At 44.5% G+C, this 113052-nt stretch overlaps 3 protein-coding genes across 13 annotated transcripts; 2 read left to right on the forward strand and 1 right to left on the reverse strand.

The window, feature by feature from the left end:
* Nucleotides 1-4332: 4332 nt before the first annotated feature.
* Nucleotides 4333-21639, reverse strand: Zmym3 (zinc finger MYM-type containing 3). 6 transcript variants are annotated; one of them, XM_052170756.1, is made up of 25 exons: nucleotides 21605-21639; nucleotides 19540-20222; nucleotides 18566-18609; nucleotides 18195-18267; nucleotides 17455-17749; nucleotides 17050-17227; nucleotides 16496-16714; nucleotides 16055-16205; nucleotides 15731-15846; nucleotides 15484-15570; nucleotides 15213-15363; nucleotides 14807-14979; nucleotides 14442-14607; nucleotides 13507-13604; nucleotides 13269-13425; nucleotides 12929-13041; nucleotides 12626-12800; nucleotides 12303-12449; nucleotides 11223-11326; nucleotides 10537-10705; nucleotides 10006-10157; nucleotides 9357-9471; nucleotides 7859-8113; nucleotides 5862-5976; nucleotides 4333-5754 (listed from the first exon to the last, which is right to left on the reverse strand). In XM_052170756.1, the coding sequence occupies exons 2-25, from the start codon at nucleotides 20207-20209 to the stop codon at nucleotides 5562-5564; spliced, it is 4116 nt and encodes a 1371-aa protein (XP_052026716.1). In that variant the 5' UTR covers nucleotides 20210-20222; nucleotides 21605-21639; the 3' UTR covers nucleotides 4333-5561. The 6 variants fall into 6 exon arrangements, with proteins under 6 accessions (XP_052026716.1, XP_052026715.1, XP_052026717.1 ...); XM_052170755.1 differs by lacking the exon at nucleotides 21605-21639 and adding an exon at nucleotides 21428-21484; XM_052170757.1 differs by lacking the exon at nucleotides 21605-21639 and adding an exon at nucleotides 20968-21130 and having other exon boundaries at nucleotides 18195-18261.
* Nucleotides 21640-29475: 7836 nt separating this feature from the next.
* Nono (non-POU domain containing octamer binding) lies at nucleotides 29476-46177 on the forward strand. 4 transcript variants are annotated; one of them, XM_052170644.1, is made up of 13 exons: nucleotides 29476-29584; nucleotides 30335-30395; nucleotides 32355-32567; nucleotides 36280-36459; nucleotides 38455-38648; nucleotides 39820-40121; nucleotides 41137-41232; nucleotides 41503-41699; nucleotides 42295-42379; nucleotides 42917-43046; nucleotides 43530-43569; nucleotides 44091-44200; nucleotides 45204-46177. In XM_052170644.1, exons 4-13 carry the CDS (start codon nucleotides 36288-36290, stop codon nucleotides 45336-45338), a joined length of 1461 nt encoding a protein of 486 aa, XP_052026604.1. In that variant the 5' UTR covers nucleotides 29476-29584; nucleotides 30335-30395; nucleotides 32355-32567; nucleotides 36280-36287; the 3' UTR covers nucleotides 45339-46177. The 4 variants fall into 4 exon arrangements, with proteins under 4 accessions (XP_052026604.1, XP_052026603.1, XP_052026606.1 ...); XM_052170643.1 differs by lacking the exon at nucleotides 32355-32567; XM_052170646.1 differs by lacking the exon at nucleotides 32355-32567 and having other exon boundaries at nucleotides 29477-29584; nucleotides 42917-43019.
* Nucleotides 46178-46247: 70 nt separating this feature from the next.
* Itgb1bp2 (integrin subunit beta 1 binding protein 2) lies at nucleotides 46248-85717 on the forward strand. 3 transcript variants are annotated; one of them, XR_007975381.1, is made up of 12 exons: nucleotides 46248-46823; nucleotides 47063-47112; nucleotides 47205-47261; nucleotides 47340-47485; nucleotides 49432-49526; nucleotides 49631-49689; nucleotides 49807-49877; nucleotides 49968-50067; nucleotides 50323-50436; nucleotides 55934-56092; nucleotides 82466-82608; nucleotides 84693-85717. XR_007975381.1 is itself a non-coding variant. In XM_052170647.1 (11 exons), exons 1-11 carry the CDS (start codon nucleotides 46760-46762, stop codon nucleotides 51286-51288), a joined length of 1053 nt encoding a protein of 350 aa, XP_052026607.1. In that variant the 5' UTR covers nucleotides 46248-46759; the 3' UTR covers nucleotides 51289-51422. The 3 variants fall into 3 exon arrangements, 2 of the variants coding, with proteins under 2 accessions (XP_052026607.1, XP_052026608.1); XM_052170647.1 differs by lacking the exons at nucleotides 55934-56092; nucleotides 82466-82608; nucleotides 84693-85717 and adding exons at nucleotides 50677-50739; nucleotides 51055-51422; XM_052170648.1 differs by lacking the exons at nucleotides 55934-56092; nucleotides 82466-82608; nucleotides 84693-85717 and adding an exon at nucleotides 51055-51422.
* Nucleotides 85718-113052: the final 27335 nt, after the last annotated feature.

Here is a 113052-nt window from a genome sequence, read left to right on the forward strand (position 1 = left end):
CCATCTACTCTCTCTCTCTCTCTCTCTCTCTCTCTCTCTCTCTCTCTCTCTCTCACACACACACACACACACACACACACACACACACACACACACGTTGTATTGTGCCTCCTCCTCGACTTTGTTCACACTGATTGCTATCCCTACTAGTGCCCACTCCTTTTTTGAGACAGAAAAACCCAGCTCTTGTGTCACCTCTGAAGAGAGAATTGAAACCATAACTCTGGAGCCTGGTTAGTTTGTGGATCTGAGCATCTTTTCCAGAGTTAGACTAGGGATGAGCAGTATCTTGTAGAATGCAAACTTAGAGGAGGCACTCACTCTCAGGGGTCACACAGATGCCAACCCTCAACTTCTGAGAACCCCAGAACAAGAGCTTTCTAACTTCCTTCCATTGCCTAGTTCCAGCCCAGTCTTGTTCTGTCTGACTAGATACTTAAACATGAGGAGCCCACGTGGTTATTTAACTTTGTATCTATCTTTAGTGACTAGACAAGGTTGGCACCACCTAGAAATTTAGCTAAATAAATATCAGATTCTTCCTTCTCTGTTCCAACAGAGGAAAGTGGCAGAGGAGGATGGTGGCTTTGGGTCCTCCTGTAAATGGGAGACAGAGAAAGCAAACTGAACAGATCCACCTTGGCCTGGACTGTGAAGACAACCATCACATGCTTATGCCTTTGGCATCTCAGACTTGGAGTGCCTCCTGTTTTTCGCTTCTCTTCTCTCTTTCTTTGTTAATGAGAAACATTGTTGATGCTATTGTTTTGTTTTAGTTTGGCTTTTGTTTAACACAGGCTCTCCTTCTGTAATCCTGGTTGGACTGACCTCACTATGTAAACCAGGCTGACCTCAAACTCACAGGGATCCAGCTGCCTGGATCTCCCAAGTGCTGGGAAAAAGCAAATTTAAGACACTGAGCATGTACATACCATTCTCTCTCTCTCTCTCTCTCTCTCTCTCTCTCTCTCTCTCTCTCTCTCTCTCTCTCTCTCTCTCTCTCTTACTGTGTGTGTGTGTATGTGTGTGTGTATGTGTACACAACTTGTGGGGATCAATTATCTTCTTCCACCATGTGGGTCGCAGGGATCACACTCAGCTGGTCAGGTCTGGCAGCAGGTGCCTTTTCCTGCAGAGCATCTTGCCAGCCAGCGGCCTCCCAGACCCCATCACTGAATTTCTAAATGCCTAGTATACACACTAACATCATCATTTGCTCTTTGTATCAGTTATTTTTCTTGTGTTTTATTTTTCTTTCAAGACAAGGTCTTCCTTTGCACAAAGCAAACACAAAGCAATCCTCCAACACCTCTTAAGTGCTGGGGCTTCAAGTGTGAGCCAACATACCTAGGTCATATTCCTATCCTCTCTCCTCTTTTACTTTACATTTACTTATTTACTTATTTGGTGTGTGTGTGTGTGTCTGTGTGATGTGTGTGTGTGTGTGTGTGTGTGAGAGAGAGAGAGAGAGAGAGAGAGAGAGAGAGAGAGAGAGAGAGATTCAAGAAGGCAAGTTGGAAGAGGTTGGGGACAACCTACCTGTGGAAGTAAGAAGACAATTTTCAGGTATAGGTTTGTCTCCTTCCTTTTACTAGGAAAGCACCCTTTCTGGCTGAATCATCTTGCCAGCCCAATTTCCATATTCTTATTTGATCTTTTCAACAATTCTATAAGGAAGCCCAGGCAGATCTGGGTCTGCTGGTATGAACCTGTAATCTCAACATTTGGGAGGCTGAGTCAGGATGGTCCAGTTTGAGGCCAGCTTGGGCTACACAGTGAAACTCAAAAATAAATAAATAAAAAGAAAAAAGAAAAGGAAAGGAAAGGGAAAAAAGGTAGATCTATGTATGCTTTCATAGCACAGCTAAAACTAGGAATTCAAGCTGGTGCTTTTGTTCTACATGCTGCAAGACCCACCGTGGCTATTTCAATGGAGTTCCAAACTCAGTATTTATTACTAGTCTTCTCCTGTCCATAACAAAAAACAAATACAAATAACAACAAAGAACCTGCTATCATGGTTCAAGGTATCTGTCTTAGTCACTATTCTATTGCTGTGAAGAGACACCTTGACCGAGGTAACTGGGGCATGGTGCTGGAATAGTAGCTAAGAGTTTATAACACACACACACACCACAGAGAGAGGAAGAAGGAGAGGGAGAGGGGGAGAGAGAGAGAGCACTAACTGGGAATGGTGTGGGCTTTTGAGGCCCCGAAGCCCCACCCTCAGCCAGTGACACACCTCTTCCAGTTAGGCCACAGTTCCTAATCTTCTCCAAACAGTGCCACCAGTTGGGAACCAAACATTCAAATATATGACCCTTAGGGGCCATTCTCAGTCAGGCCACCGCAATCTCTCTCACTTTATGTTAGAGATTCATTTTCTAGGGTGAGGAGCTGACCCAGCATTTAAGAGCACTGCTTGCTACTCTTGCACAGAACTACCAGGGTTCGCTTTCCCAAACCCAAATGGGGGCTCACAACAGTTCATTAGCTCCTGTTCCAGGAGATTCCAGGCCCTCTTCTAGCCTCTGTGGGCACTAGTCAGGCATTTGGTGCACATAATACACATGCAAGCAAAAAGTCATACACATTAAATAGAATAATCTTTTTTTAAAAAAAAGATTAAAAGTATATACCACCACTGCCCAACTTCAATGATTTTTTTTTTTTTGAGACAGGGTTTCTCTGTGTAGCCCTGGCTGTCCTGGAACTCATTCTGTAGACCAGGCTGGCCTCCAACTCAGAAATCTGCCTGCCTCTGCCTCCCAAGTGCTGGGATTACAGGCATGTGCCACCACCACCCAGCTTCCATTTTTTATTTTAAAGCATTTATTTGGGATTTATTTTGTATGCATGGTTTTACTTGCATGTATGTCTGTACACCACATACATGTCTGTCACCCTCTGATGTCAAAAAAGAACTAGATCCCTGGTTGTAAGCCACCATGTGGGTGCTGGGAACCAAACCCAAGGTTCTCTGAAAGAACAGCAAGTGCTCTTTACCTCCAATCTATTTCGATTTCTCTAGTTCCAGTATTTTATTTAAAATATTTTATTAGTGGTGTCTGTGCACAGGAGTCAAGGCCAGAGAGAATCAGTGGATTCTAACCTTTGACCGAGGCTCTAGGGATCACCTTGAAGTCCTCCTGCTTTGTGTTTATATAGAATTACTCTTAACTAAAGGGCCTAAAATTGCACGTAATGTTTTCCCTTCCTCCTCCCCCCCAAATTATTTTTAATCCATGTTTATCCTCCCCATCCTTGCTGCCCTTGGGAAAGTACACAGTATCTTAGACATACTCCTTGTATCCATTTACAGACTTTCAGGCCTTCCCTGTATCCTTTCATTGTTCTAGGGAATCTTCTTGAACAGATCTGAGCCTGACACTCCTTAGTTGGGGAAAAAAAAAAGCCCAGCTTTGCACTCCTACCTCTAAACCTGTGGTTTCCCAATCTCTCTTTTTGTCTTTGAGGCCCAGGACAAATGATACCTCCCGAGTGAACTCCACGCCTCACTCTAGTCTTGAAAGGAGGTCTGGAGCCTTATTTATTTCATTTAGCTTGTACTAATTATGTTTGTTGGTCCACTAGACTGGAAGCCTACTGGATAAAGGTAACAGATTTAATCAAATTTTTTATTATTATTTCAAACAGGGTTTCTCTGAGTAGCCCTGGCTATCCTGTAATTCACTCTGTAGATCAGGCTGGTCTTGAATTCAAGAGATTGGCCCGCTTGCCTCCCAAGTGCTAAAATTAAAGTATCATCACCACCCAGCCGATGTCTTTCTTGAAACACCTATGTAATCTAAGTCCTTAAACTAAGTGATAGCTATCTCAGTTTTTGGTTTTGTTTGTTGAGACAGAGTCTCATGTAGCCTAGGCTGTTCTCAAACTTTCTATGTAACTAAAGATGACCTTGAGAGAATGCCGGGATACCAGACTTGTCCTCAGTTTTATGTGTTGCTAAGGACTGGATCCAGGACTTCAAACACTCCACCACTGAACTACATCTCCAGCCCCTGTCCCCATTTCATGACATGGTTTTACATAACCTAGGTTGGCTTTGAACTCCACATGTAGCCAAGGATGACTGAATTCCTAATTTCCTGCCTCTACCTCCCAACTTCTGGGATTATAGACTTAAGCAACTCTAGCTCAATAAATGACTTGAAAAGTATTTTTTTCTGATGTATCTGAAAATATATGATAAGAGGACCAACTTTCTGATGTTCAATGGAGTAAGAATTATCCTCAAGGATGCACAGTGCTCTTTCTCTCCTCTTCTACTCTCCAACGCCAGGTCTCCCTTCCCCCAGAGAGAGCAAAGGACAATTTTAACTCTTTATTTGAAACAATTCCAGAGACAAGTTAGTTGTGACAACAGTTTCTCACTACAACACAAGGGTGGGCATGGCTCACTGAAGGAACAGGCCAGGCACCTCAGTACAATATATACATTTTAACAGTGGCTAAACTGATGACAGTTATAAAAACACAAAAAGAAGGCTGGGGAACAGCAAAGCCAACAGGGAAAGAACTGGGTGCTCCCTCTGCCAGACACTAACCTTTCTGGGTTAGCCCATGAAGGTAAGATGGGGAAGAGAAGATGTAGGCAGGAACCCACAGCTCCTCACCTATCTTTTGACCATAAACCCCATCCTGGATGGCCTAGGACCCCATATTGTGGGCCTGGTTCCAATAGCAGGGGGATAAAACATTGGGGAACCCAGCCCCAAGTCAAGTGCGAAGGTCATTTTTGTCTTGGGAGCTCTGTTCATGGGACTAAAGGGAGGCAGTTACAGAGGGGCTAAGCAGGTTGACACCGTGGTTTGTGCCACCTTAGGATGGCGGAGAGAAACAAGCACATAAACAAAGGGGACAGGGACCATCTGCACAATAGGAGTCTGCTCTCCAGACTGAGTTATTCTCTGCCTTTGAGGAAAAGAAAGCATGTGGAACCCTTGAGAAAGTGTAGCACCGAGTGGTGCTGGAAGGGTCAGTCAGGTAAGGGACATGGGAGTGAAGGGTGCCAACAATCATTTCTCTCAGGAGGGATAAGAGTGTCTGAGCTCTGTGCTTTAGGTAAATGGTCCCCTCACTTTCAGACCTCTCAGACAAGACCCTTTCACATGGTACAGGGGAAGAGGAAAGAGAGAGGAAAGGCAGAGAAGGCAGCTGGGTTCTTCCCTAGGTCAGACCTAAGAGCATAGGGCTTCACCTACATAGATGTAGGTCACGAAATCCAAAGCCAACAGGATCACCAGAGCTATCATCACTCCATCAGAGTCAGGCCCTAGCAGAAAGGGTTTACAGAAACAAAATGGGCTACCAGGTTCACACCCATCACTGGGGGACTAGCCCCTGAGTACACTGGGGCCCCATGATTATCAAGTGGTATGAAAGAAGGTTAAAGGCAAGGGGTTCCTGGGAAAGGCAGGGAAGGAGAGAATAGAAGGAACCAGTCAGGGCCCTTCAGAATGAATAGCATTGTTTCTTGGGCCAGTTACCCCACAGGACAGACACTGATGTGATAGATGGATACAAGGTACCACAAGGGTTTAGTCTAGGTCTTCTTCCCCAGGACGACCAAGCTCCTCATAAATCTCACGCACAGCTAGAATGCGATTGAGCATGCTCTCCAACATGCTCCGATCCATGGGAATCACAGAATACCAGAGAGGTGACTCGGCAATGCAGGAGCGCTCAGGTTGCAGATAGAATACATCATTTCGAGTCCGGAGGCTTTCAGGACTATAAGAGTGGAGATGGGAATGAGAAGATAGACATCAGTAGCACTAAGGCAAAGCAGGCCTCTTAGGTCCACATGGCAAGTCATTCTTATACACTCACCAACTCACCATTTTGAGAGATAGAACTCATAGAACTTGACGGGGCAGCGGAGGGGATTCATGCGATTCTCACGCTGCTCTAAGATAGTTTCATCTTCTCTCTTTCGTTTTCCAGGGCCTGTGTCTACAGTGGGGAGAAATGACCCAGACTCATTAGAACACAGGCCCAATGAGTCACCTCCCAAACCACAGTCAAAGACACTGAGATAAGGCTGCAGGATCACCAAATACAGCTTCATAAAGAAATAAAGAAAGAATAGTGAAAGGCTGGGAGTGTGGCTAGGTGGAAGGGTGGTTGCCTAGCACAGACAAGGCTCTGGGTTCTATCTCCATTGTTATAAAAGAAACAAGGGAAAGAAAGGAGGTAAGGAAAGCGGAAGTTGCTAGCCTTTCCATACTAACCAAACATCTTATATGTGTATTCTTCTGTGGCGCTCCCCAGTTCTTCCTGCCCAAGTGTTTATACACTCACTCCCAAGGTGATATATTAAAGAGGTGATCTCAGAAGGTAGACAAAATAATTGGTAAATTATTTTGACAAATCATTTAACAAATTATTAGATTTGTTGTAATTATTTAACAAATTATTAGATTTGTTAAAATGATAGCCACAGGTCTGGAGAGATGGTTCAGTGGTTAAAAGCACTGACTGTTCTTCCAGAGGTCCTGAGTTCAATTCCCAGTAACCACATGGTGACTCACAATCATCTGTAATGGGATCTGATGCTCTCTTCTGGTGTGTCTAAAGACAGCTACAGTGTACTTATAATAAACAAACAAACAAACAAACAAACAAACAAGCAAATCTTTATGCTGGGCGGTGATGGCGCACGCCTTTAATCCTAGCATTTGGGAGGCAGAGGCAGGCAGATTTCTGAGTTCAAGACCAGCCTGGTCTACAGAGTGAGTTCCAGGACAGCCAGGGCTATACAGAGAAACCCTGTCTCAGAAGCAAGCAAGCAAACAAACAAACAAAATGAAAATTTCTCATGAAAATGCATATATACACACAAACACACATACACTTAAAAAACCAAAGATGGCCACAACCATCTCAGGTTAAATAGAGGCCCATAGAAGGGACCTGGCAAATCACAGGTCAGAATTCCAGAGCCAAAGAGAATGGGAACCAAAATGTCGTTTCTTTTGCTTCCTCTGTATAGTTTTTTTTAAAAAGATTTATTTATTATCATATGTATGCACACTGCAGCTGTTCTCAGACACGCCAGAAGAGAATGTCAGATCTCAGTACGGATGGTTGTGAGCCACCATGTGATTGCTGGGATTTGAACTCAGAACCTTCAGAAAAGTAGTCAGTGCTCTTAACCACTGAGCCATCTCTCCAACCCCCTCTGTACAGTTTTTATTTGATTGTTATTTTTGTGGGCACGTGTGAGTTCCTGTTTGTGTCGTAAGTATACAAATGTGGAAGCATTTGGTGCCTTCGGCTATCCTCTTTACTGCATGCTGATAACAGTCTGTCACTGAGCCTGGAGCTCACCAACTAGCTGGGTGATGAGCTCTGGGAACACTGCCTGTCTCCACCCTGCCTGCTCTAGATCTAGGTTACAGACAGAGGCCACCATGCCCAGGTTCACTTGGGGGCTAAGGCTGCAAACTCAGGGGCTCACAGCTATGTGGCTCCAACATGTGTTTTACTGACTGAGTCTTGCTTCCAGTCCTTGGGATGCAGGTTTTGAATTATGAAAAGTTTTTTATTCACTCTCAACACTCCCTGACGACCAGACACAGCGTACAGCTTACTACCTGCTCACCCTCATTCTCTCAAAAGGAGGCAAGCAAACAAATTGCCTAGAAATGATGAAGGTGAGAAACAGGCAGATAACTGCCCTCCTATCATGAAACAGCCAGCCAGTGTCTATCAGAAGACCTGTTTTCATCTTTTCTGCAAATGCAGAAGGACACAAGTGGCAAAGCAGGAGTATGGCGGGAATGCCATGAAAACGAACATGTACAAAAAGCAAAGGAAGGGGATAGCCTCATACCTCGGCCTTTCCTCTGTCGAACTGGGGCATAGTAGCGGATGCTCACCACCTTTGTGGTGCCCCGAGGCGTGGTGCACTTGCGAGACTGCCGTACCACATTAGTGAAAGAGAGCTGCATGTGCTCCTCAGCTGTCTGCAGTCCAAAAAACTTAGTGTTGAAGAACATGAGGGTGTTGAGGAGGACAAAGGGAGAATAAACCCCCAGTTGCTTGCACTCCCAGAGGTGTTCTTCCTCCACACGGGAGAATACAGTATCTGTGATGGACAAAGAGAAAAAACACAGGGCGTCGGCTTCCCAAAGCCACCTGAGTTCCTAACATACATACACTTAACTGTGGGCTTCTTACTGCATATAAATCCTGGCACCTGACCTACACAGAAGGACTAGGAAATCTGAGGCTGGGGGTGTTGAGACAGGGTTTTTCTGTGTGACCTTGCCTGTCCTGGAACTGGGCATTTTTATATACTTTTCACCTCCATGTGACACTTCTCTGACCACCTCTAAGTCCTAAGCAGGTAGACACGAAGCTTAGAATCCCCACATCTTGCTTTCCTTTTTTAATCAACTTATCACCGAAACCTGGACTATTTCTGGTCCCAGAGATAAGTCTAAAGATCTGAGTCTTTTTTTTTTTCTCTTTTTCTTTTTAAGAAAAGATTTCCCTGCCGGGCAGTGGTGGCACACGCCTTTAATCCCAGCACTTGAGAGGCAGAGGCAGGAGGATTTCTGAGTTCGAGGCCAGCCTGGTCTACAGAGCAAGTTTCAGGATAGCGAGGGCTACCCAGAGAAACTCTGACTTGAAAAACAACAACAAAAGAAAAGAAAAGAAAAGAAAAGAAAAGAAAGAAAAGAAAGAAAGAAAGAGAAAAAAGAAAGAAAGGAAGATTTCCCTGAGGTAGCTCAGGCTAGCCTTGAACTTGAGATCTTGTCTCAGTCTCCCAAGTAGCCTGAACTATAGGCACAAATTATTGCTCCTGGATAAGATGAAGTCTTGGCCCTCTCCTTATCTTCCCTTTTAGTGTTCCTATCAAAAAACAAAAAACAAAAACAAAATATGGTTTCCCTATGTTGCTCTGCCTGGTCTGGAACCTACTATGTAGACTAGGCTAGCCTCAAACTCAAAGTGATCCAACTGCCTCTGCCTCCCAAGTGCTGGGATTAAATGCATAAACCACCAAGTCCATCCAACACATGTTCTTTTCTTTAAAATATGGCAATATCTTAGTATATAGTCCAGGCTGGCCAAGAACTCACAATTCTGCCTCAGCCTCCTTGGTGCTAGGATTCTAGGCATGTATCACCACAGTGGTTCTCCTCCTCATGCCCAAGGGCAAGGACTCTGGCTCCATTAGCCTGAAACCCTGAGGCATGCAGGTACATGCTCCTACCCTTGAACCCTTAGAGAAGAGTAACAGGACAGCCAGTACAGGACTCTTGCAGTGGTGTGTTGGAAGGAGGGAAGAGAGGGAGAAGGGATTGCTAAGTTCTGCCCCTTACTGTTGGGGAGGAGTGTGGGCTGCCAGGTACTCAGAGACTTGTTGAGTTCTTGAACGAAAGTCAAGTAGTAAAGGTCCGTGAAAATGTTCACCATTCGGTTATTTTCCAGCAAATACTAAAGAAAGAAAAACAGACATACATAAAGCCAGGCTGTAGGTCCTAGACCCCAGGACCTAGAGGAAAGAGCACGGTGATGAAACCTGCAGTCACGGTCCTTGATAATTAAAAGGGTGCGAACCAGCTGCTTGAGAAGATGACCCGGAGTGCTCTCCCTCAGGTGTTTCTACATTGCTCATGCACTGATGCTTTGCTGAGAGAGGCAGAGGCTTGGAGCTGGTCCTCACAAGCTCAGATACCCTTATCAAGTCCTAACTGCTAACCTCTCCTGGGCAGAGCTAAACACTAACTACGCAAGAAACTCAGCCCCCACATCCTTCCTCAAAACACGATCCAAGGGTGACCTGGATGACCCGGATAGCAATCAGCAGTGATGGAGGTCATTGGTGTCTATTTGTCATAGAAAATTCAAGCCAGCTGCCTCTTCAGGGTCAGAGACAAGTGACAAGGAGGAATAGCTTAGAAACAGTTCCAGTACAATCCTGCACACTATGGAAAGCGAGAGAAAAATCAGGTGGTGTGCGAGAGTTACCTGCTGAATGCCAAGACACAGGTAGTAGATACTGTCAGGTTCATATCGTTCACCATTGGGTCGAGTAATTTCTCTCACAAACTGGGCCAGCCCATAGTTGAGCTCAGCAGCTGAGCAGGCAAGGATATCCTCCTTGATACGCATGGGTTTGGCTGCAGTGACATGAAGTAGAGGACAGGGTTAAGAAAAGCTTGTTTGGAGAATTTCACTTAGTTCCACCAACAACCCTTCAGTTATAACTAGCTCCTGAAAAAAAAAAAAAAAGAATCACTGGGGGATGGGAAAACCAGGAAAGGGGATAACTTTTGAAATGTAAATAAAGAAAATATCTAATAAGAAATGAATTACAAAAGGAATCCTCAGCCTTGGACTGAGACAGGTTCTCCCTTTAGTCTACAACTGTTAGCTGTCTTTACTGGATGGGGAAGCTGTAAGGAATCACACCCTTCCTACTCCTAGATATCATCAGCTGATCCTAGCTATAGACCCTTTTCTTTCCCTCTCTGTGCCCTCTTCCTCCCAAGTACTTACGGCCAAAGCGTAGCTCATCACCTTTGCTGGTCTCTCCATTGGCGTATTTTGACTGTACCCAGCACTTCCAAGCATTGACACCGTATGAATAGTTGAGACCAGTACAACTAGGCTGGCTGCTCAGAGAGTCCCTGGAACAGCTTTCAGAAAGCATCAGCCTCTTCTGACCCTGGAAAGGAAGAGGAAAGGTGACAGAGCCAAGCCAGGGCGGCATGGCAGCTAATCAGGCTAACACCGGCACTGGGGAGCACTGGGGAGCACTGGTATAAGAACAGAAGGCGGCCGGGCAGTGGAGGCGCACGCCTTTAATCCCAGCACTTGGGAGGCAGAGGCAGGCAGATTTCTGAGTTCGAGGCCAGCCTGGTCTAGAGTGAGTTCCAGGACAGCCAGGGCTATACAGAGAAACCCTGTCTCGAAAATACCAAATCCAAAAAACCAAAATAAAAATAAAAATAAATAAAAACAAAACAAAACAAAAAACTCAGAAGGCTTCCAAGGTAGAGAGCCCAACAAGAACTTTGATGATCTTGTTTACTGAGAGAAAAGCAAACTTTGGTGTCTAGGTCTCAGGACTTCTAGTGTTAGAGAGAGGCGGCCAGGGAAGGTCACATTAAGCTTTCTTGTGCGGCTCAGAGAGCAGCCCTACCCCTTCAGCTATCCGTTTATATAGTAACCCCAGTTCTCACCTTCCTCATGGCTCTAGGAAGGTCCTGTTCAGTAGATACATCCTCAGGCCCTACAAGGCCACAATCAAAGAGGAAGTCTACACTTGGATTAATGTCCAAAGGATCTAATAGAAGGGGCAGAAAGAAGAAATTAACTTCTTTAGGTCTCAACTCTGATGTCCTCCTATCCCATCCTTGCTACTTGCTCATTCAACTCAAGAGGAACCACTTGGTTGGCCTCATTGAACTCAATAGGAAGCAGTAAAGCAATATGAAAGACAGAGACATGCCAGACACAAGCTACATATGGTGGCACAGGACTTTCTGGGCCACAGAAGGAGTTCAAAGCCAAGCTGGGCAGCTCAGACCCTCTCTCAAAATAAAAAGCAAAAACTAGGGTTGGGATAGAGCTCAGTAGTAGAGTTTGCCTAACATATATAGGGCCCTAGTTTTAATTCCTACAAACCTAAGCAATATGAATATACTTTACATGACTGAACTGGACACATAAAAATGGTGACAGACAATGGGGACAAGGGAGGTGGCTCAGTTGATAAAGTGCTTGCCACGCCAGCATGAGGCCCTGAGTTTGATGCCACAGGAGAAGCCAGGCATGGTAGCATGCACTTGAAATTGCAGCAGAGACAAGGACAAGTGTACCCCTGGGGCTGGCTGACCAGCCAGTCTCGCCTACTTGGCAAGTTCCGGGGTAGTGACAGACCCGTACACACATGAACATCCACAAATCCCCACACAGTCACACACAACTAAGAATAAATGAGAAAGGCTAGGGCATGTAGCTTACTATACATGAGGCCCTGGGTTCAACCTCCAGAACCATATAAAGTAGGAATGGTAGTCCACACCTAAAATCCAGGCAGGAGGATCAGAAATTCAACGTCATCCTCAGCTATAGAGTAAGGTTGAGGATAGCCTGAGCTATATGAGACTCTACCTCAAAAAATTTAAACAAAACAATAACAAGAATATCCTGTCTTAATGAGTATGGCTTAGAGTCATACTCAGGGTCACAAGAAACACTTCTTTCCTAATGGTGCAAATGCTACAATATTCAGTGGGCATGCCTTAAACCCTACTTACTCTTGGGGAAATCAGCCTCCAAGTCTTGCCCAGGCTCATCTAAGACATTAGCCATCTTAACAGCCATGGCCAGGACATCATCCCGAGCTGTCCCAAACAGGTCACAGTCTTCCAGAAGTCCCTCTGCACTCTGGTTGCTCACAAGATCTGGGAGGCAGAGAAGTCAGCTCAGTCACTGTACCTCTTGTCCAATCCCCACACAGGCTTTCAGGGGCTGATCCCAGGCACCCCCACTTAGCACCAAGACCACACCCACACCCACACCCTCCTAGGCAGATGGACTGGAAGCACTGTTTCCACCATCACCACTATCTACTGCATACCACAAAGATCAGAGGAGGCCTTGTCTAACTCTTCCGCCTCTGCAATCATTTCTGCCATGGCCAGGATGTCAGCCTCCAGGGGGTTGGAAGGGATCTTCACCTTCAACTCCTCAATGGTCTCCACGATCTTCTCTGTGCTCTCCAAGGTAGTGGGCAAGAACATGGGCACAGGCACCTGGAGGCACAAATCCCAACTAAATGCCAGTGGATAAGGTACCAGCTTATGAGACAGCCAGAGAGGGTAGGTCTCAATCCTAGAAGGGTAAAGGAGGAGGGCCGGTCGGGAAGAGCATGGACAGTTACCGGGATAGGCATTGAGAAAGGCACCGGGACTTTCTGGCAGTATAGATGCATAGGCACTGGCACAAATATGGGCACTGGGATGGGCAGCACAATCACTTGCGGCTTCCACTCTTCTGCAGACAAGAGAAGTCTTGTTAGCACCCTTTCTAGATGTGTGACATCTGACCTAGGACCTGATGCTCATTTGTTATCCCCCAAAGCTCTAAACATGGGTTCAGTATCACAAAACCGACAAAGAGCGAGCTGCCGAAGGAACACCCTGGTCCAGATCCTGGACCTCAGGCTGGAGGCTCAGGCGGTAGGAAGACAGGCTGTGGAATAGGGGGACCATGGCACTCACCTGTCTGACTCCCTTTGGACTTGGTTTCCACCTTGCAGGAGACTCCCCGGTTCTGCATCAGCGGCTTACACATGGCAGCTTTGTTTTTTCGGGGTGTTGCTGGGGGTGGTGGGGGTGGCGGGGTGGACATACTTGGAGCCACTCTCTTCACAGGGATCTACAGCATCAAAGGAGTGTTAGTTCTGTCGATTGCAGTCCCCTCCTCTGAGACAACCCTCCCTCTTGGCTTTTGTCTGACCTTGCCCAAATTCCCATTATCCTCTGGGGTCCTCACTGTGTTGCTGTTTTCCACTTTGGTTTGAGAGGCTGTCTGGGGCTTTGACTCAGAAGACTGACCTGTAGAAACAAACAAATGCTCTTCCTGGAGGAACTGTCTGCCTCACCATTTTTTTTCTAGGAGTGCTTTATGAAAGAGCACATTAAAGAGAAATAGGAGTCCGGCGGTGGTGGCACATGCCTGTAATCCCAGCACTTGGGAGGCAGAGGCAGGTGGATTTCTGAGTTCGAGGCCAGCCTGGTCTACAGAGTGAGTTCCAGGACAGCCAGGGCTATACAGAGAAACCCTGTCTCAAAAAAAAAAAAACCAAATTCAAAAAAAACCAAGAGAATGCAGGGAGGGGAGGGGAGGGGAGGGAGGGAGGGAGGGAGGGAGGGAGAGGAAGTCTAGGATTTCTCTTCCTTCCTACCCCAGGTATAGTCTTCTCTGGGCCCCAGAAACAATATCTAAGAAGATTCTCTGCTTCTGACTACCAAAAAGAATGAAAGCCTCCATTTAGAAAGCAATACTACCATCTCCTGCCCCTCACTTTCTACCTTCTATTTAGACAGCCTTCAGCAGTTAAGTGTGCGTACAATGACTGATGTGCAAGGCTAACATTCTTGAAGTGGTCTCTGTGTCACTAATGATAAAGCTTAGTTTTCTCTGAAAACTAACCACATCCACTACAAGTCCCATCCTATCTGGGTACACCTTAAACTATATATCCTTGCAGAGAACCAGCAGATTCTCACTCCAAGAAGATTTAAACAAGAATACCCAAAAGGACCCAAAAGGAGCATAATACCAGGCACTCTGGCCAGGGTAATTAATTGCAAACTGTGAACGAAAGGGCTTGACCCAAAATTAGAAGAGCCCAGGCCAGTTCTAGCAGTGGAGCACTGCCCCAGACTCACTGTTCAGGAGGCTTTCCGGCCCACTCTGGGTATCCAAGTTGGGTTGGTTCTGCTGACTGTAGAAGCGCAGCAGACACTGTTGGTTGCAGAAATGACGGATTTGCCCACGCCAGTGGATGGTCTCCAGCAGCTTTCCCTGGCGCTTACAGGCATGGCACCGGGCAGCCTGAGGACAGTGAGAGAATGATCAGACCTGCCTCTTGAAAATGTGCTGGACCCTCTTCTCTGATAAGCCATGTTTCTCTCTTTGGAGACCGGCTTAGAGATTGGCGAGGTCAGCTCCCCTCCCTGGAGAGCTGGCGCTGATGCCCGTACAGCAGTCCATACCCCTGCCGCCTTCTTTCTGACATGTCGACGCTCCTTACCTTGCAGTACCATAAGAGGTACTTGGTCTTACAGTCCTCACTGCAGAAGTCCCAGGTGCTGCCATCCAGTTGCTCGGTGACTCCACGCTGACAGGTTTGGGAGCAGTAAGTACAAGTGATGCAGCACAAACCCAGCTTCTTAGTAAAATCTTGCTTGTACAGCAGCACACAGCCTAGAAAGGAGAGAACAGGAAAGAGAGCCCAGAGACAGTCACTCACGGTGTCAGACCTCGTCTTTCCAAAGTGCTACATCTGAACCCTCAAAACAGTCCTGTGCCTAAAGCCTTAACATAAATGCGGTAGAGCATCCTGACAAGGCCCTACTTTACGCCCTGCCTTCTAGGCCTTGCTCCTTTCTTCACTGTCCTAGGAGACAGGGGCCTTGGTGCCTAGCTCGCTCCCTTACCTTCACTGCAGAAGCTTTTCTCTACCCCACTGAATCGAAGTTTCTCATGCAGGAGCTTTTCCTGCCGGCAGTGATCACACTGGGATACCACACCCCGAAGCCGCTTGAAGTCCTCACAGCAATCACGGCAGCAGAACTGGAAGACCTGGTCCTGAGGTGGAAACACAGGGCAGGGAGGGCAGAGCTACCACATCTGCGCCTGATAGGCACAACTTGAGAAGACCTCTTCAAACATGTGGCAAGATGTAGGTGGGGCCGGGGGGAGTCTTACCTGCCACTCCAAGACCTCAGGCTTGCCACTGAAGAGGCTATGGCAGTAGTGACAGCTCAGGTGAATGCCCCCCTCAGGGCTAGTACGCTGGAGGGAAGGAAGACAGATAAGGGGGCAAGATGTGTGCAGTGCTGGAGGAGAGGGGAGGCCAAGCTTGCTCTTTGCTCTACCCAGGTCTACCTATCCCAGTTCTCCTACCCTTTCCCTGCTGCCACTCCCTTTATCCCTGGTCCAGGGTCTGGAGTACCTGGAACTTGGTCCAGCAGCTGGGGCTGCAGAACTGGTAGACTGTGCGATCAACTTTGTTGTAGTAACAAGGGTCAGAGAGGCTGCGGCGGCAGAAGCTGCAGGGTCGGGGAGGGCCTGGGGCATAGGAAGAAAGAGAGAAAGAAAGAGAAAAGAGGAAGAGAGAGCACATAGAAGGTGTAAGGTAGGGCAGAGATGAATAGCAAGTCCACGGGAAGCTGTGGCTGGGGCCAAGGTGGGGCAGCAGAAATTACTCTACAAGAGGGAACACGGGAGGTAGAAAGAGGACCAGCAGGGACCTCAGAGGAGAGGGCTTTGCACCTACCAGTGAGCCCTGCCTGCTTCACTTTGTAAGAAGTGGTACAGCACAGGGAACAGAACAAGCTGGTCTTGCCATTACGATCCACATGTGATAGCATCTCAAAGTTCTTACACAGGGTCTTGCACCAGACACATGGGTACACACGTGTGTTTTTCTGTGAGGATGGGGAAGGAGAGGCTGAGGCTGGATTTGTCCCTTCACTTTTATTTTTAAAATTTTTTTAAACATGAAATAGTTCAGGCATACAAAAAAGTATAATGATGATATAACAAAGACCTGTGTGTCCACCAGCCAGCTTCAAAAATAAAACATAACAGATACAATTGAAACCCCCTTTATTTGTTTTATTTTTCCCAGCCCTCGACCCTTCAGGCACCTTTATTTATCACCCAAGAACCACACCCCCTTCCATAGCCCTCTAATGCACTACTCCCTCGGCCCCACCTTCTTGTACGCCCCCAAGCACGCTGTGTTGCAAAACCGCTTTTGTTGGCCATCATGGAACAGGAGCTCTGGGCCAAGGCCCCCAGGCCTGGCATAGATGTAAGCCCCACACTGGTCACAACAGTTGGTTTTCAGTCCCTTGTTGGCTCGGAATTTGGAGAAGCAAGAATCGCTGCAGAGTCGATGCACCACGCTGCCATTGCTGACCTCATGTAGAACCTGCCACACATACATATACACACCCTGAGCTGAGGCCAGGTCACCGCAGCCACCCACCCTAGTCAATGCAAGGACAGGACTCCCACCTCACCCTAGACCTTTACAGCAGACAATGGGCCTAGGACCCCCCCAACCTGTGCTTCAGGCTGTGGACTTGATGACGAGATCCTGAGAGGTAAGAAGGTCAGCCGCATACATCCTGGGAGGAGCTCTACCCTTGAATTTGCCCCCTCATATTAGCTACCTTTTCCACCCAAATCCCCTTCGCCAAGAGTTCAGCCCCTGCAGCTCAAGAAGCAGAGGGGCGGGTCAGAGCCTGTGGTGAGTACCCTCACCTCTCCAGTCTTCTGGCATATGCTGCAGCGAGTGGCATCGGCAGGATCCCCAGACTGGGGGATTGGACGCTGCTGCTGGGCCTCATAGAGAGACAGGCAGACAGATGTGCAGAACTCATGGAAGGAGCCTCCTGGACCAGTCTGTACCACAACTGAATCCTTGGTGTTCCAGATCTCCCTGGAGGTGGGAAGAGGTTTGAGTAATCAAGGACCACCCTCTTATTCCAGCAGTAACCCCTGCACTCCCTAGGATTCCTAGGAATGACCAGAGAGTCAAATACTCTAACCACTTCCCTAAAATTGACCCTATCATATCCCTCCTGCTTGCTTTTGCCAACAGATTCTCTCTCACCCATAACTCCCTCCCCTAGTCCCTGCCCCGCCCACCCTAAGATCTGAACGCACTTCTTGCAGAAGGTACAGGTCTTTCTGCCCAAAGGCTTCTTGGAGAAAGTAGTGAGACAAGATGAAGAACAGAAGAGCTGAGGCAACCCCTTGCGCTGATAGGCCGTCTGCCCCTTCTGCAGTGGTGTCCGGCAATGTGCACAAGACATCTTGGTGCCCATTGAAGAGCGCCCAGCCCTTTGTGCCATACTTGAGCGCAGGGACATTCGAGGAGAGCGCCGGGGCCGGAATGGCACAAAGTCCTCATCATTGGGATCATCTACCATGGCATCAGAATCCTCATCTGACACTGGAACTGTGGGAGTAGGCGGGGCAGTGAGAAAAGACCACCAGAACAGATCTCCAGCCATTTGATGATCAGAGCCACAGTAAGTTCAATACTGATCCTGGGGTCTCTGGTACTCCCCTCTTGTTCTGGCCTTTATATTTCCTCCCCGTGACCCTGGCTCTTAAGCTACTCATGAATATTCTACAATATTCAGGAGAGGAAGAGGGATTCTAAGAGAGAAAACTGGGGACAGGGTCAGCATAGTTGAAACTTACTATTCTTACTGTTCTTGTTTTCAATTTTCCCCCACTACCTCTTGGTTCCCATGCCAACCCACAGCAGAGACAGGCACTTCTCTTTCTGCAGAGAGGAACTACAGGAGCCAGAAGACCGGTGCCAGTGCCCTAATCCCACCTTTGGCTCTGCTCTGCACCCGGAATGCCCAGGTCCCGCTTCCTCAAGTCCCACTTACTGCTCTCAGTCGAGTCCACAACCTCAGGCTTCGGGGGTTCTGCTCTTCTAACGCGCTCACTTCTCTTCTGTACCTTGGAAAGAGGGGTGGGGAGGGGAAGCTGACACTAGTGGCAGGCTAACTTGAGTACGAGGTTTGGGGCGGGCACAGGAGCTGAAAGGTGAGGTGAGAGACTTGGGACCCTTGGCCCAGCGCTAAAGAGAAGGGGGGATGGGAGCTGGCCCGAACTTTAACAATCAGTAGACACAAGAGTTTCCCTTCTCTGACTTTCCTGACAGCACCTCCCCCCAACAGCTGGGAGGAGAATGAAGGTTCTGCCCTTCTTAGAGCTATGGGGGGAACTAGACTCTTTCCAATCCTCTTCCCCTCACCCTCTCAGGCGGCTTCTCAAGCTCCTTCCCAGTCAGGCCATCTCCTGCAAAGGAAGCAAGAAGGCAGCCTAAACCTCGAGCCTACCCAGGGCCAACCCCACCTCCATCCCTGGGGAAGAACTTACCCAAAACTGAATGGCAAAACTCAGTGCCTGTGGCTTCTAGCCCTTTCAGGGTTACCTTAGACTTGGTACTACGGTGAACATGGGGAGGGTGTGTGTGCAGCTATTCTCCATGAGATAAATGCATTATCTCACCCTTCCAATCATTTCTGTCCCACTGTGCATGAAGAATTTATATCTTAATGTAACCATTTAAAGGGAGCAAGAATGGGAAAACCCATCAATGTATGGGTAGATTCCTCTGGACGCCGGTGATACATAAGATATATCAGTTTATATATTTGAAGACCCTTGTCACAGGGCTAGAGGAAGGATACCACTAGGTAGATTAAGGGAGAAACTAGAGCTTCAGGTCTAGATTGCCCCTCCCCTATCAGAGATGCAATCCTAGATCCTGCCTCTCTACCATTACCCTGAAATCAGTATGCTGTTGGGGGCTTCAGAGAGCAGTTACCATCCATCAATCCCAGAAACTCCACTCCCATTTAGAATCAAACAGCTGGAAAAATCATAGAGCCTAGAAGCCTGCTATTTTCCTTCAGATCCTGAAGGAAGGACCCTGGTACTAGAAAGCCATTGGTCTATGGGCAGGGGAGCCTCAGCCGTCGGTCAGTCCATCCGTCCATCCCCATCCCACCCCCGCATACTACCCATTCATCCTGCACAGCCCTCCAGTCCTCCCACCCGCTTTCCATAATCTTCACCACACCCCACTCCTTCAGCACACAGAGCCCTGCTTTAATCTTCCCAGCCTCCTGCCCCCTCCTCCTCCACTTCTCAAAGCACACAGCCAGCCCTCCTTACCACCACCCTTTCTTTCCCCAGCCCCCTCCAAACGATTAGGCAACCTACCTGGCAAAGAAGGATGTGCAGCAGGGTTAGATACCCCAGGTTTGGTCTGAGAACTGTTGATTCCATCCCCCAGAGTCTCTCCCACTGAAGGGCTAGGGGGTGCATTTGGGCTCTGTGGCTGCCCTCGGGCATGCTCCTCCTCCTGCCCAGGGGAGCCCCTTCTCCTTGTAGCTAGGGGGGGTATCTCCTCCTCTTCAATATGAGGAGACTCCAGGATTATTGGAGAATCTGGAGCCAAAGGTTCTAGTAGCCCCTCAGGTGAAGGGGGGCTGGCCCCAGCCCCTGGATCAGGTGGCATCACCTCAGGGGTCTGGCACCCTGGTCCAGGCTCTAGGGTCTGCTCCCCCGAATCCCATGCAAGGGTCCCCTCAGGACCATGGTCCACCTCTGGGGGAGAAGGGGCTTTATAGAGTAGCCCCCCCAGCCCCAGTAGCTCAGTGGCTCCATCCAGGACTACTCCAGGGTCCTTCTCCAGGCCAGAAGGAGTATCAAGCAGGTCCAGGGCTCCAGAGGATGGAGACGGACCTGGGGGGGCCCATCCTCGAGTTGGGGCAGTCTGAGATTCCAGCAGATCCTCTCCAAATTCCATGTCTACTGGAAGGTCTCCAGCCAGGGGCTTCTCTGGCAGGGTCAATGGGTCAAATGGACTGGGGAAATCACTGGGGTCCATGGCTGGGTATGGGCTGCAGATCGGAAGAGGGGGCAGTAGAGGTGGTCTTAGCCTGAATTTCTTATGTAGGCTGTGGGACACACCCCATCCGTCATCCACTTGGATTTTTCATTAGCAGCCGCCCCCCACAGCCGATAGGCATTTCCACAGGCTTCGGTCTCAGTGTCCACTCCCCCCCAATACAGCGCCCTCTGTGGGGAGTGGCGTTCCCTGCCCTGGCCCCGTGCCCACACTCGCCAGGCAGTTGGTCTCTAACCCGCCCGACACCCCCACCGAGACTCGTAGCTCCTTCCTCCCTACCTCTCACACACCCCCCACCGCAGACTGAACGCCCCCTCAGATTCCCCGTGGCTGCCGCAGCTAGACGCCTTTCCCGCTCCAGCAACCTCAGTCCCTGGTCCCTTCTCACTCTCCAAAAGCCCCCCAGGTCTCCAGTCTACCCATCCTGTCCAGCCCCACCGCCCCTCCCGGCGGAGCCCCGTCCTCTCTACAGCCCTTCCCCGCCCCCACAAACTGCTCTCCCTAAGCATTCCCCCCCCCCACCCCGCTCAGTTACCTTTCAGGGTGCACCACTTCCTCAGCCCCGTCCCCCTTTCCTACTGCACCCCAAGACGTTCCCTTCTCCTGTTGCCCACCCCCCACCTCTGGCATTTACAGGAAGACATTTTGGAGCTACGATTCCTCCTTAAACCCCCCTCCCGGCTACTGCAAGATCCCGCCTGCAGGCTCGGTTCGGCTTGAACAGACCCGACCCCTACCTGAGGCAGGGTTAGAGTAACCGCTACAAGCCTAGAACTGCAGACGGCACGGCCCCGCGCTCCTTCTCCACCTCCCTCCCTAGCAGCCGGGACAGGGGTCGCGGCCCCTTTAAATGGCAGCGCCGCTTGCAGCGCTGAGCGCTCTGCACCAGGCAGGCGGGCGGTGCCAGCGACCAATCCCATTGGCTGGCTGGAGGAGGGGGCTCGCGAGACAGCGCCGGCCCCCGGCGCGAGACTCCCAGCCCAGTGGCCGCCTGGAAATTGCGGAGTGGAGTGCCATCACTGGGGATGGAGCTTGAGCCCCCGCCCGGGGCCCCGTTAGTTGAGGAAAAGATAGCCTCTGGAGCTTTGGAGCCCGCCCCCGGGGAAGGCGGCGCCCCTTTTCCACCGAAGGGCCTAGTACACTCAATACACAAAAAAATCAAGAAAAAACCCACATCTACGCACCTGCTTTCCTTACCTGGCTCAAGAGTCTGGCCCCGTCACACCCGTGCCCGCCCTATCTCCAGAGCCCACTGTACCCGTGATCCCCTCCTCTCATTCAAATGGTTCCCGGTCCCCTCCCCCTCCCCGTGTCTCTCCGCTTCCCACTCGTGTTCCTCCCCCCCCCCCCGCGTCCCCCCTCAGCACTCCCTACCTACGCCATGCAGCAGACGCTTGCCAAGATTACCCTCCCCCATCCCCACCTCTCCGGGGCCCGCCCCCTGGGCGACTGTTGGGGTAGTGACAGCGAAGAATGGGGGGGGGAGGCAAAGACCCAACCCTCAAGTGCCCCTCCTCCCCTTGTCTGCAACCTCAGCCCCCCCCCCACCTGTCTAAGAGTCGTAGTTATGGGGTGTCTTAAGCTTACCCTTGCCAGTTAAATGGTTCTGGCTTAGTGACAACGCCTATGCAGTAATGGTTACTGCCTGGTGACCCCCCCCCCAAAGCAGGTTCTGCAAGGCTGCACCCCCCTCTTCCTCCGTGGCCTTCAGCTAAGTTCTGGGATCATTTCACTGAATCCTCCTATAGGAGCTTGAATTTTTTCTTGAATAGTTTTCCTCACCAGAAGCCCCCCACCAACCCACCCACTTGCACAACACACACACACACACACACATACGCACACACGGGCGAGCGAGCGTGCGCGTACACACACACACACACACACACACACCCTGTCCTTCCCTCTCCCCTCTTTTTCTGTTCTTGTCTGTCTCTCCCTCACAGTCTCTGCGTCTCTGCCTCCTGAGAGCCCTGGGAGCACTCAAACACAGCCTCCAGGGAGCTTACTTGACCGTGGGCGTGGCAACGATGAAGGCTTGAGAAGTAGGGTAGGGGTAGGGGTCACTAACGCTAGGTCTACTGACTTAAAAGGCTAGGTGCCACAGTTCATTCCCGGGCCTCCCTCGTGATAGAACACTTCACAATCCCTCTCTCCACATTCCCAGGATAGTTCCTAAGGGCTGCCCAGCACTTACCGACTTAGATACTAGAAACTCAGGCAAGACGCCGGTGTTGTCCATTGCCCCTCCAGCCTGCTTCTGACCTTTCCTCCTGCACACAGAGAGCCTCCCCAGCCTTGTCCTTGGGAATTTTACCCAGATTTTCACAGAAGCCTTGTTTTTCCTTCCGCCTGCCCCCTCAGCCTTGAGGTTGTCTTTGCTCTCTCCTACATCAGAGATAAATGTAATTTTTTTCCCAGGGTAGGTTGCCTAAACCCAGCTTTCTGTATCTTAATCATCTCCCACTTTCTGCTTCTTTCTCTCTCTACTGTTCCTTTGTATTTTCTGTTTGTTCCTTCTCAATTGAGACACCTGCTTCCTTTATGTGCCTGCCCCCCTCAACACATGCCTGGACCCTTGGCTGTTCTGCTGGTAAAATGTCCAATTTGGTGGTAGATCACTAATTTTCAAATGGAGTGAAGACCATCTAAGAGGGAGAGAGTGACTTCTGCTCTGACACGGTGGTCTGGGATTCCAGCACTTACAGGGCTGCATCATAAGGATTATGGCCATGAGCATAGCCTGGGCTACATAGTGAAACACCTGTCTCAAAATCAAAAATTGGGTGTGGTCATGCGCAGGAAACCTGAGGCTAGAGGATTCCCTGGAGTTTGAAGACAGCCTGGGATACGTAACAAGACCTTGTTTCAAAAGAACAAAAGCAAACTAAAACAAAACTTCAGTCCCACTGAACAACAACTGGGCTCAGGAGGGAAAGGCATTTGCTGTCAAGTCTGAGGAGCAGATAATAGGAGAGAACCTAGGCTGCGAGTTGTCCTTGGACCCGCATGCCTGCGAGGTAGCATGCACGCAAACACGGGATTTTACAATAGTACTATCACTCTGCATGATATTATAATGGGAGACACAGGTCAATATACATTATTCAAACACAATGTAAGCTACTAACAGTAAACACTAATGCAAGCCATGGGTTTGGATTAGTAATGATGCATCCATGCCCATTCATGGATTGAAACAAATGTACCAGCCTTGTCCCTAATGTTGATAATTGGCAAGGCCATGCGTGTGTGGGGACACAGATATACAGGAAAGCTCTATCTACATACTTTCACTATGAAACTAAAACTCTCTCTCTCTCTCTCTCTCTCTCTCTCTCTCTCACACACACACACACACACACACACACACACACACACGCACACACCAAATCTTTGATCGGTTGGTTGTGGGTAAGATTTTGTTCTTGTTTTTGTTTGTTTGTTGGTTGGTTGGTTGGTTTTTTCCTGTTTTGGGTATAGGTCTTATTTCCCCAGTCTGGTAGTTTTGAAGTTGCTATGTAACTCAGGCTGGCCTCGAACCCCCTTTGTAGCCAAGGCTAACTTTTAACTTTTGATCCTCTGGTCTCCACCTAGTATTACAGGAATGCCTGTATTATACCATGCTGGGGTTCATTCCAGAGCTTTGTGAACACTAGGTAAATACTTGACAAACTAAGTTACATACCTAGCTCAGAATAGTATTTATTTAATTTTTTTTGCAGTGCTGGGGCTTAAAGCTGAACCTTACACATGTTATGTGCTATATAACTGAGCCACATGCCATCATTTTATTTATACATTTTTTATGCAGATTACAAAAGTATAAATATGTCAGTCATGGAAACACAGGCCTGTTGTAGTCTTAGTACTTAGGAGGCTGACAGATTACTGAGTTCAAGGCCAGCCTAGGCTCCAAATTAAGAGCATTTCTCATGTAGATCTTTTAGTATAGATGATAAACTAGGCTACTCAGGAGATTGAAATAAAAAGATGGAAAGCTCAAGGCCTGTCTGGGCTACAGAGTTAAATTCAAGGCTGGTGGTATATGCCATTAATCCCAGTGCCTAGGGTGGGAAGGGTAGATTTCGGTGAGTTCAAGGTCAGTCTAGTCTACATATTGAGTTCCAGGTCAGCCTAGGCTACATAGCGACACCCCCTCTCAAAGAGAGAGGGAACTGTTTCAAAATAAAAGACAAAAAGAGGATTGGGAATAGAATTCTGTTCTAGATAGAATTCTGTTCTAGAGCACTTGCCTTGCATTCCGGATAAACTCTTGGATCAGTCCCAGTGCTGCTGGGAGTGAAGGCTCATGACATCATTAAAAAAGATAGGCAAATCCCTGAGTTCAAGACCAGCTTGGTCCAGAGGGAGTTCCATGACAGCCAGAGCTACATAGAAATGTATTGTCTCAAAAGTGTGCTCTCTCTCTCTCTCTCTCTCTCTCTCTCTCTCTCTCTCTCTCTCGCGCGCGCGCGCGCGCGCGCGCGCGCGCGCTCGCGAGACACACACACACATCCAGTCCGGCAAATAATTAAATACCATGTCTCATCTGTCTGTCTGTCTGTCTGTCTGCCTATCTACCTATAAATGTTTGCTCATTCACTGTAAAGATATTGGGAGTCACAGAAAGCCTTAAGAAAGCTAGAGAGCTGGGCAGTAGTGGCATGTGCCTTTAATCCCAGCACTTGGGAGGCAGAGGCAAAACCCTTTCTGGGTTTGAGGACAACCTGGTATGTAGATAGTGAGTTCCAGAACAGTCAGGGCTCCAGAGAGAAAACCTCTCTTAAAAAAAAACAAAACAGAAACAGAAAGAAAGAAAGAAAGAAAGAAAGAAAGAAAGAAAGAAAGAAAGAAAGAAAGAAAGAAAAGAAAGAAAGAAAGAAAGAAAGAAAGAAAGAAAAGAAAGAAAGAAAAGAAAGAAAGAAAGAAAGAAAGAAAGAAAGAAAGAAAGAAAGAAAGAAAGAAAGAAAGAAAGAGACTGAAAACTATGCAGCAAGAGGGTTCAACAGGTGAGTTTGATCTGTGGAACTCACATGGTGGAAGGAGAGAGCTGACTTCTGCATGTTGTCCTCTGATACTTGTGCATGCACCCCCTCCCTCACCACACACAAATAAAATGTAAAACTTTTTTAAATGTCAGAATGCCCAACCACTTGCCTTTTACTGCATTTTGGCAGTGGGTATGCACTGTAGGGACCTTGCATACGGGAACTACTTGCTCTGTAAGGTCCTCTCATAGCTACCCGAGACTGTTAGTCCTTGTTTTGTTTGAGACACTTCTCACTATGTAGCTCTGGTTGGACTGAACTTGCTATGCTGACAGGATTGGCCTCAAACACACAGACATCCTCCTGCCTCTGCCTCTCAAGTGCTGAGATTAAAGGCTCATACCACTATGGCCAGTGTATTTTTAATTAGATTTATTGATATGTGTGGGAGCATGCACGTGTGTGTGTGTGTGTGTGTGTGTGTGTGTGTGTGTGTGGCTATACACATGCCACAGAACATTTCAACATGTGGGTCTCAGGGTCTTGTCAGGACAGTGGCAAGTACATTTACCTGCTAAGTTATCTTATTGGCTCTGATGTTTTGTCTTCTTTTGTTGTTGTTTTGAGACAGTCTCACTATGTAGCACTGGCTGGTCTGAAATTCACTATGTAGACCAGGCTGGCCTAAAACTCACAGAGATCCTCCTGCCTCTGACTCCTGAGTGAATGCTGAGATTAAAGACAGGAGCCACCAAGCCCACCTTTAAAAGACAAAAACAATAGTTTTGTTATATATCCAAATCTAGCCTCAAACTGAAGAGTCTCCTTTCCTTAGCATACCAACTTTGCTAGTTTTGTTTGTTTGCTTGTTTTGAGATAGGGATTCTCTGTGTAGCCCTGGCTATTCCAGAACTCCATCTGTAGACAGGCTGGCCTTGAACGCAGAGATCTGCCTACCTCTGCTTCCCAAGTACTAGGATTAGAGGTGTGTGCCATTACTTTTTTTTTTTTTTTTTTTTTTTTTTTTTTTTTTTTTTGGTTTTTGGTTTTTGGTTTTTCAAGACAGGGTTTCTCTGTGTAGCCCTGGCTGTCCTGGAACTCACTCTGTAGACCAGGCTGGCCTTGAACTCAGAAATCCGCCTGCCTCTGCCTCCCAAGTGCTGGGATTAAAGGTGTGCACCACCACTGCCTGGTGCATGCACCATTACTAAAGTAGTTTTTTTATTGAAGCATGTATCTGTGTACTTGAGCATGTACCTGATGTTGGTTGGCTTTTTTCGTTTATTATTATTAATTATTCCATTTGTTTATATCTCAAATGGTATTCCACTTTTCAGTTACCACTCTGGCACCCCCCATCCCACATCTGCCCTCCCCTCCCTTTTGCCTGTAAGAGGGTGCTCCCCTACCTACCCACACTCTTCCACCCCACGGCTCCAGCACCCCCCTACTCTAAACCTCTTAGGGACCAAGGGCCTCCCCTCCATTGCTGTCAGGCAAGGCCATCCTCTGCTACATATGCATCTGAAGCCAAAGATCCCTTTAGGTACAGTCCTTGGTTGGTGGTCTAGTCTGGTTTGTTTGTTTTTTAAGACGATGGTTTTCTGTACATTCTGACTGTCCTGAAACTCTCTCTGAGACCAGGCTGGCCTCAAACTCAGAGACTGTCTACCTCTGCCTCCCAAGTGTTGGGATTAAAGACATACACCACAACTTGGCTATGCCTGTATATATGTATGTTGTGGATCACATGCCTGCAGGAGCGTGAGGTCAAAAGAGGTGTTACATGCCCTGAAACTGTAGTTACAATAGTTGTGAACTGCCATGTGTCTGCTAGGAATGTAATCAGGTACTCTGCAAAAGAAGTAAGTGACTTTAACTCCAAAGCCATCTTTCCAGGCCCTGTGCTATTATTTTTTCCAAGAAAATCATTGCATACAAAAGTCACAGCTGGTGCTTCAGGGATGACTCGGAGGTTAAGAGCACTGGACCTGGGTTGGATTTCCAGACCTGCATAGTGGCTTACACTATCTGTAACTCCAATTCGAGGGGATCCACCATTGTCTTCTGTCCTCCTTAGGCACTACATGCACTTACATACATGCAGACAAAATACACAATAAAATAGAATAAATTGTTTTTTATTTTTTTTTTCATTTTATGTCCATGGCTGTTTTGGTACCTGTGGACATGCATGTAGTACCCACAGAAGCCAGAAGAGGGCGTCAAATCTCTGGGAAACTGGTGTCACAGCCAGCCACCAATGGGAGCTGGGGTAGGTACCCTAGTCCTCTGGAAGAACAGCTAGCACTCTTAACTGCTGAGCCATTTCTCCAGTCCCCATTAACTCTTTTTTCTTTTTTAAGACAGGGTTTCTCTGTGTAGCCCTGGCTGTCCTGGAACTCACTCTGTAGACTAGGCTGGCCTCAAACTCAGAAATCCTCCTGCCTCTATCTTCCAAATGCTGCTATTAAAGGCAAAATCTTTTTTGAAAACAGAAAAGGTCATAGTTTAGAAAGTATTCATCTTTTAAATCATATGTACATATACATGTATATGTGATTTTGTTGTTGTTGTGTTGTGTTTGTGTTGTTTGTTGTATTGAGACAAAGTCTGAGGTACTGGATACCTTGCTACTCACTATGTAGTCCAGGGGGGCCTCCTGAACTAAGAGGCTCCTTTCTCAGCCTCCTGAGTGCAGAAACTAAGGGTTTAATCATTTCTGTTTGTTTGGGACAGTCATACATAGAAAACAGCCGTCATAATTGTGTAGTGGGTACAGGAGATCAGTAGTAAGGCTGAAACATACTGGTGGGCATTGTTTGATCCCTCCCCATGAGTAGGAATTTATTTTCTTTTTTCATAATAATGTGCTATTTTATCTCAGAGTTTGGAAACCACTGGGATAAATATACCCAAGATAGTAACTTGTAGTCATATGTTGGTGCGCGCACGCATGCACACATGCACACACGCACACATGCACACACGCACATGCACACACACATGCACACACGCATGCATGCACATGCACACACGCATGCACATGCACACACACACACATGCACACATGCATGCATGCACACACACGCATGCACACATGCATGCATGCACACACGCATGCACGCACACATGCACACGCGCACGCACACGGGGTGGGTTGGATAGAATATAGCTAGTCTCTACTACTGTATTGAATGGCTCCACAGAACCTTCCCAACACTGTAAGAAGCTTATTAGACATCAGAGGTCTATATCATTGTGTCCCCGTATAAGGTATAGGTAGTGCCTATTGAGATAATCTGCCATCCGGAGTATGAATTAATTACTGAGGATTAACTCCTTGTGCTATCAATTGAACCTTGTAATCCTTGGCTAACCGCCTGGGAGAGCTAGGCGTTATGGAATAACGAAGGTTATTATTACCTGATAGGCCTCCTATGGGATAAAAAGAGTAGTTCTGATGTGAAGACCTCGAACATACTGGTTCAGGCACCGCCGACCAACTTGTTGAGCCTCTCTGTGTATGTTTGACCTATCGGATTCTCTGGTTACCATGGAAATAGTGCTAGTCACAATTCTGGGCAATCACTGAAATTAAAGTGTCAAAATCATTTGCCCTCTTGCGTCTTTCTACAATCATGTCCATTTCAGTTACACTTCCCAAACATACCCAGCAATGAGAAAAAAAACTAAAACTGTATAGGGTGTCAGGGTGGACGCTTTGAGGAAGTGTGAAAAAAGAAACATGGCGGGGCACTTTTTTTTTTCCAGTAGCAAACGACTAGCTCTGCCACAGAATACAATGACATTGTTACTCTTAATTTTGCACAGGCGCAGTGCATAAACTCTCAGCGCACGCCTACGTGCACATTTTTCTCCCCTTTTTGCTCCACTCTTCGTCTCGCACAAATTCTCTCCTTTCCTCCTCCCACCACTAGGTTTTCAGTCCTTCCGTAGGGCCGGGCTAGCCTCTCCTTCCGACCCCCTACCTTCCACTGCTGGCTCCTCCCCCCTCCCCCTCCCCCTCCCCCTCCCTTTTCCGTCTTGCGCTCAGCGCCTGGAGTGCATGCGCAAAAGATACAAAGCCTCGCTCTTTGTCCCCCATCTGTCGTTCACACGAACCCAAGGCTTTGACAGTCGGTAGCCAATAGAAACTAAGAAATGGCGGACAAATGAGTCCTTCGCAGAAGATAAACTTTGACTGGCAGTTCACATAGCCAATCGGGACTCCAACATTGACCTCCCCTTGGGAGGCACCGAGCTCCGTCGGCTCGTTTCCGGCGGTCGCGCGCTCTTTTCTCGGGACGGTGGAGGCCGTGCAGCGTCGCCTTTACTCTGAGCAAAGAACTGCGGGCAGAGGGTGAGTTTTGGGATAGCTCTTTGGTTGCTTGGGGGTGCAGTGGGGCTTCCTGCGACCCTCTGTGAAGGAAAGGGTTGGGGCGAGGCCGAGTTTGCACCCAGGCTTCGGGTTCGGAGGGCCCGCGAGGCCTTGCCCCTTCTGAGCAAGGCCTTCGCAGCCCACCCGTGGAATCCTGCGCGCTCACTGCTCCACGCCGGGAGCTTTAGCCCATGCCTTTCTTGCTTCCTTGCCCGGACTCTTTGTGCTACTCACCCCGATTTATAGTGGCCCTAAGTTGCTGGCTTCTGAGCGCCCTGGACAGAGGGTGTGGGGTCTATTATACTAAAGCTTTCTAGTCGAGGTTTAGAGGAGGAGGCGCTCTGCTTTGTCGGATGCTCCTCCTCCCGATCCCTTCAAGGCCATTAATTCCTAGAGGGCCAGGGAGGCCCCTGGAGCTATGGATTTTTGTTGTTGTTGGTTTTTTTTTCTTTTTGAAAAGACTTTTACGTTGGAAGTTTGCCAGTTCAGACCCCTTGGCTTGCGGAGCTAAGTTCTTGGAACACCCTCCACCCCACCCTTGGCGCGCGCGTGTGCGCCTTCCCCCCTCCCCCCTCCCCCCCCCCAATCTATTGCCTCTCAAGCCTTTCCTAGCCATTTGTAGGCATCGCTTTTCTAAATTAAACTTTTATCTGTGGCTTTACTTTCGAGTATTTTCACTTTGCAGAAGTCTCACTGTAAGCTGACACCTTTCTTTCTTTGTGTTTTTAACAGCAGTCGGGGGGTAGAGAGGACTGGGAGGCAGACACTTGGCGGTGTGCAAATCGAAGTCAAGGTAGGTGCAGGACGTAGGGTCACCAGGTAAAGTGCAGGATGCTTAATTGAATACAGATTTCACAGACAAGAAATTAATTTTTGGTGGACTTTTCATGTTATTTAAGCTAAACCGTTTTTAGAAATCTGAAACTAAAATGTAACTGAGTGAGTGGTGTGGGTTTGGTTTTGGGGTTTTTTTTTTTTGTTTGTTTTTTTTTTTTTTTGGATTTTGTTTTTTTCAAGACAGGGTTTCTCTGTATAACCCTAGCTGTCCTGGAACTCACTCTGTAGATCAGGCTGGCCTCGAACTCATGAATCCACCTGCCTCTGCCTCCCAGAGTGCTGGGATCACAGGCATGGGCCGCCACCACCCTGCTGTGGGTTTGTATTTTTGTTTTTATTCCCCTAATTATGGCTTTTCTAATAGGAGTTAGTATTTAAATTTGTTTGTCCGACTTCATGGTTACTGAATGAAAAGTCCCAAGAAACAGCCTTTACCATGATTGGATTTTACAGCTTTTCACGGTTGCCCACCAGGCAGCCATATCAGCCTAGCAAATTCACACTGGATTTCTTTAGCCGTTTTCCACTTAGTGATTTGACTGTTCTAAGATTGAGAGGACCTTGATTTAGATTTCAGATACCTGTGATTGATGTCATCCTGACCATGTGTGCAGTTGTATCATGCACAGTAGCTACAGTCCTTTTCAATATGGTTAATCTTAGGCTATGTAAGTAGACAGAAATCCTATCTGCTGATCTCTGTAGTTAGGGTTTGATAAGCTTATTTCTGCATAGATCATGAAATTATATTGCTGCAGTTAACACAGGGACAGTTCTTGCATGCTTAGTACCTACTGTGTGTATACAGTAGTGTTTTAGGTTTATTCGGGCAGTGCTAAGAGGGAACTTTGGGAAAAGACTACATGGAAGGGAAAGATTATGAAAGCTGTCATCATGGAGATTTTTATTTACAAGCATAAATAAAAGGTGGACAATTATCCATGGCCAGACATGGTGGCAGAGGCAGATGGAACTCTTGAGTGTTCAAGGCCAGCCTGGACTACAGAGCAAGTTCCGGGACAGCTAAGGCTATGTAGAGAGATTGTGTCTCAGAAAAAGAAAAAAAAAAGAAAATTCTTTTCTAAGAATTATTCATTAGTTAGGTGCCCATATCTTTTTTATATCAGAGTCCAGAAATTGATAATTTAGGGAGAATCTGATGATGGCATTTGTTTACCATTCCTATTTCTTAAGTGAGACTAGGAATGGTAGTTTCCTTTGGGAACAAATGCTTCATAGTTCCTGAATGATAGCTAAATGCTTTGTAGTAGTATTTTCATTTCACTTAAGTCTTAAAGGTGATCACTCCTGTAAGATCAAAAACTTATTCATCCTCATCATCTCCATTGTAACAGGTTGCAGAAGTTAGGTGTCTTAGCTAGTAAATTTGCTGGAGTTTAACTTGAAGGCTCGTTTGATGCATGATGGTTTTGAATTTTAGAGGTCAAGTGATCTGGGTTCCATTCCTTGCACTGGTGTGGCTGTGGATGGGTAAAGTACTTTTTTGGGCTTTTGTTTCCTCATTTAAAAGAAAAACAGCTGGGGACACTAAATGAAATAATGCAGATATAGCAAGTTGCCTGCATTTTGTTTATTGTTCAAGTCAGGACCTCAATAGGCACTCACCATGTAGATAAGGTTGACTTAAATCTGTCAGAGATCCACCTACCTTTGCCTCCTTGTGCAGAAGAGGACTATTTTTTTTGCTTTGTTTTTTTTGGATTTGGCTTTTTTGAGACAGGGTTTCTCTGTATAGCCCTGGCTGTCCTGGAACACACTCTGTAGACCAGGATGGCCTCGAACTCAGAAATCTGCCTGCCTCTGCCTCCCAGAGTGCTGGGATTACAGGTGTGTGCCACCACTACCCGGCACAGAAGTGGACTATTATGCCCAGTTTTTTTTTTTTTTTTTTTAGGGGGAAGGGCCTCAATATGTATCCTAAGCTGGCCTGAAACCTAGGGTCATCCTCTGAAGCCCGAGCCACTAAGCTTTGCTTTCATAATAATTTCTATTAACGTGTAAATACATGTGGATTCCTTTGAGTGATAGAAGCTACTGAGGCTGGATCCATTCATTTCTAATTAGAGACTGGTGGAAACATGTTTCTTGGTTCTTAACCTGAGAAAAGGTAAGATGTAGTGGGACAAATGGCTGTAAAGATGACAAATCTGGATAGATGGAGACATTTAATACCTGGACTTAAAATGGGAAAAGCTTTGACCCTACTACCTTCCCCCATCTTCCTGAAACTCTTTATCTCAGCCTATACAACTCTGAAAGTACAGGTGTGTGCCATCACATCTTGCTTCTATGTCTTTTCCCCCTTTGAGACAGGTTCACACTGTAGCCCATGCTGACCAAATCGTAAAGGCTGCAATTATAGCAATAAGCCACCTTACCCAGTTTCCTAGAGCCACGTGTGGTGGTACACTCACCTATAATCCCAGCACTCGGGAGACAGAGGACAGCCAGGGCTACACAGAGAAACCTTGTCTCAAAAAAATCAAAACAAAAAATTGTTTCTTTGAAAATGATTTATTTGTTATTAAATCATTATACCTGTTGAAGACATTTAAAAATAATGGTCTTCCAGAAAACCTACACTGTCAAGAGTCACAAAGCTAGATTCTGTTTCCTAATAAGTAAACAAAGCACAAGAAAAAATGAAAGCTAAATTATAATGGTAGTTTAGTGTCTAGCCATACATACTTTGTGTAGGCATTTATAATTATGTTGACATTGCAGAAATGAGGAAAATCTGAACATCAAATAGTATATTAAAACAGTAATATCTCAGGATATAGATAAGCAGAGTTGTGAGTGGTAAAAAAAAAGTATTTAAATGCAGATGTGCTCAAAGAGAATATCTATGTGTGTTGATTCTAATAATGGAAATTTGAATCTACAGTGTCCAACACAATAGGAGCTTGGGTGACGGTGTTATCCATTCATGTTAGTCTTCATTTTTTGGAAGGGTGACAGGGAGAGAGACAGGATCTCTATTATCTATTAGCCTTGTCTGTCCTCTAGCTTGCTTGGTAGATCTGTCTCTGCCTCCTTAATAATGGACTTAAAGGTGTGTGTGCCCCCACTATGCCTGGCAATGTTAAAGATTTAGTTACATGAAAATTGCTCATTAGGTATCGTAAAAAAAGAAAGGTTACAAACTTTGGGGGGGGATGTTTTTGTTTTGATTTTTGAGACAGGATTTCTGTGTAGCCATAGCTAAGCTGGAACGTAAAGAGAGATCCACCTGTCTCTGCTTCCCCAGTGCTGGGATATACCTATTTTAAATTAGATTTGTTTGTTTTTTATTATTGTGTGGGTGTTTCAGCAGTATGTCTGCATCACATGTGTCCAAAGAGGTTAAGAACTGGAGTTATATTACAGATGGTTGTGAAGTACCATGGGGGTACTGGGAATTTAACTGGGGGGTCCTCTGCAAGAGCAACAAAAGCATCTCTTTAGCCTCCCAAAAACTGGTTTCTTTAATGTACAACTTCAGATAGAAACTGATGGGAACTAAAGAGATGGCTCATCTGTCAAGAGCACCTATTGCTCTTGCAGAAGTTCTAAGTTCAATTACCAGCAACCATGTCAGGTAGCTTCATAACTCCTTTGAAACTCCAGCTCCAGGAGCTGCCTTTCTCTTTTCATTTTCAGGCACTGTAAACAAAACCACAGAGATAAATATACACATAATGAAAATGAAATCTGTATTAATGATTAGAAGGTTGTATTAGGGTTCTTTAGAAGAAGAGAACTGATAGAGTGGAAACAGATAGGTAGATAGACAGGAAGAAAGGAAGGAAGGAGATTTATTAGAGTGGCTTATAGGCTGTCGGAGTGCAAGTAGGAGAATTCTGTAGTTCTTCTGTTCATGAGGCTGGGTGTCTCAGTTGGTCTTCAGTATATATTGGAATCCTGATGAAGTAGACCTTGATGCTAGTCAAGGAATGGACTTGCCATCGAGATTGAGGTGAAGAAGGTGAAGAGAGCAAGCTTCCTTCTGTGTCCATTATATAGGCTGCCACCAGAAGGTATGGCCCAGACTAACATGGATCTTTCCACTTCAGATGATTTAATTAGCAAAAATCCCTCACATGTGTGCCCAGCCTCTTGGGTTTTAGTTAATCCCAAATGTAGTCAGGTTGACAACCAGAACTATCTATCACAAAGGGTGTACTAGAAGGTTAGCAGTAGCTATTATTAGTATATCTGTATGTGGTTATGTATCCAAGAGGGTCAGAGACATCTGATTCTCTAGAGTGTGAGTTACAGGCATTTGTGAATTGTCCAAAGTGGGTGTTGGGACCAGGGTTGCTTTTTTTCTGTTTTCTCTCTCCCTCCTGGTTTCTATAGCCCAGGTTGCCCCTAAACTCATAACTTCCTGCCTCATCCTCTTAGAGTGCTAGAACTACAGGAAAGTGCCACATAACACCTGTTTTGGGTTTGTGGCTTTTTTTTTTATAAATTTAGAGCCCAAGAGTGGGTTCCAGGCTAGCTGGAGCTACATGGACCCTGGCTCAAACTTAAACAGCTGGGCCTGTATGCCTATAATCCCAGCATTCTGGGAGACAGATGAGTTTTTGTGTTCTGGACTAGCCTGGTCTACACAGTAAGCTCCAGTATAGCCAGAACTACGTAGAGAAACTGATCTCAAAAAAGAAAAAAAGTATGTGAGGTCAGAGGAGAAAGTGTGAGAGTCAGTTCTCTGCTTCAAGTATAAGGGTCCTGGGGCGGGGGGTAAGCTACTTTAATTGTCAATAAGTATATTATTACAATTTCTGTAACATTGGTGAGAAATGTGATTGAAAATGTGAAAATTTCCCTGGTGTGGTAGCACATGCCTTTAATCCCAGCACTTGGGAGGCAGAGGCAGGCTGACCCTCATGAGTGCCTATGATGTATTGGTTCTTTTATTTGGGTAATATATTTTACTAGCATGATTAAAATTTAATTGCTGGGGCCTGGGGAGGTGGCTCATTGGTTAAAAGCTCTGATTGCTCGTCCAGAGTACTGGGGTTCAATTCCCAGCACCCACATGGCAGCTCATACTTGCCTGTAACTACAAGATTTGACACAGACACACATACATGCCAGCAAAACACCAATGCACATAAAATAAAAATAAACAAATTTTGAAAGACTTATTGGCCAGGTAGTGGTGGCATAGGAGTCTCAGCACTCAGGAGGCAGCAGAGGCAGGCAGATATTTTTCTGTGAATTCAAGGCCAGCCTGGTCTTGGTTTTTTGTTTGTTTGGGTTATTTTTGGTTGGTTAATTTATTTATTTATTTGGTTTTTCAAGATAGGTTTCTCTGCTTGTCTTTGTCTCTGAAGTGCTGGGGTTAACAAGGTGTGCACCACCACCACCACCACCACCACCACCACCAACCACCCTTTTACTAGTAGCAGTCTTTAGTCTTTAAGTGTTAGGATTAAAGGCATGAGCTAGCACCATGCCTGGCCCTTGGATTTTTTTTGTTCTCTTTTGTTTTGAGACAGGATCTCACTGAAACTTGACTGTGTAGACCAGGTTAACCTCAAACTCATAGAATCTCCTGCCTCTGCCCCCTAGGTACTAGAATTAAAGGCATGTTTTATCAGGCCTGACCTTGTATGTTTTGCTTTTTTTGTTTGTTTTTGGTTCTGTTTTTTCAAGGCAGGTTTTTTTAAGTTTGTTATCCTAGGTTGGCCTACATTGTACTCTATTATTTAGAGTAACCAGTTGTAATTAGGCAAAAACTACCAAGATAGTTTTAATGATGTGTGAACCATCAGGAAGGTAACTGGCTGAATCCTAATACTGGGTTTTTGGCTCTCCACATTTTCCTTTAGGGTGCAAAATGCAGAGCAATAAAACCTTTAACTTGGAGAAGCAGAATCATACTCCAAGGAAGCATCATCAACATCACCACCAGCAGCACCATCAGCAGCAGCAGCAACAGCAGCAGCAGCAGCAGCAGCAGCAGCAGCCCCCACCCATTCCTGCAAATGGACAGCAGGCCAGCAGCCAGAGTAAGTAGCTGCTGGGTCCTGGGAGGATGTACACAGGTTCTCGGGGAATGGTTTTATGGTTTTTAGATAAATCTCTTTTGGGGTGGGGGTCAAGACAGGGTCTCTGTATCCCAGGCTGTCATAGAACTCACTCTTTAGGTCGGGCTCCTTAGAACTCCACTAGCTTCTGCCTCCAGATTGGGTGTCACCACTCCAGCTTTTTGAGATGGGGTCTCACTATGTAGCCCTGGGTACTGGCTTCCTCTAATTTCCTTCTGAGGGTTGGGATTAAGGGCATGTGCTGCCGTATTTCATTATTCTGGTTTGGTTTAACAAGATTTATGTATATATAAAAATTTTGCCTGCATATATGTATGTATATTCCTGGTACTCATGGAGGTCAGAAGAGGGCATTGGATCTTCTGGATCTAGAGGCTGTTTTGTTTTTGTTTTTTCTTAAAGATGGTTGTCAGCCGCCATGTTGGTGCTGGGAATCAGTGAGTCCTGAAAGATAAAGAAGTAGTCTTCACTAACTGCTCAGCCAGCTGTTTATTTACCTCCTTCTATTTGGTTCTTAATCTGTATTTTATAAACGAAAGATATTGATGACTTGAAACAAAGGAGCAGTCAGGTGGTGGTGGCGGTGGTGGCGCATGCTTTTAATCCCAACACTCTGAGAGGCAGAGGCAGGCGGATTTCTGAGTTCAAGGATAGCCGGGGCTACACAGAGAAACCCTGTTTCGAAAAAACAAAAGGAAAGGAAAGGAAAGGAAGAAAAAGGCAGCTATCAGTGGACTATAGGTTATTCTGCCATATTGGCACATTTTACTACCAAACAAATGTCTACATATAGTTAGATAGTTATCAGAGATTATAGGAGAACTTTTTAAGGTTTAATGGAGAGTTTGTGGCACATGCCCAGCTCACTTTTTTTTTTTATTTGGTTTTTTTCGAGACAGGGTTTCTCTGTATAGCTCTGGCTGTCCTGGAACTTACTCTGTAGACCAGGTTGGCCTCCAACTCAGAAATCCGCCTGTCTCTGCCTCCCAGAGTGCTGGGATTACAGGTGTGCACCACCACCGCCTGGCTCAGCTCACTTTTAATCAATCAGTAAAATGTTTTTGTGTGTTGTCAAGCCTGGTGGGGTGAGGGTAACTAGAGAGATGGTTCAGTAGTTAAGTGCATTTCCTGAGGCCTTGAGTTGGGTTCCCAGCACCTATATGAGGTATCTTACTACCAACTATAACTCCTGTTCTAGGAAATCCAACATCCTTTTCTGACTCCATGGGTATGTTCCCATGCACATGTGGCATATAGTGACACTCTACACATATACAAATGAGTAATTTTTTTAAAGGGGAGGTAATAGTAGAGACTGGAGTAGCTCAGCAGTTAAGAGCTGTACTACTCTTGGAGAAGATCCAAGTTCATTCTTGAACTCCTCAAGCAGCTCAGAACAATTTGTAACTACAGTTCCAGGGGGATCTCTGCTGCATATAATTCATTCAGGCAGACATACATACATATTTAAAAAAAAAAGCCAAACAATTAGGCTCAGCAGATAACTCGCCTCTTAAAAGCACAAACCTGAGGACTGAATCCTGGAACCCACTGTGGAAGGAAAATCCAACTCCTAAAAGTTGCCCCCTGGCCTTCAGAGCTTACTACAAAAATATTTATTACTCATTTCTTTATGTGCAACCTGTCAGGGTTGTGAAGGTTGGTAACTGGTTAAGAAAATAGAGCAATTTTAAAAGTCTGATTTCTTAGGATATAGATCTGTTCAATAGTATTGCCAAGTTGCTATATAATTTGATTGATTGTCTCTGATTAGCTACCTTAGTTTCTGAATTATAGTAGGACTGCTAAGAAGTCTCCTGGTCTCTTCATGGCTGCTTTCACATTCTGAGGTGCAATTTGCTGATGAATACATTGGGAAGTGATGCTTGTCTTCCCCCACAGAAACAGTGGGATTAATTCTTTACCCAGTCTTTTGATTGACTTGTCTTCTTTCAGATGAAGGCTTGACTATTGACCTGAAGAATTTTAGGAAACCTGGAGAGAAGACCTTTACCCAACGTAGCCGTCTCTTTGTGGGCAATCTTCCCCCTGACATCACTGAGGAGGAAATGAGGAAACTTTTTGAGAAATATGGAAAAGCAGGCGAGGTTTTCATTCATAAGGATAAAGGCTTTGGCTTTATTCGCTTGGTGAGTGTGAACTTTAGGGCATATGCTTTGAGAGATAGGGAAGACTGGGGAGTGAATATGGAAAAATAGCAGAGAAAAGAATGGCATTGTCTATATGGTAATAACTTTTGGAGTCTGGCTGTCTTAGAACTTAACTTTGTAGAGCAGGCTGACCTTGAACTCTTCTGCCTGCTTCTGCCTCCTGAATGCTGGGTTTAAAGGTGTGCACCACTACCACCACCACCACCACCACTACCACTTGGCCTTATTCACCTGGAATATAAGGGCTAAATTAGTTTGGAGGGTTATTTTTAGTTGCAGATCTCATTTTTTAACCCTAGGCTATCCTTAAACTTGAAGAACTCTGCTTTCTGTCACTGGATGACCCAGGCACGCATTACCATGCTTGATTTTTAAGAGAAAAGAAGTTTATTTTAGTGATTATCTAGGCTTATGTTTTATTTCCCAAGTCCTTGTATGCATGTTATCTTACTCTTCAAAACCCTGGGGGGACAAGTTATTTTTGTGCATATTCATTTTCTTTCTGAGGCAGGCAGTTGGGGACATACTAGTTAAGCGAACTACCGCTCAGCAGTACTCACAGTTCTTCCAGTTTTAAATGTAGATATTTCTAAAATCTGATTGTATTTAGGAAGAGTAGGTAAGAAAGAAGCATTACCTCATAAATCTACCTCTAAATGAGGAGCAAAGTGTGACAAGCTATGGGTGATGATGGCTGGAACCAGTTTTCATTCCTCTTAACTTTAATACCATAGCAAGTCATTTTCTCAAGATACTTCCTTAGTTCTGTGAAGTAGGGAAGAGATGTCCTGTCAGTGTTTTCTGGTTCTAAATAAGCTTCTGGGTAACAGGATCTGATACCCTATTCTTACTTCCATAGGCACCAGGGACATGTGTTGTATATAAATGTACATGCAGTCAAAACATTCTCATAAAATAAGTAATCTTCATTGAGGACAAGTAATTCTGGTATGTTAGTGGAAATTAAAATCTAAGTGCTGTATTGTAAAGTATGCAGCTGTGACTGTGCCCTCCTGGAGGTTGGCCTGCCTCTTAAGTACTAGAATTAAATACGTGTGCCACTACACCCCCCGTGTTGTGAGAGGTATTTTGTTGATGATTGTTGGTTGGTCTTTTGTCAAATTCTAATTTTCTTTTTTGTTTTCCCCAGGAAACACGAACCCTAGCAGAAATTGCCAAAGTGGAGCTGGACAATATGCCACTCCGTGGGAAGCAGCTGCGAGTGCGCTTTGCCTGTCACAGTGCATCCCTTACAGTTCGCAACCTTCCTCAGTATGTCTCCAACGAACTGCTGGAAGAAGCCTTTTCTGTGTTTGGCCAAGTGGAGAGGGCTGTAGTCATTGTTGATGACCGAGGAAGGCCCTCGGGGAAAGGCATTGTTGAGTTCTCAGGGAAGCCAGCTGCTCGGAAAGCTCTGGACAGATGCAGTGAAGGCTCCTTCTTGCTAACCACGTAAGCTGTTTTCAGACAATGGTTTGGGGTTCCTTATTCTTTCTTTGGCATGGAGTGTTAACATCTAGTAACCATGTTCTTATTTTCATTTAAAAACTTAATACTAACACAACTTTGCAGTTTTCAGTATAATCCTAAGTACTTAGGTATTTGAGTGCTTGTGCATGTCATTGGTGTACATTGGGGAGTCAGGACAACTTTGGGAAGTTGGCTTTCTCCTTCCACCTTACATGTGTTCCAGGACCAAGCTCAGGTTGTCTAGCTTGCATGTGCCTTTATCCATCATAGTACAGTACAAGCATAGCTCTTCTAGGGTGGAGAAGTACTTCAGTGCTTAAGAGCACCGGCTGCTTTTGCAGAGAACCTGAGTTGGATTCCCATCACCCACATGTTGCCTCAAGACCCCCTGTAATGGGGATCTTATGCCAGCCTCAGCAGGCACTGGGTGTGTGGAAGTGGTACATTGATATACATCTGGGAAAAAAAACACTCCTCGTCTATGTAACAAGTTGCAAGTTGCCTAGAATAGGTGAAAATGTCTCCCAAAAAAAAAGGTTTTCCCTTTAGAATTCTGGAAAATGTTCTGCTAAATGTACTTTCTCTTAGTGTTTTCCTTCATTTTCTGGAGTTTTCAATTATATTAGATAACTCAACCTACTCCCTTTACCATTTTTTAGAGACTATTACAGAGATCTAAAGCCTGGCTCCATCTGGGCTGTTATCCCCAAATTATTCATGCCAGTAAGAGGGACTGAGTTACTTGGGGCTAGGTATAAAATTCTTTAGAAATACACAGTCGTTCATATCTATAATCCCAGCACCTGAGAGGCTGAAGCAGGAGGAGTGTCATTAACCTGTGACTGGCCCAGTTTACAGTGTATCCTTGCCAACTCTGTCTAAAGTACTCTATTTGTCTAGTGTTATCCCTAATTAGTTTTTCATGCCAATGTCAGGTGTATGGAGCATGCTTGTTAGGGTATGACCTCATTAATACTAATTTTCTTTTTTCACCCAGATTTCCTCGGCCTGTGACTGTGGAGCCTATGGACCAGTTAGATGATGAAGAGGGACTTCCGGAGAAGCTGGTTATAAAAAACCAGCAATTTCACAAGTGTGTGGTTTAGTAGTTGACTTTTATACATTTCTGGGGTAGGGGTGGGATAAGTGTTTATATGTGTGGTGCTGGTAGTTGAACCCAGACCCTTAACATATTTCACTACACTTCATCCCTTAGTTGTTTTTCTGTTCTTAAAACTTAAAGGGGTGATGAAAAGAGGCATGTCTTTGTATACATATGCTCACTTGGCCTTTAGAAAAGAGAATGTGATTCTATGAAATCTTAGGCAAAAGTATTACCATACATAATGTGTATTGTCTATAGGGAGAGAGAACAGCCACCCAGATTTGCACAGCCTGGGTCCTTTGAGTATGAGTATGCCATGCGCTGGAAGGCACTCATTGAGATGGAGAAGCAGCAGCAGGATCAAGTGGACCGGAACATCAAGGAGGCTCGTGAGAAGCTGGAGATGGAGATGGAGGCAGCACGCCATGAGCACCAGGTTATGCTGATGAGGCAGGGTGAGTGGAGGCCTGTAAGTAGGAAAAGTGGAATGCATATGAAATGCCAGTTTTGTTCAGCAGTTGTTCTCTGTTCCTTAGTAGAAAAAGAAAGTCTCCGCCTTTATTCCCTGAAATATCCTAGTAGGGAGATGAGTTTGGACATGGGTATAGAATACTGGATAGATTCTATAAAGAAAGAAATGATAAAAGCGTGAGTTTACGTGCATGATCATTCTAGGGTTATATATTGTCTTAGTTAAGGGTTCTGTTGCTGTAATAATACACCGAGCAATTTGAGGAAGAAAAGGAAGCTAAGTCGGGAATTAATGTAGGAGTGCTGTTTACTAGGTTGTTACCCATGGCTTGTGCGCCCCCTTGATGTTGTGATGTTTTTGATTTTTGGATTTTGTTTGTGGCTTGGTTTCTCTGTGTGGCCCTGGCTATCCTGGAACTAGTCTGTAGAGCAGGTTGGCCTCAGATCTGCCTGCCTCAAGTGCTGGGATGAAAGGTGTGCATAACTGTGCCTGCTCATCCAGCCACCAGGAGCTGGGCACATCAACAAGAAAATATGTACATATGTAAAGAAAGTCAAACCGTCTTAATCTGTTGCTAGATTTGATGAGACGTCAAGAAGAGCTTCGGAGGATGGAGGAGCTGCATAACCAGGAGGTTCAGAAACGAAAGCAGTTAGAACTCAGGTAGCTTTTCTCAACATTTACTATTTGTTTGGGGCCTGGTTTCATGCCACAGTATTTGGAGGCCTTCCATCAAATGGTCCTAGGAATTTAACTTGTCATCAGCCTTGACAGCAAGCACCTTTTTTTTTTTTTTTTTTTTTTTTTTTATTATATGTAAGTACACTGTAACTAGATAACCCCAGAGGAGGGCATCTGATCTCATTACAGATGGTTGTTAGCCACCATGTGGGTGCTGAGATTTGAACTTAGGACCTTTGGAAGAGCAGTCAGTGCTCTTAACCGCTAAGCCATCTCTCCAGCCCAGCAAGCACCTTATGCACTTAGAGCTGCATTGGTTCTAGGGATTACCTGAGGGCTTCCTTCCCTAAACTACTCAAGCTGGTCTCTTAATTTCTTTGAATGTTGTCCTTATTCTTGGCAAGCTGTGCTGCCTTAGTAGGCTTGTCTCTCATCAGTGCCTTAATCTTCTTCCTCTTCAGCTAGTCTACTCATTTTTCTGGATATGTCTTATCTTAAAATACCTTGATAATTCTATAGGCAGGAAGAGGAACGTAGGCGCCGAGAGGAAGAGATGCGGCGACAACAAGAAGAAATGATGCGACGACAGCAGGAAGGATTCAAGGGAACCTTCCCTGATGCGGTATATCTCCCATGTGCCTATGATGTGGTAGGCCAGTCATCATCATATAAGATCATGAAATGTCTGTAAGGGTACTAGGTTATGACGAGTTTTTCTATGTTAAAAATACTTTTTAGGGAAAAGGAATAGGAAAAAGGGAAAAGGTGAGGTAAAGTTTGAGGGAGAGCTCTTGCTAGATATAGCAAATTACGGATGAAAATCTGGGACCACCTTGTTACTTATATCCAGCGATGATAAGAGAGAAATTTGAGTCCTGTGGCAAACTTTGGCTAATCCACTGTTGCCTTTGTAATTAGAGATGGTTTGCAGTTCTAAGAAGTTAACTATTTCTTTCCCCTGTTGCCTGTAATATAATTTTCTAATAGAAAATTATAATTTGTTACCTGAAATCACTGTACAAATGGCAGGAGGTCCTTAGTAGTAGTGTGTCGTCACTGTTTACTTTCCATTGCTGTATTGTAATAGAGTAACTGGTGTCTTGGACTGTTTTGAGTGTATATTGTTTTTCAGAGAGAACAAGAGATACGGATGGGTCAAATGGCTATGGGAGGTAAGGACTTAAGAATTAAATAGTTCTGGTCCCTTGTGGGGGGGGGGGCGGATAAAAGGTAGTTATAAAATACAGAGCAGCAGGTATCCAGGAACCAAAGAACTGCCTGTCTGCTCTTGTTTTTGTTTTTTTAGGTCGGCTGGCCATTTACTGTGATCTGCCTCTCAAAGCCAGGGGTAGCAAGCATGTACTGCCCTGCCCAGCTCTTTTTTGTTGTTGTTGTTGTTGTTGTTGTTGGGGTTTTTTTTTCTTTTTGTTTTTTTTTTTTTCTTTTGAAACAGGTTCTTCCTATGTAGCCCCGGCCACAGTGCTCGGCTTTGCAGGCTGGGTTTTTAAACTGGGGTGTTCATACTCTAGAGCCGCCCTTTTCTTTCTTGATCTGCATTATGGAGCTTCCACCTAGTCCACAGTTCAATGACGTCACATCTCCAAGGCCATTGGGGCTTATAGGCTGGGCTGGGGTTGAGTCCCTTTGGTAGGTGTAGTCTTTCCCCTATAGTGATCATGCTACTCTGCTTTAGGTGCTATGGGCATAAACAATAGAGGCGCCATGCCCCCTGCTCCTGTGCCACCTGGTACTCCAGCTCCTCCAGGACCTGCTACTATGATGCCAGATGGAACCCTTGGATTGGTAATAAATTTCAGGGCTTCCTAGTATTTATAAATAGTGGTGGGAGGACCTTCTCAACCTCTGGGTCTAATTCTTGTGGGTATGCCAGTTAAGCTAAGCTGACTGATCTGTAAACCCCAGGTATTCTCTGGTTTCCCCTATCTTATCAGCATCTCCTACCTCTGAGTTTACTTTGACTTACTGATCTTCAGGGTTATTAGTATTCATAAATGTAACCTAAGATCTAAAAGGATGGTGCAAAAGATCGAAGCCAGCATGTAATATATGCTAGGCAAGTATAGTCCCACTAGCCCATAGCCCTAGGCCTCCAGTTACATTGAGGTACTCTTGAGAAAATCTAATATCATATGCTAAATATGATATGGTTAGACTATAGCCTCTGACTGTGACTTGATTGTTATAGTTGTTGCTATCCTCAGTAAAAAAGTTGCTTTTTTGTTGTTTGGGTTTTGGGAATTTGTTTATTTTGGAGGTAGAGTCTCTGTAGTCTAGACCAACTGGCCTCAAACTCAGAGTTGCCCCTGCCTTACCCCCCAGCCCCCACCCAATGCCTGCACCACCAGTGTATACTGGCCCACAGGTTGCTCTTTAAATGGGGGAAGTCAAGGAAGGTTAGATATTATGATGTATAACAGATGAGAATCCAAGGGCTGTTCAGAAGTTGTTCTGGTTCTGGGTAGACTTAAGGTTGCTAAAGAATGATGGCCTGTTCTTTCTGGCTCAGGAAAAAGGAATTGGATAGAACCTATCCAAACTAGAAATTTCAGTTGTATGTAAAATGTGGATAGAAAGCTAAAGATAGATGACTGAATGGAGCTAGCCTTTCCTCTTGGGGTTGTTCTCCACTAGAGCTCTAAACAGACTTGCCTGCCCTAACAGTCAGGAGATAGTTAAGTAGAAATGGCCTTAATGAGCTTAAGACCGTATGTATTTAAGACCTTAAATGAGCTCGAACCTGGAGAGACAGATTTTATTGTAACATTGTTCTCTTTCTCTTTTTAAGACCCCACCTACAACTGAACGTTTTGGGCAAGCTGCTACAATGGAAGGAATTGGAGCAATTGGTGGAACTCCTCCTGCATTCAACCGTCCAGCTCCGGGAGCTGAATTTGCTCCAAATAAACGCCGCCGATATTAGATAAAGTTGCATTGTCTAGTTTCCTGCAGCCTTTAAAAAGGCGCCCTTTTTGGACTAGCCAGAATTCTACCCTGGAAAAGTGTTAGGGGTTCTTCCCAATAGATAGGTCTTCCCTGCTTGTACTACTCTAGGGAGAATGCTTGAAGGCAGAGGGGCAAGGGAGGGGTGGTATTTAACAAGTCAAAGTCTGTGGTATAGTGCTTTATCAAGTCTGTCTGGTGCATTCCTGAAGTATACTGATTGTTGAGGGCCTGGAGAACCATAGGAAAATGGACTCAGAGCTCCATTAATCCTGATCATTCCTTCTCTCTCCATTGGGTTTTAATTACTTTCTCATCAACCCCAGAGACACTGCCATATATACCACAAAACATAAACATCCTCCAATGACCTAGCCCCATTCCTTCATTCACTCCCAGGTAAGAATTCAGACAAATGTCCACAGAGGTTACAGCGCACATACGGTTCTGTTATAAATCATATATGACCCCTTCACGTCCTAAGGAAGACATTTTCTCTTAGAGGTTTTCATTTAGTATACCTTAAAAGAATCTTGTGTTAACTTGCCTCCATCTTTTTCTCGGGTAAGGACTACACTTTTGTGTCTCTGATGTTGCTGTTCACAGCTTTTGTTGATAGGCCTAGTACAATCTTGGGAACAGGGTTGCTGTGTGTTGAAGGTCTGACAGTAGCTCTTAGTCTTGCCTATCTTAGGTAGCTACGCTGTGCATTTTTATTGGTGTACTATTTGTTCCTGATACCTTCAATTTGAAATTTTTTCTGAGAAATGGAACAGTAATGCAGCATCACCTTATTAAAATACATTTGAAGCCTTTTCATTTTCTGTGCTGTTTTTTGAAAAAGGGAGGGGAGGAAATTTTGTCTTGGGAGGTATATACGGTAAGACTACATAAGGGTGATCTTTGACTGAAACATCAGGCACACCTGGGCAGGGATAGGGGCCATGCAAGGTGGAATGCCTAAGACCAGTGCTCTTGGCACTACCTGGAGGTAATGGCAAGCAAGCTAGTGCATATGGCAGAAAATGGAGGGGTTGTACCCATACCCACACAGGGAGGGGGGAACTTAATTAGGATTTTGTTTCTGAGCAGCTGCTGGTATGTCAGAGGCTTGGAATTGGCAACATCTAAAACTGCTGTAGTTAACTGACCTCACCAAGTTCCAAGGGCTCTTCTTCCTGATCCTTTTTTCCTGAGCCTCAGCTCTGGAACACTTTCCTATTGGCTGGGAAGACCAACTCAAGTTCCCTTGCCCATGTTTGGAGGTGGATGCCTCCTGAACTAAAGATAGAAACAGCTGGCCCTTCTAAGCAGCTAAAAGCCTTTAGACTAAGAGGTGTTCCCCCACTCTGCAGCCAGACTCCTTGAAATACCCTTTGAGTAAGCTCCGTCAGTGTCTCCATGTCTCTGTTCTGCTATAACAAAGGCTGTGGGCAACACTTTGACCCCAATACCAATCTCCCTGGTGAGTAAATTATTTACCTCAGGGGCTCTGGGTAGGTGTTTGAGGTGAGCTGTGTGGCTGGCCATTGGGAACAGGGAGGACATTTGGGCATAACCGACAGCATTGGTCTGGGTGATCTTGACTCTGCTGGTTTACTTTCCACATTCTGTGAAATGCCATTAAACATGAACCTGGAGAAACTGAGGGATGGTATTGGCATGGTTACCTTTCTGCCTTGATCTTTCTGCTGATATCTACAGATTCCTGTCACTATCATCCTGGGGTTCCAATCTTTCATGATGCACTTAAGGTGAGGAATAGGTGATGGGGGCTTAGCAAGAGCATTTTCCACAAGGAAATCTGCCCAGAATATCTAAGCTGATCTGGGTCTCTTGTTATCAGGGTTGGTCCTGCTGCCGAAAGCGAACTGTAGATTTCTCTGAGTTCTTAAACATTCAGGTAAACCCTTTACTTCCTTGGATTCAGCTCCCTATAGAAGAATTCTACTTCTAACCCTTATCTCCTTATCTGTACTAGGGCTGTGCTGTGGGACCACACTGTGCTGAGAAGCTTCCTGAGGTCCCTCCTCAGCCTGAGGCCCCTGCCACAAGCTCACTTCAGGAGCAAAAACCTCTGAATACAATTCCAAAGTCAGCAGAGACCTTGTTCCGAGAAAGGCCTAAGTAAAGAGACCCGGGGGCTTTTGTCTACATCCATGTAGCTGCCTAGGAGTTATGGCTCACTGGGGTTTGGAAACTAGGGGCTAGGGATGTGAGGAGGGTTATGTGTTGACTTGAATAATACATCTTTTGTCGTGGGGGAAATTTGTATCAAGAAAAGTCCTTTGCTATAAGACAGTATAAAAGAAGATGGAATAAATAGCTTTATTCTAGGTACTGGAGAGCCCCTCAGATACATGCTTAGTATACTATACAGCAGAGTAGTGTTTGGTTTTGTCGAGAAAGAAATAGGTTGTCAGCTCAGTCTTGAATGAACTCAATCCTCTTGCCTTAACTTTCTGAATGCTGAGATTACAGGTGGGCACTACCACATTTTTTGAGAATGAAGTGATATTTTTGTTGTGCATTTTCAGTTTCTTTTTTTTTTGTTGTTGTTTGTTTTTAGAGACAGGGTTTCTCTGTGTAGCCCCGGCTGTCCTGAACTCACTCTATAGACCATGCTGGCCTCAAACTCAGAAATCCGCCTGTCTCTGCCTCCCAAATGCTGGGATTACAGGCGTGTGCCACCACTGCCTAGCCCCAATTTTCAGTTTCTAATGATCATTATTTAGTATAGAAAATAGTGGGTTTCAGTATTAAATTTTCATGTGTATCATTGTACCTTGCTCACATCCCACCAACACACCTGTATTGATCTCTAAGTTTTTAGAAGAACTTTTTAAAGAAATCTTACAGCTATGTGTTTTGGTGGCTCATTGTAATCCCAGTACTCAAGAATGGTGAACCAGTAAGATTTCAGTGTATATTGGGCTGGCCTTGGCTACAGAGAGTAAAAAAATAAAATATTGCTTTCTGCCTATGCATATCAACACTTAGGAGGCAGAGGGGGCAGGGTCACCACTTGTCTGAGGCTACTCTATTCTATACAGTGAGTTGGAGGTCAGTCATAGTTACCAAAACATGTCTCAAAACAAAAGAACCAGTAGTATATACATCAACAGAAAAAGGTGATTCCTACATAATCCTGTGAGTTGAGTTTGATCTGTGAAACCTACATTAGGACTGAAAGAGGGAACTGACTGTATGAAGTGGTCCTCTGACCTCTATACATGTGCTGAAGTGTGCATGTCCCTACACTAAACTAACAAAAAATCAAAAGCTCAGTATTCTATTTGAATTCTTTTTGAGACAGTAGCCCTGACTGGCCAGGGAATCACTGAGATCTCAACTTTTGGTGTTTTTTTTCTTTCTTTTTCTTTTTTTTTTTTTCTTTTTTGGGTTTTTTTGGCTACCTTTTTTTTTTTTTTTTTTACATTTTTATTTATATGTATGTGTGTATGGTTACAGGTAGTTGTGAGCTATCTGATGTAGGTGTTGAGAACTGAATCCAGGTCTCCCCACTCCCCAACCCTGGCTGAGCCATCTCTCCAACACCCTAAAAAAAAGCACCTTACAGGCCATGGTAGAGCATGCCTTTAATCCCAGCACTCAGGAGGCACAGACAGGTGGGATCTCTGTGAGTCTGAGGGCAGCTCTGGTCTCCAGAATGAGTTCCAGAACAGCCAGGGTTAAACAGAGAAACCCTCTCTCAAAAACAAAAACATAAAAAGCTACATCTTACCTCACAGAAAGGAAGCAATATTAGCAAGGCAGGAGGCTCCAGAGAACAATACAAGCAAAGTCATTAGGTCCACAGTCAAAGGAAGAGAAAGTGGCACAGTTCTGCAGGGAAATGCGGAAGAGAAGCAACCAGCCACGAAGGAAGCCCTGGGGACTTTCCCAGGGTTCTAGAATAGGAATGTCCAGAGAGATGAAAATTGCCAATGGAGTATCTGACTTCTGACCCTGCTCACTTTCAGCGACTTGAGACTTATTCTCGTGGGTAGGGGTGCTAGAGCTGGTCATTCTGATGAATGAATCAGAACTAAATGCCTGTTTATAACCTCTAGGTCTGAGATGCCTCCCAAACTGCTGCCACTTCTTATATCTCAAGCCCTGGGAGTGGCTTTGGAACAGAAGGAACTAGACCAGGAACCTGGAGCAGGTAGGTAGGTCTTTCATGGGGCAGGTCTCAAAGACTGCAGTTTCATGTAAATGCCACTAGGGTGAGGGAAATAAGATAGGTTCCTGACTGTTTCCTTTGCCCAGGACTTGACAGTAGTCGCATCTGGACTGGTTCCAGCTGCCAGAACCCAGGATGTGATGCTGTAAGTGAGAGTTTTGGGGGGAGGGGGGGCGCTCAAGCATGCGGCTGAGAGATACCAGAGGGATGCCTGGGTACAGGCAAGAATGTGAATAACCTGATTTGCCTTTGGCCCCGTTAGGTTTACCAAGGTCCTGAGAGTGATGCTACTCCATGTACCTATCACCCAGGGGCACCTCGGTTTCATGAGGGGTAAGAGAAGGAACTGGGTCGGCTTCTCCCAATATGGATGAGAGTAAGGGTTTGGGGGTAGAATTCAAATAAATTATATTCCTCCCTCAGGATGAAGTCTTGGAGCTGCTGTGGTATCCAGACTCTGGATTTTGGTGCATTCCTGGCACAGCCAGGATGTAGAGTTGGTAGACATGATTGGGCAAAGCAGGTAAGCCCCGTCTTTCCTAAACACTTAGTTAGGACCCAATTTCAGAGATAAGCTCTCCTCCCAGTCTCTCATGGCTGACCTCCCTAACTTCTTCTTTGATACAAATTAAGTAAGATTCTGTTCTCTAGCCCTCCATAGCCCAGAGTCTAGGCCATATGAAATAGCTGATCTTTCTGAGTTTTCTTGTTTCTTTATACCCCGGTGAGATTCCTCTTGGGTTAAAAGTTGATTTGCACCACCCTTGCTTCTCTTTAGCTGCCAGCATCTTGCCGCCATGATTGGCACCAGACAGATTCCTTGGTAGTGCTGACGGTCTATGGCCAGATTCCACTTCCTGCATTCAACTGGGTGAAGGCGAGTCAAACTGAGGTGAGGAACAATCTGTGGCAGGATGGAAGCCTAGTGAACTCTGCTGGTAGTGCAGTCTTACAGGAAGAAATGCTGACAGCTGTCATTCTTGAGGTTCCACAGTCCCCAGAAAGGAATGGAAAGTTCTTACATCAGGGTTGTCTAGCTGGCCTGTGGAACTTGCCTCTGACCTGGTTCTGTACTAACGACTCTTTCTGACCTTCTGGGATTGCTACTACCCTTATAATTCTTTTCTCTCAGCTTCATGTCCACGTTGTCTTTGATGGTAACCGTGTGTTCCAAGCACAGATGAAGCTCTGGGGGGTAAGTGAAGAAAGTGGGCAGAGGCAAGGGAGAGACTAAAAGGAGGGCCAGACTAAGTGGCTAGAGGGGATGCTGAGAGATGGAGGGTTTCACTTTAACTGCTTTGGTTTTCCCTTCCTTCCTTCCTTCCTTCCTTCCTTCCTTCCTTCCTTCCTGCCTTCCTTCCTTTCTTTCTTCTTTCCTTCCTTCCTTCTTTCCATCTGCCCTTCCCTGCTGCCTTCCTCTGTCTTTCCTTTTTTGTCTGTTCTTATTTGTCACCACTCCAGTCCCAAGCTTGTGATTTCTTCATTCTTTCTGTTTTTCCCTCCTCCTCAGGTCATAAACGTGGAGCAGAGCTCTGTCTCTTTGATGCCATCACGGGTTGAAATCTCCCTGGTCAAGGCTGACCCGGGATCCTGGGCTCAGCTGGAACACCCTGACTCACTAGCTAAGAAGGCTAGGGCAGGGGTTTTACTAGAGATGGATGGGGAAGAATCTGAGGATTCAGATGATGACCTGAGCTGGACAGAGGAGGAAGATGAAGAGGAGGAAGAAGCTATGGGGGAATAGTAACAAAGGATAGTTGAGTTTCTAGATAGGCCCTCAGTGACCGCCTTGGAATCTCAGAAATCAGGATATGGTTGACCATGCGATGTCATTGAGCAGCAGTAAGCTGCTCCCCTAAATAAACCTTATATTCTACAGTCTCACCTAAGTGTCATCTCTCTCATCATGGCAGAGTGCACTCAGCCCCGCCCCACACATGTGAAAGCAAGTACATGCATGTTCTCACAACCGCCAGGCACTCCCTGAGCATTTCCTCTGCATCCAGTTCATGGTTACATGGTTTACAGATAGCTGAGAAACAGGGACTTGTTCGTTTCTCTACAGAGAAATACCCAAGCTGGGCATGGTACATGCCTGTAATCTGACCACTTAGGAGGTGAAGGCAGATGGTCAGGAGTTCTAGGTCATCCTCACCTACATAGTGAATTGGAGGCCAGCCTGGGCTACACGAAACCTTGTCTTACAACCTTCCTTCTAAATAAAAGGAACAAAAAGAAATGACATTCTAAGCAGGATCTAATGGCTTTCATACCTGTAATCCCAGCACTGAGGTGGAAACATTGCCATGAATTTGAGGCCAGCCGTAATGAATTCCAGGCCATCCTGGACTAGGTTGGTCTCAAAGACATTCTAGCTAGGTGTAGTGGCCTGTTCCTATAATTCTAGCAGTCGGGAGCCTGAAGCAAAAGGATTACAAGGCCAAGCTTAGCCTGTGTCACATAGACAGGCCACACCAGCCTGGATGACATGAGATTCTCGGTGGCCATAGTGCTTTTACTATTGCATATCAGAGTGTATGTGTAAAGGAGAAGATAAAAAAGTTAGTAGGGTGTGGCTTACCTCAAACTTAACATCTTCTTGGCTCAGCCTCCTCACTGCTGTAATTACTGGTTTAAGTCCCCATGCTCAGACCCAAATAGTAGGGGTACTTCTGTTTGTTTGTTGTTTTGTATTGCTGGGGATACTTAAACCCATGTGATGTGCAGGCATTCCATCACTAAACCACAATACTGCTCAAAGGGAACTTTAAGAAAACAATATGGCGGCTACATGTGTGCTGGGTTTGCAAAGGATCTGAGTTTGATTCCTAGGTGTTTCACAGCCATCTGTAACCAGGTCCTGTGGCAACCAACTCTTGTAGCCTCTGCACGCACGCACACGCACACGCACATTTTTTTAAAAAAAATAAATACAATTGAGCGCTGGAAAGGTTACCAAAAAGCCCATAAAAATAAATAAATGGTTAGCTCACCATATCTACAGATTCTGCATACATGGATTCAACATTTGTGAGTTGAAAATAGAAAAACTGGGCGGTGGTGGCGCACACCTTTAATCCCAGCAGTTGGGAGGCAGAAGCAGGTGGATTTCTGAGTTCCAGGCCAGCCTGGTCTACAGAGTGAGTTCCAGGATAGCCAGGGCTACACAGAGAAACCCTGTCTCGAAAAACCAAAAAAAAAAAAAAAAAAAAAAAAAATAGAAAAATTTGTTCTGAGTGGTTATAGATTTTCTTGCGTTCCTTAAGTAATAGGGTAGAAATCATTTACAAAGTATTTACTTAGTACTATAGTCTAAAGAGGAACAGTTCTAGGAGACTGTTTGTCATGTGTAAATTCTGTGCCTTTTTATATAAAGGATTGAGCATCTTCCAAGCTTGGTACAGGGAGGAGGTTCCTGGATGGGCCTCCTTCCCTCCTCCTGGTATTAAAGGACAAGGAATGACTGTACAGACCTTTCTATTTGATTTTATTTTAGTTGTATTGGGTTTTGTTTTTTGTTTTTTTTTTTTTTTTGGTTCTGTGATTGAGGACCAGGATGACCTGTAGCTCAGGTTGGCCTCAAACTTGGAATCAACTTCCTACCTAAGTTCTTAAATATTGGGGTAACAGGCATGAGCCACCATACCCAGCTGAAAATATAGACTTGTAATTTATTTTAAGTCTTCTTCAGCATAATGATGAATAATCTGAGAAACTCAAATTCCAAGAAACAGGACTAGAAAGATGGCTCAGGGCGGGAAAGGCAGTTGCTACATAAGACAGGTGGCATTCCCTGGAACCCATGATAGAGAACCAAATCCCGGAAGTTGTCCTTGGATCTTCCCACATGTGCTATGGTATGAGTTCCTTCATGTGTATGCACACACACACACACAGACACACCATATGGATAACACACATACACCTAATAATAGTAAACTTCCAAGAAATACCCAGCAAGGAAGCCTTTCAAACCTCAGGGAATCTAAGTTTTTTCTTTTTCCCAGATCCATTTGTCTCCTACCCCACTTTCTCTCTTCTCGCTCCTGCTCTTCCTCTCTCCAGCCCCAGCTGGCCTGGAACTCACTCTGGAGACCAGGCGACCCTTGGACTTATGGAGATGCTCTTGCCAGCACGCCTGCATCAAGCTCTTTAGTTGGTATCTTTTCAGTTCTGTTGAAGGAAGCTAAGATATGATTGGAAACTTTGGGTAGAATGAAGCGAGGGCACTTGCACCCATGAGGATTTGGAGGCTGAGGGGAATTTAGAGGAGAGCAGGGTATGTCTCCAAGGGTGTGAGCAGCATCCACAAAGAAGTTTGATCCGAGGGAGAGAGACTTCCTGGGTTTGTGGGATACGCATCAATTCCCATTGCTCCCACTCTGTGGATTCTAGGGCAAATAAAGTTTCTCCTTTGAACTAAAGCCTTGAAAATACTGTCTTCCTTCCTCCCTCCCTTCTTCCTTCCCTCCTTTTCTTTCCCTCCCTCCCTCTTCCTCCTTCACTTTTGCTTCTTCTTCCCCTCCCTCCCTCCTTTCCCTCCCTTCCCTCCGTCCCCCCTCTCTTTCTGTGAGGCAGGGTTTCACTATGTAACCCCACCTAGAGTAAACCTAAAATGGAAAATGTAGATCAGGCTGACCTGACTCAAAGAGAGTCACTGTCTCCTGAGTGTCTGCTGGGAGGAAAAGCTGTGTGCCACTATACTCAGCCAAGGTGCTTTACTCATTTAGTTATTTGTATATTTGTTTGTTTGCTTGTTTATTTTTGGTTTTTCAAGACAAGGTCTCTCTATGTAACCTTAGATGTCCTGGAATTCACTCTGTAGACCATACTGGCATCAAACTCACAAAGATTTCACCTGTCTCTGCCTCCCAAGTGCTAGAATTAAAGGTATGTGCCACCGCCGCCTGGCTGTTTTTTAAATATTTCTATTTTTAAAAAGATTTATTTATTTTATGTATATGAGTACACTGTACCTGTCTTCAGACACAGCAGAAGAGGGCACTGGATCCCATTACAGATGGTTGTGAGCCACCATGTGGTTGCTGGAAATTGAACTCAGGGCCTCTAGAAGAGCAGTCAGTGCTCTCAATCGCTGAGCCATCTCTCTAGCCCTAAATATTTCTTTATTACATTCTTTTTTTTTTTTTAGATGAGTATGGTGCCATATGACTTGAATCCTAGTACTTAACAGGCGGAGGCAGGTGGATCTCTAGTTGAAGGCCAGCCTGGTGTACGTAGCAAGTTCTAAGCCAACCAGAGCTACATAGACCCTGTCTCAAAAAAGCTAAAAAAAATTTTTTTATTACATTTTCATTTATTTTGTATATACGTGCATGGGGTGGTGTGGATGCAAGGATGTCAGAGGATACCTTCTGACAGTCAGTGCTCTCCTACTGTGTAGATTCCAGACATTGAACTCAGGCTTGAGTTGAGTTTACCCACCGGGCCATCTCACCGTTACCTGCCTGAAATTTACTCTTCGAGTTATCTTTGTAGGGGTGAACTGACATAGATTCGGTGATATTTTTAAAAGTTAGAAGTATCATCCAGGCATGGTAGCATATTGTGCTTTGCTTTAGCTTTAACACATGAGGCTGACATAGGAGGTTCAATATTAGTACAGGCTAGATAGCTAGAGTCTATCTCAAAAACAAAGAGGTCAAACAGTCAGGTATGGGCTAAATGTGATGGCGTGTGCTTTTAATCCTAGCACACAGGAGGCAGAGCTATGCAGAGCTCTATGAGTTCAAGGCCAGGCTGGTATACAGAGCGAGTCCCAGCCACTGTGAGACTATAATGAGACACTATCTCAAAAACAATAACAACTCTTTGTCACCCCTGCAACGAGGTGTGGTAGTACATACATGTAAAAACTTAGTACTTAGGACCTTATGGTGGGAAGATCATGAGTTCCTGGCCAAGCTGAGCTACATGGCAACTTCGAGACCACTGTGGGCTAGATAATAAGTTCAAGGCTAGTATTGGTTTCATAGGGAAATAAAATGACTATAGCAAGATACATCATATACACTAATCTTAACCATAACATTTTTCTATCTTCTCAAAATCAATATAACAACAACTGTCCTGAAATCCTGAAGAAAAATGAAGTGAGGATTTAAAAAAATCCAGTTAATTCTTGTATATAAAGTTTATATGTAAAATGTCAAATATTTAGTGTTAATGAAGTATGGTCCTAGTTCATTTTATAAAAACCAAAGTATAAAGTGTAAGAAATTTCCAAGTGTGTGACCTGCCTAGTAAAAACAGTAACCACACAGCTACTGTGTGTGTACATGTATACATGTGTACATGCATATGCATGTTGTGTGTGCATGTGTGTGTGGAGGCCAGAAATCAACATCAAGTATCTTCCTCATCTTAAGGTTTTTAAAGTGCTGGGATTTAAGGCATGCGCCACCACTGCCCAGCTGAGATCTCCCCGTCTTAATCTTCTGGGATTCATAGCCACTCTGCCTCAAGATCTCCATGCCAAGATCCAGATCAGAAACTTGTATCTCCCAGCCTCCAGATTGGGATCACAGGTAAGCCTTCCAATTCTGGATTATAGTTCATTCCAGATAGAGTCAAGTTGACAACCAGGAATAGCCACAACCACCCCCCCCCACACACACACACACACACATACACCTCTGCCTTCTCAATGCTGGCATGGCTTTTATTTATTATTTATCCTTTTGAAACAGGGTCTTAACTATGTCACCTTGGATGTCCTGGAACTTGCAAAGTACATCAAGCCGGCCTCAAAGTCACGGCAATCCTTCCGCCTCTGTCTCAGAGCTGGGATTAAGGGGATGCACTATCTCACCCAGCTCTTATGTGGCTCCCCATACTTACACAACATTCGCTTCATTAACATGTCCCCATCCTCATTTCTTGATTTTGTGCAAAGAAAATGTTTTATTGCTTCTAGTTCTAGTCCACGGTTATTCTGTTGCTTCTTCACGAGTCAAAAGGTAGGGAGGATGTAGTAGAGAAAAGCAGCTCACCTCCTGACAGACCAGAGGCAGAGAGATAGTGAGGGTCCTTCAACAAGTGTGCTGTTGAGGGCTATTGCCCTGTCGCCTACTCGCTCCAACTAGGCCTATCTCCTGCTTTCGGTCTCCTGACAATAATGGCATCCATAGGTAACATCTGTGGTTCACACAAGCTAACATGCAGGGCCTTAAGCTAAGTGCTTTGCACAGATTGTCTCAAGCCTCCTCTCCCACTATCAGATCAACATTTGCTCCCAGCACAAATCCTCTTCTTTACCTCCATTTACACTTGTTTTTATGAGCAAGATCAGTGTGTAGACTGAGCCCTGGGCCCTGTGAATGCTAGGCAAGTACTTTACTGCTAAGCCCTGGACCTTACACTTCTTCTAACCTTTACGCTTGTATCTGATCTGATCCCCTTATACCTTTCTAGAAGCCTTCTGGTACTATCTACTTTGTTTCCTGTTTAATTAGCCTTTCCCTTTCATTGAGGTGTCAAATCTCCCCAGAGCCTTGTATTACCCACCCCCACCCATATATATCTTTCCTGTCTTTATTTTTTTTGTTGTTCTTTTTTGTTTGTTTGTCTGTCTGCCTCATGTAGCTCAGCTTAGCCTCAAACTTGCTATGTAGCTGAGTCAAGGTAGATTGGTCCGGCTGGGTGGTGGTGGTGCATGCCTTTAATCCCAGCACTTGGGAGGCAGAGGCAAGTGGATTTCTGAGTTCGAGGCCAGCCTGATCTACAGAGTTGAGTTCCAGGACAGCCAGGGCTACACAGAGAAACCCTGTCTCAAAAAACCAAATCCAAAAAACAAAACAAAACAAAAAGGTAGATTGGTTCTCCTGCCTCCACCTCCCAAATGCTAGGATTACAGATGTTTGTCACTGTGCCTGGCTGCTTGTCTGTTCACTTTCATTCTATACATTTGAATCTGACCTCCAAAACTCAGGTTATGATAAAGTCATAGTTGGTCACCAAGTCACTAAATCCAATGGATATGTTTAGTCTTCATCTTCCTTGACCCAAGAAGCAAACTGTGACACTAAAGATGGTTTCTTCCTTGGAGCCCCTTTCATCCGCAGCCTTCTAGGGCCCATTCTGCATTGTCGTCCTACCACTCTGACCACTCCAGTTCGGCTTCTTTTTCTACTTGGCCACTAAATCCTAGCCATTCTCTTATGTGACTCCTCTTCCAGACATGCAGTTTCCCCTATGGTCTCCAACGTCTCATGTAGAACATTCACTTACCCGTTTATCTCAGGCCACATCTTCCTTTGTGACAAATCTAATAACCATCATGTAAACTAGTTACGATTACTCTTACTAGTATATCCTTTCTATTCACTGAGATTTTTTTCCTTTTCCTTTTTTTTTAAATTAAATTATTGTATTTATTTACATTGCAAATGTTGCCCCCCTTCCTAGTCCTCCCTCCCAGAGTTCTTCACATCTCCCCTCCCCTTTGCCTCTGAGAGGATCTTCACTCCCCACTCCCTGCATCTCCCTTTTATGGGGCTTCAAGTCTCTGCATGATTAGGCATTCTCTCCCACTGAGACCAGACAAGGCTGTGACAGTCCTCTGCTACATATGTATGTGCCAGGGGCCTTAGACCAGCCCATGTATGCTCTTTGGCTGGTGGCTCAGTCTCTGGGAGCTCCCAAGAGTTCAGGTTGAGACTGTTGTTCTTCCGATGGGGTTGCCATCCCCTTCAGCTCCTTCACTCCTTCTCCTAATTCTTCCATAGGGGTCCCTGACCTCAGTCCTATAATTAGCTTTTAAATATCTGCATCTGTCTTAGTCAGCTGCTGGTAGAGCCTCTCAATCCTTCCCCTAACTCTTCCATAGGGGCCTCTGACCTCAGTTCAATGTTTGGCTGTGAGTATCTGCATCTGTCTCAGTCAGCTGCTGGTAGAGCCTCTCAGAGGACAGCCTTGCCAGGCTTCTGTCTGCAAGCACATCTTGGCATCAGTAATAGTGTCAGGGTTTGGTGTCTGCACATGGGATGGATCCCAAGTTGGGCTAGTCATTGTGTGGCCTTTTCTTCAATCTCTGTTCCATTTTGTCCCTGCATTTCCTTTAGACAGGAACAATTCTGGGTCAAAAATTTTGAAGATGGGTGGGTGTCCCCATCCCTCCACTGGGGATCCCTGTCTATCTACTGGAGGTGGTGTCTTCAGGTTCCATCTCCCCACTGATGGACATTTCAGGTAAGGTCACCCACATTGAATTCTGAGAGCCTCGCACATCCCAGATCTCTGGGACTTTGAGGGTTTTTTCCTGACTTTTTAAAAAATTTATTTATTTATTATATATGTGTACACTGTAGCTGTCTTCAGACACACCAGAGGAGGGCATCAGATCCCATTACAGATGGTTGTGAGCCACCATGAGGTTGCTGGGAATTGAACTGAGGACCTCTGGAAGATCAGTCAGTGCTCCTAACTGCTGCGCCATCTCTCCAGCCCTTTTTTCCTGATTTTTATGGAGGCATGATCAGGCTGACCTCAAACTCAGAAATCTGCCTGCCTCTGCCTCCCAGAGTGCTGGGATTACAGGCGTGCGCCACCACCCAGCTTTTTTTTTTTTTTTGGCATGATCTTACTATGCTGTCTAATATAGCCTTGGCTATGAAACCCATCATAGCCAGGCCTGTTAAACACAGAGAAACCCTGTCTCAAAAAAAACAAAACAGAACAAAATAAAAACCCAAAACAAGCAAACAAAAAAGAAAACCTCCAAACACACACAAAAAAAACAAATAAACAAATCAAACAACAACAAGAAAAACCAAAATGAAACAAACAAAACCCCAGAGAGCCAGGCATGCCGGTGCTGCATCCCTTTAATTCCCAGGACTAGGGCAGCAGAGGCAGATGTACCTCCTTGAGTAGCGCAGTCTACACAGCAAGTTCCAGGCCAGCCAGGGCTACATAGTATGGCCTGCCTCAAAACACCAAAGGGGAAAAAAACCCAGGAAGGAAAAGAGAAAGGTTCAGTTTCTTGCCTGTCAGGTCTGACTGCTTTCTGAGGTGATGAACTTTTCTCTGAAGCTTCCTGTCAGCTTCAAGGTGAGAGGGCTGCCATCTGCTTGTCCACTGTGCTCCCAGCTTTGATTCAAATTATTTTACCTTATCCTTGGGACTGTTCTGATGTAAGTATTAGTAGCCTATTTTTCATTGCTTAATTTTTTTGTTTCCTTTTTGACGCAAGATCTTACTATATAATAGCCCATGCTTCCTAAGATCTCACTATTTAGCACAGGCTGGCCTTGAACTTGTGATCCTCCTCTGTTGGCCTGAGCACTAGAATCACATGTTTATCACCACCCCATTTCCCAACTCCTTACATAGTAAGTAGCCAAGGCAAAAAGAAGGAAAGGGGGTGGGAGATGTGGCTCCATTGTTACCAATGCTTAGCTAGCTTAGGAGGTCCTATGTTCTAGTACAAACACCATAGAAGCCAGGCATGGCGGCACACACCTATAAAGCCAACACTCAGGAGTTGGATGCAGGAAGATGAGGAAGAAAAGACAGAAAGCACGAGGGCCAACCTAGGCTACATGAGACTCTTAAAAAACAGAAGGAGGAAAAAAGAAAAGATAGAGTGTACCCAAAGACCTGCATTCATTTACAATATCATACATACACATACCAAAAAAAAAACCCGAGAGAAACAAGAAAGAAATGGATTACAGGGTTGCTTGAGGTCACATGGCTACTAATTAAAACCCCAGTCATCACTAAGAGCTGTCTTAGTGCCCTCTGAGAACATGTAAAGTCTATGATCATTCCAGGACCTTCACTGAAGAGCATCCCCCAGCCTCCTAGTCTGCCCCTTTGTCCAACCTGGCTGGGTCCACAAGCCAGCCTCTCCATCAGTGATGGCACACACTGACATGCGCCTTTTCTAAGCCCCTAACCACTGCTGCTGATGGCCTGATCCCTGACCTCAGTGGGACTGCAGCCACCACACCCCTGCTACCCCTAAGTCAAGACACTCTCCCAGGTGTCCTTGACTTCACATGCCCTGGCAGCAGCCGCTCCAGTGTTACTGCCCCTGGGACTCCCTCATCCACCGACCTCCCTTTCTCTTTCTGCTCCCAAAGTCCCAGGTCACTGCTAGAGGGAGAACCAGGAAGACAAATATAAATCCGTGCTGTCCAGTTTCAAGTTGGCCCTTGCAGCTGCTCAGCAGCCCTTTATTTGTCCCCTGCATTCCCTGGCACGCTCCCACGGGGCTGTTCAGACGGCTCTCATCTTCCCTCCCCTCCTTCCGCTCTGCTCTCCCTGCCCCCTGCCCTTTCTCCCTCTTGCTCCAGCCCCACTCGCTCCGGCCCCACTGGCTGTAGCCCATAGCTTCCTTATTATTTGTTTCTCATTATGGATGGTTGTGAGCCACCATGTGTTTGCTGGGATTTGAACTCATGACCTCTGGAAGAGCAGTTGGTGCTCCTAACCACTGAGCCATCTCCCCAGCCCTCTGGTTTACTCTTTTACACTAATATAGAGACTTTCATCAGATGCTTAGAATTTCACAACGTTGTTATAAAAGTTTTGTGTGTGTAAAGAATTTACAGCATAAACAAAAGTAGGCAGAATAGCATAAAGAATCATTTACCATGTACTCAGAAGGAATCCCAGGTTCTGGGCAATCTTATTTCAGGTATCTTTTCGTCCATTTCTTTCCTCCTGTAGCATTTTGGAGAGAATTCCAGACAGTATATCATTCCAAACTTAGAGATTTCAGTATATGTCTGAAAAGTAAAAATCCTAATTGTAATGTCATTAACACATAAACTAAATGACACCCAATACCAAATTGGTATTTGCCTGTTTCATAAATGTTAAAATTTAGCTTTTTTGCTTGAATCACTATCGAAATTTAATTAACACATATTAATTATATATTATAATGGGTTTCATTATAATATTTTCATATACATATATGGATATATAATGAATTTGATCATATTCACACACATACACATTAGTCTTGTAACGTCTTCCACTTCTGCTAATCCAGTTCATCTTCTCAGTTGGTGTGATCCAATAAGTTACATTAGAATTGTTTATTGGAGCATGAGCACCTTATCAGTGGCCACATCACTGAAGACCACGTCTTTCTTCCCTTTAACTGTTTAAATGTATATAACTCCCCAGGAGCCTGGTATGGTGGCACACACCTTAAATCCCACACCCAGGAGGCAGAGGCAGGTGCATTTCCAAGTTCAAGGCCAGCCTGGACTACAGAGACTTATAGGACAGCCACGGCTACACAGAGAAACCCTGTCTCAAAGTAAAAACAAAAAAGTCTCAGGGAGGGGTGGGTCCATCAGCTGTCACCTTCTATGACAGGATGATTGGCAGACCTACCACATGAAGGTCATCATAGACCTACCTCATGAAGGTAACAGCCATGAGTGTTTGGGGGTGAGCATTCCTTCATCTTCCCTCCATGTCCCCATTTTTCCCATTGTCTGCTCCCCTGCCGACCTCTCAGCACTTTGACTAATGTCTGCAGTCACTGCTGACCACTGCAAAAAGAAGTTCTCTGATCAAAACTGCTAGCATTACTGTTCAATGAGCATAAACATAGTTATCTGGAAGCTATTGGAATGACACATGCCCAGTCAGCGAAAGAACAGGAGTGGGTAACTTTCTCCAGCCATAAGCTTTGGACTGGGTTAGCACCCATGTATGCCACTAAAAGTTCATAGCCTTCCTTTTTTATTTTTTGGCAATTATTTTAAGAATAATATTTTAAGAATATTATTCTTAAACATTTTAAGAATAATCTAAGTGGCAAATATTTTAAGAATAATTTACCATGCAACTCAGGCTAAATTTGAACTCACTGCTAGCCCAGGTCAGCTTTCAACTTCTTCTCTTTCTGCCTTGTTCTGAGCCCTAGGGTTAGAAGTGTGCACTTGTAAGGTTTTCACTAAAGAACCTGGACACTTTCTCAGTAGTTTTCAAGCCTGGCTTTTATTGACTACATATCTGTTGTATAGTTTAATTTGTTCTTTTGACCTGCTTGTATTAACATTTTTATGCAAGTGTCTCTTAGATTCATTGTCCTGCTTTTGGTGGTGTAGAGAAACTGCCCGTGTGACAAGGGCAATGGAAGAGTGCTCAGGGGCTTGGAGTGGGACTCAGAACGGAACGCAGACCCCTTCACCAGGCTGAAACAGATGGTTGGGGCCAAAGCTCAATAAATAGTAACAGAGGTCCAGGGAAGGGAGGATGCACAAGGGGCCTCGTAGTGTCCAATTTCCACACAGCTGGTACGTGGACCAGGCCAGGCAAGGGACATTCAGGCTGAAGTCAGAGCTGGAAAAGGAGAAGCAGCAGTTGAGGCAGCAGCTGGGATTATTGCTCAGGGGATTACTCTATTCGCTACTCCTGTTTTCTAAATATATCTTAGTTCCCTCTGTGCCTTTGCCCAGGATGAGTCCTCTGTTGGAATACCTTTCTCTCTTCTCACGTATATAACGACCAATGCACATTCTCTTGTTTCCGCATTGTTACCAATAGGGTCATGAAATATCTAAGGATGAATAAATGAGAGAAATAGTGTTGATTGATTTTCCAGGAAGGGAACTGGATAGGTAAGAGGAAGGGCTGGAAGGCAGACAGATAATACTAATTTGTTGCAAATGGAACAGTTAATCTGATCAGAGTATCCAGCATGGAGTCTTTTGAAGTAGGAGCGACACCGGAATTTGTAGTTTCAGAAGACGGATGGTCTGAACAGCCCCGTGGGAGCGTGCCAGGGAATGCAGGGGACAAATAAAGGGCTGCTGAGCAGCTGCAAGGGCCAACTTGAAACTGGACAGCACGGATTTATATTTGTCTTCCTGGTTCTCCCTCTAGCAGTGACCTGGGACTTTGGGAGCAGAAAGAGAAAGGGAGGTCAATAGATGAGGGAATCCCAGGGGCAGTAACACTGGAGCGGCTGCTGCCAGGGCATGTGAAGTCAAGGACACCTGGGAGAGTGTCTTGACTTAGGGGTAGCAGGGGTGTAGTGGCTGCAGTCCCACTGAGGTCAGGGATCAGGCCAGCAGCAGCAGTGGTTAGGGGCTTAGAAAAGGCGCATGTCAGTGTGTGCAATCACTGATGGAGAGGCTGGCTCCTGGACCCAGCCAGGTTGGACAAAGGGGCAGACTAGGAGGCTGGGGGATGCTCTTCAGTGAAGGTCCTGGAATGATCATAGACTTTACATGTTCTCAGAGGGCACTAAGACAGCTCTTAGTGATGACTGGGGTTTTTGTTTTCTCAATTTAAAAAATTGCATTTATTTGTTCTGTGTGTTGGGAGAACTATAGTGCCTGCCATGGTGCTTGTGTGGGGATCAGAAAAAAAAGTGAAAGAGTTGGTTCTCTTCTCACCAGGTAGGTTCTGGTGATCAGAGTCTGTCAGTCCTGGGGACAGCTACCTTAACTCAGTAATTCATCTTACCAGCTGGAAGCTGAAGGTTTCCTTTGCTTCTTAGACAGGGTCTCACTTACTATGGAGTCTGGCTGAGTCTGGAAGTTAGGTTGACCACCCTGGCTGAACTTCTAGTCTACCTGACTTTGACTGTGGAATGCTGGGTTCAAGGGTGTATGTCACCACATCTAGGTACTTTGTTATTTTAAAAGAATATTTATTATTAGGCTGGAAGATAGTGGTGTGCAGACATATTATACAAAACACTCATATATAAATTGAAAAGATTTTTTAAATAATCCCTTTATCATCAAATGTTTAAATTCACCATAATTACTGGTGAAAATGTGTAGATGAGCCAGACATGGTGGTACATATATTTAATTCCAGTACACAGGATGCAGAGACAGACAGGAATCTGTGAATTTGAGGACAGCCAGGTTGTGTAGAGACCTTGTTCCATCCCCCAGCCCCTGCTTCTGCTGTTACTGCTGCTGCAAAAGCCTCCCCCAAAAGAAAGAAAACATGGAAGATGTTATAATAGTGTTGCTACCAAAATAAGATTCATTTAATGAGGCAGGAGTGATGGAATGTGTAGGGTTGTAATCCTGTCACTGAGATGTGCAGGCACCATGATGACAAGTTTATGGCCATTCTCTATAAAGAAGTTAAGACTAGCCTCAGTTACTAGAAATTCTGTCATAGTAAACAAACCTACCTACCTATTTAGCAGGTGTAGCGGCTTGTGCATATAATCCCTACCCTCAGGAAGCAGAGGCAGCCTGATTGGTGCAAGTTCAAAGCCAGACAAGGCTACAGAGCAGGACCTCATCCTGACAAGAAAAGACTAAGATGACAAAATTTCCAATTAATACTGTATCCAAGAGTGGTACATGGAGCTGTATGGTGGTGGCGGTGCATGCTTTTAATCCCAGCAATCAGGAGGCAGAGGCAAGAGGATCTCTGTGAGCTCAAGACTAGCCTGGTCTACAATGCAAGTTTCAGGACAGCCAGAACTATCACACAGAGAAACTGTTTCAAAACAACAACAACAGCAGCACCAAAAAGAGTGATGACATGGGCACATAACACCCCTTTTTAAAAAAGATTTATTTATTTATTATATGTAAATAAGCTGTAGCTGTCTTCAGACACTCTACAAGAGGGCATCAGAGCTCATTACCATGGTTGCTGTCTCTGGCCATGCTCACTCCAGCCCAAAGATTCGTCCATTTATTATGTGTGAGTACACTGTAGCTGTCTTCTGCCACACCAGAAGATGGCATCGGACCCCATTACAGATGGTTGTGAGCTACCATGTGGTTGCTGGGAATTGAACTCAGGACCTCTGGAAGAGCAGTCAGTGCTCTTAACCACTGAGCCAGCTCTCCAGCCTGCAACACTCTTTTTTTTTTGTTGTTTTGTTTTTTTGTTTTGTTTTTTTGGATTTGGATTTGGTTTTTTCGAGATAGGGTTTCTCTGTGTAGCCCTGGCTGTCCTGGAACTCACTCTGTAGACCAGGCTGGCCTTGAACTCAGAAATCCACCTGCCTCTGCCTCCCAGAGTGCTGGGATTACAGGCGTGCGCCACCACCGCCCGGCTGCCTGCAACACTCTTATAAATGAATCCTTCCTGCTCCTGGCTGAGACCCCATGGTCCTCTTTCCAACCCCACCCATAACTCTTTTTAAAATGTATTTATTCCATGCGTAAGTGTCTTGTCTTCATGTGTATCTGTATGTCACATGTGTACCTAGTGCCCCTGGAGGTCAGAAGAGAGTATGAGATCCTCTGGAATTCAAGTTACAGACAGTTGTGAGCTGCCATGTGGGTGCTGAGACTCAAACTCTGGTCCTCTGTAAAGAATAACGAATTCCCTTAAGCACCTAACCATCTTACCAGCTACAAGGGATTGATGTTTTCTTAAGGAGACAGGCTGGCCTGAAGGTTTGAGTTGAGCTCTTTTGCAGCACTCTCCCCTGGGACTACCGGTGTGGACTATTCTGTCTGGATTAAACCAAAGCATGGTCCTGACTAAGTATCTGCTGAGGAGAGTGGAAGGTATGTGGATGAACTTGAAAGCTCCATAGGTGGAAATATAGAAGTAATGTGGTCTTCGCTGTTCTTTTCTACATAAATTATTTTTTTGATTTGTGTGTATGTGTGTGTGTAGTTTAGGCATCCTTGGATGTGAGAAATGGGGGATCCCTCTGGAGCTGGAGTTCAAGGCAGTTAGGAACCACCTGTTGTGGGTACTGGGAATCGAACTCACATCCACTGCAAGTTCAGCAGGCACTCTTAATGGCTGAGCCATCACTGCAGCCCTCTTCTCTATTCTTGAACACAGCGCAGTTCAGTCTCTAGTGTCTCTGTTCTAGCTGGTCCTCTTGTCTAGAATAATTTTTATCCAGATTTCAGATCACCTCTTATGATAAGGAATTAGTCAAGTTGGAAACTGGCCAATAAAAGAAAAGACTCCACCATTAACCTATCTTTCCCAGGGGAACTATACAGCAATATACCAGTTATGTCTTTTTGTAAAAGTATCCCAACAAATTAGAATATTATCTTTTTTTAAAAAAAATGTCTATTCTCAGGAGGCAGAGGTAAACAGATTTCTGTTAGTTTGAGGACAGCCTGGTCTACAAAGTAATTTCCAGGTCAGCCAGAACTGTTACACAGAAAAACCCTGTCTCAAAACAACAACAACAACAACAACAAAGAAACAAGGGAAAAAGGAAGAAAAGAAAAGAAATCTAGCTATGGAGCAAGTTGAGGTGGTGAAACCTTTAATCCCAGCACCAGGCAGCTCTCTGCTGACCAACCTGGTGTGCATAGTGAGTTTCAGGAAAGCCAGGGTTACATAGACCCTGTTAGACAGACAGACAGATAGATAGATAGGGTCGCCTTGAACTCAGAGCCCTCTGGGGTGATACATTACAGGCCTGTGCCACAGTACCTGGCTCAGAAAGGCCATCTAGACAACCTCTAAATCAACATCTAGTGTCTAATTATGTTCAGATTAGCCTTGACTATTTTTTCAGTAACCCTTATCAGCTGAAGTTTCCTTAAATGAGAAGCAGTATAACAGAAGCAAGGGTACTCTATGATGCCAAATTGAATTCAAGTTGTCTTCTTCACCATCCAGCTGTATGACCTTAAAGTATTTAGGAGCTACATGCCTCAGTACACCTAAGTATGAAACAGAAATAATAATACTTCATCATGAGTTCATTTGAAGTATTAAACCCCTCAGCACAGTCAGAGCCTGGTATGGGCGCATGTCTGAATGTTAGCATTGTTAATATTATCTTATTGTATGATTATTCATTTATTTGTACATTATTTATTTTCCACTAAAATAAAATGTTACATTAATACAATATTCCCAGGACCAAATTTTACCTAGCATATATAATATGTAATCAATAAATGTTTGCTGAATAAGTGATCTCAGTTGAGCTGACAAAGAATGGGTAGGAACCAGGTCCTGGAATGTATGTTGTTGTCCTAGCTACTTCAGAGTCTGAGACAGGAGGATCCAGGTCAACCTGGATTGCATGAGACCTTGTCTCAACCAAACAAGAGCCAGGTCTTTAACCCCAGCACTTTGGGAGGCAGAGGTATGTGGATCTCTTTGAGTTTGAGGCTAGCCTGGTCTGCATAGTGAGTTCCAGGCCTGTGGAGCCTACACAGTGAAACCCTGTCTCAGAAAAATAAAGGTGGGAAGAGGTTTGTAGAATAATAACAGAGAAGGAAATCCTGGGGCCGGAGGTACAAGTCAGCCTACACTGAGTGCTATAGTACAGCTGGGCCTGTGGGAGGTGCTGGTGGGTTTTAAGGAAAGAAAAGCAACTCCTGGATGTTGAAGTATATATGTGTGTGTGTGCACCCAGACGCAGTCACTTGCACGGGGCTCACATGTGCAGTTCAAAAGGCGTCTTTGTGGAGTCAGTTTTTCTTTCCAGCTTGTGGATCCTAAGGACCAAACTCAGGTCCTTAGGCTTGAATGATGAGTGTTTTCACCTGCTGAGCAGCTCCCCAGTCCCTGGAGATGACTTTTTTTGTGAAAGGATAAAATGATATATATATATAATGTTTCTAAGATTTCAAGTTGAAGTAGTAAGGAGACTAGTAATCTTTTTGTTTGGTTTTTTGAAACAGGGTTTTTCTGTGTAGCCCTGGCTGACCTGGAACTCAGAGATCACCTCCCTGTGCCTCCCAGTGCTGGGATTAAATGCATTTGTCACCACTGCCTTGCTGGTTTTTTCTCCATTAATTAATTAATTTATTCACTTTACATCCTGATCCCTGCCCTGTCCTCCCAGTACCCCCCTCATACAGCTCCTCCCCCATTCTCCCTTTCTCCTCTGAGAGGGTAGAGGTCCCCTTGGTTGTCCCCCCCCCCTCCGAACCTGACACATCAAGTGTCAGGTCACAGTACTAGGCGAAACCTCTCCCACTGAGGCCAGACAAGGCAGATTAGAACAGATTCCACAGACAGGCAACAGCTTTAGGGACAGCCCCTGTTAGATTTGTTGGGGGACCCACATGAAAACCAAACTACACATTTACTGCATATGTGGAGGGGGGCACCTAGTTCTAGCCTGTGTATGTTCTTTGGTTGGTGGCTTGGTCTCTGGGAGCCCTGAAGGGTCTAGGTTAGTTGACTCTGTTGGTCTTCTTGTACAGTTCCTACCCCCCTTTGGGGCCCTCAATCTCTCTCAAACTCTTCCTTAAGAGTACCCAAGCTCCATATAAGGTTTGGCTGTGGCTCTCTGCATCTGTTTCAATCGACTGCTGAGTGGAGCCTCTCAGAGGACAGTTAAGCTAGATTCCTGTCTGCAAGCATAGCAGAGTATCATTAATACGGTCAGGAATTGGTTCTTGCCCAGAGGATGGGCGTCAAGTTGGGCCAGCTATTGGTTGTCCATTCCCTCAGTCTCTGCTCCATCTTTGTCCCTACATTTCTTGTAAACAGAACAAATTTTGGATCAAAAACTTTCTGGGTGGGTTGGTGTCCTTATCCCTCCACTGGGAGTCCTGCCTGGTTACAGGAGGTGACCTCTTCAGGTTCTATATTGAGATGAAGAAACATAACCAAGATAGCATATATAATATAGATTACCTTCTTACCACCTCCGAGCAAGGACTCTTTCTTCTTATGCCTGGGATTTCATTCATTCATTCATTCATTCATTCATTCATTTGAGACAGGAGTTCTCTGTGTAAAATCCCTAGCTGTCCTGGAACTTGATTTGAAGACCAGCTAGCCTTGAACTCACAGAGACTCTGCCTCCTGAGTGCTGGGATTAAAGGCCTAAGTCACCACACCTAGCCTTTGTTTAATTTTTTTAGGACTTTAAATTTTATTTTCTATGTTTATTTAATTTTATGTCTAGTAATGTTTTGACTACATGTATGTCTGGGTACCACATATGTACCTGATATCAGAGGCTAGAAGAGCATATTCCACACCCCCTGGAACTAGAATTACAGACAGTTGTGAGCTCTCATGTGGGCGTTGGGAATCAAGCCTGGCTTCTCTGCCAGAGCAGCCAGTGCTCTTAATTGCTGGGCCATCTCTCTAACCACTTATGCCTTGAGTTAAAACTGGGGGCTTGCATGTGCTAAGCAAGTATTCTCTGAGCTCACCTTGAGCCCTGAAAGTTAGGACCTTAGCAATTAGAAAGCACAGGAAAACAAGCCAGTGTGGTGGTACATGCCTTTTGTTTGTGGATTCAGGAAGCTGAAACAAGTGGATCTCTGGGAGCTTGAAATCAGCACACACTATCTCTGCGAGCTAAAGGACAGCCTGGTCGGTGTAGTGAGGTCCAGGACTACCAGAGCTCCATAATAAACAAAAGTGAGAACAAACAAAACAGAAAAACAATAAATGGGAACTAATGTTATTTGAATATTGTTATGAGAAATACTGTTATTTTAGAAATGGGCTTGAGAAAATTGACATATAAGAACAGAAAAGCAAGGAGGTACTTACTGGTAAGGAATATTGAAGTTTGTAAGAAGCATCAGCACTTAAAATAGGCACTTTTATGAGTATTACCTGCATCATTTTTGGTAGTTTAAAATATTCAACTCTTGCCTTTAATGCCAGCACTTGGGAGGCAGAGGCAGGCAGATTTCTGAGTTTGAGGCCAGCCTGGTCTACAGAGTGAGTTCCAGGACAGCCAGGGCTATACAGAGAAACCCTGTCTTGAAAAAAAAAACAAAAAAAAAATTAACTCTATTTCCTTATTTAGACTTAGAGTGTATATGAGTGTTTTGCTCCCATGGATGTCTGTGCACCATGTGGATGCATGGTGCCCTTGGAGGCCAGAAGACCATCAGGATCCTCTGGAAATGGAGTCATAGACAGGACAGTTGTGAGTCACACTGTAATAACATACACATACCCATACAGACACAAATACACATTATTCAAAGTTAATAAATTAAATTAAAAGATAGGGTCTCACATAGCAGAGCCTGGCCTTGATCTGATCCTCCTGCCTCTATGCTCTGAGTGCTGGGATTATAAGTATGTTCCACTGTGTATAGTATGAAATACTTTCATATAAGATTCCTTCATTTCTAAAATGGAACAAATTTGTAGAATTGAAATAAAAGTTAATTCCTCCATTTTATTCTTCATAGAAAGACACATTTTTTTTTTAAAAAAAATTATTATATGTAAGTACACTGTAGCTGTCTTCAGACACCCCAGAAGAGGGCATCAGATCTCATTACGGATGGTTGTGAGCCACCATGTGGTTGCTAGGAATTGAACTCAGGACCTTTGGAAGTGCTCTTAACTGCTAAGCTATCTCTCCAACCCAGAAAGTCACATTTAAGTTTAGTTGACTAATCCACCTATCACTTTCCTTTCCCTTTTTGGGGTAGAGGTGGAAGGCTGTGAAACAGTGGCTGTGTAGCCCGGAATGGCCTTGAACTCGTGCTCCTCCTGGCTCTTTCTGATTACAGGCGTGTGTCACCATAGCCCGAGCTTCATCTGATTTCAAAACATTTCAAATACATACTGGAACATTTAGAGCAGCAGTTATCAGCCTGTGGGTCACGGCAGCTTTAACAAACCTCTCTTAAAAAATATTTACATCAGCTGGGTGGTGGTGGTGGTGGTGGCGCACACCTGTAATCCCAGCACTCTGGGAGGCAGAGGCAGGTGGATTTCTGAGTTCAAAGCCAGCCTGGTCTACAGAGTGAGTTCCAGGACAGCCAGGGCTACACAGAGAAGCCCTGTCTTGAAAATAACCAAATCCAAAAAAACAAAAAAAAATTACATCACAATTCATAACCATAGCAGAATTAGTTATGAAGGAGTAATGAATATTTTTTATTATAGTTGAGGGACACCACAACATGAAGAACTGTATTAAGGGGTGGCAGCATCATGAAGGTTTAGAACTGCTGATGTGGAGGCATAGAAAAGGTCTGAGTAAATACAATACCTAATATGCAGAAGATTGTTTCTTTTCCTTTCTGGGTAATTTGGAGTGCAAAAAAACTATTATTTTGTCACTGGGGATTGAACCCAGGGCTTTAAAGATGCTAAATATGCGCTCTACCACTGAGCTGCATCCCCAGCCTATAGTCATTTTGTAATAGTGTTCTGTAAGTTCTAACCATTAACTATATTACATTCTATTCCACTTTGTGTAGAACTGGGGATCAAATCAGGACCTTATGTGTGTTAGGCAAGCACTCCATCATTGCCTACACCCCAGCCTCCACATAGTTCTTGAAGATAATTTCCTTGTCAGTCAACATGTAAAGATCTCTGATACTCATTCATGTATTGCATAATAATTATTGTATAAATATTTTATAGATTGATTGCTCTCCTATTGATAGACACTTAGGTTGTTTCTTTTTTTAATAAAAAATAAATAAATTTGTTTTCAGCCAGGCATGGTGACTACTTTTAATCCTAGCATTTGGGAGGCAAAGGCTGGTGGATCTCTGAGTTCAAGGCCGGCCTGGTCTACATAGTGAGTTCCTGGACAGCCAGGGCTACACAGAGAAACCCTGTCTTGAAAAATCAAAAACAGCTGGGTTTAATCCCAGCACTTGGGAGGCAGAGGCAGGTGGATTTCTGAGTTTGAGGCCAGCCTGGTCTACAGAGTGAGTTCCAGGACAGCCAGGGCTACACAGAGAAACCCTGTCTTGGAAAACCAAAAAAAAAAAAAAAAAAAAAAGGTCAGGTATTATAAAAGGACATAGAATAAAAGTTAAATATGAAAACTGGAGAGATGGCTCAGCAGTTAAGAACACTTGACTGCTTGTCCAGAGGTCCTGAGTTCAAATCCCGGCAACCACATGGTGGCTCACAACCATCCCTAACAAGATCTGATGCCTTCTTCTGCTGTGTCTGAAGGCAGCTAACAGTGTAGTTACACATATAATAATAAATAAATCTTTTTTAAAAGATTTATTTATTTTTATTATTTTTTATATGTATGTACACTGTAGCGGTCTTCAGACACTCCAGAAGAGGGTATCAGATCTCATTAGGGATGGTTGTGAGCCACCATGTGGTTGCTAGAATTTGAACTCAGGACCTCTGTAAGAGCAGTCAGTGCTCTTAACCGCTGAGCCATCTCTCCAGCCCCAATAAATAAATCTTTTAAAAAGTTTTTTTGTTTTGTTTTTTTTTTAAAAAAAAAAAACACTGACTGCTCTTCTGAAGGTCCTGAGTTCAAATCCCGGCAACCACATGGTGGCGCACAACCATCTGTAATGGGATCTGGTGTCCTCTTCTGGTATGTCTGAAGATAGCTACAGTGTACTTACATATAATAAATAAAGAAATCTTAAAAAAAAAAAAAACATTTACTGCTCTTCCAGAGCAATACAGTTACTCCCATCACATTGTATAGTTCACAAATACCTGGAACTTCTGCTCCAGAGGATCCAGTACTGAACACTGACAGAAACATGCAACACACACAACACATACACAGTTTTGTTGTTGTTTTTTAAAGATTTATTTAATATGAGTAAGCGTTGTTGCCTTCTGACACACCAGAAGAGGGCATCAGATCCCATTACAGATGGTTGTGAGCCACCATGTGGTTGCTGGGAATTGAACTCAGAACCTCTGGGAGAGCAGTCAGTGCTCTTAACCGCTGAGCCATCTCTCCAGCCCCCCAAACATACTTTTTAAAATATTAATTGCTTCAGTCCTCCAATTCTCTTTCTAGAGACAACCACTATTGCTAATGGTCTTTGTTGTTTTGAAAAGGGGCCTCACCGTTTAGCCTCTGATGGCTTGGAACTCACTATGTAGTCCAGGGTGGCCTCAAACTGGAGGTGAACTTCCTCCCTAGTGCTGAGAGTATGACTTGTGCCACCATGCCTGCTGGCATGTGTGTTAGTATCAATATGTCTCTGCTTTTTCCAGAAAGGTTATATGCTATTAATCCATTCTTTCACTAATACATCTCTAAAACTGTATCATACCAATATACACTTAGTGCCTTATTCTATAACATATGGCTATGTTATAATTTAGCGTGTCCCCAACATTTCATTTCTTTGTAGTTGCCTGCCATGCAAATCCCCTAGAACACATTTACTTATACACATGTCCAGTCTAATGCAGGATGAATTCCTAGAGGAACTGCTGGGTGTCACATAGTAGCTGCTCTCATTCTTTGGCCAGTTCATCTCACATCTTCTTCCTTCAATACTCATATAACATTGGAGGTGGAGAGGCAGAATTATTTCACTGGCTTCTGGAGTGCTGTACCATGGGTGAAACCCAATCATGCCTGTAAGCCTCATAGATTGGTTCAGGCAACTCAGGCTGAGCCCATGACACCATTTTCCTGTTCACAGGGATTGTTTAGGAATGCACCAAGACCCAATAAAATGATTGAGGGGATTTGCTGAAGAATTTGTAGGTAGTTTTTTTTTTTCTTTTTCTGGGTGAGGTGCAAGAAGCCAGACTTTTCATTTAGACAGTGTGGTAGCTGCCTTCAAATACTCATTCCTTTTGCTACCAAGGAATGAATCAATTTTAAAATGAAGTACATACTTTAGAAGGCTGATGGAAGGAAATTGGGTCTTTGATATTGTTATCTGTGGACTCAAAGCAATACAATACCTGCCCTTCTGAAGTCTGTACTTGAATGAACCAAGAAATCCTCTTTATCTTTGAAGCCTATTGGAATTGGGTTTTTCATTACTTACTAATTTTAAAAGGATATGTACTTCTGTATGTTTCTTTTGCTTTGTTTTGAAACAGGGTTTCTCTGTGTATCCTTGGCTGTCCTGGAACTCTCTAAGTAGACCAGGCTGGCCTGCCAAGTGCTGAGACTAAAAGATTGTGGCAAAAGAATATGTACTTTTAAAATATTTTGACAATTGCCTTTCCAAAACTTATACCAACAGCTGAACAACAAAACAGAAGGGGCTCTGTTTCTCTATATTCTTGCCAAATAATATATCACCATATATTCTAATATTGCTATTTAAAATATTTATTAATTCTTTGAGAATTTTATACAATGCATTTTAATCATATTCACCTCCTCCCCCAAACCCCTTCCAGATCACCCCACCTCTCCACCCACCTCTCCAGTTTATGTTGCCCAAATACTCATGGTTGGTGGCCTACCCTGGAGTATGGTAGACCTTCCAGGGGTCACACTCTTAAAACAGATTCTCCCTTTCCCTGCAGCTATCAAATCCAATAGCTCCTCAGTAGGGGGTGGGACTTCATTACCACAGTGGGAAACCCCACCCAATTTCTGGGAGTTTGGTCTGAGCCTTTGAAGGTCTTGTTCTTTTTGTCATAATCACTGAGTTCATATGTACATGTTTCCCTGTATTGATCCCCCACTTCTGGCTCTTACAGTCTTGTGTGGCTTCTCTTCCTCAATGATCCCTGAGCCTTGGAGGGAGAGGTGTGCTTGAGATGTTTTTATAATAAAATTAGTGTTTTATTTTGTGTTTAATTTATAATCCTTAGATGACTAGTAAAATCAGCTTGGTTGGTTTGTTTGTATTCACTGCCCATTCTTCATGGCTTCCAGGATTGGCCTAACAGGGGCTGTAAGAGAATGAGGGAAGGATACACACAGGGGTGCATGGCAAAGCTGGGATCTGGCTGACAAGGCTTTCTAACAGGAGCTGCAGCGTCCCAGAATTGCAGTGTATCACTGAAGAGGGGTGTCTTAGGGTTTTACTGCTGTGAACAGACAACATGACCAAGGGAACTCTTACAAGAACAACATGAGAGTTCTGCATCTTCATCTGAAGGCAATAGATAGATATTCAACTGTGTTCAACTGTGTTATGGTTGGTATATGCTCAGCCCAGGGAGTAGCACTATTAGAAGGTGTGACACTGTGGGTGTGAGCTTTAAAACCCTCCTAGCTGCCTGGAAGCCAGTCTTCTCCTGTTTGCCTTCAGACCATAAATATCCAGGAGGAGAGCACTTCAGCAGTCATTTTCTGCACACAGTATCAAATATTTGCACCCAAGCAAGAGGTTGGCTTTGCAGTCCTGATGAACCTCACCCAGGAGGAAGGCATCACCATTTGTTTGAGGCTAGGGTCCTTGACACGGCCAGCTCATGGCAACAACTCACATCCACTCAGGACTTCACACACTCCGGTTTCCTCTGCTCCCTGCATTTCACCTATCTAAAGTCCTATATGCCAGACATGATGATCCACATATTTTTAATCCCAGCAGTTGAGGTCTGCTTGGTCTGCAGAGTGACCTCTAGGTCAGCAGAGAGACTGGCTTTTTAAAAAATGCTGGCTGGGCTTGGTAGCACACACCTTTACTTCCAGCACTCAGGAGGTAGAGACAGGCAGTTCTCTGTGAATTCCAGGCCAGCCTGGTCTACATGGTGAGTTCTAGGACAGCCAGAGCTACATAATAGAGCAATCCTGTCTCAGAAAAGAGCCATGCATGGAGTATATATGCCATTCAGGACCTCTGTCCAGTTTTGTTTCTTCTGCTGTATGCTTTTTTAAAAAAGATTTATTTATTTCATGCATGTGAGTACACTGTGTAGCTGTCTTCAGACACACCAGAAGAGGACACCAGATCCCATTACGGATGGTTGTGAGCCACCATGTGGTTGCTGGGATTTTAACTCAGGACCTTCAGAACAGCAGTCAGTGCTCTTAACCACTGAGCCATCTCTCCAGGCCCTTCTTTTTATTTTATTTTATTTTTTTTCCGAAACAGGGTTTCTCTGTGTAGCCCTGGCTGTCCTGGAACTCACTCTGTAGACCAGGCTGGCCTCGAACTCTGAAATCCTCCTGCCTCTGCCTCCCAAGTGCTGGGATTAAAGGCGTGCACCACCTGCACCACCACCACCACCACCACCACCACCACCACCACCACCACCACCCGGCTTCTCCAGGCCCTTCTTTATGCTTAAGCATATTGTTTACTAAAAAAATAAATCCCTGGGAAAATTCTAAGGATGACCTTTATCATATGGGCTGAAATGTTTCCTGAATATCCTGAAAAATGTCAATCTCTCTGTCTCTGTGTGTCTCTCTGTCTCTGTCTGTCTGTCTGTCTCTCTCTGTCTGTCTGTCTCTGTCTCTGTCTCTCTCTCTCTGTTTCTGTCTCCTGTCTCTGTATGTCCCCCCTCCACTCACAGAGATCTACCTACATCTACCTTCTGAGTGCTAGGATTAAAGTGTACCACCATACACATCCTCAATTTCTCTTTTGATAAAACAGCCTTTTTCTCAGGCAGTGTACTGTTTTAGTAAGTTGGAGTCAATGCTATGAAGTCCAGCTTCTTGTGTGACTTTGCCTATTCTAAGTAGGACCCTTTGTATCTGACTTCATTCGCTTAGCATATTGCAAGGTTGATTCATGTTCCCTAAATTCCACCTTTGTTGTTCTAAATGACAAAATTTAAGTCTTATTATATGTATTTTGTATGTGCGCACACACACCACATGTGTGCCACTGTATGCATGTGGAGCTCAGAGGACAGTTGCAGAAGTTGGTTTTCACTTGCAACTATGTGGGTCTGAGGGATTGAATTTGAGTTGTCTGATGTGTCAGCAAATACATTTACCATCTGAACTATCTCACTGGCCTCGGAATTTCATATTTCAAACCTAACTAGGGTTTCATTCTGTGCACACACATTACCTTTTCCCTTATCTATTCATCTGTACATATGTGCTTAGGCTAAGCTCTACAATTCAGCTATTGTGCTGCAATTACTGTATTTTCTCAATTATAGTTAAAGTCGATGAAGCAGAGAGAATGGTGATAAGTGGATGCTGAGAGGCATAGAGCAAATAGGAGATGATAGGCAAAGGTCTGAAGCCTCAATTAGAATGAATACATTTAATTTTCTTTGAGATGTATTATATTGTGTGTTGAATATAGTAAACAATAGTGTGCTGTACATTTCAAAATGGCTAAGAGGCCTGAGAGTGTAGCACAGTGATGGAGTGCTTTTGTAGCATGGATTTTTCACATGCAAAACACTGTATCACTGACAGATGCTGCATCCCCAGCATCAGGACCATAGTTCTCATTTCTAAAGCTTTGCAGTGAGGTTTGAAATCCAGAAATGAGTTCTCTGAACATTTTTTGCTTTTAATATGTTGTCTACTTGAGGTTCCTTTGGACCCTGTATTATTATTAGGGTGGGTTTTATAACAATATGTTTTTGAGACAGGGTATACTGGACAGTTTTCTGACAACTGGATAAAAGGTAAAGAGGAAGGAGCCTCAGTTGAGGAAATGTCTCCAAGAGATCCAGCTATAAGATGTTTGTTTCAATTAGGCATCCATGGGGGATGGCCCAACCCATTGTGGGTGGTGCCATCCCTAGGTTGGTGGTCCTGGGTTCTATAAGAAAGCAGGCTTTGTCAGGCAGTGGTGGTGGTGCACGCCTTTAATCCCAGCACTTGGCAGACAGAGGCAGGTGGATTTCTGTAAGTTTCAGGCCAGCCTGGTCTACAGAGTGAGATCCAGGACAGCCAGGGCTACACACAAAAATCCTGTCTCAAAAAAATGAAAAAGAAAAGAAAGGCTGAGCAAGCCAATAAGCAACAGCCTTTCATGGCCTCTGTATCAGCTCCTGCAGCTCCTGTCTCCAGGATCCTTTCCTAATATCCTTCAATAATGAACAGCAATATGGAAGTGTAAGCCAAATAAACCCCTTTCTCCCCAACTTGCTTTTTGATCATGGTGTTTTGTCACAGCAGTAGATACACTGACTAAGACACAAGGTCTCACTGTTTAGTCCTGGTTGGTCTGGAGCTTGCTCTGTAAGCCAGGCTGGCCTTGAAGCCATAGAGATCTGCCTGCCTCTGCCTCCCCTGGAGTGCTAGGATTAAAGTCATATGCTACCATGTACAGCTATTATAACAATATTAGTATGAAAATAACTCATTCTACTGCCAAGGACCTGCCTCAGCTTGGAGCCCTTTGAGGGAAGGGGTGTATGAAAGAGGTGAAAACAAACGACTTGAAGTCCAGTTGTGAGTCTAAGCTGGGGGGCTATGTTCCACTGGAATGGCCCCTACACAGCTCTCTGTAGATACCTCTAGGCTCTGGAGTCGGCCTGAGATAGCTTTTTATTGCTATTCTAAAAAACTCTCTGGTTGAGACAGCTAGCTTTCTGTTTGAGAACCCCCTCTCTATTTCTTTCTCCCCCCCCCTCTCCCCCTTGGTAGTAAAAACTCTAGAAGCCGTCAGGATAGCACATGGATTTTTCTGACCAAAGTCAGAAAAGCTGCTGTAAAAAATTGATCTTCCGACCAATTCAGAAGTCCTCTTAGAAAAATTCTAAATGTAATTCTTGGGTTTTCCCATCAAAATCAGAAAGCCAAAAAAACATTCTAAAAGATCTGTGCTCAGTCTTCAGACCTTCTATGTGCCCTTCATGTCCTCAGAGGTGAGAAGACAGTATGGGAGCTTCTGGAATTGGGATTACGGATGGTTTGGACCATTATATGAATGATGGCATGTGCCATCATGTCTGATTCATCTTAGATTTGACAAAATAAGTTCTTGTTCTGTTATCCTAGGTGGGTAATTTAACCGTGGCTTTTGGATGTAGGGTCTGTCATGTTGTCTAAGCTGAGTCTCACCCTTCGCCCCTCTGCTTCACTCTTTCATGTAGTTGGCATTACGGGCATGCCTCAGCACCTGCCTCGTAATCTAACTTAAATCTCAGCATTTTGTTTTATAAAATACTGCCAGAAGGTTGGTGAGATGGCTCAGCAGGTAAAACTCCCTCACTGCCAAGCCTGGTGACCTGAATGTGGGCCCTGAGACCCACATGGTCAAAAGAGTGAACTGAGCCCTGTGAACTGTCCATTGACACCCTGCCCCAGTAACTTCTTTATAATATAGGCAATACAATCTACTTCAAAAGAAATAAGGAGTAGTACATTTCTGGCATGATACTAGAAATAGCACTCAGATTTCAACCTAGAAAATAGGAACCACAGAGAAAATTTAGTAGTGACTTAAAGACTGGCACTGAGAAGCCCAACGGGGGACTGCCAATCAAGCTAAGAATTAATGAAAGAGCTGGCACCACAGAGCAATTTTGTGTGCAGCTGGAGAGGGGGAGGGAAGAAGATAGGGAGGGAGGGAGGGAGGAATACTCTGCTTTTCCTTCCTCTTGCCTACCAGTCTGGTGCCACTGTTTCCCTCTGCCAAGGTCAGCCTGAAGCCAGCTGTTCAGGATGGCTGGGTGCCTACTCCCTCTGGTGGTCAACTTGCTGAAGTGCAGCGCTTAGAACAGAATGACAACGAGGTAGAAATTAAACAGGCCTGAGAAAATAAATACGTTTTTTTTTTTTAGAAAATCTTTTTTTTTTTTTTTTGAGATAGTGTTTCTGCCACTATGTCCTGCTGGAAAAATCTTTAAAGTACTAAATACAGTTCACAAAAGTCTCTCTTCAAAATATGTTGTAGTAATTCACCAGAATAAAGGCGAGTTTAAAACCAGCCAGGGAGACAGAGCAAGTTCAGGGCCAATATGAGCTACATAGTGAGACTATGTCTTAAGAAAACAAGGGGTGGCCTGGAGAGATGGCTCAGCGGGTAAGAGCACTGACTGTTCTTCCAGAGGTCCTGAGTTCAAATCCCAGCAACCACATGGTGGCTCATAACCATCCATAATGAGATCTAATCCCCTCTTCTGGTGCGTGTTTGAAGACAGCTACAGTGTACTCATATACATAAGATAAATAAATGTTAAAGAAAAAAAGCATATGCTACTCTTTAAAAAAAGAAAACAAGGGGTGCTGGAGAGATGGTTCAGTGTTTAAAAGCACTTGTTCTTGCAGAGGAACCAGGTTCAATTCCCGGCACCCACATGATAGTTTACAGCCATTCATATATATCTCCAGTTCCAGGGAAGCCCATGCTGCTTCTTTCTGACCACTCCTTTCTCTTCCTCCTCCCCCTCCTCTTTTTCTTCTTGAGGCAGGGTCTCATTATATAGCCCTGGTTGTCCTGAGCTCACTGTATAGACTAGGCTGGTCTCGACTCACAGAGGTCCAACTGTTTCTGCCTCCCAAGTGCTGGGACTAAAGGCGTGCGCTACCAAGTCCAGCCTGATGCCCTCTTTTTACCTCCATGGTACATATGTGTACAGACACACAGGCAAAACATGAACTCGCATAAAATAACAAGCCCCACAAAACAACAAAAAACCAAGACTGTGTGTGGTGCATACTTTTGTGATGGAGCATACTTTTAAGCTGAGTACTTGGAGGCAGAGGCAAGCGGGTGCTGAATGTCTGTGAGTTTGAGGGCAGCTTGGTTGGGCTACATGGTAAGACCCTATCTCAAAAACCAACCAACACACACAAACAAAACGAAAAACAACAACAAACCAAAAGATGGGGCTTGAGAGATGGCTCAGTGGTTAAGAATCACTTCTTGCAGAGGACTCAGATTTAGTTCCTAGGACCTTATGCACATGGTACCTCATAACCATCAGCAATCCCAGGTCCAGGGGATCAAGTACCCTCTTCTGACCTCCACAGAAGAAAAAGAACAAGGGTTGCTAGGCATGGTGGTACACACCTTCTATCCCAGCATCCTTGGGATGCAGAGGCAGACATGTTTTTGTGAGTTCAAAGCCATCCAGAGTTACATAGTGAGATGCTGTCTCAGAAAAAAAATGGGCTCTGTTGGTAGAGTGCTTACCTATCGTGCACAAAGTCCTGGGTTCCATCCCCACTGCCTCACACATTCTGTGCGAGGATATATACCTATAACTGTAGCATTGGGAGCAGGAGAAAGAGGAACAACTTCCAAGGTCATCTTTGTCTACTTAAGGGTGTTTGAGGCCAAACTGAGCCAAGGCACACCTTACCTAGAAAGAGAAACAAAGAAAAAATGGGCTAGGGGAGTTGCCTAGCATGTGCAAAGCAACGGCTTCTGATTCTTAGCACACCTTGCACAAAAACATTATGGAAGATTAATTCCTCTCCCATCCCTTACTTGCCCTTCTAGATTATTCTAAATACATTTTCCAGGCTGATCCATTGGCATATTAAAATGGATTTTCAGTGTGAGACATTTGCAGCCTCTCATCTGAAATCTTGAGGGGATTCTACAGAAGTGCTCATTCCTGTCAGTCTTCTGTAGTATCCAGGTGGGCCCTAAACTCTCACCTCAAACAAGATTGCCTTGAGCTGATCCTTCTGTTTGTACCTCCTGAGGCTGGGCTTACAGGCTTGCTTGACCATGGCCGCTTCTACTTTTTCTTTCTTTCCACCACCTCTGGCTGTGTAGTCAGCTGGTCTCCCTCCTGAGCTCTTGCAAGAACTAGGATTACGGAGTGCACCGACACACCTGGCTGACATCCATTGCTTTCTCTCTGCTTATGGAACACATTTAAGACAGCCCATTTGATGGGTTTCATTGTAATCTCAATGAGTGGGCTGCCTCTGCTATAGATTCTGCTGTATCTTTTCTCTGTGATTGAGACATGTTTTCCTCTTTATTTGTATGCTTTCGTTGCTTTTGGCTTTGCAACCTGGGTGTTGGAAGTATTCTATTATGGTAGCTCTGGAAAGCTAACTCCTCCTCTTCAGGCATTAATGGATTTTGCTTGTTTAAGGTTACAGCCATCTGTTTGTAAGTGTTATAAACTACTTTTGCAGTCTATATTCCTTTTTGTGTATTGCTACTGACATTTTAATTTTAAAAAATTAATTGGATTTACAACTTACGTTTGTGTGTTGGTCGAGCTCATGTCATTGAGTGCTCGTGGAGAGGACAGTATGCAGGAGTCAGTTCCCCAGCACATGGGGCTGGAGGGCTCAATTCAGGCAATTAGGCTTGTGTAGCAAGTACTTCTACTGTTGGACCATCTTGTAGACTCAGTTTAGGGTTTTTTTATTACCATCCTGTCTCATATCGTCTATGTATGATGTGCCAACTTCTAAAAAATTTGTCCTGTGACTTTTGCTTGACTGATCAAATTGTTCCTTTTCTCTCTAGTTTTAGATGCTCTTCCAAGTCAACAAAATATCGTTCTAAAAAAATTTGTCCTGGTTAGTTCTATGTCATCTTGACACAAGCTAGAGTTATCAGAGAAGAGGAAGCCTCAACTGAGAAAATGCCTCCACAAGACCAAGCTATAGGTAAGCCTGAACATTTTCTTGGTAGTGACTGATGTCAGTGGTGCCATCCCTGGGCTGGTGGTCCTGGGGTGTGTAATACAGCAGGCTGAGCAAGCCATGAGGAGCAAGCCAGTAAGCAGCAGCCATCCATGGCCTCTGCATCAGCTCCTGCCTCCAGTTCCTGCCCTGTGTGAGTTCTTGTCCTGACTTTTTTCAGTGATAGACTACAATTTGGAAGTGTAAGCTGAACAAACCCTTGCCTCCCCAACTTGCTTTATGGTATCGATGTTTGTCATGGCAATAGAAACCATAACTAAAATAATCACTTAAGCATATATTTCTGTACATAATACTTATTCAGTGTGTATAATCTTTTCCTTTCCCCGGGTAAGATTTGTGGTTGATTTTACATTTTGCTTTCATTTCTTCTCCATTTCTAATGTTTTTTATAAAATCACTTGAGGTTTTATTTGTTTTAATTTATTTTTTATTTTTATATACACTGATGTCTTGCCTGTTTTTGTTTTGTTTTTCTGTGTGAAAGAGTTAGATCCATTGGAGCTTGAGTTACAGACAGCTGTGAGCTGTCTCCCGGCATGTGAATGCCGGGAATTGAACTCAGGTCCTCTGGAAGAGTAACAAATGCTCTTAATCACTGAGTCATCTCTCCAGTCCCAGTTGGCTGGACTTTTGAGACTGTGTGACATCCTGGTTGTCCTAGAATACACTCTGTAGACCAGGCTGGCCTTGAACTCACAGAAATCCACCTGCCTCTGCCTCCCAAGTGCTGGGATGAAAGCTTGTGCAACCACCACCTACCTAGTACTTAGAGCTTTTGGCTCTAGATTATAAAATTAATTTTTTCTTTCTTTCATTCTTTTCTTTTCTTTTTTTTCCAAGACAGGGTTTCTCTGTGTAGCCCTGGCTGTCCTGGAACTCACTCTGTAGACCAATGCTGGCCTCGAATTCAGAAATCCGCCTGCCTCTGCCTCCCAAGTGCTGGGATTACAGTGTGCACCACCACTGTCCAGCTAAAATTAATTTTTTAATATTTATTATTATGTATAAATAAGTACACTGTAACTGTTTTCAGACACACCAGAAGAGGGCGTCAGATCTCATTACAGATGGTTATGAGCCACCATGTGGTTGCTGGGATTTGAACTCAAAACCTTTGGAAGAGCGGTTGGTTCTCTTAACTGCTGAACCATCTCTCCAGCCCTGTATAACTGTTAATAAAGGATTATTAAGCCATATATAGGGGTACACACCTGTGATCATGAGTTTCCGGAAGTGGAAACAGGTAGATCACCTATTAGAGGCAAGCCTGACTTAAATGGTGAGACAAATAATGAGAGTAAGAAAGGCCTCCACCCTCAGCAGTTGGGAGGTAGAGATAGGAAACTCTTGAGTTCAAAGTCAACCTAGATTACAAGAGAAATTGTGTCATACACAAAAAAGCTAAAATATAACTAACAATTTACTTTTTCTTTTGTTTTTTTTTTAAACAGTGACTTTTTTTTTAACAATTTATTTATTTATTATTGTGAGTACACTATAGCTGTTCTCAGAGGCACCAGAAGAGGGCACTGGATCCACATTACCATGTGGTTGCTGGGAATTGAATTCAGGACCTCTGGAAGAGCAATCAGTGCTCTTAACCGCTGAGCCATCTCTCCAGCCCTTTAAATGTTTTTTAATTGAAATAGAATTATTACATTACTTTCTCCCTTCCTTTCTTCCCTCTAGCCCCTCCCTGGGACCCTCCCTCCAACCCATTCTGCACACACCCTCAAGTTGATAGCTTCTTTTTTATTTTTGTTACACACACACACACAAAACACAGTGTGTGTGTATACATGTATGTATGTACAAACATATAAATAGAACCTGCTTAGTTTGTTTTTGTTGTTTGTGTTCCTGTCGTTTTAGGGCTGATCCCTCCGCATTTGATAACTAATAAGAGGGCTCATCCCTGGGAAAAGCAGATGCTCCTCCCAGCAGTCATTGCCTGTAGGTCTTTCTTTAGAGGTGACACCATGCGCTTCTCCCCTTCCGTGTTAACAAGACCACTGATCCCGTCATTGTTGTGGTCTGGGTTCTAGGAGACAGTTTCACAGCAGACTCCCGGATTCAGCTTCTTACAGTCATCTGCCCCTTCTTCCTTGATGGTCCCTGAGCAGCAGACTCAAGAGCTGTGATACAGACAGACATCTGCCCTCCCACCATCAGTCCATCTCTGTGCTGTTTCCAGTTGTGGTCTTCTGGGATTTTCTTTGCTGTAAAGAGAGGGAGTCTTTAATGAGAGATGAGAGCTACACTTAACAATGGGTATCAGGATGAGATTTAGAATGTAGTAAGGAATTATGCTGGCCTAGCAAAGTGGCAGTAGAAGCTCCTTTTCTAAGGCCCATGACCTCACTGGCCCCAGAAACTTGGCTAGGTTTCGAGTTCCAGGCAAGATTTTCTTCCTATCAAATGGGCTCTAAATCCAATTAGACAGCTGTAGGTTACCTCCAATGTGTGAATGCCACTTGCTGCACTTTTGTGTGCACCTTACCCTGCTGGTAATTGTCATGCAGGTATTGTCTGCAGGTATTACACCGGGGTAGGACTATTTAATTGCTTCCCTCCATTGGCAGCTTGCATATTTTTCTGTCACCATGGGAACTAGAGAGCAGGAAAGAGGCTTTCAGGTCAGATCCAGCTCTAATCATCTGAATCCTGTGTCTCAAGCACCTTCAGCAATAGGGGCCACCCTCAACCTGAGAGGCCACCCAGGGCTACATGGATAGCCTAGTTTTGAGAGTCACCTGGACTGTTCTGACGAACCATTCAAAGGAAGGTTTCTCATTCCTGGTACTAGAGGTTTTATTATCTTTGTCAAGTATATATCTACCAAAGGATTGATATTAAGACTATACAAGTAACTAAAAAAAATCAAGAAAACAAATGACTTAATTAAAAAAATGGGGTAGGGGGAGGCTGGAGAGATGGTTCAGTGGTTAGTAGCATTGGCTACTCTTCCAGAGAACCTGTATTCAACTCCCAGTACCCACATGACGGCTCACAACTGTGTGTAGCTCCAATTCTAGTATATCTGGCACCTTCATAGACGTATATGCTGATATAACACCAATGTACATAAAATAGAAATAAATAAATCTTTTTTTAAAATTTTTTTTCTTGTTATGGTTTTTTTTTTTTTTTTTTTTTTTTTTGGATTTGCTTTTTTCAAGGCAGGGTTTCTCTGTGCAGCCCTGGCTATCCTGGAACTCACTCTGTAGACCAGGCTGGCCTCAAACTCAGAAATCCTCCTGCCTCTGCCTCCCAGAGTGCTGGGATTACAGGTGTGCGCCACCACTGCCCGGCTTAAATAAATCTTTAAAACATGGGGTAGGGATAGAAACCAAGATCTCAATAGAGGAAATAAAATAGCTAAGAAAACCTCAAAAATATTCATAATCCTTAGCAATTAGAGAAATAAAAATTAAAACAATTTGATATTTTATCACAGTCAGAATGGCTAAGGTCAACAAAATGTTGGTAAGGTTGTGGAGAAAGAGGAACTCTTACTTACTGTTGGTAGAATTGCAAATTGGAGATGCTACTCTGAAAATCAGCATGGATAATTTTCAAATAATTCAAAAATAAATCTACTATCTGACTCTAAATGTCTTTCAAGTGACAGATTGATAGTGAAAATGTGTTAATACATACACTATAGATATGATTCATATGTAAAAAAAAAATGAAACTTGCAAGTAAGTGGGGAGACATAGAAAGATCATATTGAGTTAACTCAGACCCAGAAAGAGAAATGTCACCTGTTCTCTCTCATTGTGGTTCTGAGTTCCAACCCTCAGATGTGAGAACACAACATGGAGTAATGACAGAAACCAAGAGAGTGCAATGGGACTGGAGGGTGTGTGTTAGGCTTGAGAAGGGAATGACAAGACACAGCTGATATGGAATATGAAACAGAATCACTGGGAGGATGAAAGAGGGAAGGAGGGCGAATAACACCAAAGCTGTTGATAAAGCCTCAGGAAAACACATAATTTTATATTTACCTAAATGTATAAAAAATAAATATAAGTATATTCATATATATATGTATATGCAAGAAAGGAGAGACAGAGAAAGAATCTATTTTTTTCAAGACAGTTTTTGTGTATAGCCCTGGCTGTCCTGAGACTCTCTCTGTAGACCAGGCTAACCTCAAACTCTGAGTTCACCCACCTCTGCCTCCTGAGTCCTGAGACTAAAGGCATGCATTCCCACCACTGCCCGTTGTGTGTATATCCTAGAGGAAGTTCAGCCACTTGGACTGACAATGTGTTAGGATCTATGAGTCACTGAAGAATAATACCCCAGGGGCTGGAGAGATGGCTCAGCAGTTAAGAGCACACTGCCTGCTCTTCCAGAGGTCCTGAGTTCAAATCCCAGCAACCACATGGTGGCTCACAACCATCTGTAATGAGATCTGACGTCCTCTTCTGGGGTGTCTGAAGACAGCTACAGTGTACTTACATAGAATAAATAAATAGATAAATCTTTTTTAAAAAACAGTTATACAAAAAAGCCAGCTGGGCAGTGGTGGCGCAAGCCTTTAACCCCAGCACTTGGGAGGCAGAGGCAGACTGATTTCTCAGTCTGAGGCCAGCCTGGTCTACAGAGTGAGTTCCAGGACAGCCAGGGCTACACAGAGAAACCCTGTCTCGAAAAACCAAGAAAAAAAGCCAGAAAAATTGTTAGGCTAAGGAATATGTACTCGCTAACAAGCCGTCAGGCTGGAACCCACATTGCAGGAGAAAACTCAGTCCCCAAAATTGTCCTGGGTCACATTCACAATGACTCTCTTTCCACCCATAGAGAGCATGCAGATAAAGAAGTAAGAGAGAGAGAGAGAGAGAGAGAGAGAGAGAGAGAGAGAGAGAGAGAGAGAGAGAGAGGAAGACAGAAAAAAAAGAAAGGAAGGGGAAGGGAAAGAGTTATGAAAAAATATGCTTGGGGCTGGAGAGCTGGCTCAGGGGTTAGGAGCACTGTCTGTTCTTCCAGAGGTCCTGAGTTCAATTCCCAGCAACCACATGGCCATCCGCCATCCATAATGGGATCTGATGCCCTCTTCTGGTGTGTCAGCAATAGGATGCTCATATACATGAAATAAATCTTTTATTTTTTTTTTTTTAAAAAGGTGGTTTGAAAAAAAAAAAAAAGCCGGAAGGTGGTGGTACACACCTTTAATCCCAGCACTTGGGAGGCAGAGGCAGGCAGATTTCTGAGTTCGAGGCCAGCCTGGTCTACAGAGTGAGTTCCAGGACAGCCAGGGCTACACAGAGAAACCCTGTCTCAAAAAACCAAAAAAAAAAAAAAAAAAAAAAAAAAAAAAAATTAAAAAGGTGGCTTGAAAAAAAGAAAAAATATGCTTTAAGCCATTTTGGAAAGTGGCAGTAAGGGATCAGAAGTTCAAGGTCATCCCTAGGTATACATACATTTTTGAATTCAGCTTGGACTAAATGTGACCATGCCGCTAAATAAATAACTAGATGAATAAATAAATGTCCTCTCTGTTCAGGATGGGGCGGGAGTGGGAAAACTGCGCTCTGGGCTGAGAGTATGATTCTGTGCTTGGATGAGCATGTGAGACCCCCTAAATCTGACTCACAGCGTCAAAACAAATCAGTCCCCTGGAGGCCTGGGAGTTGCATTTTGGAGGCCTCCTGAATGCACTAACCAGCCTCTCCATGGAGAAAACCGGAGATTTGCAATGGAATCTCTCCCTCTTGTCCCTGGCTTTTTGTTTATTTGTTTGTTTGTTTATATTTTTGGTTGTGAGCCTAGCCTTTAACGGCTGAGCCCTCTCTCCAGCCCTGTTTTGTTCTTTTAAAGACAGGGTTTCTCTGTTTAGTTCTTGGCTGGCCTGGAACTCACTCTGTAGACCAGGCTGGCCTTGAATTCATGAGATCCACTTGATCCTGAGTGCTGTGATTTACTTTTTTTTTTTTTTAAATCACTGGGCTGACTTTTATTTCCTTTTGATTTTCAAGACAGGGACTCCTTGTGTGGCTCTGGCTGTCCTGGAACTCTGTAGACCAGGGTGGCCTTGAACTCCAGAGATGTGCCTGCCTCTGCACTAAGTGCCGCCTTCCCCGGAGTTGGGCTGACTTTCAGCCTAGTGTCTCCAGAACCACCTGAAGAGTTACAGGGACTACTTTGGGGGAGGAAAAATAAACAGTCTTCTTACACTACACACTGTTCCACCCAGTCAGGAGAACAATATATATCGCAGGGTCTCCCTGGCGAAAGCCTCACTCCAGCTCTCAACACAAAGGCTCTGAGGCTGCGAACCGGCTTTAGCGCCCGAAAAGACTCCAAGTGCGGGGTCTGTGCAAAACCCCGTCCACATAGGGTTTAACAGTGAGGATGCTCCTCTGCGAAATGGAGGAGAGAACCCGGGTCCTCAGCAAGCGCGCGCTGCAGACTTCAGAGCTGGCTGCCCCGTGTGCACTCGGAGGACAGCAGCACTCACCACGCTGTGTGGGCGGAAGGGAGGAGGCACACAGGCTGCAGAGCCCAGCGCTTCCCCTTGGCTCCACCCCAGAACCAGTGTGAACCGGTCCTCCACCTCGGCCGCGGCCCCCCCTCCCCCCCTCACAGTCAGGATTTACTTCTTTTTGTTTTTTTATGCATGTATTTATTTTATATCTGTGAGTACACTGTCGCTGTCTTCAGACAAGCCAGAAGAGGGCCTTGGATCCCATTACAGATGACTATAAGCTACCGTGTGGTTGCTGGGACTTGAACTCAGGGCTTCAGGGCCTTTGGAAGAGCAGTCAGTGCTCCTAACCACTCAGTCATCTCTCCAGCCCCTGAGTGCTGGGATCAAAGGTGCGTGCTATCATAACTGTTCTCTGAGAGGTTCTATCCAACAGCTGACTGAAACAGACACCGATACCCACAGGCAAACATCAGACAGAGGGTCAGGGACTCTCATGGAAGAGTAGGGGGAAGGATTAAAGGTCCTGAAAGGAATGAGAACCCCACAACACAATCAACTAACTTGGACCTCTGCGAGCTCTCAGAGATGATCCACCAGCCAAAGAACATACACAGGCTGGAATGAGGCTTCCAGTATATATGCAACAGATGTGCAGCTCAGTCTCCATGTGGTCCCCCAACAAGTGCAGTGGAGGCTGTCCCTAAAGCTGCAGCCTGACTGTGGTATCCCCAACAGGGCTGCCTTGTCTCGCCTCAGTGGGAGAGGATGCACCTAATCTAGCAGAGACTTGATGTGCCAGCATAGAGGGATACCCAGGGGGACCCCACCTCTCAGAGCAGACAGAAGGAGGATAGTCTCCGTTAGGGGGGGACTGGAAGGGGGCAGTGCTTGAGATATAAAGAAATTAATTTAATTAATTAATAAAACAGGTGTGTTCTGGGGGCTGGAGTGATGTCTCAGAAGTTAAGAACACTGCATACTCTTCCAGAAGTCCTGAGTTCCATTCCCAGCAACCACATGGTGGCTTACAACCATCTGTAATGAGATCCAGTGCTCTCTTCTGGTGTGTTTGAAGACAGCTACAGTGTGTACTCATATGCATAAAATAAATAGTAAAAAAAGCGCCAGGCATTGATAGAACACACTTTTTTTTCTTTTTTCTTTTTTTTTATTCGATATAATTTTTTATTTACATTTCAAATGATTTCCCCTTTTCTAGCCCCCCACTCCCCGAAAGTCACATAAGCCCCCTTCCCTCCCCCTGTTCTCCCAACCACCCCTTCCCACTTCCCCGTTCTGGTTTTGCCGAATACTGTTAAACTGAGTCTTTCCAGAACCAGGGGCCACTCCTCCTTTCTTCTTGTACCTCATTTGATGTGTGGATTATGTTTTGGGTATTCCAATTTTCTAGGTTAATATCCACTTATTAGTGAGTGAGTGCATACCATGATTCACCTTTTGAGTCTGGGTTACCTCACTTAGTATGATGTTCTCTAGCTCCATCCATTTGCCTAAGAATTTCATGAATTCATTGTTTCTAATGGCTGAATAGTACTCCATTGTGTAGATATACCACATTTTTGCATCCACTCTTCTGTTGAGGGATACCTGGGTTCTTTCCAGCATCTGGCAATTATAAATAGGGCTGCTATGAACATAGTAGAGCATGTATCCTTATTACATGGTGGGGAATCCTCTGGGTATATGCCCAGGAGTGGTATAGCAGGATCTTCTGGAAGTGAGGTGCCCAGTTTTCGGAGGAACCACCAGACTGATTTCCAGAGTAGTTGTACCAATTTGCAACCCCACCAGCAGTGGAGGAGTGTTCCTTTTTCTCCACAGTCTCTTTTTTTGTTGTTGTTTTATTTATTTTTATTTATTTCTTTTTTAAGTTTTGAGTGATGGTATATTTCAGGCCTTAGTTTGTCACTGGCTTAGGGAACTGAGGAAGACTGATCCATCAAAGGAAAATTGCAGAGAGAAAATAAACATTTAAGCCAGTTACAGATTACCCTCAATTCACTATGGTCTCAATGATTTCATTTTCTTTTTTTCTTTCTTTCTTTCTTTTTTTTTTTTTTTTGAAATTCTTAAAGAGTTAATTAAATATATTTTTTCTTTTTTTCTAAATTCTTTGTTTACATTCCAAAACGCTTTCCCCTTTCCCAGTTCTCCCCTCCCCATATGTCCCATAAGCCTTCTCTCCACCCATACTACAATCACCTCCCTCCTTTTTCTCCCACCTTTCCCTCCTGGCTGTCCTGCAACTCACTCTGTAGACCAGGCTGGCCTGGAACTCAGAAATCTGCCTGACTCTGTCTCCCAAGTGCTGGGATTAAAGGCATGCGCCACCACTGCCCGGCACTTTTTTTTTGGGGGGGGGACACCTTTTTATAAATGTTTTCTTTTTTTTAATAAGGTTTTTTTTTTTCTTTCCCCCGAGACAGGGTTTCTCTGTGTAGCCCTGGCTGCTGGCTGTCCTGGAACTCACTCTGTAAACCAGGCTGGTCTCAAACTCAGAAATCTGTCTGCCTCTGCCTCCCAGAATGCTGGGATTATAGGCGTCCGCCACCACCGCCCGGCCAATGTTTTCTTTTTAAAGATGTATTTATTATGTAGAAAGCATTCTGCCTACATGTATGTCTGCAGGCCAGAAGAGGGCACCAGATCTCATTATAGATGGTCATGAGCTGTAGTTGCTGGGAATTGGAGTCCGCTAAATAAAATTGCCTTTGCAGTCAGGGGAGTCACTAGTGCGTTCAGTAGGAATGGAGAGGACTACACTCTGTGTAACAGGACATTAGTTTGGAGGCAGTTTCTAAAAACCAAACACCCTTTATTTTTCCATTTATTTTGTATGTGTCTGTGTGTGTTTGCCTGGTTGTGTGTGTTTGTGTTTTGTAGGAAGAGGAGAGCATGCAAGCATGTAAGTGCTATAGCACAGCACAGGCGTGACAAAGGAACCTGGGTTCTGTTCTCAGCTCCCATGTCAAGCAGCTCACAATTGAGTGTAATCTTCCAGATACACCGAAATATGTGAGTGTGGTGTGAGACTGTTCAACACGAATATAGCAATGTATTCTTGTGAATAAAATTTGGCATGTCAGATGCAGCTTTAGAAAAAGCTTTCTCTTCCTTTTCTTTCTTTTCCTTCCTCCCTCCCTCCTTCTCTCCCTCCTTTCCTTCCTTCTATCCTTCCTTCTTTCTTTGTCCTCTTATCCTCCCCACTGCTCTGTGTAGCCCTGGCTGTCCTGGAACTCATTCTGTAGACCAGGCTGGCCTCAAACTCATAGAGATCCGCCTGCCTCTGCCTCCCAAGTGCTGGGATTAAAGGCGTGTGCCACCACTGCCTGGCCCAAAATCATTTTATTTATATGTTTATTTTTTTATTGTATTTTTAGACAGGGTTTCACTATGAAGCCATGTATAGCCTCAAATTCACAGAGTTCTGCCTGCCTCTGCCTCCCAAGTGCTGGGATTAAAGGTGTGCACCATCACAACTCAACTGAAATATTTTTATATTAAAATATGAATGTTGTTTTATTCATGTGAGTGTTTTGTCTGCAAGTATGTCTGTGCACTGTGCCTGTGCCTCATGCCTGCAGAGGTCAGAAGGCACTGACTCTCCTGAAACTGGAGTTTGTGCTTGTGAATTGGGTTTGTGGCTGTGAGTCAACATGTGGTGGTGGGAAATGAATCTGGGTCCTCTGCCAAAAGCATCCAATGCTCTTAACTGCCAAGCCATCTCTTTACACCTGAAATACCTTTTTGGTTTTTAACCAAAATGAACAACCAACTCAGCCACAAAATCTTCCACCTACAATTTGTCCTGCCTGCAGATGTGCTGGGGTAAAGGTGGCTAAGAAACTGTGGAAATGGCCAGCCAATGAATGACTGATGCAATTTCAGACTCATGCCACAAGAGGGAGCCGTTGCCTAACACTCCCAGGGGGCCAAGCCTCAGAGGCCGGACCTAGGGTGAAACCAAACACAACCAGAAAATAAATGTCAATAAAAGGATTTCTAATGATATTCTGCTATACTCATAGAGCAGAACCTAGCATAATCGTCCAGCAGCTGTTGGAAATGGATGCAGAGACGCACAGCAGAGCTCAGAGAATCCTTTGGAAGGATTGTAAGAGCCAGAGATGTCGAGGACACCACGGAAACACAGTCCATGGAATCAAATAACCAGGGCTCATAGGTGTTCCCAGAGGTCGAATTGGTGATCAGGAAGCCCGTACGGGTCTTAGTTGGGTCCTCTGCATGTATATTACCGTTGTGTAACTTGGTGCTCTTGTGGAGCTCCTAACAGTGGGAGTCGGGGTGTCTCTGACTCTTTTGCCTGCTTCTGGGACCCTTTTCTTCATACTGGATTGTCTTGTCCAGACTTGTAACTTGTTTTTTCTTTAATTTATTTATTTATTTTATGTATAGCTGTACAGATGGTTGTGAGACATCATGTGGTTGCTGGGAATTAAACTCAGGACCTCTGTTCACTCTGGCCCAAAGATTTATTTATTATTATATGTAAGTACACTGTAGTTGTCTTCAGACACTCCAGAAGAGGGCATCAGATCTCATTATGGATGACTGTGAGTCACCATGTGGTTGCTGGGATTTGAACTCAGGACCTTCAACAGAAGAGCAGCCAGTGCTCTTAACCGCTGAGCCATCTCTCCAGCCCCTTCCTGTAACTTGTTATGTGATGTTTAGTTGATATCCCCTGGAGGGCCTGCTTTTTTCTGAAGGGAAAGGGGGAAGGGGAGAGGGAAGGAGGACTGGGAGGAGAATAGGGAAGGGAAACTGCACTCGGTGTAATATGTGAGAGAAGGATTAAAAAAAGAATAAAGAGCAGGAAAAAGATAAACTAAACAAGACCCTGCTAAACCAAGAATTTGGAGAGAAAAGAGAAAAAATTTCCTCTTGTCTCCAAATCACACAGACCTTTTCCCAGGAAACAAGTCATGTTTCCAGCTTCCTGCAGGTTTTACAAAAAGGATTTATTTATTTATTTAATGTATACAGGTACACTGTAGCTGTCTTCAGACACACTAGAAGAGGGCATCAGGTCCCATTACGGATGGTTGTGAGCCACCATGTGGTTGCTGGGATTTGAACTCAGGACCTCTGGAAGAGCAGCCAGTGCTCTTAACCACTGAGCCATCTCTCCAGCGCCAGCCTCCTGTAGATTGTATCAGCACACACATATACAAGCAAGTGTTCATAATCATTGTTTTTCCCTTGCACAAATGATCATCCACATTGTTTTGTGTCTCAAGACATTTATTCATTTATGTTGGGACAGAGTCTTACTCTGTAGTCTAGGCTGGCCCGAAATTAACTGTATAATCCACGCTGGCCTCAAGCACCTTTCGTCTTCCCAAGAACTCAGTTCATTTTCTTTTGCATTGATTTAAAAAAAAAAGATTTATTTATATGTGAGTACATTGTAACTGTCTTCAGACACCCCAGAAGAGGGTGTCATGTTTCATGGAAGGTTGTGAGCCATCATGTGGTTGCTGGGATTTGAACTCAGGCCCTCTGGAAGAACAGTCAGTGCTCTTAACTGCTTAGCATCTCTCCAGACCTGCATTGTATTTTTTTAATAGAATTTTACATGTTACAGGCTGGCCTTCCACTTGCTCTGTGGCCAACAATGAGTTTGAACTTCTGATCTTCCTGTGTCTACCCCCAGAGCACAGAGATTAGCAGTGTGCAGCAGCACCGGTGCTAACTGGAGACCAGGACACAGGACTTTGTGCCTGATGTGCAGCCACTCTATTGAGGGACACCCTCAGCCCATTTTTTTTGAGATTTGTCTTTCCAAGTGCTGGGTTTACAAGTATGGGTTTCCACTAGACCTGCCTTCCTCCCTCTCTCCCTCTGGTCCTTCTCCTTTCCTTTTCCCTCCATCTCTCCCTTCCTTTCTTTTTCTGGACTTTTGAGACAAGGTATCTCATAACCCTAGTGGGCCTCGTGCTCACTATGTAGTGAAGAGTAGCCTTCAACTTCTGATCTCTTTCCTCGGTGTCATGAGTACTGGGATTATAGACAAGAGCCATCGTACTTTGCTATTTCCTTTGGGTTTCTTTAAAATATTTTTATTATATTCCTATTTAGTGTGTGTGTACATGTGGTGTGTGAGTGTTCATGGTCCTAGGGATTAAACGAAGCCACGTGGTCAGGCTTGCCAGCAAGCACCTGTATCCACTAAGCCATCCAGACAGCCCTGACTGTTTCTTATGGTATTCTTGTGTATTCTGGGCAAGCAGTCTACCACTGGGCTGTGCACTCAGCCTCTCCTTAGAACCTTTAAGCTATTCTAGGTGTCCATGTCTTCTAGCTTCTATTTTTTCTTCACACCTCTCCTTCTTGCATGTCCCATTGAAATCCACTCTTAATTGTCCCTCTTTTTCTGCATTCTTTCTTCTTCAGGCAGGGAGCAGGGGATATTGTGGTCTATCTATATATTTTGTTTTGTCTGTTTTGGAGACAGGGTCTCTCTATGTAGCTATGGCTGTCCTAGAACTCAACAGGATGGCCTTTAACTCACAGAGATCTGCCTGCCTCTGCCTTCCGAGTATTGAGATTAAAGTCTTGTGCTACCATGCCTGTCTGGAAGTCCTTCTCTTATTCCTGAAACCCAGTTACAATTTAGTTGCGTGAAATGTACAAAAAACAAATCCACACTCTTCACCAGCTAGGCACCTGCAGAGAGGCCAGCCTGTTCTCAGCCTGGCCTACTCTATGACTCAGCTCTGAAATCACTCTCTCCTCCCAGCTCCCTAAGTTCCCATGGCTGGCTGCGGCCACACCCTGTGCTTCCAAATTCCTGCACACCACACTCTGCTCTCTTTGGAACCCAGTTGAGTTGATGCGTGAAGGAAAACACCACACAATCTTAGTTTAGAATCAACATGTAGCCGGGTGGTGGTGGTGGTGGTGGTGGTGGTGGTGGTGGTGGTGGTGGTGGTAGTGGTGCACGCCTGTAATCCCAGCACTCTTGGGAGGCAGAGGCAGGTGGATTTCTGAGTTCGAGGCCAGCCTGCTCTACAGAGTGAGTTCCAGGACAGCCAGGGCTACACAGAGAAACCCTGCCTCGAAAAACAGAAACAAAAACAAAAAATCAAAATGAAAGGTAATAGGAAATTCACCATTTCCAGCTGAGGTTGTAGCAGGGCCGGAGCTTAGCAGGCCCCTAGACCTTAGCACAACTGGCTCCAGATGGAAGTACTATTTATGCTGTTAAACTCAGCATGTAGACAACACCACCTGTCAAGACAAAAACAAAAGCCTAATCCATCAAAGTCCATAGTTGTGGGAAAGTCTCTAAATGTACTAACCTTGCCTCTTGGCTTCTGTAGGTCTGCTTCTGGGTAACTGTTCTTGTTAACTGAAGTATGTCAACCCACAACATGATTTTTGTGTTTACAAACTCATCCTGAGAAAGGCTTAGTATACACTGGAATCCTGAACAGCCAGTGTAGTCTGGCAAATAAAGACTTCTATTTTCTTAAACCCATGTCAGAGCAGTCTTCTTTGGTAGATACCCCGCACCAATGTGGGAATCCAAAACAACCAACTCACCACTTCATTAAACAAAGGAAGCATTTATATGCAAAACGACCACTTATAAATTATACCCAAATCATGAGGGCTAGAGGGATGGCTCAGCCTGTAAAGAACACTTATAGAAAATAAATTCCACCGGGCGGTGGTGGAGCACGTCTGTAATCCCAGCACTCTGGGAAGCAGAGGTAGGCGGATTTCTGAGTTTGATGCCAACCTGGTCTACAGAGTGAATTTCAGGACAGCCAGGGCTACACAAAGAAACCCTGTCTCAAAAAAAAAAAAAATCCAAAAATGACCCAAAAAAACCAAAAAAAGATAGAAAATAAATTCCATTCATAATAGTAACAAAGGACATAAAATGAAGGCAAAGAAATAAGGACAACAGCAGTAGACATGGTAACACGTACGAGGGAAAGCCCACAAGGCCTCAACAAAGGACTCCAGGCAACTAAGGGATGCTGAGAGTGGGAGAAACAGTCCTCCCCAGGGAAGACCATGCCAATTAGTTATCCAATACCAAATGAAAACATACCTATGGGTGACTTTATATGCATTGAGCAGGGTGTTTTAGTAATGCATATGTATATACATGCATGTATATAACAACAGTTAATGAAAAAAGAGGTCAAAGAGAGCAAGGAGGATATGGGAGGGTTTAGAGGAAGAGAAGGGAAGGGGCAAAAGACAGAATTATATTATAATCTCAAAAGCTGGAAGAAATAATTTTAAAAAGAGTATGCTGGCACATGCTTTTAATCCCAGCACTCAGGAGGCATAGGCAGATGGATCTCTGAGTTCAAGGTCAGCCTGGTCTACAGAGGGAGGTTCAAGATAGCTAGGGCTACACAGAGAAACCCTGTCTTGGAAAAAAAAAGAATATAGGCAAAGAATGATCAATAGATTAAACACACATATGGATGTGTAATCTATTACACATGAAGAGATTAAAAACGCATGAAAAATATTAGACTTCAAGGTTTAAAATGTCTACTAGTCAAAAAAAAAACAAAAAACAAACAAACAAACAAACAAACAAAAAAAACAAAAACCCCTGCTGGGCAGTGGTGGCGCACGCCTGTAATCCCAGCACTCTGGGAGGCAGAGGCAGGCAGATTTCTGAGTTCGAGGCCAGCCTGGTCTACAGAGTGAGTTCCAGGACAGCCAGGGCTACACATAGAAACCCTGTCTTGAAAAACAACAACAACAACAACAACAACAAAGTCTGCTAGTTTTATTTAAGAAAATGAAAAGCAAATGCAGACTAACTAGAAAATCTAGAAAATGCAAAGAATTTTATAACTCAAAATCAGAAAGCAGCCCAACAGCAGAAGGGACAAAGGGAAGTGGCCAGGGCATCATATGCTGCAGTTCTAGCAGCCTGAATGGCTGAGCAGTTACTGCTTAAGCCGCACAGCCACACCCCATCTCCAAAAGATGTTTGTACAAAGAATTATTTCATGTCTATGAGTACACTGCAGTTCTCTTCAGACACCCCAGAAGAGGGCATCGGATCCCATTACAGATGGTTGTGAGCCACCATGTGCTTGCTGGGAATTGAACTCAGAACCTCTGGGAGAGCAGTCAGTGCTCTTAACCACTGAGCCATCTCTCCAGCCTCAGTGGTGCACATCTTTAATCCCAGCACTAGGGAACCAGAGGAAGTGGCCAGCTTGATCTACATAGTGAGTTCCAGAACAACCAGGGCTATGTAGTAACCCTCTTTAAAACATCAACAACAACAAAACAAAACAAGGATCTGGAGGGCTGGGTGTGTTTGTGCAGGACAATAATCCCAGCACTTGGGCTACAAAGGCAGATGGATCTCTGTAAATTCTAGACCAGCCAAGACTACATAGCGAGACCCTGTCTAGGAAAAAAAGTGAAAAGAAATTAACCCCGTCTACATGCACACAGGGTGGGAAGTGGGCAGCTGGAGAGAGCTCGGTGCTTAAGACAACTGGCTGCTATTCCATAAGATCCAAATTCAATTCCCAGAACGTACACGGTGAGGTGAAACAGGCTGTAACTCCCGTTCCGGGGACTCTGATATCCTTTTATGGCCTCCTAGACACTGACTGAATATGCTGCATAGAATACAAGCAGGTATACACGTACACATAAAAGAATAAAATTAAACATTTAAAAATAAAACCAAAGAATAATAAAAAATGAAATAAACATATTAAAGGGGAGCTGAGAATGGCGGTGTGTATCTATAATTTTAGCATTTGGGAAGCACAAAGAAGACCACTCTGGTCTGCACTGCAAGCTCCAGGCTAGCCAAAGCAACATAAGGATTCAACAACAAAACAAACAGGACAATGCCAGGTTGCCAGGTGTGGTTGCTCAAGTCTGTAATCCAAGCGCTCAGGAAGTTGAGGCAGGAAGGTCGATATGAGTTTGAAGTTAGCCTGGGTTACATAGTGAGACCACCTCAAAAAAAAAATAAATATCAAAAAGCATAAAAAGGAACATCATAGAGGAGCATGTATAAATAACTATAACTAAGGGAGAAAGTGCTTAATTCATTAGTTATCAGAGTGATGCAAATAAAAATGATAGTGATGTATGACTATATCTCCACGAGAATAGCTAATGTGAATAATACCACTGGTAATAGTAAATAATGGGGACTATTTGGAGGCACTGGAATTTTTCATGTCAGAGTGTGAAACAATAGCTTTATAATGTTAAATTAGGAAAATGTATATCCTGGTCTACAGAGTGAGTTCCAGGACAGCCAGGACTACACAGAGAAACCAGGTCTTGAAAAAAAAAATGTATATCTACCCAATGGCTAGTGTTAATGATAAATGCAGGAACACATCAAAAAAGACTCACATTTATAGCTGCTTCATAGTAACCGGAACAGAATCAAGTTTCTATTGTGACTGATGGCTACCAGACTACTAAAAAGAATGAAACATTGACTTCCCAATACTTTGTGTAAGTCATAATCATACTGAGGGAAATTAGTGAACGAGGGGCTGGAGAGGTGCCTCAGTTGTTAAGAGTGTCTTGTCGACTGTCCAGGTTAGATTCCCAGCACCCATACTGGGCAGTTCACAACTGCTTTTAACTCCAGCTCTGTCAGATATGTGTTTCTGGCATGCACAGCCACTACACATCAACAGCATACATTCCCACAGACAAGCACACATGCAAATAAGAGTAAATTAAATATTTTTAAAAAATGTAAGCAAAAGCCGGGCAGTGGTGGCACACGCCTGTAATCCCAGCACTCTGAGAGGCAGAGGCAGGCAGATTTCTGAGTTCGAGGCCAGCCTGGTGTACAGAGTGAGTTCCAGGACAGGAGAAACCCTGTCTCGAAAGAACCAAATCCAAAAAACAAAAAAACAAAAAACAAGTAAGCAAAAGTAAAAGTAAATCAGCCAAAATTTCACAAACCACAAATTAAAAGAAAAATAAACAAACTAGAAAAATCAAAATGAAGGAACAATGAAACCTAAAAGAAGGGACTGGAGGGTAAGAGCCAAGCTCAATTTCCAGACCCAATGTCAGGAGGCTTGCAACCATCTATAACGCCAGCTCCAGGGAACTGTAAGGCCCCCGCATCAGCATCTATGTGCACACACCGCCCCCCCATATGCACACTTACACATAATTAAAACATTAATTTAAAAAATAAAAGAATAAAAATTTAATTTTATAAAACAAAGAAAAATACAATGAATACAAAAGACTTCATGCTGAGCTGGGAGTGGTGACACAAACTGTAATCCCAGCATTTGGGGGTTTCTCACAAGCTCGTGAGTTTAAAGCTAGACTTGGCTACAGGAGACCCTTCCTCACACGAAACAAAACAAACAAAACCTACAAAGAAATGAAATTATGTAATAAAGGCAGGCAAAGTACTGATGTTCACTGTAATATGGACCTTAAACTAGCCACGAAAGATGACATATTCTTTTGGTTTGTTTTGGTTTTTCAAGACAGGGTTTCTCTGTGTAGCCCTGGCTGTCCTGAAACTCACTCTGTAGGCCAGGCTGGCCTCGGACTCAGAAATCTGCCTGCCTCTGCTTCCCAAGTGCTGGGATTACAGGTGTGTGCCACCACTGCCCAGCTAGATGACATATTCTTGTGAGACTCTCCCTGGGAGATGTAAAATGAACATCTGACGCTACACAGGATCGAGTCAAAAGGCCAAGAAGAGCCCATACTTGACTCTGCACTGGGATGCAGACACACGTGGGAAGGACAAATGTGGACAGTCGCATGTTCCCAAAATTGCCAACCTTCCTCCCAACCACCTATGGTTTATGGGTCTGAAGCTGCAGCAGAATTAATAAACCTGAGTTTAGAGCACCACCTAGTGTTTTAGCAGCAGCAGTGACTACAGATTTAAACCAGACTCTCGGGAATATTAACAGAAATGTGCACCCCGTTTTTGTCCATAAGGGGAACTTCTCTAGATTCAGAAAACACTGTCCAATCATGAACAATTTTACCGAAATCGGGCACTTACAATGGTAATGTTTGCTTTTATTCTTATTTTATGTGTGTTTTGATTTCATGTATGTATGTGCACCACTTGTATGCCCATTGTCCAGGGAGGTCAGAAAAAGGCACTGGATCCCCTGGAACTGGAGTTATGGACAGTTGCAAGCCAACATGTGGGTCCTGGGAATGGAGCCTGAGTCTTCTGCAAGAACAATGAATGTTCTTTTTTTTTATTGGATATTTTCTTTATTTACATTTCAAATGTTACCCCCTGGTGACTTGTTACAACGTGGAGTTACTTGCTGGGTGTGGTACCACATGCCTGTAATCCTCAGCACTCAGGAGGCAGACGTAGTTGGAGCTCTGAGTTCAAGGCCAGCCTGATCTACAGTGCCAGTTCCAAGACAGTGCTACTCAGAGAAACCCTATTTCAAAAACCCAAAACCAAACAAGCAAACAAAACAAAGCAAAACAAAAAAACATCAAGATGTAGTACTTGTTCTACTGTTCTAAGAAGAACCAGAGGACCAGTCTCACTACATGTATGACCCAATTTAAGTGTCCAGAAGACACATTTATAGGAACCATAAATAATTGCCTGCACATGGAGGTAGGAACATGGAGCAACTCAAAATAGGCACTTTTGGATGGTGATAAAAATGTTCTAAAATCCGATTTAAAAATGTTTGCTTTTATTCTTATTTTATGTGTGTTTTGATTTCATGTATGTATGTGCACCACTTGTATGCCCATTGTCCAGGGAGGTCAGAAAAAGGCACTGGATCCCCTGGAACTGGAGTTATGGACAGTTGCAAGCCAACATGTGGGTCCTGGGAATGGAGCCTGAGTCTTCTGCAAGAACAATGAATGTTCTTTTTTTTTATTGGATATTTTCTTTATTTACATTTCAAATGTTACCCCCTTTCCAGGTCTCCCTATCCCATCCTTCCTCCCACTGCCTCTATGCAGGTGCCCCCCTCTCCTGTTTTAATGCCCTGGCATTCTCCTACACTGGGGCACTGAACACCCTCAGTCCCAAAGGCCTCTCCTTCCACTGATGTTCAACAAGGTCATCCTCTGACATAAGCAGCCAGAGCCATGGGTCCCTCCATGTACAAAGAGTACATACACTCCTTGGTTCAGTCCCCAGGAGCTCCAGGGGGTCTGGCCTGTTGACACTGTTACTCCTTCCTATGGGGACACAAAGCCCCTCGGTTCCTTTAGTCCCTTCTCCAACTACTCCATCAGGGACCCCCCCACGCTTGGTCCAATGGTTGGCTGTGAGCATCTATTTATCCTCACAGAGATATTAGTTTAGGGCTGTGAAAAGGGACAATGAATGATCTTAACTGCTGAGCCATATCTGCAGCTTCATAAACTTTATTATTATTTTTGAGACAAGGTATCTCTCCATGTGGCTCTGGCTTGTCTGGAACTCATCATGGCATCCAGGGTGACCTCAGACTTGAAGAGATCCACCTGTTTCTGCCTGTCAAGTGCTGAGGTTGAAGAGGTCAGCTAACTAAAGACTGTTGGAAAATTCTCCTGGGCCCCAGAACATAAAGACATCTCTCCTCCCAGAAGGAAAAGGTCGGTGGAGCACATGGAAGGGAGCACGACGTGGGTTGGTGGAAGGAAGAGGCTGAAGCCCCTACTAGCTCATTACCAATCAGTTTAAAGGGCACACTGTTCCGCCAATCATGTTGTGCCTGGTTGCTGGTGCTCTATTCTGCCCCTGGAAACCGTATAAAAACTTGCAGAACAGGCCACCCGGGGCTACTGCCTCTTCTTTGGGTACAGGACAAACCCAGGGCGCTGGAACAATAAATCCCTCGGGCTTTTGCATCGATTTCCAGCTCCACGTGACTCCCCGGTAGCTAAGGCTTGTAAGAGTCTTTCAAGGTTAAACTCTATTTTTAAAAATTATTTTTCTTGAAAATTTCATACATGAGCCATGCATCTACATCATTTGGGCACCTCCCTCTTTCTTCTTCCAACTCCCCTGCAAATTCATGCTGTCTTCTTTATTATTGCTGCATGCGCGCCTGCACACTCACACACACACACACACACACACCCCTTATGTAATGAGTTTATTTATTTATTTATTTATTTATTTATTTATTTGGTGGGCTTTTGGGGTGAGGTGGTTGAGCCGGAGTCTCACTATGTAGCCTTGGTCGATCTGGAACTCACTTTGTAAACCAGGCAGACCTTGATCTACCCACTTCTTTCTGCTTCTGCTTCCCAGGGGCTGTTATTAAAGGTGTGTACCACCATGCCTAACGGTACAATAATTCTTGAAAGTCTACCCTAAGTATATTTAAGCAGTCAGTAAAATAACAAAGACTCAAAGCTTAAGAAAGAAGAGAGCTCAGTGGGAGAAGTGCCTACCTACTGTGTGTAAAAACCTGGGTTCTATTGCCAGAATACAAACAAACAAACAGGGTTCTCAGTGCAAAGCCAGGTACGGGCTCTTCTTTGCCTTTTTTCTTTGTCTTTCCCTCTTCGTACCTTTGAGACAAATTTTTATCAGTGTGAGCCAACTACTGGTTCTTCTGTTACCACCATAGGCTTGGTGATAGGGAATTATCAGTCCTTAGAAAGGCTGTGTCCTAAGTCTTTTGTGTGGCCATTTCCCTTCTCATTTGCATCTTACCCTAGGGACAGACCACAAGTATCATTCCCAAATAAAACAAAACCAAAAACAAACAAAAAACAAAAACTCTCAAGCCAGCCATTATCAGGCAGTTCTAGTTTATCTTCCCAGGTTTCAGTTATTGCCCTTAGTAGTTCTGAGTCTATAAGGGAGGCCTTGCTTGAGTGGCTAATAGCACTGAATGCTCCCAGCAACCACTTGGTGGTTCATGACCATCTGTAATGGGATTCGATGCTCTCTTCTGGTGTGTCTGAAGACAGCTACAGTGTACTCACATACGTAAAATAAATCTTTAAAAAAGTAGTGTGTGTATTTTTAGAATATTGATTTATTTTTAATTGTCTGTGTAGAGGTATATACGCAGTGAGTGAAGGTGCTCTCAGGGAACACAGGTGCTGGGGTCAACCAGAGGCAAAGTTACAGGTGGTTGTGAACTACCTCATGTGGTGCTGGGAAGCAAACTCAGGACTTCTGAGGAAACTTACAGATTACAGATGTACCATGTCTGTTTTTTTCCTTAGGTATTTCATATGAGTAGAATCCTACACTATGTGTAGGGGGAAAGCTGATACTAAAATCTGGTTCCCTAATTGGTTCTTTTTTTTTCCCCCCAAGACAGGGTTTCTCTGTGTAGCCCTGGCTATCCTGGAATTCACTCTGTAGACCAGGCTGGCCTCGAACTCAGTAATCTGACTGCCTCTGCTTCCCAAGTTCTGGGACTGAAGGCGTGCATCACCACTGCAGGCCTCCTAATTGGTTCTTGATTGTGTCAATTAAGACAGCGGAAGCCAAGCAGGGTGGTGGTGGCACACGACTTTAATCCCAGCACTTGGGAGGCAGAGGCAGGCGGATTACAGAGTTCGAGGTCAGCCTGGTCTACAGAGTGAGTTCAGCCAGGGCTGCACAGAAAAACCCTGTCTCAGGAAAAAAAAAAAAAAAAAAGACAGCGGAAGACAATTGCTGGGCAAAGGGAAAGGTGGGATTTCCGAGTCCCAGGAGGAAGAGGAGGGGGAGAGGAGGTCTTTCCCGTAGGCTTTGGGAGGAGAAACACACTTACAGCCTCCGCTGCTGACAGGGGTCAGAAGAGGTTGGCGGGAGCTAGCTGTTAGCTGATGACATTAGGGCAGGAGATTCTTCGCCCAGCATTTTGCGTGTGTTTTCCATCCGCAGGGCTAAGGTGGGCAAGAAGAGAAAGACAGCAGCTGGGGCAAATAGGAAATGACGCCAGCGGCAGCCGATGTCCGAGCTAAACTGGAAGAGAGAGCACTGGCCAAGCTCCCAGGAAGGAGGTAGGGCAGGCCAGCAGGAATGTGATCTCCGAGCTGAGCAGAAAGCTCCGCCCTGGGCAAAGGAACTAGCGTGTTTTTAAAACTACACGCAACAGATAACATTCAGCGCAGAAGGCAAGAATCCACTATTGATTTAGGAATTCTTGGATGGATACACAACAGTAATATAAGTCTAGGAGGGGGAGAATGGGTTTCTCAGCGAGCAAAGTAGAGGCACGTGGTTTCAGCATGCTGGAATCTTAAACACGGGCAGGCTCAGCTTACAGGCTCTGAGATCCCCTGCTGTGAAAAGAGACAAGGACTGGAGAGATGGCTCAGTGGTTAAGAGCACTGACTGCTGGGTCCTGGGTTCAAATCCCACCAACCACATGGTAGCTCACAACCATCCACAATGAGATCAGATGCCCTCTTCTGGGGTGTCTGAAGACAGCTACAGTGTACTCACATATAATAAATAAATACATCTTTTAAAAAAAAAGAGACAAGGTGTTTTTTCTGAGGCAGAGAGAGAGAGACAGTAAAAGCTGCCTGATTCCAACAAGCAGGTAATCACAGAATAGAATTCTAAAATTTGGTTTAATTGTTTTTAAAGATAGAAGAGAATACAAGCCCAGTCCTAATAACTGCCATTACAAATTATTTAGGATGATTAAATAAGTTAAAGGCTAGATAGTAAACTCATGATTCTGAGTTAATTAAGAAAGGGTGTTTTCTTTATAGAAACACATCTGCCATGGTGGCTCACCGGAACTCACTGTAGACCAGGCTGGTCTCGAACTCAGAAATCTTCCTGTCTCTGCCGCCCAAGTGCTGGGATTAAAGGCATGTGCCACCACTGCCCAGCTAAAAAGGGTGTTTTCAAAATAATTAGAAATAACAGAGTAGTCAAGGTTTAACAGTTCAGATTACTTTTTTTTTTTATTTCCGAGACAGGGTTTCTCTGTGTAGCCCTGGCTGTTCTGGAACTCACTCTGTAGACCAGGCTGGCCTCAAACTCAGAAATCTGCCTGCCTCTGCCTCCCAGAGTGCTGGGATTACAGGTGTGCGCTACCACCGCCTGGCCATCCCGAGTGTTTTCAATAGCCACAGGAAGTTATGAATATTGTAAAGGGATAGACTAATTGGGATAACCTGTCTGATATAGGTGGCAGCTTGTATCATGATCAATTGGCTCTGAAATTATTGTGTGGGCATCTTGTGAATCGAGAATTTATTGATACATAAATCTGACTTGTTAATTATAAGCTTCTAGAGGTTTGTTTCTACAGAGTTGTGGCGGCTGACTGCAGGGTAGACAGTTGTTGCTTGGGGATGGCGTGGCAGCAAAGGGAACCCAGAAGCTCCAGTCCAGCCCAAGGGTTGGCAGGCAGAGAACAGCTGGATGGAGCATGGGAACTTGGTAGTTAATTCTTTTAACTTATTTATTTATTTCATGTATATGAGTACACTGTAAGCTGTACACATGGTTGTGAGCCATCATGTGGTTGCTGGGAATTGAACTCAGGACCTTCGGAAGAGCACTGAGCCATCTCTCCAGTCCTTGTAGTTCATTTTTAATATTTCCCTCAACATCCACCTGTCTCTGCTTCCTGAGTGCTATGATTAAGGGCTCATACTGCCACCGTTCAGTGGCTCTCTTCTGAATGGTGACTATTGCACTCTACAGATGTCTCATATTTGCTTCCTGACTTCTCAAATGATGGACATTTTGGTTTTCACTAGTTTTTGGAGACAGGATCTCATTCTGCGGCTCAAATTCTAGGATATGTGTGAGCCACCATGTCCACCTTGGGTTTTCAATTTTATTACAAACAGTAATATGAGATCCAGGACATCTAGGGCTACACAGAGAAACCTTGTCTTGAACAACCAACCAACTAACCAACCCAAACACCAATGTGACCATTTCTGCACAAGGTTTTCTGTGAACACCAGTTTCTGTTATTTTGAGAGAGAGTGTAATACTGTAGCCCAGGCTGCAATATATAGCAGGAGCTATACAGTAACGTTTGTAAGTTTAAGTATTGAGATTACCATGCTGAGCTTTTTTCTCAATTATTATAGTACTAGAATGGGAACTTGTCTCAGTTGTGCTAGGGAAGCACCCTACCACTGAGCTACGCCTTCCTGGCCAGATTAGATATTTTTTTGAGACAAGATTTTACCACATAGCTCCTGGCATCTCCTAAGTACTGTTGCACATCCAGCCTTGGCCATATTTTGTTTATTTTGTGTGGACATGTAAACGTGTGTGGATGTGAGCGAGGACAACTTGCAGGAGTTGATTCTCTCCTCCCACTATGTGGGTCCTAGGAATCAAACTCAGGACATCAGGATTGATGACAAGCGCCTTTGTCCATTACATTATCCTGCCAGCCCTGGATAGATGTTTTTCCATTTTTATTGTATGTGTATGAGTGTTTTGTCTGGATGCATATATGTACACCATGTGCCTGCAGTAAACACGGAGGTCAGAAGAGGGTAATAGATCATCTGGAACTGGAGTTACAGGCAGTTGTGAGCTACCATTTGGGTACTGGGAACCAAACCCCAGTCCTCTGCAAGAACAGCAAATGCTCTTAACTGCTAAGCCGTCTCTCTAGCCCTTAGAGATATATTTTTTATTTTCTTGGGTACAAAATTAGGAAAGGAATAGCTAGATCATGGGCAAATTAATATAAAACCATTTTTATTAGTACTGGGGATTGAAATTAGGGCCTATTATGCTAAGTATGTACTACCACTGAGTTCTATTATATCTGCAGTCTCTAAATACATGTTTTAAGATAGGTTTGTGGTCAGGTGTGGTAGCACATGCCTTTTATCCCAGCACCAACATCCAGGACAGTCAGAATTACATAATAGGAAGATATCTCAAAAAACATAACAAATAAACAAATACAGGAACTGGGCTGGAGAGATGGCTCTGTGGTTAGGAGCACTTGTTGCTCTTCCAGAGTGTCCAGGTTCAATTCCCACCACCCACCTGCTGGTTCACAACTGGAACTCCAATTCCCAGGGCTATGACATCCTAACACTAATGCATATAAAATAAAGTTAAATACATTTTAAAAATAAATAGGCATTTGTAACACTAATATCCAAAGTCACTTCCCATGTACCACAAGCCTCTATGTACCTCTCATTGAATCTGCTTTTCCTCTAAGAGGCAATATAGGATAATGAACAACTACTGGGAGGCATGTGAAAGAGCATCACAGGAGCTGGCGAGGTAACTCAGAAGTTAAGAGCACTTACACTTACTGCTCGTGCTGAGTTTAACTTTTTTTTTTTTAAAGATGTATTTATTTATTATATGTAAGTACACTGTTGCTGTTTTCAGACACACCAGAAGAGGTCGTCAGATCACATTACAGATGGTTGTGAGCCACCATGTGGTTGCTGGGATTTGAACTCAGGACCTCTGGAAGAGCAATCAGTGCTCTTAACCACTGAGCCATCTCTCCAGCCCTGAGTTTAACTTCTAGCACCCAAATTAGGTGGGTCATAACCATCTGTAACTCCAGTTCCAGGAGATCTACTGCCCTCTTCCAGCTTCTTCAGGTCCCCACATACATATACATAAATAAAAATAAAATGATTTAATTAAAAATAACTCCTAGCCGGGCGGTGGTGGTGCATGCCTGTAATCCCAGCACTCTGGGAGGCAGAGGCAGGCGGATTTCTGAGTTTGAGGACAGCCTGGTCTACAGAATGAGTTCCAGGACAGCCAGGGCTATACAGAGAAACCCTGTCTTGAATAAAACCAAATCCAAAAAAAAAAAAAAAAAAAAAAAAAAAAAAAAAAAAAAAACCAAAACCACCACCACCACCAACAACAACAACAAAAAAACTCCTAACCAGGTATGGTGGTACATGTCTTTAGTCATAGGGCACAGGCATGTGAGTCTCTATGAGTTTAAAGTCATCTCATCTATAAAATGAGTTCCAGGCCAGCCAGAATAAACTATAATAAAAACTATTCCAGCCAGGTCCAGTGGCACACATCTGTAATCTCAGATACAAAGAACCTGAGGCAGTTTTGAAAGTTTGAGGTCATCTTAGGCTACATATGCAGTGAGTCCAAGGCTAGTCTGGGAAACCTAGGAAGAGCCTATCTTAAAAATAAAAATATGTGAGTTAGCTGGGGGTGGGAATCGGGGTATGGTTCATACCATTAATTCTACAGAGAGCGTACCAAAACAGCCGAGGCTACAAAGAGTAATCGTGTCTTGATGAGCCAAAATAATAAAATAAAATAAAGGGTTTAATGTCTCATGAAGGAGGCCATGGGATTTGGTTCCTAGCATTCACATTATGGCCTACAACCTTTTCTAGCTCTAGTTCCAGGGCAGGTGATGCACACCTCTGGCCTGTGTATGCACCACCAAGCACACACACAATGTGTATGTATATGGTCAGACAAAACACATACACACATCACATAAAATAAAAATAAATCTTAAAAAATCAAAGCAAAAATGAGGGGCCTGGTGAGGTAGCTTAGTTGGTAGAGTGCTTTCCTAGCATGCACAGGGCCCAGGTTTGATCTGTATTCCTGCATACACCTGACATCATGGTTCATTCTCATCATCTGAGCACCCAGGAAATGGAATGGGAGAATCAGAAGTTCAAGGTCATCCTTAGGTACATAGAGTTTGTGACTAGCCTGAGTTATATGAGACCATAACTTAAAAACCAAACCAAAATTAAACCCAAAATCAAATGGGGATCCAGGTGTGGTGCTGCACACTTGTAATTTCAGCTATCTGGTTAGCTGAGATTGGACCCAGAGCTCCAGGTCAGCCTTGGCAATTTAGAGAGATCCTGCCTCAACTTAAATTTTAAAAAAATGTTTGTAGCTCAGTGCTAGAGAATTCTTTAGTATGTATAGGCTCCACGTTCTATCCACAGCATTGCAAAAAAGCAAATAAGGGACTGCAGAGATGGTCAGGGGTTAAGACCACCTTTTATTTATCCAGCCTGATCTTGGGTGGACCAATCAAAAACATCGAATGAAATAGTCCTCCTAAAAGCCGGGCAGTGGTGGTGCACACCTGTAATCCCAGCACTTGGGAGGCAGAGGCAGGTGGATTTCTGAGTTCGAGGCCAGCCTGGTCTACAGAGTGAGTTCTAGGACAGCCAGGGCTATACAGAGAAACCCTGTCTTGAAAAAACCAAAAAACAACAACAACCAAAACAAAACAAAACAAAAGTCTTCCTAAGATCAAAGGATCTTACGACAGCCCGTCCTTTCCGTTTTTTCAACTTCCGGCAGACTCTGGTTGGGTCAGGAAGCACCACGAGTCACTAGTGTGCGACTGGCATTTTTGTTTCCCGCCCATGGGCCCAGGGTGGGCTGGGCTGCTGCCCGAAGCGGGTGCTGCTCTTCTGAAGGACCCGGATTACATTTCTCGGCATCCACATGGTGGCTCAAAACCATCTGTAATTTCAGTTCCAGGGCATCTTCTTGCCTCTGAGAGCCTCGGGCATGCATATGGCACACAGATATACATGTGGCAAAATATACATACATACATGTGTGTGTGTGTATGTGTGTGTGTGTGTGTATTTTTCGAGACAGGGTTTCTCTGTGTAGCCCTGGCTGTCCTGGAACTCACTCTGTAGACCAGGCTGGCCTCTAACTCAGAAATCCGCCTGCCTCTGCCTCCCAGAGTGCTGGGATTAAAGGCGTGCACCACCACTAACCGGTATTGTTTAAATAAATAAAAACACGGAGTGGAAAGATCAGTGATCCAGCCTGGAATACAGAGTGAGTTCCAGGACAGCCAGGACTCCACAGAGAAACCATGTCTCGGACCCTGCCCCCCCCCAAAAAAAAGAAAAAATGATGGCTCAGTGATTAAGAATGCTTACTGTTGAGGACCTGGCACAGGGCCTCCTATCAGTAGCCAGCACCCACCTGGGATCTGAGAACTTTTTCTGGCCTCTGTAGCATCCTATATGCATTGAGTACACATAAACTATGCATAAACACAAATATATGTAAAAAGAAATCTCTTTACAAAAATCAAACAGAAGCAAAACAAACAAAACACAAAAATAAAAAGAAAGGGACTGGAGAGCTGGTTCAGTGGTGAATAGCACCTGCTCTTGCAGAGGACCTGGGTTCAGTTCCCAGAACTCACAGGATAACATTCAGCTGTCTGTGACTCTAGTTACAGAGGACCCAATGCCCTCCTCTGGCCTCTGAAATTACCAGGTGTACACACAGTACACAAACACATATTTGACAAAGCATTCATATGCAAAAAAATCCATATGCGTGAAATAAAAATAAGTAAATCTTGCCAGGCAGTGGTGGCGCACGCCTGTAATCCCAGCACTATGGGAGGCAGAGGCAGGCAGATTTCTGAGTTCGAGGCCAGCCTGGTCTACAGAGTGAGTTCCAGGATAGCTAGGGCTACACAGAGAAATCCTGTGTCGAAAAAAACAAATCCAAAAAACCCCAAAAAACCAAAAACAACAAAAAAACACAAAAAAGTAAAAAAAAAAAAAAAAAAAAAAAAAAAAAAAGAGTGTTAGGAAAGGGCGCAGTATGAGTTTAATCTATCATCATTATTATTTTGTTTTTTGAGACAGGGTTCATTTCCCACCACACACAGCAGCTCACAACTGTCTGTAGTCCCAGTTCCAGGGGTTCAGACACTGGCAAACCAAGGCACATAGACTAAAGAGAGCTTGGTATTGTCCCTGAAAACCTGAATTCAGTTCCCAGGACTCACATCCAGCAGCTCCAACTCCACAGGCAGTCAATACCTCTGGTCTCTGTGAACAGCTGCACTGCAGTGCATATACCAATGCACAGACACATGCAGATCATTTCAACAATAAATCTTAAAACAAGAAAATGTCCCAGTGTATCTACTAAAGAGAGGTGATGAAATTTAATCGCACGGCTGAACTTGGTGGCAAAGACCTATAATTTCAATTACTTGGGAAGCAATTCAAGGCCAGGCCTAGGACACTTATGTAAGACTCTGCCTCAAAACAAACTAAACATGAACAAGGAAACACCAAAAAATGTAAAGTAGGAACCCGGAATAAATAAATCCTAGGTTTGGCAACAAAGAAGATGCTTCAGTCCCAACAACTCTTTGTGTGCCACCATGGTGAGCTGAAACATAAAATATGTCCTCGGGATGGAACAGAGATTGGGTTGGTGGCAGATATCTTACCCACTGAAGCATCTTGCTGGTTCAATATGTCTATTTTTAGACAAACATATAAAGTACTTTTACAGTGTTTTTGAAGATAGGGCTTCCCTGAGTAGCCTGGAACTTAACTATGTATACTAGTCTGGTCTTGAATTCAGAGACACTTCTACCTCAGCTTTCTATACCTGGCAAAATACGGCTTTATTTATTTATTTATTTATTTATAGACAGGGTTTCTCTGTGTAGTCCTGGCTGTCCTGGAACTCACTCTGTAGACCAGGCTGGCCTCGAACTCAGAAATCCTGCTGCCTCTGCCTCCCAGAGTGCTGGGATTACAGGCGTGCGCCACCACAGCCTGGCAAGGTTGTTTTTTAAAATACAGGGAATTGAAGCTATGCCGGCCAGTGAGCTGTATCCCAGCCCTGTACATTTACTTTCTGTTTCTCAGTTTCATTTTCTCCCTCCCTCCCCGTTTACTCCCTGCACCCCCCACCTCCACCCCTTCTCCCGTTCGGTTTCTTCTCTCCAGGCTTTCAAATATTATTTTATTTTGGGTGTTGGGAATCAAATACGTGCGCTAAAAAACCACTATGAAAATATTAAAATGTTTAATGTTTGTGAATCTTGAAGTTTGCTCATTTTACTAAGCTTCCCATTTTCTATGGGAAAATGTAAATTCAAAATAAGTAAGTAGGAGTCGTCCCGTTATCATAATTCATAGCAATGGGACGGCACAAACCGGAAAAAAAACAGCTCAAATCATAACTTCGGGGTATTGTGTATTGCAGCCTCTAACCCACT

This window comes from Apodemus sylvaticus, chromosome X (assembly GCF_947179515.1).
Source record: "Apodemus sylvaticus chromosome X, mApoSyl1.1, whole genome shotgun sequence".
Classification (NCBI taxonomy): Eukaryota; Metazoa; Chordata; class Mammalia; order Rodentia; family Muridae; genus Apodemus; species Apodemus sylvaticus.

Coding starts and splice junctions, on each gene's coding strand:
- Zmym3 (XM_052170756.1), bottom strand. CDS start 20,209: ATGGACCCCAGTGATTTCCCCAGTCCATTTGACCCATTGACCCTGCCA. Junction 16,715..17,049: donor TATGCCAGAAGACTGGAGAG/GTGAGGGTACTC, acceptor TATGTGTGGCAG/GTTCTACATGAGGTCAGCAA. Junction 14,980..15,212: donor GAAAAGCTTCTGCAGTGAAG/GTAAGGGAGCGA, acceptor TCTCCTTTCTAG/GCTGTGTGCTGCTGTACAAG.
- Nono (XM_052170644.1), top strand. CDS start 36,288: ATGCAGAGCAATAAAACCTTTAACTTGGAGAAGCAGAATCATACTCCA. Junction 40,122..41,136: donor GGCTCCTTCTTGCTAACCAC/GTAAGCTGTTTT, acceptor TTTTTCACCCAG/ATTTCCTCGGCCTGTGACTG. Junction 41,233..41,502: donor AAAAACCAGCAATTTCACAA/GTGTGTGGTTTA, acceptor TATTGTCTATAG/GGAGAGAGAACAGCCACCCA.
- Itgb1bp2 (XM_052170647.1), top strand. CDS start 46,760: ATGTCTCTGTTCTGCTATAACAAAGGCTGTGGGCAACACTTTGACCCC. Junction 47,113..47,204: donor TCTTTCATGATGCACTTAAG/GTGAGGAATAGG, acceptor TCTTGTTATCAG/GGTTGGTCCTGCTGCCGAAA. Junction 50,437..50,676: donor TGAAGGCGAGTCAAACTGAG/GTGAGGAACAAT, acceptor CTTTTCTCTCAG/CTTCATGTCCACGTTGTCTT.